Genomic DNA, 142359 nt, shown 5'->3' on the forward strand with positions numbered 1-142359 from the left:
TTCCCTTCTGCCTTAAAATCTATGAAACCAAGGCACCCAGAATCACTCATCACTTCTGAGAATCTTGGCTCCCGTTATTATCAAGGGGTTTAAACAGCCGCAGGACTTACAGTAAAGACGAATGACCAGGATCAATAGTAAGGTCGCAGAACACCTCTTCCTTGCGCGGCCCCTCATTTATGTGACCCATGACCTAGAAGGGTTCCTGGTTCCTCATGTATTTATCACCTGCAGGCTTCTCCATCCTCTCCTGGAGCTTTTTAAATCTACTTGCATTTCTCCTGCTTGAGAGGCAAGACATGTCCTTTCTCACCCTATAAGCAAGAAGGCCCGTCCCTCCCAGACAAAATACAGACTCACTGCAGAGACCTATGCAATTACCTTCCTCTAGACTTCTTTCAAGGTGCAACACTGCCCCCGGCAGTTAAAGTTTTTGTACAGGACGGTGGCCACTTTGTTTCACTGTCTCCACAGCACAGAAATAGCCGGCTGATTCAGCGAGCTGAGAACCGTCAATGTGTACATGGCTCCGTCTCTCCCTTTTCAAGAGCTCGGCTATGAAATCTGGCCCCTGGGTAACGTTCCCATCCTCATACAGGCTCAGCAGCAAGGCATGACTTTCCCCAGGCAACTGTCTGTACCACTGTACATAGGACACTGTTCCTGAGTAGCTGCAGGTCAGAGTGGAGATCTCCCCTTCAGATCTGTTCAGAGATGGAGGACTCTGATCCATTTTAATTTGGCAGCTCACCCCTGTAGACAAAGGCAAATGGAGAAGCAACAGATGAGCTTGTTCGGTTCTCATCAGCCCCTCATCTTCCCCAGCGATTGCTCCTTATAACCGTTTCTTCTTCAGCCAGAATAAATCAGAATCTCTTAATATTCTGGACAATGGTGTAAACCTGTGTGGCTCCATCAAAATCAGCACACCTCCCCTGATAAGCAGCAGCTGAGTGCCTGCTCCTTTCTTGTGATATTCAGCCCAGCATCTCCTGGAGAATAGAGAGGCCTTTTGGGTCATCAGGGACTAGAACTGCTCTGGGGAACTGAGGCACCGAGAGACCAGGGAGGGGGTTTCCAAAGGAGCCAGGCACTCAAGGCATATTGCAGTTTCAAAGGGATTCAGGTACCTGACTCTGTTGGCCTCCTTCCAAAACCCAAGCCTAAGGCACTTGCCTAAGGTCACAAAGTCTGTGGCGGAGCCGGGAAATGAGTTCACATCCCCTGAGTCCAGTCCAGTGGCTAAAGCACCAGACCTTCCTCATCCCCACATTATTATTATCTCAGTACTGGAGTAACTCAGTGCAACTCCGTGGCCTGTTCATTGCCCAGGAGGACAGGCTAGATCCTTACCGGCATTAAACTCGATGAATTATTATTATAGCACCTGGAGACCCAGCCGAGATCAGAGCCCCTTGTGCTAGGTGCTGTAGAGATACAGAATACAAGACAATTCCTGTCCCCCAGAGCTCAACAGACAAAACCTCCACAAACATACAACAGAACTGAACTGAGCTGGGAGGTGGGGCATTGTGCCGGCTGCTGCAGAGACCCCCAGGAACTGAGATCCCTGTTATACAGGGCACTGCACAGACACAGTGTGGAAAAGCCCCCACCCTGATGAGCTCACAGTCTAGACAGACAAACTCCCCCTAGACTTACAGTAGAACTGAATGGACAGTATCACTGACAAGGATGTCAGCTGCCTTTCCATTGCTGCTCCGGGTTACCCCTCAGGGCACTGAGGCCAGGGGATGGTGCTTTTTCCCTGCTTCCAGGACAGCGATGCGAAATCTGTCCGCAGCCCTCTTTGCTGGAGGGATCAGACACATTAATGAGCCCAGCCAATGAGGGACAAGCCCCTAGTCTAAAAAAACAGAACCATGTCCTGGAGTAACCCTTTGCCTCTGGTGTCTTAGGGGGAAAGCTGCTCTCTGCCGGGCAAAGAGACAAGAGACGGGTGCAACTTGATTAACCTCAGTCTCCTTCCTCTTCGTTAGGAATGCTGCCCCCTCCTGGCCAGAGACACACACATTGAAGTGAATCCCCCTGTGGTTGTCACTGTTGGTATGTTTTGTGTCTGTGTTAAATAGTTCCCTTTCCCCCGGGTTTAACGCTCTGACTTGCCTCCCCCTGGGCAAAGGGGGGATCCCCAGAGCTGGGCTCCATGGGAACGGGCAGTGCCAGCTCCGCACAAACACTCTGCCGCTGTCTCAGCCTCGTGCTGCAGGGCGCAGCCTGTGGCAACCGGAGATCAGCCTCGGTTTCATCCTCAGTGTCTGATGCTCCCCCAAGGAAGGGGGCTATTTTGTGCCCCTGGTGTATCTTGTGTATCTCCATTTCTGTGTCTTATGCCTGGCTGTCTGTCCCTCTCCCTGTCCATGTATCTATAAACCCACCCATCTCTTTTTTCTTTTCCCTTTCTTTTCTCCCTGTTCATTTGTTTTGATATTTTAACTTTTAATTTCCTTCCTCCCTCCAAACCTCCAGGCTCCTTAGATCAGTGGTTCTCAACCAGGGGTACATGTACCCCGGGGGGTACACAGAGATCTTCCAGGGGGTGCATCAACTCATCTAGAGATTTGCCTAGTTTTACAACAGGATACAGAAAAAGCGCTGGCGAAGTCAGTACAAACTAACATTTCATAAAGACAATGACTCGTTTATACTGTTCTATATACTATGCACTGAAATGTAAGTAGAGTCGTTATATTTCAGTTGATTTATTTTATAATTATATGGTACACAGGAGAAAGTCAACAATTGTTCAGTAACAGTGTGGCTGGGGCACGTCTGTATTTTTAGGTCTGATTTTGTAAACAAGTAGTTTTTAAGTGAGGTGAAACTTGGGGGGTTGCCAGACAAATCCGACTCCTGAAAGGGGAACACTAGTGTGGAAAGGTTGAGAGCCACTCCCTTGGGGGTGTTTCCCTAGGAGGTATTCCCCAAGTACATTCCCTCCTCAGCCTCTCTGTCTCAGCTCCCGACCTGTGCGATGGGGATCCTTGCACAGCCCTGCCTCACCAGGGTGGTGAGGGGCTGACCTTGTTAAGGAAGGTGAAGCACGCTCAGAGATGCACTGTGTAAGAAGTAGGTGGTGGTGTTGTACCGCCAGCCAGCCTGACAGTTACCCTCCAGCTGGGGAGTTTTTGCACAGGCTGCCAGTGCTCCTGTGTCACTGTGTCTCCACGGCGCAGAAGTAGGTGGCTGCATCTCCCAGCTGTGATTCTCTGATGTGCAGGGAGCTCAGCTGCTTCCCCTTGTCGAGCTCCGCGGTGAGGTTGGGCTCCTTGGTTTGTTTCCCATCGGACACCAGAATCAGCAGGGAGACAGGCTGGCCTCCGGGAAGCTGCCTGAACCACTGCAAACTCCTGAAATTGCTCGTCGTGTAGTGGCAAGTGATGCTGCCGTTCTGCCCTTCCCGAGTGACCGCAGACAGGTTCTGGTGCACCTCGGCCTGGCAGCTCCCCCCTGCGGGCAGAAGGCAAAAGACACACCCCATAGATGACAGGGCACCTCTGCCCAGTTCACACACTGGCCGGATGCAAAGCCCGGTGGAGTTTCTCTTCATTTCCAGGGGCTTTGCATCTGGCCCACAACTGCTCTTTTCCTAGATTGCTGTATTCCTAGATTGCTCTCATCTAGGGTTAGGGGTTGGGGTTAGGGGATTAGCCCTAGATTATTGCTGCCTGCGAGATTCCCAAAGGCACAATAATAAGAGACAGCCCTTGCCCCAAAGAGTTTACAGATTAAATAGCCAAGCAAAGGTTGGGAGGGGAAACTGAGGCACAGAAAAGGGAAGGAACTCCAGCAGGCCAGAGCTGGAAATTGAACCCAGGATTCCTGTATCCTAATCCACTCCACTACAGAGAACGGTGCCTGGCTTGCAAACCGAAGGGGAGAGCCTGGGAATTAGTCCTTGTGCTCTTAAATCCACCATCACGTTCAGCACCTTCTGTAGCGTTTCCTGCCCCCAGACTTACAGGGAATGTTCACCAGCAGTAGCAGCAGCCGTGGGAACAGCCAGGGTCTCTCCATTGTCCCTCAGCAAAGAAGCTTTATAGCCGGGTGTTCCCCGTTCAGTACGGAAGGTTCCGCCCCCTCACAGGTAGATTTACTTTTCCTCCTGGGGCAAATTTTCCAGCTCCTCCTCCTGAAGTAGGAGCCTCTTTGGTACCCGCAGAAGCTACGGGGTAGCCTAAGACAGCGAGGAAATGAGTCCCAGGGAGTCACTTCGCAGAACTGCTCTGAGCAAGTGGGTGTTGCGAGTGGGCGGAGCCTGGCTTCTCGGCACACGTGAGTTGTGGGGAAGAGCGAGGGCCACTTTCAACTTCGCATCCTTGCTGGGGCTACGCCGCTTTACAGGGCTGTGAATGGCGCCCAGGATTACGGACAGACACGGCCACATTGCTTATTCTATTGATGCCACAAATTGCTGAAGATGAGCCTTCTCCCTCCCCTGAAATGTAACCCTCGTGAAAGTATGGTCATGACGTGGGCGACAGGGGATGGGTCACTGGATGATTCCCTGTTCTGTTCGCTCCCTCTGGGGTTCCTGGCCTTGGCCACTGTCAGGAGACAGGATACTGGGCAGAATGGACCTTTGGTCTCACCCAGTCTGGCCATTCTTATGTTCTTAAGTAGATTTCAGGGGTCTAGAGGAATAATCTGCCAGTATAAGTGTCGCAGGCTACTAGTACACAAGGAAGGGATGTTTCCTGCTGTGTCGGGAATGACAGCGATTGCTTGAAAACGAGCTTATATCTGAGTGTTTCGTTATTAGAATATGGAGGAAGGAAAAATGTCTCTTCTCATTCTCTGCAGTCTTCATTATCGAGCTCCCTCACTTTCCTGATCCAGTACCTAAATAGCTAGCTAGATTTCCTGCTGCAAGTCGGTCTAGGCGTCCATTTAGCCACCCTGCCCGCTGCTTTGTCCATCGCTCCCTCTTGCTGCAATGGCTGTCTATGCTGACACTCATCTCCGTGGTATGTGAGGGCTGAGAGTAAAATCATTCCCCACACAGGCCCGAGGGCTCTACAAGTCTATGCACGCACATACCCACCTCCCTGACAGGCTGCTGTGGATTTTGTCCGCAAAGCACACTCGTACAAAGCACACGAGTACACAGCTGAGGGCCCAGGCTGGCTGCTGGGGAAGCTGAGCGAGCTGCACCGGTTGGTGGTTTCCAAGGACCGGGTGAAGGAATCTCCCTGTCCCCAGCCACCTGTGATCCTTAATATCACGAACTGCAGGGAGCCGCCCGGGACCTGCTGGCAGCAAGGGATGCTCCGCTCTCCGCGCCGGTAACTGCAGCTGAGCTGTGCGGACTGTCCCTCGCTGGAGACAGCGGATTTGTCCTGAGTGACGGCGTATGGGCCGCGGGCCCCTGTGGGGAAAACGGGGCGAGGGAGGCCAAAGGAGGTCAGGCCCAGGGAGGGGCGGGTATTTGGCTGGAAGTCCCCTTGCAGTGGAGGGCTAGAGATGAGCCACCAGGAGACAGACGGAGTTTTACAAACTGCAGGTGAGTCTGTTGTGCTCAGTAGAGCTGACCACAAAGAGACGGGATTGGCTTAAATGCAGTTATAAAATACCAAGTGACGCCAAGCTCTTAAATCCTGCATGAGTGTGAGAGGGAAGGTGTGTTAGTGTGTGTGTGAGAGAGAGAATAACAAAACACAGAGAACTAAAGGGTGTAATACCTCGCAGCAGTGCAATGAGCAGAAGGAATTTCATGGGTGCTGTGGTGTCTGTCAGACCTTGCAATGAAAGGCAGGACTGGGTCCCTTTGCCTAGAGATCTGAGTCGGACACAGGACATTCTCTGGGTGTGGGCTGCATTCTGGGGGCCTGTCTGTTTATCTAGGAGTGTGCCGTGTTGTTGTATCTGTGTGGGGCCCACGCTATTGGAGGGACAAGGTGGGTGAGGTCATATCTTTTATTGGACCAACGTCTGCTGGTGAGAGAGACAGGCTTCCCAGCAGAGAAAGAGCTCTGTGTAGCTGGAAAACTTGTTTCCCTAACAGAAGTTGGTCCAATCGAGGATATTATCACCTTGGAGTGTGCATGGATCTATTTGCCTCTGAGATTAAGTCTCTCTCTCTGTGTGTGTGTGTGTGTGTGTGCGCGCATGCACTTAGATATCTATATTTTGGAGCGTGTATGAAGAGGGATATATGTCAGAGAGTGTTCCTGTGTATGTGTGATTTCAGTGTGTAGGTTTCTGGCTATGTGTTTGAATCTGTCTATTTGTGTGTGTGAGTCTAGGTGAGGGAGTGTGTTTGTGTGGTTGTATGTGAGAATTCTTATGTGAGTGTGTATGTCTGTGCAAGAGTGTGTGTGTGTGTGTATGTGAGAGAGAGAGAGAGAGAGAGAGAGAGAGAGAGAGAGAGACTGCTTGTGTGAGTGTGTCCTGTGTGTGACTCTATGTGAGAATGTCTGTGTGCGTGTTTCCAGTCTGAAAGTGTCTGACCTGAACAACAGGGAAAATCACATTGGAATTACTGAGTTACCAGATTGTCTCCCCAGAGAATGCTTCCCCATCTGCTAGTGTTGTGGGGCAAGGAAGCTATTTGTGATATAAAACCACCCGATCCATGCAACTGGGGAAGGCGAAAAGGTGAAAATGTCTATAATTTTTCAGGTGTTTCTTCAAGTTTCTTCCTTAAATTACTGATCCCTCCTCTCTTCTCTCCCCTTTGTTCTATTCACATAGCTTCTGTTCCGGTCCATTCCAGTGTATTCTGCTCTGTTCCATTCTATTCTTATTGCCTCTCACCTACTCTGTTCTACTTTCCTTTCCTCTCTTCTATGCTCATATCCTCTGTTCTATTCTAACTTCCACTTGTCTGCTCTCTTCGGTCCTTGTGGCCTGCCCCATCCAGGGTTTTGTGACGGGCTGCCTGTGTTCATCTCGCACGGTGCTCCAGCGCGCACAGATACACCGCGGCGTCTTCCAGGCAGCTGCTGTTCAGGTACAAGAAGCTGCTTTTGGTTTTGGTGTCCAGGCTCATGGTGAAATTCTCTCGGGTGTCTCTGCCGCTAGAGGACAGGGAGGCCACGACCCGCGGCTGGCCCCCCTGGGGCTGGCGGTACCAGTGCACGCTGCGCTCGGTGCCCGTGTAGGAGCAGTTGAGCTGGATGGGTTCTCCTTCATGGGCAGGGGCCTGGGACCGGTCCTGGGTCACCGTGTATTGGCCCAACGCACCTGGGGGGAGGAGGTTGGTTTTAGTCCAGGTTTTCTTGCTCAGCAATGACAGAAAAATACATGCAACTCTGTGTAGACGAGGGAGAAAACAAGCAAACGGAAATACACCCTTCCCTCTGTACCGTCTGTCCATCCATCCATCCACCTTCCTTTTGCGCTGTCTGCCTGTCCATCCATCCACCCTTCCCTCTTTGCTGTCTTTCCATTTGTCTCTCTATCACTCTGCACCATCTGTCCATCCTTTCCTCTGTGCTGTCTGTCTGTCCATCCATTCACCCTTCCCTCTGCTCTGCCCATCCTTCCCTCTGCACTGTCCGTCTGTCTACTCACGGGCTCCCATCCCCGGGATATCGGAGTGCCTTTCTTTCAGAAAAGCCTGGAAATCCCAACCCGTGGCGCCGTGCTCAGAGCAGAGCCTTGAATACCTGGAGCCAGCACCAGCAGCAAAGCGGCCAGGCTCATTGTCAGGGACCCAGCTGCAGAATGAAGTGGCTGGATGAGGTGAAGCTGTGACACCGCTCAGCCAGCAGGGGTGGCCTTCAGGCTGGAAGGAAATCGGTACATTTACCCTGTTCAAGTGGGTGGGGGAGGGAAAGGGTTTTCTTCTGAGTGCCCTGGGCCAGATCCTCCACTGGTGCAGATTCACTGGGTTCCATCAGAGTCATTGGGCCGGTTCCCCAGACGGAGCAAACTGGCCATAGTTCCACTGGAGACTATGGGCAGATCCGTAGCTGCTGTAAACCACTGGAGCTGCATTTAAATCCGGGGGAGCTGGTCCCGTTTCTGACAGGTAAGGCTCTGTCCCTATAGTTCATGGATTTCCCTCTCTGTTGTGCTCTCCTGGGTTAGGCAATATTTATGTAGCGCGCACACACCAACGTCAAGGAAGCAAAAAAATGGTTAAAAGCCACTGGCCGAAGAGGGTAACAAGGCGAAGCGCCAGCCTGTCTCCCTATCAGGCACCGAAAATTGTATCGGGAATTTAAAAAAAAAAAAAGGTGAGGGGAAGCGAGTGAAAACAGGATGTCAATGAAAAGCGGATGGATGCCGCTGAAGGTGGGTGGAGCGGAATAGCCACTAGGGGGCAGCAGAGGGTACGGCACATGGGGCACTGGCCTGGTTCTACCCTCAGGTGTATCCCGGGAATGGCTGGGCCGATCCGTTTGCCCTGGTGTCCCATCTCCAAAACAGGCTGGTGCCGCACTGTGATTATTTCAGCAAGAGACTAGGGCCCCACCTAGGCAGCGTGTTAGGTGCTTTAAAAACAGAACGCCACAAGGCTCCCTGCCCCTAAGAGATGACCTGGGCAGCAGGGAAAGGCAGACCAGGGGATGGGAGGGAAACATGCACAGAGAGTAGAACGGACTTGCCCAAGCTCATATTGCAGGTCAGTGGCAGAGACGGGTAGTCACCCTTAGGCTGTCGGCTCTTTAGGGAAGAGACTGGGCTGGCGGACTGTGCTTCTACACCCCCTAGGGCAGGGGTAGGGTTTAGGGTTATGGTGAGAGTGAACTGTCAAGTTGTAGCATTCGTATTTTGGTTACAGTCTTGCGGGAGAGTTACAGTTCAGGGCAAGAGTTAAGTAGAGGGTTAGATTTATGGTTCAATGGGAATTGAGTGTCTAGTTTCCTTCCGTTTCAGAGTAGCAGATGTGTTAGTCTGTATCCGCAAAAAGAAAAGGAGGACTTGTGGCACCTTAGAGACTAACCAATTTATTTGAGCATAAGCTTTCGTGAGCTACAGCTCACTTCATCGGATGCATGCAGTGGAAAATACAATGGGGAGATATTTTATACACAGACAACATGAAACAATGGGTTTTACCATACAGATTGTAACAAGAGTGATCAGGAAAGGTGAGCTATTACCAGCAAGGCGGGCGGGGGGAGACGCTTTTGTGGTGATAATCAAGGTGGGCCATTTCCAGCAGTTGACAAGAACCTGTGAGGAACAGTAGGGGGGGAAATAAACATGGGGAAATAGTTTTACTTTGTGCAATGACCCATACACTCCCTGTCTTTATTCAAGCCTAATCTAAAGGTGTCCAAACTGGAATAAAGACTGGGAGTGGATGGGTCATTGCACAAAGTAAACCTATTTCCCCGTGTTTATCTCCCCCGCCCCCGTTCCTCACACTTTCTTGTCAACTGCTGGAAATGGCCCACCTTGATTATCACTACAAAAGGTTGTTTTGGTTTCCCTCCCCCCGCCCCCGCTGGTAATAGCTCACCTTACCTGATCACTCTCGTTACAGTGTGTATATAAAATCTCCCCACTGTATTTTCCACTGCATGCATCAGATGAAGTGAGCTGTAGCCCACGAAAGCTTATGCTCAAATAAATTGGTTAGTCCCTAAGGTGCCACAAGTCCTCCTTTTCTAGTTTCTCTAGGCCTCTTTGAAATCCCAGCCCAGTTCCCTAGAAGATTAAATATCCAAATGCTGAGAATAAAACACATTTCCATAGTATCTTCTATCTATACCGACCAGGTTTCAAACTCCCAGCTACTACCGCTGCCTCAGAGGAATATAAATGTCATGTCTGTGCGCGCAGCTACAGCTGTGGAAAATTATTGATTAGAAACCGACAAAGAAGAAGAAGTGGGAGTTTGGGAGAACTCACCGCAGATCCAGGAAACAGAGTGGGTTCAGGTCAGCATGCAGCTGACATATTAGTGTTGTTAAGGGGAGAGGGATGGGCTTGTGGACAAGGGTCTGCTCTGGGATTCAGAGACCAGCTCTGCCACAGACTGTCTGTGTGTGAGGATGTGTAATCCTCTCTAGCTCAGTTTCCCTAGCTGTAAAAAAGGGAGAGTTTTTTTCTAACTCATATAGGGACTGTTCAGATTTCTTGACGCACCCAGGAATCAGTGGGACGGGGCATGAATATGTTTACCGGCAATAATGTCTGGGATTATCACAACAAATGTAATGGGATGAGGCACCCAGCTCCGTTAACGTCATTTGAAATGCCCAGCCAGAACTCCTGAAAGAATGGTTTTAAATCATTTTCCTCTTTCCTCTGCGGCCTTTGCCGACAGCCCGAGTGAAACCGAAGATGCCGAGCGTCGAAGGGTTTCCAATGACAAGCTGTGTTTATCTTTTCAACCAGCAGAGGGCGCTGCTTTCTCACGGTTTTACCACATTCCACATGATTTCAGAGTTCGCCAGTCTCCACAGATGTTCTTGCGGAAAGTGTCTTGCAATTAAAGAGTTTCCAAACAAATCTTCCTAAAAATGCAAATGTCTCTACAACAGGAGTGTTGATGTGACCCCTGGCCAGTTGGTAACTAGCTGCAGCTGGACCCACATCACTCACAAATGGGTATTTCTAACTATTTCCCCCATTTCACCAAACGGAGAGTATACTCCTAAAGTACAGAGTATTTTAACAGTCTATTGTCCGTTTGTCAATGAAATTTTCAATTCACATTTTGTCTTCATTTGTATTTCAAACAGTAGTTCTATTTTTGTCTCTATTTTTACCCAACATTTTAACCCTTATTTTACTACAAATTATTCGTCCCGCACACACACACACACTGTACACCGATTCAGGTCCTCTCCTAAACTAGGCAAAGAAGTGTTATGGCTACACTGGAAACTTCACAGCGCTCCCGCGGCACTCCTGGTAATCCACCTCCACCAGGGGATTAGCTCAGAGCCCTGGGAGCAGCCTTCGGAGCCTGCCCACAAGAGCGCTTTAACGCCTCAGACTTGCTGCGCTCAGGGGGGTGAGCTGGAGCGCTATAAAATGTAAGTGTAGACAAGCCCAATTCCCATAGAATCCTCTGAAAATTCGAGACCAGTTACCTAGGAGATTCACTATCCAAAACCCGAGAATAACCCACGTCTCCATGGTGTCTCCTTCTGTACAGCCACCGAATTTCTACCTCCCAGATATTGCTCTTGCGACAGAATGAATCTAACCTTCATAACCAGGGTTGTGAGTTCAATCCTTGAGGGGGCCATTTGGGATCTGGGGCAAAAATTGGGGATTGGTTCTGCTTTGAGCAGGGGGTTGAACTAGATGACCTCCTGAGGTCTCATCCAACCCTGTTATTCTATGATTCTATGTCACCTAAAGGCAGCTTCGACTGGGGACGGTTAATCAGAAACATGCCCAGTGGAAGAGGAAGAAGTTTCCGGGCTAGTAACAGACACAGGAAACAAGCCGTGTTTAGGTTAGTCTGCAGTTGAAATCGGAGGGTGGTTCAGGGAAGATGGATGTGAGTCAGTTTCTGGTATGGGACTGGGCACACCTGGCTTCGGTTCCCACCTCTGCCACCGACTCCCTGTTTGCCCTGGAACAAGCCAGTTAACGGTTCTGTGCCTCGGTTTCCCCACATGTAAAATGGAGATTGTAATATTTTTCACCTCCCAGGGGGATTATGAGGATAAATATTTTGCTGTGCTCAGTAGTTACTGGGGAGGGGTCATATAACGACATCGATTTTTTTTTTCAGTTGAATGAAATCTGAGATTTTTCCAAGGAGCAAGGAGAGCTAGACATCTCACTCTCTCTTAGTCTCCTCTGAATGTTTCGGACAACATTCTAGAAATGATTTCCCTTTGTTGGCCTGTTCTTCTACAGCCATTGTTGTCCCCCCTCGCTTGACATTAAAGGAAGAGAAAGTACAGGGATTCCAAATGACAACAAGTTTTCATACTCTACAGAGTACGTGCAGCTGCGTTCACAGCCCTTTTCACCATATCCCTGGAAGGCATGGTTTTAATCCTGCGCATTCCTGAAAAGAAATGCCTATGATGTGCCTAACATCACCTGCCGCTGGGAAGGGAGGGTTTTTGTACGGCTCCCCTTTGCGGCTGTGTCACTGTGCCCAGTGCAGGGCGCAGTAATACAGGGCTCTGTCCGCCGGCTCCAGGGCTGTGATGTTCAGCGGTTTGGCTGTGGCCACTGTGGGACTTCGGACCTCTATAGAGAATGGACTGCGGGGCTTGGTTCGGATACTGTCGGTACCAATAGAGATAGACATAGGTATCGCTGGAAGTGTAAGAACCGCTGAATGTCACAGATTCGCCAGCTGATCCAGACACTTCGGATTCCTTGGCTTGAGCCGAGTCTCCCAGCGCATCACCTGCAACAAGACAAACACATTCAAGGGCAACATTCAACCTGCAGTTGAGCCGTGGAAATGATTCCACCTGCATTGCAGTTTCAGGGAATTTCAAAGAAGTCTAAGAGATTTAGGCGCCTAACTCCATAGGCATTAACGCCATGAGCAGGAGAAGGGTTGGGGGTTTAACGTTAGGATTAAGGAGAGGATGTGAATAAGGGTTTAGGGTTATGGTGAGGGTCAGGTTGTATCATTCGAGTTTTGGTTACAGTAAAGAGTAAGGGTGAATTTTCGGGTTAGGTTTATGCTGCAATGGGAATGGAGTGTCTAGTTCCCTTAGGCTTATTTGAAATCCCAGCCCAGTTACCTAGGAGATTGAATATCCAAATGCTGAGAATACAACACGCCTCCATAGTATCTTCTCTAGCGATCAAATTTCAAATGTTCAGATACTGCTACTGCCTTAGAGGTGTATAAATTTCACGTCTCTAAGGGCAGCTACAACTCTGGGAAATTCATTAGAAACCAGCGGAGAGGAAGAGGGAGGAGCTCCAGGAAACGCAGCGGGTTCAGGTCAGCCTGCAGCTGATGTTTTAGTGTTGTTAAGGGGAGAGGGATGAGTTTGTGGACAAGGGTCTGCTCTGGGACTCAGAGACCTGCTGTGCCACAGACTCTGTGTGTGACGATGGGAAATCCTATATGCCTCAGTTTCCCCAGCTGCATAAAAGAGAGGGGCTTCTTCTAACTCATATAGGGATTGTTCATATTTCTTGAAGCACCAGGGTATCATTGGGACGGGGCATGAACATTATTACCAGCAATAATGTCCGGGGTTATCACAAGAAAAATGTAACGGGATGAAGTGCCCAACTCTGTTGACCTCCTTTGAAACGCCCGGCCAGAACTCTTGAAAGAATTGTTTTAAATTATTTTCGTCTTTCCTCTGCTGCCTTTGCCGACAGCCCGAGTTAAAGGGAAAATCTATAGAGCGTGGAAGGGTTTCCAATGACAACCTGAGCTTATATTTCCCAGCCGCTGATGGCGATGCTTTGTCACGTTAGCCTGCTCGGCTCTCAGCACATATTCTTGGGGAAAGTGTCTTGCAATTAAATAGTTTCCGAACAAATCAACCCAAAATGCAAATGTCTCGACAACAGGAGTATTGATGTGACTCTGGGAGAGTTGCTACCTGCAGCTTTACCCCACTACTCAAAACCGGGTATTTCTAACTATTTCCCCCGTATTTTAACTCGCGTATTTTACCCCCATTTCACCATAAATGAGCAATTTACCAGTATATTATCCATGTGAAAAGGGATTTTTTTCATTCGCATTTAATCTCAATTTGTATTTTCAACAATAGTTCACTTCGCCTACATTTGTACTCAACTTTAACACTTATTTTACTGCAAATGAGTTTTCCTCCACACTACACCGATACAGGTAGTCTCGTAAGCTAAGAAAAGCGGCATTAATAGTTTCCTAATTAAAGATCATGCCCATAGCCAAGGGTGATGTTTAAATTAGCTCTTTAAATAAACCGGTAACTGTCAAGGGGAGTTGTATCGTTAAGCAGTGCCAGGACTCCGCCTGTTTCAAGCCGCTGCTGCCCCTTTTAATGTCTGTACCTTCCCCTGTAGCAGGGCTGGGCGGAGGGGGCAGGGTTTGTACAGCTCTGCTGGGTGGCTCTGTCACTGTGCCAGACTCAGGGCGCAGAGATACACCGCCGTGTCTGCCAGCTCCAGGGCTGCGCTGCTCAGAACTGTGGAGCTGTCATCAACCTGGGAAGAAAACCTCTCCTGGGGGAAACCTGCGGTATCGCAGCTACTCTTCCCTTTTGCTCCTCTCAGGAGGAAGTACTGCGGGGCTCGGTTCCGATACTGACGGTACCAGTAGAGACAGACACCAGCAGTGTAGCTAGTATCCTAAGAACAGCTGAGGGTCAGGGTGTCTCCTTCTGACCTGGACACCAAGGGTTCATTGGACCGGACCGAGTCACCCAGCACCGCATCTGCAACAAAACACTCACATTCAAGGACAGCCAGGTGCATTGGCAGGTCTAGGCTGTGACATTTAAAAAAGCCCGAGGGGTTTATCCACCTAATTTCAAACAAATTAAGGTTAGCGTAAAAATTAAGGTTAAGGATAGCCGGGGCGTTCGGATCTGGGTCAGGGTTAGGATCAGGGTTCGGGTTCTGGGTAGAACGGGAGTTGGGATCCTGATTCCATGAAACTTCTTCCAAAAAACAGCACCCGGTTACCTACTTGGTTAAAGACGCAAAGGCTGAGAATGAAAGGTGTCTCCATGGTGCCTCAGACAGCGGCAGCCGGACAAGCTGAGAGGTCTCTGTGAAGAATCTTAAAGGCAACTTCTCGGAACAAGGACTCGGAGAGGTTAATGCGAGACCAGCCGAGCAGAAGAGGGAGGGCTTCGGGAAATGCGTAACAGACACAGGAAACGTGCAACTGAAGCGCTAGTGAGAACTCCTGGGACAAATTCCTCCCACTGAACTTCCTGGAAGATCGGTTTCTGACTTTCTGTCTTTTTTTCTTATTCATTTTCGTTTTTATTGTCCTTCTTGTTGCTATTTGGTGAGAACTGAATTAAAGACATAGTGGAAGACTTAAAAGCTCTGTGTTGTGTGTGCTGGTTTTGTGGGTGTGGGTGTCTTTCTGTCTCTATGTTTGTGTTTGCACGTGTGTGTGTGTCTGCGTGCTTCTGTGTGTTGTGCCTTTGTGTATCTATCCCACTGGCCCCATGCTGGGGAATGGAACTACAGCTGATTGATACCTGTGGTGGACCTGGCCCAGTTGACTCCATTTGACCCACAGTGATTCACCGCAGCTGGGAGCAGACCCACTGTGGGTAAACTGACATTATCTGAGGTATTAAAATGGTGAATGAGGCCCATAAGTCTTCATAGGTGTCAGGTCGTGTGGTTTATACCAGCCCCATCACCTGGTTTAACCATCTGTCTGTGGCCTGGGGATACTACTCTACAGTTGTGTTTCTCATGATAAGAAAGCCAAGGGGGTGGGTTTTTGAACAGGTCTCCCTATTAAACGCCTCACAGTGTCTTCCACGAGAGCACAGAAATACATCGCCGTGTCCGTCGGCTCTAGCTCTTTAATGGTTAAACTGAAGAATTTTGAGGCTTTCCTGAATTTTGCAGAAAATCTTCTCCCGGCTCCATTCTTTTCATCGTTACTCTGATCTATTCGGAAGAGGAAATCCATTCTCCCTGATCGTTGCTGTCTGTACCAAAATAAGTAGTAATACTGGTTTGCAGTGGAGAAAGTACACTCCAGGGTGACAGTCTGACCCCCCCCAACTTTTCCAGCTGCCCTTGTGTTTGGGTGACACTGCCTTGTCCCTGGCTGAAACCTGCAGGGAAGGAAAGAGAAAAAGTTCACCCTAATTAAGCATGTAAAACTATTGCACATCGACAGGCACTCTCGTGTGAGAAGAACGGAGGCCTTTTAGGACCTCGGGGGAGGGGCCGGGGGCTAGCCTCCCAGCCGGGAGCTCAAGGGCCCGGCAGCATGGTCCCGCGGGCCGTAGTTTGCCCACCTCTGCGCTAGACCCCTGCTCTCCTCCCTGGGCTATGAACAGAACCTAGGAATCCTGGCTTCTAATTCCACCCCCTGCTCAAACCCAATAGGTTACAGAAGGTCTAACGTTCGTTTCCCCTTTTAGCGGACACTTACTCCAAGAGAGGAACGCTGTTGCTATCCAAAGCAGGATTTCTGGAGCGCTCATGGTTAAATGTATTGTTCCCAGATCTTCAGGGGCTCCAGCCACCACAATGATGGGTGCGATAGAGGAACCTGGATAGAGTACTCTCTTATGGTGAAGTTTCTCTCACAGACTCAAACCAGAGAAACTAAATCTGTGGCAAGACCATTTAGTCCTCTCCTATAGACCCCCCTTGAAGCCTGTTTCCCTCACCATGAAACAGCTAATACCCTCCGGTAGCGTTTACCCCACCCGCTGTGGCTTTGGCTGGTTCCTGTCACGTGGTACTTTTCTAACCTCCAGATCTCTTTAGCAGCTCGGTAGGAGCAACTTAGCTCTGTCTCATCTTCGGAGACAAGAGCTCAGCAAGAATCACAAGGTCGAGCGGCTTTTTACTTTTTTCTAAGGCTAAAACACACACACACACACGGGACAGCACATGGATCCCATTGCCACAGATCTGGACAGGGCCCTCCCTGCTCACAGCCCAGAGAAAAATTGTACTCAGGGTTCTTTCTCCAGCGTGAAGCAAATTTAACCCCGTTGACTCACGACCTGGGGATCTGGGCCATTGACGCCAATGGAAAGACAGCTGATTTGTGCCAGTTGGGGTCTGGCCCATTGAATCCAATGGCGCAACCTTCATTTACACCAGCTGAGACTTTGGCCCGTTTACGCTACTGGAGCAAGGTCTGATTCCTACCTGCTGGGGTCTGGCCCCAAAAGCAGACGGAGCTATTCATGGGAATTGTGGTGTGACAGGTACTGACATCTGGCTCATGAGGTTCTGGGTATTTTGGGGGAGGTGGGGGGACGGTTCCTGGAAAAGGGTAACATTTCCACACAGTTAGTGCCCGTGCGGTTTCCGTCACACCCTGCACCGTTTGATTCAAACCCTGCTTGTGGCTTGTTGTGTCTCTTTAAGCTGATTTCTACCTGCGCCAGTTTTGTCTCCGAGTCAAGAGAAAACTGATCATTGGATTTTGTAAAGGCCCCTCTATTAACCCACCTTCAGTGGTAACTTAAGGCCCTCTCAGCTATGGCACAGAAAACCATAGCCGAATCGGTCAGTTCTAACTCTGCAATTCTCAGACCACGTATTTTTCGGGATTCCTGAAGTCCAGTGAGAACCGGCTCCCAGCCCCGTTGTGCTCGCTTCCGGCAGAGCTTCTGAAGAGGTACTTCGTCTGGCCGCTGCTGTCCTGTTTGTACCAGTATGTGTCATAACCTGCATCTTCAGTCGAGAAAGTACAGTCCAGTGTGACAGAGTCACTTTGTACCCCGCTCAGCTGTCCTTGTCTTTGGGTGACACTGTTCACCTCTGTACTTAGTCCTGCAAAAAGAGTAGATGCAAATTAACTATAAAAATTAGCACCGCTGTGTCTGCTGTCCACTGAGGATCTCAAAGGGTTTTCCAATAGATGTGATCTATGCCCACACACCCTATCTATCTAGCTAGCTAGCTAGCTAGCTATCCCTCCCTGTTCTGCAATATATAATTATTTCTCTCTCTATGGGTCTGTATTTTTTCTCATTCATTTTCAGAAAGCCTCAAGTGGAGATTTTCAAAGCTGCCCACGAGCAGCAGATGTCGTAAAATTAATGGGATCTGGCTGTCCAAATCCAATAGGCAGCTCTGTAAATCCCAGCCCTAATACACAATGGCATTTTTTCTTAATATTAACAAGTGTGTCCACACATTTCCATAAATTGATAATTTATAATATTTTAATCTGTATAAGTTGATATAACATTTTAGTCCCTTTTTAGTACAAATTTGTTTGTTTGTTTCTTTTAACTCATCAAATCCCTATATGGCCTTTGGAAGCTGATTTAAAATGATTACTTGTATAGCCTAACAGCTTTCTTTAATGGGAGTACAAGTATTGTGGATGCGGGGAAGTGGTAGACGTGGTATATCTTGACTTTAGTAAGGCTTTGGCTACTGTCTTGCAAGACCTTCTTGTTAACAAAGGAAAGCAATGGAGCATAGATGGAGCTACTATAAGGTGGGTGCGTAACTGGTTGGAAAACCGTTCCCAGAGAGTAGTTATCAGTCATTCACAGTCATGCTGGAAGGGCCTAACCAGTGGGGTCCCTGACGGATCAGTTCTGGGTCCTGTTCTTTTCAATGTCTTCATCAATGATTTAGATAATGACACAGGTCAGTGCTCTTCATTATTTTTGAAGTGGCGGGCACTTTGGCAAAAATAACTTCAATCTGAGAGCCAGTGTTTGGGATGCGGGGGGGTGAGGACTGCAGGATGAGGCAAGGGATGAGGAGTTTGGGGTGCAGGCAGTCTGCCCTGGGGCTGGGGCTGGAGGACTCCCCCCAGCCCTCTCCCTGCCAGCTGCATGGATCTCTCCTTCCATGGGAGAGGGTCTCTCCAGGGAAAGGGTCTCCAGCTCCAGGGAAAGGGTCTCTCTCTTCCCCCGCTAGCAGGCAGCAGGGAGTTCTGGGGGAGGGACCCTCTCTCCTACAGGGAACTTAGGGAGCCACACTTAGGGTAGACGGTAGCCACCACTGGCTTGAGGGCCTTGCAAGGAAGAACACTGGCATAGAGATCACACTTATAAAGTTTGTGGATGACACCAAGCTCAGAGGGGTTGCGAGTGCTTTGGAGAATAAGATTCAAATTCAAAATGATCTGGGGAAACTGGAGAAATGGTCTGAAGTAAATAGGGTGAAATTCAATAAGGACAACTGCAAAGTACTCCACTTAGGAAGGAACAACCAGTTGCACACATACAAAATGGGAAGTGACTGTCCAGGAAGGATGTGGTAAATGAGGGGTGGGAGGAGCACCCTTTTATGGACACCTAGCCACTCAGTTAGCTATAAAAGTCCTTCTTAGTAGTGGTATTCTACTTTCCGTACCTTTCAGGGGTTAAGAAGTCTCACTGAAATACTTAGGTAAGAGGAAGTGAGTTGGTACCTGGCCAAAAAAGCCAATGGGCAGACTAGAAACTTTCATATTGGAAAAAAAAATCCCCTCTGTGGTCTGTTTGTTTTTGCTCTCTCCGCTGGAGAGCCAGAGCCAGCAGCTATGCTGTAAGAAGCTTGGAGCCGGTATGAAAATTCCTCAGCATTCATACCTAGAATTACTCATTTGGAACTTCAGATATGTAAGTAGGACAGGAAATGTTTAGTTAGGCATGATCAGGTTCATCTCTTTATTTTGGGCTTGTGGATTCCTCTGTGCTAAACACAGGTGCTTTTGTTTTCTTTTGTAACCTTTAAGCTGGACCCCAGGGAAGCCATTCCTGGTGTTTAATCCTCTTCAGTATCTCTTCTGATATCTAGCAACACCCTGATTTTCCACATACGTTTTCTTTCTTTTTTTTAAATAAAAATGATCTTTTTAAAGAACATGATAGAGGTCTGTGCACATGTTATTCAGTTAGCTACTAAGAGGAACAAAGGGTTCCAGGTTCAGCTGGTGGCAACAGCTGATTTCTTTTTCTCTTTTCTTCCATCGGCTCTTCTTGAAAGAGCTTGAGGGTACCCCACAGGAAGGAATTTCCAAGTGTGCCTTCCTGGGCTCTCAAGGGGATTCTGCATTTGGGTGGTGGCAGCGATTAGACCCAAAGCCAGGGGATCTGTAACCTTGGGAGTTTAATACAAGCCTGGAGTAGCAAGTATTTTTAAGGTATTTGCAGGCCCCCACCTTCTGCACTCAAAGTGCCAGAGTTGGGAATCAGCCTTGACAAAGGAGGACTGCAGAAAGGGACCAACGGGTCATAATGGATCACAGACTAAAGCTATGAGTCAACAGTGTAATACTGTTGCAAAAAAAACCCCAAAAAAACAAAAAACAAAAAAAAAACAAAAACCAACATAATTCTGGGATGTATTAGCAGGAGTGTTGTAAGCAAGACCAGAAGTAATTATTCTGTTCTACTGCAAGGCCTCAACTGGAGTATTGTGTCCAGTTCTGGGCACCACATTTCAGGAAGCATGTGGACAATTTGAAGAAAGTCCAGAGAAGAACAACAAAAATGATTAAAGGTCTAGAAAACATGACCTATGAGGCAAGATTGAAAAATTTGGGTTTGTTTAGTCAGGAGAAGAGAAGACTGAGAGGAGACATGATAACAGTTTTCAAGTACTAGAAAGGCTGCTGTAAGGAGGAAGGTGAAAAATCGTTCCTATGATCCTCTGAGGATAGGACAGGAAAGCAACTGGCTTAAATTGCAGCAAGATTGCAATTTAGGTTCAACATTAAGGGAAAAGTCCCTGTCAGGGTCATTAAGCACTGGAATAACTTGCCTGGGGAGGTTGTGGAATCTCCCTCATTGGAGGTTTTTAAGGGAGGTTAGGCAAACAACTGTCAGGGATGGTCTAGAAGATAACACAGGGCCTTCCAGTCCTACAATTCTGTGTTTCTCTAGGGATGTCGTTTTAATGGAGCTGCTTTAACAACTTAATCACGCCAAAATCGCTGTTTTTAGTGATCACTCTCCTCAGGAGCGCTGCTGGGCAGCTTCAATGTCTGCAACCTCCAGCGCTGTAGGGAAGGGTTAGGGTTTTGTGCAGGTTTCCTGTGTGGCTCTGTCACTGTGCTCTCTGCAGGGCGCAGTAATGCACCGCTGTGTCTGCCAGCTGCAGGGCTGTGATGCTCAGAACTGTGGAGCTGTCATCGGCCTGGGAAGAAAACCTCTCCTGGGCGAAATCTACAGTACCACTGAAACCTTGAGCTCGCTTCGCTCCTGTCACCAGAATGCACTACAGTGCTTGATTCGGATACACACGGCACCAATTCAGATAGACAGAAGCGGTATAGTTGTTATGATAAGAACAGCGGAAGGTCACAGAGTCTCCTTCTAGTCCAGAGACTTGGGGTTCTTTGGACTCCACCCAGTCACCCGGCACAGCACCTGGAACAAGACAATCACATTCCAGGACGTCCTCTCAGTTGGGCCCATGGACGCAGCTCACAAAGAACTCTAAAAGATTTAGGTGCTCAACAGGAATTGAATCAGGGTGACGGTGAGGGTTATACGTAGGATCAATGTGAGGGTTTGGCTTAGGGATACCATTCGGTTTAGGGTTAGAGTTGGGGTTAATGTTCCATGGAATTTCGGAGCCTTAAACGCTCTCAAACCTCTTCGAAAACCCCCCGTGTAATCACCTAGATGAGTAAATACCCAAAGAGTTAGAAGAAAACACGTCTCGATGGCTTCCCCTAGACGGGACCCGGTCTGACAGTCTCCCCTGCTGCTTCTGCGAAGAGGAATCTAAATGTCATGGAAAGATTTCCAATGACAAAATGTATTCATATTTCCCGCCAGTAGGTAGCACTGCTCGCCTATTGATTTTCCACAACATACAAAGAGACCCTGATTGTACTCATGTTTTCAAACTCATACAAGTTTTCTAATATTCAATCACAAATATAATTTTATTTGATGTTGGGATACAGATTGGACTCTGGTCCATTGGAAACCGGTAGCTAAACAACGCTTTACCCAACCACAAATAGGATATTTTTTTACTGCCATAGTGTTATCCCACATATGTCAATAAACGGAGGTTTTCGCAATTAGGATTTCTCATAAGCGGGCCCCAGTTTATAATAAGAAAATATTCCTACGATGTTTCCTGCCTGACAAAGCCCATGCACTGTGTATTGTGCAAGGCCGGGGGATGATTTAAGGGAGCTGTTTGAATAAGGATTTGAGGTTTGGGGGGAGTACCTTGAAACCAACATTCAGTATGTTTTTAACAGCGCTTTCAAGTCCCCTGCAGGACCCTGATTCTCGCCTCGGTGCGCTTAACGTCTCTTTGCAGCAAGGGAAGGGAGGGTTTTTGTACAGCTCTGCTGTGTGGCTCTGTCACTGTGCCCGCTGCAGGGCGCAGGAATACACAGCTGTGTCTGCCAGCTCCAGGGCTGTGATGTTCAGAATTGTGGAACTGTCATCGGCCTGGGAAGAAAACCTCCCCTGGGCGAAATCTGCGGTATTACTCAAAGTGTATCCCCTCGCTCCTCTGCGGAGAACGTACTGCAGGGCTTGGTTGGGATAATGGCCGTACCAGTAAAGATAGATACGGGTATCGCTGGTATTGTAAGAACAACTGAGAGTCACAGAGGAGTTTCCTTCTCTTCGAGACACGTAGAGTTCCCTAGGCTGGACCCAGTCTCCCAGCACTGCGCCTGCAACAAGACAATCACATCCAAGGACATCACTTCAGCTGTACTTGGTACACATGTAAATGACTCCAAGTGCATTGCACTTTAAGGCTGCGGATTGCAAAGAAGTCGAGGAGATTTGGATGCCTTGCTCCAAAAGAAATTAAGTTGGCATTAAGGTTAATTTTAGGATTAGGGTCAAGATAACTCCAATTATTGGGGTTAGGATTAGAGATGGGAGGTGGGTGTTAAGCAGGGCTAGGGTGAGGTTTACAATATATTGGGAGCTGGTCGCCTAAATCTCTTCAGATCCTTTAAACATCTCAACCTGTTTATCTAAGAGATTGAACATCCAAATGCTGAAAATGAAAGAGTTTTCCATGATTTCTTTTATAGCAGCCAGGTTTGACTCGTCCCAGATGTTGCTGCGAAAAGAATCTGCAGTTACAACTGGGGACCACTGTGGCGGTTTAATGATGAGACAGAACACAGCTTTATGCAAGCAAGCAGGCTGGTCAGCTGAAATGGGCTGCTGCCCCCCCCCCCCAGCTTTCAACCTTCTCCTTTTATTATATTTCTCCCCCCTATGCATTACATACTCCTACCGCAAAAAGATTCAACAAAGGAATGCATGACGTTGATTAATATTCTTATTTACCAACTTTTATCTACTACAATCCTGGTTCTCAGGCCTTGAGCCCAGGCTAAGAAAGCTTCCCACGGTCACCGTCTTATAATCAACTTTTCATGGTTCATATCTAGTCCTTGTCCTTGGATAGAAGCAATGTGTGCATTGCCTCTACAAAACAGCCAGAGTGTGCTCTGACTGTTTCCAGCTGGAATAACCAAACATGAACCCTTCAGACCACAGGTGAGAAACCAGGCTGGGGGAAGAGGGAGGAGTTTGGGTGGGGAACTCTTAATAGACACAAGAAATAGACCGGGTTCAGCTTAGTCTGCAGCTGACGTTAGTGGTGATGAGAGGGAGGGAAGAAGGATGGGGTTGTGGTGAAGAAGGCTGAGTTCTAGGAAACCAGAGGTCTCAGTTTCCCATTTCTGCCACAGACTCGCTTAGCGAATCTGGGTAATTGACTGAGTTTCTCTGTGCCTTAGCTCCCCCTCTGTACAGAGGAGTGATAATATTTCTCTACCTGACCACGGGCATTCTGGGGATAAATCCTTTTCCGTCACTCAGATGTTAAAGTGATGGGGATCCTGTAGTATTGACTAGTAATATAGACTGGGATTTAGTCGGGCTCCTAACACGCCTCCTAACTCTCCCCGGCTTTCATGAAAATCCCAGGAGAGATTCGTGGGAGGAATTGTTTAAAATTATTAGTGTGTTCCTTCCACAGCCTTTACTGGCATTCCGGCTGCAAGGGGAGAACATTCAAATTCTGTAGAGCAGTGAAAGGGGTTTCGACTCGCAACACGTATTTGTTCCATTCACCAGCAGATGGCGCTGCTCTGCCATTAGTTCGCCACACCCCACTCCTAGGGAGCATCGCTGTTACCGGTGGGAATTGTGCTTTTTAAAAAACAGTAATACAAAGGCATGTCAGTTACCGAACCAATCAGCCCATCGTATGAGTGTTTCTTCCCTTTGAATACTCAGGTCCCTTTGGCGGCGTGGTGCGCTGTAGCTTCCCCCCATCACGCGCAGCCCAACATATGGAAAAACAGCGAGGAGTCCGGTAGCGCCTTAAAGACTAACCGATTATTTGGGCATAAACTTTCGTTGTTTTTGTGCATACAGACTAACATGGCTACCCCTCTGATACTGGCCAACATACGTATTTTCACCTAATTTTTAAAAATATTTCACCCACATTTTTCCACAAATGGGATTTTAAACAGTATTTTTTTCATATTTGACTCACTCATTTTCACCCTAATTTTACCAGAAATAAGGATTTCGATTTTATTTGTTATCTGGATTTTTATCCGCACATTTCCACACCGCAGTTTAGTACAAATGAGCTTCTTCTTCTTTTTTTTTTCTTTGTTTTTCTTTTTTCTTCTTCTTCTTCTTTTTTTCTTTTTGGTCCCACACTACACACGGAGAGGCCCGCTGGAGAACTGTGGAGGAAAATGTCTAAGATGATTCATGATTTAAGCTCGTGCCCTTTACATTCTCCAAGTGTGACAGTTGAATGTAGCTCTTTAAATAGTTAACTCTTAGAGGGAGCTAGAACAAATAAATTGAGGTCCCCTCGTCATCCCAAAATATGCGGTTGTACAGAGTGGAAGGAGTCCCCTTCGGAGATCTGCAAACAGGATTAATCTCTGAAAATCTAGTGCAGCGGGGAAGGGAGGGTTTTTGTACGGCTCTCCTATGTGACTCTGTCACTGTGCCAGACTCAGGGCGCAGAGATACAGCGCCGTGTCTGCCGGCTCCAGGGCTGTGATGTTCAGAACTGTGGAGCTGTCATCAACCTGGGAAGAAAACCTCTTCTTGGCGAAACCTGCGGTATCACTCCGACCTCTGGCCTGCTTCACTCCTCTCCAGAGAATGTACTGCGGGGCTTGGTTGGGAAACTGGCGGTACCAGTAGAGATAGACGTAGCCGGTAGAGCTGGTCTCATAAGAACAAGTGAGGGTCACAGCGTCTCCTTCTCTTCCAGAGAGGTGGGGTTCCCTGGACTGGACCGAGTCCCCCAGCACAGCACCTGCAACAAAACAATGGCATTTAAGGGCATCATTTCACGTGTATCTGACCCGCAGAGGTGCGTTGCGGTGTAAGACTGGCCATTTCGAAGAATCCTAAGGGGTTTATGCGCCCGATGGCGTTTAAAATAAGGTTAGGGCTAGAGTAAAGGCAGGTATTTAGCACTGCCGTTCCATGTCGGGTTCGGTTTAGGGTTTCAGGGTCAGGGGGAGAGTCAGGTTCCAGATAAGGTTGAAGGGTAAGTCGGACTTTTAACTTCCTTCGACTATCTCAGAAACCCCAGCCTGTTTACCTAGGTGATTAAATAGCCAAATGCTGAATATATAATACGTCTCCATGATTTTTTTCCTATTGTGACGAAGTGGGACGCTCCAGATACCGCGGCTAAGAGGAATCTAAACTTCACGGCTCTTCAGGCAGCTACAACTGACTGGGTGGCGGGCGAGGTTCATGAGAAACCTGCCTAGTGGAGGCGGGAGGGTTTTGGGGGGAAACTCTTAACAGACACAGGAAACGCGGTGAGTTGTGCTCAGTCTGCAGCTGACAAAGGGATGACACTGCGGTAAGAAGAGTGAGCTGGTGGCTAAAGCTCTTGGCTGGGATAGAGGAACCCTGGCTTCGATTCCCAGCTCTGCTACAAAGCCCCGTCTCTGACCTTGGGCAAGCCAGTTGATATCTTTCTGCTGCTTCCTTTCCCTACCTGTACAAGACAGGAATAGGACCATCTTTCCCTCACGGCTCCATCGTGAGGTTGGATGATTTGAGGCGCTCAGATATCATTCAGAAGCCCATACAAGAAAATAGATTTTTTTAGCAAGGAAGTCTGGAATGTTCAAAGAGAAGTTAAGAGTTAGGTGCCTAATTCACCTGGGTTCCTTTGAACTTCGTCGCCGTATTTTTAGAACAATTATTTTAATGCTTGTCTCTTTCTATAGTTCTGTGTGTGTGCGTGTGTGTTTCCTCCTGGTTAAAATATTTTTTGCCATAGATTATCAAACCTCTGTTTGCCCCCAACATACATACCAGCATTCCTTTAATCTAGGTTATTATTTAAAAGTAGTGCAAGGAAACAAACCACGCTAACATACACGTTTTCTTTTATGTTACCTAGCAAAACTAAGGCTGACAGAGGATGGGCGAGGATGGTGTCCCTGGAGCCTGTTTGTCAGAAGCTGGAAATGGGCAACAGGGGATGGATCACTTGATGATTACCTGTTCTGTTCACTCACTCTGGAGCACCTGGCATTAGCCACTGTCGGATACTGAGCTAGAAGGACCATTGGTCTGACCCAGTATAGCCCTTCTTATGTCTGCACAGGAATTTGCTTGTGGGAGGAATCGGAAGATACACCTTGACACCACCAAAACTACTCCAAATGCTGAATTTCATCACAGTATAGCAAATCTGCCAAGGGCCCCTGCTTCCAGCCTCAATGTACCTAACCGCAACTGCAATAAGGCTGGAAGGGTTTTTGTACAGCTCTGCCATATGGCTCTGTCACTGTGCCCTCTGCAGGGCGCAGTAAGACATCGCTGTATCTGTCGGCTCCAGGACTGGGATGTTCAGAAGGGTGGAGCTGTCATCAGCCTGGGAAGAAAACCTCTCCTGGGCGAAATCTGCAGTATGATCATACGTGTTTCCCTTGCCTCCTCTCTGCTCAATGTACTGCGGGGCTCGGTTGGGATACTGGCGGTACCAGTAGAGAGACAGGGAATAGGGATAGCTGGTAGTGTAGGAGCAACTGAGGGCCACATGGTCTCCTTCTGTTCCAGACATTTGGGGGTCCTTGGACTGGACCGAGTCACCCAGCACCACACCTGCAACACAAGGATTAACCTAATGGCATCAATTCCATTGCACTTGGCCCACGGAAAGAGTTTCGGGTGTTGCACTTTAGGCGGGCACTTCAAACGCGTTTAAGGGGTTTAGGCGTCTGACACCACGTGAATTGAGGATAGGGTGAGGGGTAGAGTTGTGGGTTAGCGTAGAGGTTTAGAGTTAGCGTTTGGGTTAAGAAAAGCTCTAAAATTAGAGTTGGGTGAGCTTTGGGCGCCTGGTTTCCTTAGGATGCTCTAAAGAGCCCTGGACACCTTACCCAGGTGGATAAACAGCCAAATGCTGATAATGAAACGTGCCTCCATAGTTTGTCTTCTAGCGACCGAATCTGAGGTTCTCAGCTGTTGCTGCTCACAGGAAAATTAACTTCACGCCTCTTAAAACAGTTGTAGAAGGTTCACCAGAAACCAGCCCAAAGGAAGAGGGAGTTGTTCGGGACTTGAAACACGCTGGGTTCAGGTTGGTCTGTAGCTGACAGCAAGCTAGCGAGGGAAGGTTGGGTTTGTGGTTAGAACCCTGCTTGGAGATCTGGTTTCCAGCTACGCCACAGTCTCTGCATGACTTTAGACAAGTCTCTCAATAGCTCTGTGCTTCATTTTCCCTGCAAGGTGATCGTCATATTTCTCTAGCTCATTTTGGCATTGTGAGTATAAATATCTCGAGTCACTCCGATCCTATTGTAATTGGGGGTCACATTCGCACACATAGCTGTAATAGGAATGAAGTCTGGGGCTCTCAAAGGAGAAATTTAATGGGATTTTCGTGCCTAACTCCCTTAGCCTCCTTTGAGATTCCCAGCCAAAATTCTTGGAAGAATTGTTTTAAATTGCTTTTGTTGACTTCCGATTTAAAACTGAAAATAAGAGTGTATGGAAGGATTTCACATTACAATGCGTATTTATACTTCTCACCACTAGATGGCGGAGAGACAGACGCTTGCCTTAGTTATATTTTTCAACATTGAGGGCAATTAGCCAGTGGAACAATTTACAAAGTGTTGCAACTTTTCAATCAAGGTTGGATTCCCCCCCCTCCGCACCCAAAAGATGCGTTGTTAAACAGACAGGAATTAATTCATGGAAGTACCATGGCCTGTGTTGTGACAGATATAGTGAATTCTTTCAATGCCCTTGAAAAATATTACTGAATTCAGTTTAATATCTTCGGGGGTCCAATGTATTAAATGCAAATTTTACGAATTATTGTGGACGAGGGTTGTATGTAACCTCTCTAGGGGAGAGATGTGATGTGGGAACCGAGTGTTCAAAGGTCTCTATGGAACAAAATGCCAGACCAAAAGAGACTTTGGGAACAAAAAATGTCGAGTGTTTGCCTGGGAAACATCTAGGGGGAGGTGAATGCAAATTCCCCAGCAGACACCCAGCCTCTTGAAGCTCTGGCCTGAGGAGTCGGCCTGTGTCTGATGAGCTATGAGCCAGGCTGGGCAGGGATGGTGTCCCGAGCCGCTATTGGCCAGAAGCTGGGAATGAGGCGACAGGGGGTGGGTCACTTGCTGATTCCCTGTTCTGTTCATTCCCTCTGGGGCACCAGGCATTGGCCACTGTTGGCAGACAGGACACTGGGCTAAAAGCACCTTTGTTCTGACCCAGTCTGGCCGTTCTTATGTTCTCATTACATGCGGGTAAGATTAAAGGCCCAAGCTATATAAAGGAAAGACTAAATTATTTGTTCTGGAACTGTGGCAGTTATGACCCATCCGGAAAAACCCAGCGGTTGTGGGTTTAGAAGGACGGACATTTAGGCTGGAATCAGGGGCTGCTCGTGAGAAGCCTTTTAGCATGTGGGTGGGTTGTTTGTTCTAATGTTTTGTGTTGTTTTTTTCCTGTAATGCTTTCACCCTAGAAATGCATCTGCTGTTTTAGAACCAGCTGCCTGGTAACTTGTGACTGTGGGAATTACGCTGCTCGTCACCTCTGGAGAGAAAGCAAGGTGCAGGAGGCTGGCCTCTTGGGCTGTCTGGCTTGCGGGGGTAACACGGTCTAGGCAGGGAACTGAAGCACTCCATCAGGCAGAGAAGAGAGAGGCGGATGTAGGTGATCAGTGTGGTCCCTTCTGGCTTTATAATCTATGGTTTAGGATTTCTGTTTGCGGGTTCTATGGAAGGAGTCACACCAAACCAACACAATCGTCCCCCTCCTCAAAGAAGTCTGCTGAAACGTGGTGACGTCCTGAGGGCAGCTGCTTTGCGCTTCAGGGCGCGCCTAACCTCCATTGCGCTGCGCCTGGGGAAGGTTACTCAGAAACCCGCCGAGCGGGAGAGGGAGGAGTTTGGGGGCCTCTTAACAGACACAGGAAACAAGCTGTGTTCGGGTGAGTGTGCAGCTGAAATCGCGCGTGGTGCAGGGAAGAAAACTGGGTTTGTAATAAGTCGGTTTCTGCTCTGGGACTGAAGATACGAGGGTTCGCTTCTTAACTCTTTACCACCGACTTCCAGTTTGCTCTGGGACAAGCCAGGAAATGGTTCTGTGCCTCAATTTTCTTATATGTGAAATAACATTTCTCCTCTGCCAGGGGGAATAGGAGGATAAATAGGTTGGGGCTCTCAGTAGTGACTGGGAAAGGGGTTACATAGCTGAAGAGGTTGTTTTTAATTAACTGAAAGCTGAAATTGTCCAAGGAGCGGTGAGAGCAGCTCAAGTCTCCTTTCAATGGTTCAGACTAAATTCTTGAAATAATCATTTCTCTTTGTTTGGCCTGTTCTTCTACAACCGTTGTTGTCTCCCTCGCTTGACATTAAAAGGAAGAGTAGCTAGAAGGATTTCAGATGATAATAAACCTTCATACTTTTTCAGCAGTCCATGCAGCTGCGTTCACGGTCCTTTCCCCCATACACGTGGAAGGCATAGTGTTAATCCTATAGGGACTCCTGAGATTTCTCGAGGCACCCATGTATCTTTGGGTTGGGGCATGAGCATCTTTATCAGCAATCAATGTCTGAGGCTATCATAAAAAATGTAATGGGATGAGGAGCCCAACTCCGTTACCCTCCTTTGAAACGCCCGGCCAGAACTCCTGAAAGAATTATTGCAAATTATTTGCGTCTTTCATCTGCTGCCATTGCTCTCAGCCTCAGCTAAAGTGGAGATCTATAGAGCAGGGAACCAAGTATCAGAGGAGTAGCCAGGGTTAGTCTGTATCTATGATTGTGTAGACCTCTATCATATCCCCCTTAGTCTTCTCTTTTCCAAGCTGAAAAGTCCCGGTCTTATTCATCTCTCCTCATACGGAAGACACTGTTTTAATGCAGCTGTTTGAATAAGAATTTGGCGCTTTGGAGATCTTAGGAAGGATTAATCTGACAGCACCACATCCGAGCCAGAATATGTGTTTTTAACAGTGCAGCGGAACTCCGGAGGGGCTCCGCTTCCAACCTCAATGTGCACAGCATTATCTGCAGCTGGGAAGGGAGGGTTTTTGTTCGGCTCTGCTACGTGGCTGTGTCACTGTGCTCTCTGCAGGGCGCAGTAATACACCGCGCTGTCCGCCAGCTCCAGGGCTCTGATATTCAGAACTGTGGAGTTGTGATCAGCCTGGGAAGAAAACCTCTCCTTGGCAAAATCTGCGGTATCATTGAGATGGCTGGCTGACTTCGCTCCTCTCCAGAGAATGTACTGCGGGGCCTGGTTCGGATACTGACGGTACCAGTAGAGAGAGACATAGCTACCGCCGGTGGTGTAAGAACAGCTGAGTGTCACAGAACCCCCAGCTGATCCAGACACTTCGGGTTCCTTGGACTGGACAGAGTCGCCCAGCGCAGCACCTGCAAGAAGACGAACACATTCGAGGTCATTTCACCTGCAGTTGAGCCGTGGAAATGATTCCACCTGCACTGCAGTTTAAGGGAATTTCAAAAGCGACTAAGGAATTTAGGCCCCTAACTCCATAGGAATTAATGTTATGAGCAGGAGAAGGGTTAGGGTTTAAGGTTAGGTTTAAGGTGAGGGTATGAATGAGGATTTGTTTGGGTTTAGGGTTATAGTGTGAGTGAACTGTTAAATTGTAGCAGTCGCGTTTTGGTTACAGTCTAGGGTAAGGGTTAAGTATGGGGTTAGGTTATGGAGGGTTCCCTTAGGTTGAAATCCCAGCCCAGTTACCTAGGAGGCTGAATATCCAAATGCTGAGAATAAAACACGTCTCCATAGTAACTTCTGTCTGTACCGACCCAGTTTCAAACGCCCAGCTATTGCCGCTGCCTGAGAGGAATACAAACGTCACGTCTGTGAGGGCAGCTACACAGCTGTGGAAAATTTATTAGAAACCGAGGGAGAGAAAGAGGGAGGAGTTTGGGGAGCTCATCGCAGATCTTGTGGGTTCAAGTCAGCTGCAGCTGACCTATCAGTGTGCTTAAGGGGAGGGGGACGGGCTTGTGACTTCCTCTGGGACGCAGAGACCTGCTCTGCCACAGACTCTGTGTGACGATGAGGAATCCTCTGTGCCTCAGTTTCCCTAGCTATGAAAATGAGAGGGTTTTTCCCCAGTTCACATAGGGACTGTTCCTATTTCTTGGTTCACTCAGGTATCATAGGGATTGGTCATGAATATGTTTACCAACAGAAATATCCGGGGTTATCCCCAGAAAAATGTAATGAGATGAGGCGCCCAACTCCGTTAGCCTCCTTTGAAACGCCCGGCCAGAACTCTTGAAAGAATTATTTTTAAATTATGTTCGTCTTTCCCTCTGCTGCCTTTGCCGTCAGCCTGAGTTAAACCGAAAATCTACTCTAAAAGGATTTCAAATGACAAGCTGAGTTTATACTTTTCACCAGCAGGGGGGCGATGCTTTGTCATGTTACACTTCTTGGCTCTCAACATATATTCCTGGGGAAAGGGTCTTGCAATTAGTTTCCAAACAAATCTACCTAAAATGTAAATGTCTCGACAACAGGAGTATTGATTTGACTCTGGGGGAGTTGGTAACTGCAGCTTTACCCCACCACTCAAAGCCGGGTATTTCCAACAAATTTCCCCTTATTTTAACTCGCCTATTTTACCCCCATTTCACCCTACATAAGCAATTAAACAGCCTATTCTCGGTTTTAAAGGACATGTTAATTCCCATTTTATCTCAATTTTATTTGCAACAGTAATGTCTATATATAGTCATTTTGCCTATATTTTACCCCAAAATTTAACCCTTATTTTTACTATAAATGTTCCCCCCCACACACACACACCCCGATACAGGTCAGCTCCTAAGCTAGGGAAAGCGGTATGAATAGCTTTCTAACTAAAGATCATGCCCATTATCTTATACAAGGGCGATATTTAAAATAGCTCTTTAAATAAATATTTAACTGGTAAGGGGAGATGTATTTTTAAGCAGCGTCAGCAATCTCAAGGCGCTGCTGCCCGTTTTAATGCCTGTACCATCCCCTGCAGCAGGGCTGGGAGGGTTTTTGTGCAGCTCTCCTATGTGGCTCTGTCACTGTGCCAGACGTAGGGCGCAGAGATACACCGCCGTGTCTGCCAGCTCCAGGGCTGCGATGTTCAGAACCGTGGAGCTGTCATTAGCCTGCGAAGAAAACCTCCCCTGGGCGAAACCTGCGGTATCACTGGCAGAGCTGACTTCCTTCGTTCCTCTCAGGAGGATGTACTGCGGGGCTCGGTTCGGATACTGACGGTACCAGTAGAGATAGACACCAGCAGTTTAGCTGGTTTCATGAGGGCCATGGTCTCTCCTTCTGACTCGGACACCTCTTGTTCATGGGACCGGATCGAGTCACCCAGCCCCAGCACCGCACCTGTAACAAGACACTCACATGCAAGGACAGCCAGGTGCATTCGCAGGTCTAGGCTGGGAATTTTAAAAGAGACCTGGGGGGTTATCTGCCTAATTTCGAACAAATTAAGGTTAGCGCAAAAATTAAGGTTAAGGATAGCCGGGGCGTTCGGATCTGGGTCAGGGTTAGGATCAGGGTGCAGATTCTGGGTAGAACGGGAGTTGGGAGCCGAATTCCATGACGCGTCTTCCAAAAACCCAAAGCCCAGGTACCTAGTTGATTAAAGACCCAAAGACTGAGAATGAAAGGTGTCTCCGTGGTGCCTAAGACAGCGGCAGCCGGACAAGCTGAGAGGTCTCTGCGAAAAATCTTAAAGGCAACTTCTCGGAACAAGGGCTGGGAGCTGTTACTGCGGGACCAGCTGAGCAGAAGAGGGCGGGGTTCGGGAAATGCGCAACAGACACAGGAAACGTGCTGGGTTCAGATTAGTCGGCAATTGAAGCGCAGATGAGAATCCGTGGGACAAATTCCTTCCACTGCACTTCCTGGAAGATCGGTTTCTGACTTTCTGTCATTTTTTCTTATTCATTTTCCTTTTTATTGTCCTTCTTGTTGCTACTTGGTGAGAACTGAATTAAAGACATTGTGAAAGACTTAAAATCTCTGTGTTGCGTGTCCTGGTTTTGTGGGTGTGGGTGTCTTTCTATCTCTCTCTATTTTGTGCTTGCGCGTGCGTGCGTGTCTGCGTGCTTCTGTTTGTGGTGCCTTTGTGTGTCTATCCCACTGGCCCCATGCTGGTTTACTCCAGCTAGGGTAATCCAGCCCCACTGGGAGTACAGCTGATTGATACCTGTGGTGGATCTGGCCCAGTTGACTCCATCTGGCCCACAGTGATTCACCTCAGTTGAGGAGCAGACCCACTGTGGGTAAACTGAGGTTAATCTGGGGTAACTCAATGGTGAATGAGGCCCAGAAGGCTTCATAGCTGTCAGGCCCTGTGATTCATACCAGACCCACAATCTGGTTTAACCATCTGTCTGGGCCAGGGGATTCTACTCTGCAGTTGTGTTTCTCATGGTGAGAAAGCCAAGGGGGTGGGTGGGTTTTTCTATAGGGCTTCCTATTAAATGTCTCACAGTCTCTTCCACGAGAGCACAGAAATACATCGCCAAGTCCGTCGGCTTTAGCTCTTTAATGGTTAAACTGAAGAATTTTGAGGATTTCCTGAATTGTGCAGAAAACCGTCTCCCGGCTCCATTCTTTTCAGCGTTACTCTCATCTATTCGGAAGAGGAAATCCATCAACCCTGATCGTTGCTGTCTGTACCAAAATAAGTAGTAATTCTTGTATCCAGTGGAGAAAGTACACGCCAGGTTGATAGTCTGTCCCCCCAACTTTGCCAGCTGCCCTTGTGTTCGCATGACATGGCTGTGTCCCTGGCTGAAACCAGGGAAGGAAAGAGGTGCAGGAAAGTTTCACTCTAAGTAAGCATGTAAACCTGTCGCACATCTACAGCCGTTCTCGTGTGAGGAGAACAGAGGCCTTTTAGGACTCAAGGCCTCCCAGAAATGGAAAGACTGTTTTTAGGTATTTTGTACAGAGAGAATGATGCAGGCACAGAATGCCGGATGGGTTTTCTCAGCTTCTAGTAAGGCAGGAGTGAAGTTGGGAATAGAACCCAGGAGTCCTGAGTCCTAATCATCCATGCTCTACCCACTGCAGCATGATCCCCAGTCAGCGCTGGGCATAGGACCCAGGAGTCCTGATTCTCAGTCTAACTGCTCTCATCCCCTAGACTCTCCTCCTCTCCCAGAAGTGGGACTAGAAACCAGGAGGCCAGACCCCCTCCTTTAACCCACTAGACCCCTGCTCCCCTCCGTGAGCTGTGAGCAGAACCCAGGGATCTTGGCTTCTAATTCCACTCCCTGCTCAAACCCATTAGGGAGCAAAAACTTTAATGTTCATTTTTCCCCTTTAGCGGACACTTACTCAAAGATAGAAGTGCTGTTACTGTCCAAAGAAGAATGTCTGAAGCACTCATGCGTAAATATATTGTTTCCAGATCTCCAGGGGGCCCAAGCCACCACAATGATGGGTGCAATACAGGTACCTGGACAGAATAGAATCTTATGGTGAAGTTTCTCTCACAGAAGCAAATCAGAGACATTAAATCTGTGGCAAGACCGTTTAGTCCTCTCCTATAGACCCCAGTTGAAGCCTGTTTCCCATACCATGTAACAGCTAATACCCTCCAGTAGTGTTTACTCTACCCACTATAGCTTTGGCTTGTTCCTGTCAGATGGCATCCTTGTTCTGGTTGGTCTCTTTAGCAGCTCAGTAGAAGCAACTTCGTTCTTTTCCATCTTAGGAGCCAATAGTTCAGCAAGAAACACAAGGCTGAGAGGGTTTCAAAGGCTATTCAAAGACCCTCCCTGCTGACAGCCCAGAAAAAAAATTCTGCCCTGGGTTATTTCTCCAGAGTGAAGCAAAATTACGCCCATTGACTCACGACCTGGGGATCTGTCCCATTGACTCCAATGGAGCTAGGGTGATTTACTCCACCTGGGGTCTGGCCCATTGAATCCAATGTGGAGACCCTGATGTACACCAGGTGATATACACTTTGGCCAGTTTACACTAGTGGAGCATAGCCTGATTCCTACTCGCTGGAGTCTGTCCCCGAAAAAGCAGGCGGAGCTATTCATCGGAATTGTGGTGTGACAGGTACATCTGTCAATACATCTGGCTCATGAGGTTCTGGGTATTTTGGGGGAGGTGGGGGGACGGTTCCTGGAAGAGGGTAACATTTCCACACAGTTTGGGACAGTGCGGTTTCAGTCACACCTACACCGTTTGATTCAAACCCTGCTTGTGGCTTGTTGTATCTTTTTACACTGATTTCTTTTTGTGCCATTTTTGTCTCAGAGTCAAGAGAAAACTGATCACTGGATTTTGTAAAGGCCCCTCTATTAACCCACCCGCAGTGGTAACCTAAGGCCCTCTCAGCTATAGCACAGAAAAATATCACCGAATTGCTTGGTTCTAACTCAGCAATTTTCAGACCGACGTATGTTCCCGCTCGTCTGAAGTCCAGTGAGAACCAATTCCCAGCCCCATTGTGCTCGTTTCCAGCAGACCTTCAGAAGAGGTACTTTGTCTGCCCCCTGCTGTCCAGTTTATACCAATATATGTCATAACCTGTATCTTCAGTCGAGAAAATACAGTCCAGTGTGACAGATTCACTTTGTACCCAGGTTAGCTGTCCTTGTCTTTGGGTGACACTGTTTGTCTCTGTGTCTGTCAGCTGAGGATATCTAAGAGTTTTCCAATAAATGTGATCTATCTATCCATCCCCATACATCCCCCTCTCTGTCTATCTACCTATCCCCACGTACCCTTTCTACCTATCTGTCCTTCCCAGCTCTGCAATATATAACTATTTGTCTGTCTATCTCTGTATTTTTCTCATTTTTTTTTAGAAAGGCTCCAGCTGAGATCTTCAAAGGTGCCCAAGAGATGCGGATACTTTAAAATTGATGGGAACTGGCTGCCCAGATCCGTTGGCAGCTCTGCAAATCCCAGCCTGAATACAGAATGACGTCTTTTCTTAATTTTAAACAGCGTGTGTCTTTGTAAAAGGAGAATAAGTTTCTCCCCTAAACACCACGCAATTTTCAATGCACAGTTCATTGATTTTATTTTTCGCCTGGAATATGTTAACAGCGGGAGCTCTCTGGCCCTTACAAACACATTTTGACTTTCACACTTTTACACATTCATAATGAACATCACAAAAATTGACCTCACCTGTCAAGGTTCCTTCCCCACTCTGAACTACAGATGTGGGGACCTGCATGAAAAATTCCTAAGCTTACTTTTACCAGCTTAGGTCAAAACTTCCCCAAGGTACAAACTATTTTACCTTTTGCCCTTGGACTTATCGCTGTCACCACCGAACATTTAACAGAGAGATAATTTGGAAAGAGTCCGTTTGGAAACATCTTTCCCCCCAAAAAATCGTCCCAAACGTTACACCCCCTTTCCTGGGGAAGGTTTGATAAAAATCCTCACCAATTTGCATAGGTGAACACAGACCCAAACCCTTGGATCTTAAGAACAATGAATAAGCATTTAGTTTCTTACAAGGAGAATTTTAATACAAGTAAAAGTAAAAAGAATCACCTCTATGAAATCAGGATGGTAAATACCTTACAGGGTAATTAGATTCAAAACATAGAGAATCCCTCTAGGCAAAACCTTAAGTTACAAAAAGACACAAAGACAGGAATATCCATTCCATTCAGCACAGCTTATTTTCTCAGCCATTTAAACAAACAGAATCTAACGCATACCTAGCTAGATTACTTACTCAGTTCTAAGACTCCATTCCTGTTCTGTCCCCAGCAAAAGCATCACACAGACAGACCCAGACTGTTTGTTTCTCCCCCCTCCAGCTTTGAAAGTATCTTGTCTCCTCATTGGTCATTGTGGTCAGGTGCCAGCAAGGTTATCCTAGCTTCTTAACCCTTTACAGGTGAAAGGGTTTTTCCTCTGACCAGGAGGGATTTTAAAGGTGTTTACCCTTCCCTTTATATTTAGGACAACACCTGGCAACAACAGTAGAATATAGAGCTGTACTAGTAGACACCTCATGCTCGCTCCAGCTTCAATTAACCTCGAGCTCACTTGGTGTCTGCAACGAGCAAGACAAGATTTCTCCCGCTTATGTTAATTTATTTGTTGTTTCCTTTATCTATTTTTAATGACTGCGAATGAAGTAAACACGAGCCCTGCTTTTTCTGTAAGCCCCACTTCAATTTCCTTCCCGCCTTGTGACGTTAAAGCTGTTGTACTGTACATAGCAACAAAATACAAAGTCAAAGGTGGTTAATATGCAGGTCTGCAGCGCCCCCCAGTAGACCTGTGCCTCACCCCAGCCGTGCATCACGATGTGATCCCACCACTCAGTGCTTGTTTCCCAAGCCCAAAAGCGGGGTTCCATGGTAGTGAGCATGTCCCTGAATGCCACAAGCAATCTCATGTCAAAGCTACTACATGTGGTGAGATCAACATGGCACTCCTCTTGCCTTTGTAGTTTAAGGAATAACTCCACGGCCACTTGTGAAGTGTTGGTTAGTACAAGCAGCATCCTGGTCAACAGCTCGGGATCCATTCCTGCAGCCAGAAAGAAGCAGAGCCTGCAGCACACAAACCATTGAAAGATGGCACCAAATGGGGACGGAAGCACAGGGACTGATGGGATGTGAAGCAATACACCACGGGGCATTGGGACAGGACCCAGGATGTCCCTTGGTCCCCTCCGCCTTCCCACAAGTCTTAGCAGCAAAAGAGAAAGAGGTGCTCTGTGGGACAGCTGCCCAGAGTGCACCGCTCTGAAAAGCGCTGTGAATGCTGCCAGTGTGAACACGCTGTCGTGCAGGCAGCTGTCGGTGTGAACACACCACTGCAGTTTTCTTTCTGCGCTCTCTGAGCGGCGCTGTAACTTTGCAAGATTCTAGTCCCTGCTCTACCAAAGACTATCTGTGTGACCTTGGGTGGGTGACTTGTTAGTTCTCTGTGCTTCAGGACCTCATCCCCAAAATGAAGATCATGGTGCTGCCTTATATCACGGAAACGATGTGAAAATAAATACATTTTATGGGGCTGTGAGGTGCCCAGTAAAAGGTATATTTGTCTACACTTATCATTCTATAGCGCTTTAACTTGCTCTAACCCCTGAAAAATCACCCCCACACACACACACCCAGAGCAGCAAGTTTGAGCGCCACCACACTCACACATCAAAGCGCTGTCACGGGAGCGCTTGCAATTCTGTAGTTAATTTTTGAAAATGTTTTCCTGAAAGCAGGACTTGTGAGATGACATTCTCTGACCTGTGCTATGCAGGAGTCAGATTCGATCAGATCGGTGCCTTCTGGTTTTTAAAATCTGTCAATCTATTATATCCATCCTTGTTCATTTTTAATGGTAATCTGCTGTTCAAAACCCGAAATCAGATTAAAACGCTGAGACCAAGTATTTCCTAGCACACAGTTGGAAATTGACGGTCATGGTGATGGCACCTAGACAATAAAACTGAGATCTGGGCCGGCCCTGTCAGGCAGGGGGCTGCACAGACACCTAGTGAGGGACAGCTCCTGCTTCAAAGGTTTTTCAAACTCAACAGCCAAGACAGATGGGGAAGAATGCAAGTGAGGGATGTGGGAGGGTTTTTGTGCAGCTGTCTCCGGGGACTCTCTCACTGTGTCTCATTCAACGCACAATAATACACAGCTTCGTCCGCCAGCTCCAGCTCTGCGATGGTCAGAACTGTAGAAGTGGCGTTCGTGTCAGCAGTGAACCTCCTCCGGGCAAAATCTGCGTGGTCACTGATGGTGCTTCCCTTCGCGCCTCTCTGGAGAATGTACTGAGGGGCTTGGCGGGGGCTCTGGCGGTACCAGTGGAGAGAGACACCGCTATAGCTGGTGCTGTAGGAGCAGCTGAGTGCCACAGCGTCTCCTTCTATGACAGACACGTGGGGTTCAATGGATTGGATTGAATTGCCCGACACAGCACCTGCAACAAAACGAAATACACCCGATAGATGGGGGGAGTGTGGATGGGGCTAGATAGAGGGGATGTGTAGACAGAAACAGGGGGTGTGTGGGGATAGACACATAGATAGAGAGGGTGTATGGGGAGGGAGGGATAGATAGATTAGATTAGATAGTCTGAACGCACTCTTCTGAGAGAGAGAGAGTGAGACAGACAGACAGACGGAGAAAGGCGGACTGAGGGAAAGAAAGAGACAGCTGGTAGAAAGATAATTAAGGATGCAACTTGGTATGAGACAGATTCATAAGCAGTGAGGCAAGTTGCCCGAACAAAGCTAAAACAACAATTACCTGGACACCGAGTCGCTAGGAAGAGGCTCAGAAGCAAACACTTGTTCATTGTTTGAGACAAGAGGCCCCCGGTAGTTCCACTGAGAGGCGTTCAGACCTCCACACTCTGCAGAAAGCGCCTCGAATGTTAAAACCTGACCCAGATTCTGCCTTACCCCTCTCTGGGGCGGATCTGGACACACAGCTTCCCAGGAAGCAAAGGGTGCTGGGGTTTGCGGCTGACCTCACTGTAACATCATGTTTACTTCCTTCTCCCAATTCACCTGGGGATCTCCCCCCACATCCCACGTCTAGAAAAAGTCCTGGTTTGTTGCTGTTTGTTTGTTTGTAATTGTCAGGGTATAGGAAAGAGATTGAGCTCTCTGGTGACCTCAGGTGCATTTAGTCAGCGCTCTGTTTTCTCGTTAATAGGTAACTGAGAAAACTAAGAAAGAAAGAAAGAAAGAAAGAAAGAAAGAAAGAAAGAAAGAAAGAAAGAAAGAAAGAAAGAAAGAAAGAAAGAAAGAAAGAGAGAGGACTGGCAGCAGATCCAGTGTCTGGGAATCCTAAAGAGCACAGCTGGCCTGCAGTGGACAACAGGCAGCTGGCCTGACTCGCAGACAACACACCCAGATTGGCTGGAAGAGTCAGCAGACCAGCTCTTAAACCCAGCAGCAGCAACAGTCCAGGAGTTGCCCAAATCCTTTCCCAGGGCTGCTACTTTAGCTTCTGGGCCGGCTTGTTCCAGCCCTGCTCCTACCCTGGGCCTCAGCTCCAGGCCTCACTTTGGCTTTGCCCCTTGGCTCTGTCTTCTGGATGCTCACTCCGTCTCTAACCCCTGGGCTGCCTGCCCACATCCTGCTCACAGACAGACAGACATTGGCTTTGCTAGAACTACAATGCCTTTCACTAGATAAGGATCTGGAGCACTGGAGTTGTCTCAGGCTTCCGTTGCTGTGAAAGAGACCAGAATCTGACCCAGTGGTTTTTGGCAGGTGTTTCCTAATTCAGAACATTTGGTAACCAATTTCTCAAGGAAAATTTTTGCAAAGGCAACAAATATGGTATTAAAACATTACAAATGTCTGCATGTAACTACCCTTGTAAATATCACTGAGATAATAAGTAGTCATGCTTGGTCAAGAGGAGCTTGGTGGTATAATATTATACAGGGATAGAGACTGAAAATATTAAATAATCATTTATATCGTCAGCATTTTAAACTAAAATCCTGACCCAGTGAAGCCCTTAAACCCATTTAATTTTTTAAGCAACGTGTGTGTAGCCCATTTATTTCCGCAAGACTAAAGCAGGTGCCTACCTGTTTTCCCGGATTGGGTCCAAGAATCTAGGAGCAGACAGAGTAGTAAACAATGAGCAACACATGAAGGTGGGCCATTTCCAGCATAAATCCAAGTTTAACCAGAACGTCTGGGGGGTGGGGGGGGTGGGTAGGAAAGAACAAGGGGAAATAGGCTACCTTGCATAATGACTTAGCCACTCCCAGTCTCTATTTAAGCCTAAATCCAATTTGCAAATGAATTCCAATTCAGCAGTTTCTCGCTGGAGTCTGGATTTGAAGTTTTTTTGTTGTAAGATAGCGACCTTCATGTCTGTGATTGCGTGACCAGAGAGATTGAGGTGTTCTCCGACTGGTTTATGAATGTTATAATTCTTGACATCTGATTTGTGTCCATTTATTCTTTTACCTAGAGACTGTCCAGTTTGACCAATGTACATGGCAGAGGGGCATTGCTGGCACATGATGGCATATATCACATTGGTGGATGTGCAGGTGAACGAGCCTCTGATAGTGTGGCTGATGTTGTTAGGCCCTGTGATGGTGTCCCCTGAATAGATATGTGGGCACAGTTGGTAACGGGCTTTGTTGCAAGGATAGGTCCCTGGGTTAGTGGTTCTGTTGTGTGGTATGTGGTTGTTGGTGAGTATTCGCTTCAGGTTGGGGGGCTGTCTGTAGGCAAGGACTGGCCTGTCTCCCAAGATTTGTGAGAGTGTTGGGTCATCCTTCAGGATAGGTTGTAGATCCTTAGTAATGCGTTGGAGGGGTTTTAGTTGGGGGCTGAAGGTGATGGCTAGTGGCGTTCTGTTATTTTCTTTGTTGGGCCTGTCCTGTAGTAGGTGACTTCTGGGAACTCTTCTGGCTCTATCAATCTGTTTCTTCACTTCCGCAGGTGGGTATTGTAGTTGTAAGAATGCTTGATAGAGATCTTGTAGGTGTTTGTCTCTGTCTGAGGGGTTGGAGCAAATGCGGTTGTATCGCAGAGCTTGGCTGTAGATGATGGACCGTGTGGTGTGGTCAGGGTGAAAGCTGGAGGCATGTAGGTAGGAATAGCGGTCAGTAGGTTTCCGGTATAGGGTGGTGTTGATGTGACCATCGTTTATTAGCACTGTAGTGTCCAGGAAGTGGATCTCTTGTGTGGACTGGACCAGGCTGAGGTTGATGGTGGGATGGAAATTGTTGAAATCATGGTGGAATTCCTCAAGGGCTTCTTTTCCATGGGTCCAGATGATGAAGATGTCATCAATGTAGCGCAAGTAGAGTAGGGGCGTTAGGGGACGAGAGCTGAGGAAGGTTTGTTCTAAATCAGCCATAAAAATGTTGTCATACTGTGGGGCCATGCGGGTACCCATAGCAGTGCCGCTGATTTGAAGGTATACATTGTCCCCAAATGTAAAATAGTTATGGGTAAGGACAAAGTCACAAAGTTCAGCCACCAGGTTAGCCGTGACATTATTGGGGATACTGTTCTTGATGGCTTGTAGTCCATCTTTGTGTGGAATGTTGGTGTAGAGGGCTTCTACATCCATAGTGGCCAGGATGGTGTTATCAGGAAGATCACCGATGGATTGTAGTTTCCACAGGAAGTCAGTGGTGTCTCGAAGGTAGCTGGGAGTGCTGGTAGCGTAGGGCCTGAGGAGGGAGTCTACATAGCCAGACAATCCTGCTGTCAGGGTGCCAATGCCTGAGATGATGGGGCGCCCAGGATTTCCAGGTTTATGGATCTTGGGTAGCAGATCGGGGTTTCAGGGGTGTGTCTGTGCGGATTTGCTCTTGTGCTTTTTCAGGAAGTTTCTTGAGCAAATGCTGTAGATGCTTTTGGTAACCCTCAGTGGGATCAGAGGGTAAAGGCTTGTAGAAAGTAGTGTTGGAGAGCTGCCGAGCAGCCTCTTGTTCATATTCCGACCTATTCATGATGATGAACAGCACCTCCTTTGTCAGCCTTTTTGATTATGATGTCAGAGTTGTTTCTGAGGCTGTGGATGGCATTGTGTTCTGCACGGCTGAGGTTATGGGGCAAGTGATGCTGCTTTTCCACAATTTCAGCCCGTGCACATCGGCGGAAGCACTCTATGTAGAAGTCCAGTCTGCTGTTTCGACCTTAATTAATAATTATTATTCAGCACGTCTTAAAACATTTTTCTAGCCATGGTTCACAGTGATCTTTCAAAACCTGCCTGCTGCAAAATCTTGAGTTGGACTGTAGTGCCTAACGCTCTTAGGCCACTTTGTGGGCCCCAGACTATCCTCCTAAGAGAGGAGGGATGGTCCACTGGTCACAGTTCTGGGCAACTGCATCTATATTCCCCCTCCATGTTCCAGGCACCCCTCCCCAGCTTCTGGTTCCACAGCGGTTAACTTTCTTGGAGAGAAACGTGTGTGTCTCTCTCTCCTCACCAGGGTATTTCCAGGCAGTGCAGCTCCCTGCCTACACTGTGATGTCCCCAGTTACACAGACTGCCCAAGCACGCCAGCACCTCTGCTTTGCTTTCTCTTCTAAGGTAATTTCCTGAAGTTTTAAATTACCACACCGCTTTTTTTCTAAGCAAGCACACTTTATTCTTAAGGTAAAATCATTGCTGAGAAAATGTATTAACAGTAACTAAGGAGCCTACACACAAGCTAATAAGTTTACCAGTGATCTCTCTCTCTCACTCCTCACACACACACCCCCACACCCCTACAAGGGCTCTGGCAAGTCATTCTGTCTAATCCTCCCCTAAGGAGTGGTACTCCCCATTGGACAGAAGGGGCCTGTCTGTTTGCTTGATCAGGAAAAAAGGCCCTGAGTCAGTTTTAATCTCAGGATGTTTATTAAAAATCCACTCTCTGTGGGCTGGGGTGCACTGCATCCAGCTTGAACCAGTGCCTGCACGTCTCCCCAGGAGATGGTGCATACTGGGATGTGTTAGAAGCTGAGAGAATTTGCCTCATCACTTCCTAACACCCCCATTGTTCTCATGTCCCAAGGGAGCTGTCCTCTCCCTCCCCCAGTGAATTGCATACAATCCCTGGCCCGCAGTGAGGCATACATTTAATAAGTAAGATCTCCCAAAAAACGTAAAAAAATGGCATATATCTCACAGAGTGCACTAGCCTGGGACAGTGGAAATCTGGGTTAAGTTCCCTGTTCTTCCACAGATTCCCCATTTGACCTCGGATAAGTCATTTAGGGTCAGATTTTCAAAAGCTTTTAGACACCTAAAGATACAACCAGGTTCCTAGTGTAGCTTTTAAAGGTGCCTAACACACATTGCCTTAGGCTCCCTTCAAACATCCTTTCCACAATTATTACAGTTTTTGAGGATCACAATGGCTAGGGACAGGGTCTACTTCTCCATGACGGTTTATAATTTTCTTCCAGGGTCTTCTTCCTTGAGTCTCTTACAAACTTCATCTAAGCTGAGAGATTTTAACTTTCTCACTTCTATGGCATAGACAGATTTCCAAGGTGGATTTCCCCGCATTTCCCTTCCTTACCTGTTCCTAGCTCCTGCTCAGTGAAATATCTCCTGACAGCTCTTCTCTGTAAAACAGTCACACACACACGCACACTGAAGGATTCTATTACTGAGTAGGAGGATGTGTAGAACCCTTCAGTCATGGACCAACACCCCATGGTCCAGGCGCTGTACAAATATAAAACAAAAGAATCCCTGTCCCAAACTCTCACAATCTGAGTATAAGACAAGAGACAACAGGAGGAGACAGATGGGGTGGGGGGAGAGTGGGGCCCCATTGTACTAGGTCCTGTGCAACCTCTTAATGCTACCCCTGCCTCAAAGAGTTTGCAGAGGAGAGAGAAAAGATACAGGGGACAATTTAATGTGAGGGAAGGGAGGGTTTTTTGCACAGCTCTGTGATGAGACTTTGTCATTGGGCCCTCTGCAGGGTGCAGTAATATAGCGCTGTGTCTGCCAGCTCCAAGACTGTGAAAGTCACAACTGTAGAGGTGTTATTAGCCTGGGGAGTAAATCTCTTCTTGGCAAACTCTGCAAAATCCCGGACGGAGCTGTATGCCTTGGCACCTGTTCGGAGAACGTACTGCGGGCCTTGGTCAGGAAACTGACGGTACCAGTAGAGATAGACATCAGAGTAGCTGGTATTGTAAGAACAGCTGAGTGTCACATTGTCCCCTTCTCCTCTAGGCACTTTGGGTTTATTGGACTGGATCGATTCACCCCCCACAGCACCTGCCACAAGAAATATACCCTTTATATACCATCAGAGTGCCCAACCTAAACAGAGAGAGAGAGAGAGAGAGAGAGAGAGAGAGAGAGAGAGAGAGAGAGAGAGAGAGAGAGAGCGAGAGCGTATGGAAGGAAAGAATGGTGAGAGACGGAGATAAAAATACAGATACACAGAAAAGGAGAGAGTACTGCAAACCAAAGGGAGGGAGGAAGGATAGTTGAATGCAGTGGTTTCTGTTTGAGAGAAAGACCAGAAAGTTTACTTAGCAATGGGACGGGCTGCCTGACCAAAGCCAAAATCACAATTACCTGGGCACAGAGTAACTATAGGAAAGCTTAGAATCAAACAGGGGCCCATGTTTCCAGCAAGGCGGACCCTGTTTTGAGTTTGACAAGGAGGCAGTGAAAGTACAACAGGAAAGAACAGGATTATTGACTTAACTGTTAGAAACTCACCCAGACTCCTCTCTGAAAAGTCAATAGGGGGCGGATCTGACCCCAAGGCCCAAACCCAGAGGAAATGAGGGGTGGAGAGTGGTGTTTGCTAACGATTTCTCTGTGAAACCGTCTGTTTCCTGGCTCTTTCATTCACTCCAGTTTTCAAAACGCTTTGTTTGTGGCTGTGAGTATGCCTATCGCTATGCAATAGATACCCGGTTTAGACATGAAGTGGGCTTCTGTGCCTCACAGGGGAACCAGAGAGACACTGGCTTGTATAAGAAGCTGGGCAAACAGGAAGACTGAAGGACAGAAAGAGAGACATGGGTGGATGGATGGTGATTTCGGTGGAGCTGAAACGCTTCACATCGGCTATTTACCTGTCCCGATAGAGTTAGATCAGAGTGACAGCAGCGATGGGAAGAGAGATCAGAACCTCACCCGGTGTCTTTTACAAATTGCCAGCTGCACGAAATCCGGTTACCAAGTTTGATTTGTTGGTTGGTTTGTTTTACGGACAACAAATATTTTCATTTAAAGGTTGTAAATTCATGAATATGCTAATTCACATAAATATAACTGAGATAATAATGCATCGTCGGACCTGGTTCGTACAGCAGTTTGGCTATAATACCGCACATGGATCGAAAAGGAAACTTCCTCCCAGACGTGGGAAGAGCAGAAGGAACTGAATTTAGCAGAGAAGTTTCATAAAATAGGGTCGGGTAGAAAAACAGTCTCTGCCACCCTCGGTGTGTGTGAGCCCCTCACTCACTTCTTTTATTACCGGAGACGCAGCTCTGCCCCAGTGTGGGTCTCAGAGCACAGTGATACACGGCTCTGTCTTGGAGGGACACAGCCTCAGTCTTCAAGGGAACCATCTTATTATGCTGTAACAAAACAGTTGAGAGTTTTCCAGAGGTGGATGCTCTCTTCTCAGCAGCAGATTTATAGGCTGTCAGGATATGCTGGGGTGCTTGGTTCGGATACTGGTGGTACCAGAAGAGATTCGGGCTGCTCGACATGATGGTGAAATTACACTGTAGTAATACATCGTGTCCCTCCGACACTGTCACCTCCAGAGGAGACTGAAGCACAGAATCACCTTGAACAAACCCTCTAAAGGGAATAAAAGGTCATTAAAGAACTTTCTTTTTTCTTTTCCTTTCTACTATATGTCTGCAATTTCAAGAATAGTTTGTATACAGACCGGTTTCCATTGTTGAACCAAACTTTGTTTTGCAGGAGGACAAAGCTTTCCCCCAGGAATATTGGGTGAAATTTGTTCTGGTAAAAATATTCTGTATTGTTAATAAGTATTGTGTGCCCATAAGGAAGCTGGGTGCCCAACTCTCTTAGACTCTTTTGAAATCCTACCCTGCAATAAAAGGAGTTCTGTAGCTTATAAGTAACATAAATACTAAATTCAGTCAAAGTAAAGATTTCTCACCTGAGTAAACAAGCAGAAGATAGAGCGGTAAAGCCAAGTAGTAAAGCATTTTGCAGCATAAATTTATCGTCTTCTTTTTTTAGGAGTCTTTGGTTAATTATAAAATAATTCTTCCTTTAATATGTTTAAATGTTAATTCCGGTTTTAAATGTTAGATCGGCTCTTTCTGAGGCCAACCCCTCTCTTCCCCGCCCGTCTTATGATGCTGAAGTCACAAGGGGACTTCTGTCAGTCAGTTTGACTCAGATATTGTTATAGAACGAAGTATCTAATGTAATGTGAAACGTCACTATGTGTAAGTCATGGGCGCCCACTAGTGGCTGTAAGAAACCATGAAACAAAATATCAAAATCCAGCAAGAAAGCCACTTCAGAAACCTTTCTGACACCAAAAACGTCTTATTGTTAAATGGAATTTCTCATGCTGCTCCAGTTCAACCACAAAGTACGGGCTGCAAGTAGGAATCGTTGGGGAACAGTCTCTTCCAGGTCTTATGAAGGAGATCAGACTACATGGTCACAGTGCTCCCTTCTGCCCTTAAAATCTGTATGTTTGTCGATATGGCGCTTGGCTCACGCAGAGAGAGCCCCCTTTCCGCTTTAAACTGAGATGATTCCTACCTGCCAGTGCTGACTGACGGGCTTTGGGGAAAAGGTTTGTTTGTAAAGAAGCTATCAACCATCTTCTCACTATTCTTCTCCACATAGAATTTGCCTGCTCTGAGCTCATGATTATGATTGATTATTGACACAACAGCCCCTGTCCCGGACCAGGACCCCCTTATACTAGGCACTGTCCATTAAGTGCATTCTAGGATTCCTGGTCTGAGCGCAAGACTCCATTACGCCAGGCGCTGTACAAACACAAAATTTTAAAAGGATCACTTCCCTAAAGACCTCTCAGCTGTCTCCATGAATTATTGGTTTTGGCAGGTAATTGTATTCATGATTACATAAGCGCCTGCTGTGAAGTTAATTATCAGTGACCTTTGTTTAGGAAAGCACCATTAGTCACTCCCTGAGACTTAACCAGCGGCTTAGATGAATTCCTGGTTATAGGGCCAGAAGGGATTTTAAGTGTTTGTGATGGCTACTGATATGTTATTGTTATAGCTCACTATAGCACCTAGGAACTCCAATGGGAAGCCAAGGGGAAGTAGGCATCTAACCTGGCCAGTCACTCTTGAAAGTCCCACAAACGAGCAGAATTTTAGTGATATTTAGATACCTAAACAAGTATATAGCAACCGTCTGCTCCTTAAAGTGCTGAAACACCTTTGAAAATCTGACCATAGGTGCCTTTAAAAATTCCACTAGGGCAGTGGTTCCCAACCCAGGATACGCAGAGGTCTTCCAGGGGCTACATCAACTCATCTAGACATTTGCCTAGTTTAAGAACAGGCTACATCAGAAGCACTAGCTACGTCAGTACAAACTAAAACGTCTTATTTCCAAAATGAGAGAGAAAGCAATTTTGCAGTAATATTCTGGCTGTGGCACGCTTGTATTTTATGTCTGATTTTTTTTTCACAAGTACTTTTTAATTGAGGTAAAATCTGGGGAACACAAGGCAATTCAGGCTCCTGAAAGGGGTACAGTAGTCTGGAAAGGTGGAGAGCCACTGCACTAGGGGACAGATCTTAAAGGTATTTAGGCACCTAGTGAGATTTTTCAAAAGCACCTTGGTGTCTAATTCTCATTGATTTCAATGGGTGTTAGGCTCCTTAGGTACTTTTGAAAATCCCAGGAGGCACTTAAATACCTTTTTAAAATGCGGCCCTACGTGCCTCTCTGCATCTTTAAGCAGACTTTAAAATGTATCCCAAAGTCGTTTGCCCAAGTCTGTGGGTGAAACAGAATTTAACCGTACTCCTCAGCCCGAAGCCTTCCTGCGAGCGAGACTGGGGCTGGGACAGAGCAGGGATCTGTCTATCACTGTGACTGGGCGGAGACTGTGAGGCTTTGGGGACGTCTGTCTCTGGTCTCTCTCCAATGCAGGGCCAGTGAATGGGAAGAAAGGGAGAGGGTTTTGCACAGCTCTGCTCCCTGGCTCTGTCACTGTGCCCGCTGCAGGGCGCAGTAATACATCGCTGTGTCTGCCAGCTCCAGGGCTGTGATGTTCAGGATTGTGGAGCTGTCATCGGCCTGGGAAGAAAACCTCTGCTGGGCGAAACCCGCATTTTCGCTGTCAGAAGCGTATAGTTTCGTTCCTCTCCGCAGAATGTACTGCGGGGCTCGGTTAGGAGACTGTCGGTACCAGGAGAGAGAGACGCCCGAAAAATCGGTGGTTTTGTAGGAACAGCTGAATGTTACTGAGCCTCCTTCTACTCCAGACACTTGGGATTCCTTGGACTGGACCGAGTCACCCAGCGCAGCACCTGGGAGAAGGAATAAGTCAATACAATGTACTATCAGTTAGAGACAAGCGGAGTGCCCAACCGAGAGAGGGGAAGAGATTGTGAAAGGGGAGGAATAAAACCGGGTATGTAGGTAGGTAGACTGAAAAGGAGGGAGTGCTGCAAAGAAACGGAGGCAGCTGGTGGATTGGTTCTTGTTTTGAGAGGAGAAAGAAAGAGTTTAATTAGCAGTGAGCCAGGCTGCATGAACCAAGCTAACAGCTCAATTACCTGGACACAGAGTGAGTCTAAAGAGGGTTAGAATATACAAAGGTTTAGAACTCATGGCCTTTGTTTAGCGGACTCTGCTCTTACAGGCACAAAGAGGGGGGTGAAAGCACCACAGGAAATGGCTGAATGTTATAGACCGACCCACATTTCTCCCTGAAAAGTCGAGAGGGGCGGATCTGACTCCAATGCCCAAACCCAGAGGAAACTAGGGGAGGGGAGTGGCGTTTGCTAACGATTTCTATGTGAAAATGTTTCTGCTGGCTCTTTCATCCACCCCCAGATTTCAAAAAGGGAGGTTTGTTCTTAGCTGTGACTATCTCTATGAATAGACATAGTTGTATAAGAAGCTGAGCGAACAGAAAGGCTGGAGGACAGAAAGAGAGAGCTGGATGGATGGATGCTGATTTCAGGGGAGCTGAAATGCTTCACAGCATCTAAGAACCTGGCCAGATAGACATCGACCAGACTTGCAGTGATGGGACGGAGATCAGAACCTCTCCCAGTGTCTCTTATAGCATTTTTGAAGCTGCAGGAAATCGTGTTACGATTTTCCCGGGGGGAGGGGGGGGTTGTTTTACTGACAACAAATATTTTCATTGAAAGGTTGTAAATTCATACATATATTAATTCACATAAATATAACTGCGATAATAACGCGTCGGGCTCGGTTTGCACAGCATGGTGGCTCTAACACTGCACAGGGATAGAAAAGGAAAGATCCTCCCAGGCATGGGGAGAGCAGAAGGAACTGAACTTGTGTGACGCTGGGCTAGAAAGGGTTAAGCAACAGGCAGGCTCCATGACCCAAATTCAGCCTTTAAAGACATGTTAGAAAAGTATGTAAATGGCAATTAAGGCCGTAAATGACTAACAAAACCTCGTTAGGTAGTCTAGAACTTTGAAATGCAAACCTGAACCGTTAGAGAATTAGAAGAAGATAGTGATTGTGGTCGTCTGTGTTTACCTGTATCTTGTTAGTGGTTAACAATTTGACCAGACGGTTCCTGTCAATACTCTATTGATTCAGAGACCAAACGGGGGATACTAACATGTAGATGGGACTTGGCTGTAATAATATCATTGTCTATATTTCTCTGTGAAGTGTGTAGTAAACGGTCTATAAACTGCTTAAGGGATAATTACCTCATGCTGATTAATGCAACTAGATACCCAGATGCACACATAGGAAATAGGAAGTTTTACTTCAAAGCCACAGTGCTTCTTCACCCAAGGAATACTTGCTGTCAAGAGGCTGCCGGAGAACTACAAAACGACCTCTTGGGCCCTAATCCTGTCATCTCATATCTGCTGAAACTTCGTCAGCCGCAAGACTAAGGTGTCCAGCTCAAGTCTGGATCACCCTGACTTGGATATTGGACTATAACCTATGGAACCAATTCAGAAAGAACACTCTGCAACTCTAAAGCTCACCATCTCTACTCGGAAACTGACCTAAGACTTTTATTCATGTCTGTATGTATAATGATCTTTTAAACCAATACTCTTTTCTTTTTTAAAAACATTTTACTTTAGTTAATAAGAATTGGCAGTAAGCGTGTATTTGGGTAGGATATGAAATATTCCTTGACCTGGTGGGTAATGTGTCCGATCCCAATGTGGGACTGGTAGGACTTTTGACATGATGAAGGAGACTTTCAGCAATCAATCCTCATCATATTTGACTTGGCTGTCTGAGTGGGAGTCCAAGACTGGATTGTTTTAAGGGAACTGTGTTTTTGGCTTTGTAGGTATTGTAGAGCTGTTTTGTTCCTGGTTTGGTGACTCTAAGAGTTAAAAATGACCTCCAGTTTGGGGGATCATCCACCCCATTCTTTGCAGTTTGCCCCAACTGAGCAATTTCAGCGTGCTCCTCCCCCCCCTCCCCCCGAACTTCCGGTCACAACTTGGCAGAGAAGTATCATCAAAAAAGGCTCTGGCAGGAAAACAGCCTCTGACAACATCAGTGTGCTTGAGCACCCACGATCACTTCTTGTACTGCTGGAGATGGCGCTCTGCCCCAGTGTGGGTCTCAGAGCACAATGATACACGGCTCTGTCTTGGAGGGACACAGCCTCAATCTTCAAGGGAACCGTCTTATTATTGTCGAACAAAACGGTTGAGAACTTTCCAGAGATGAAGGTGTTCTTCTCAGCAGCAGATTTATAGGCTGTCAGGATATGCTGGGGTCCTTGGTCCGGATACTGGCGGTACCAGAAAAGATTCGGGGTGTTAGCAATGGTGGTGAAATTACACTGTAATAATACATCGTGTCCCTCTGACACTGTCACCTGCAGAGGAGACTGAAACACAGAATCACCTTCAACAAATCCTGTAAAAGGAATAAAAGGTCATTAAAGAACTTTCTTTTTCCTTTTCCTTTCTACTATATGTCTATAATTTGAGTACTAGCATGTATACAAACTGGTTTCCGTTGTTAAACCAAGCTTTATTTTCCAAGAGAGGACAAAGCCTTCTTCCAGAAAAACTGGATGAAGTTTGTTGTTCTGGTTAAAATATTCTGTGCTGTTAATAAGTATTGTGTGCCCATAAGGAAGCTGGGTGCCCAACTCTCTTTGGGTCTTTTGAAAACCTACCCTGTAATGATGACAGGTTTCAGAAGCCGTGTTAGTCTGTATTCGCAAAAAGGAGCTCATGAAAGCTTATGCTCAAATAAATGTGTTAGTCTTTAAGGTGCCACAAGTACTCCTTTTCTTTTTTCCTGTAATAATAGGAATTATGTAGCTTTTAAGTAACATAAATACTAAATTCAGTCAAAGTAAACATTTCTCACCTGAGTAAAAAAGCAGAAGATAGAGCGATAAAGCCAAGTAGTAAAGCATTTTGCAGCATAAATTTAACTTGTTTTAGGAGTCTTTAGTTAATTATAAAATAATTCTTCCTTTAATTTGTTTAAATGTTAATTCCAGCTTTAAAAGTTAGATCTGCTCTTTCTGAGGCTACGTCCTCTCTTCCCCGCCCGTCTTATGATGCTAAAGTCACAATCACAAAGGAACTTCTGTCAGTCAGTTTGATTCACATATTGTTATAGAACGAAATATCTAATATAATATGAAACGTCACTATGTGTAGTCAGGGGCGCCCACTAGTGGCTGTAAGAAACGATGAAAGAAAATATCAAAAGCCAGCAAGGAAGCCACTTCAGAAACCTTTCTGAGATTAAAAAGTCTTATTGTTAAATGGAATTTCTCATGCTGCTCTAGTCCAACCACAAAGGATGGGCTGCAAGTAGGATCGTTGAGTGACATTCTCTCGCCTGCGTTATACAGGAGATCAGACTACAGGATCACAGTGCTCCCTTCTGCCCTTAAAATCTGGACCAGGACCCCATTATGTTAGGCGCTGTACACTAAGTGTATTCCAGGTGCCCCTAGAAGACCTAGTCTTAGACCAGGACTCCATTGCGCTGGGCACTGCGCAAACACAGAATTATAAAAGGATCACTGCCCTAAAGACTATCAACTGCCTTAATGAGTTATTGCTGTTATGTTTTTGGCAGGTAGGTTTAATCATCATTACATAAGTACCTGTTGTGCAGTTAATTATCAGTGACCTTCATGCAGGAAAGCACCATTAGTCACTCCCTACGACTTAAACACCTGCTTTGGCAGATGACATTTCATGTTGATAAATGCAGAGTAATACACATTGGAAAGCATAATCCCAACTATATATATCAAATGGTGGGGTCTAAATTAGCTGTTTCCACTCAAGAAAGAGATCTTGGAGTCACTGTGGATAGTTCTCTGAAAATCTCCACTCAATGTGCAGCAGCAGTTGAAAAAGCGAACAGAATGCTGGGAATCATAAAGAAAGGGACAGATAATAGAACAGAAAATGTCATCTTGCCTCTCTATAAATCCATAGTACGCTCACATCTTGAATACTGCGTGCAGATGTGGTCGCCCCAACTGAAAAAAAGATACATCGGGATTGGAAAAGGTTCAGAAAACAGCAACAAAAATGATTAGGGGTATGCAACAGCTTCTGTCTGAGGAGAGATTAATAAGACTGGGACTTTTCAGCTTGGAAAAGAGACGGCTAAGGGGAGATATGATTGAGGTCTATAAAATCATGACTAGTGTCGAGAAAGTAGATAAGGAAGTGTTGTTTACTACATCTCATAACACAAGAACTAGAGGTCACCAAATGAAATTAATAGGCAGCAGGTTTAAAACAAATAAAAGGAAGCATTTCTTCACACAACACACAGTCAACCTGTGTAACTCCTTGCCAGATGTTGTGAAGCCAAGACCATAACAGGGTTCAAAAAAGAACTAGATAAATTCATGAAGGATTGGTGCATCAATGGCCATTAGCCAGGATGGGCAGGGATGGTGTCCATAGCCTCTGTTTTCCAGAAGCTGGGAATGAGTGACAGGGGACGGATCACTTGGTGATTACCTGTTCTGTTCATTCCCTGTGAGCCACATGGCACTGGTCACTGAAGACAGGATACTGGGCTAGATGGACTGACCTTTGGTCTGACTCAGTGTGGCTGTTCTTATATTCTTATACTAATTTGATTTCCTGAGTGTTGGGGAAGAAGAAATTTTTTAAGTGTTTGTGATGGCTGATGATATGGTATTGTTATAACTCACTATAGCATTTAGGCACTCCAAGGGAAATCCGGGGGAGTTAGGCACCTAACCTGGTCAGTCATTCTTGAAATTCTCACCAAAGAGAAGATTTTAGTGGTGTTTGGATGCCTAAAGACGTAGATAGCAATTGTCTGCTTCTTAACGTGCTTAAAAATTTGCCCTAGGTGCTTTCAAAAATCTCACACAGGCATTGGTTCTCAACCAGAGGTGCACAGAGGTCTTCCAAAGGGTACATCAACTCATCTAGACATTTGTCTAGTTTTAGAACAGGCTACATAAAAAGCACTGGCAAAGCCAGTGCAAACTAAAACGTCATACAGACAAAATGGGAAATAAAGCATGTTTTTTTCAGTAATAGTCTGGGTGTGCCATTTTTGTATTTTTAAATCTGTTTTTTTTTAAAGTGAGTAGTTTTTAAGTGAAGTGAAACTTGGGGTGTGGAAGAAGAATCAGACTTCTGAAAGGGATGGAGTAGTCTGGAAAGGTGGCGAGCCACTGCGCTAGGGGGCAGATCCCAAAGGCGTTTAGACACCTAGTGAGATTTTGTCAAAAACACGTAGGTGTCTCAATCTCCTTGATTTCAATGGGTGTTAGGTGCCTAGGTACCTTTGAAAATCCCAGTGGGCACTTGAATACCTTTTTAAAATCCGGCCCTAGGTGCCTCTCTGCATGTTTAAGCACCTAAATACCTTTAAAATCTCTCCCCTAGTCATTTGCCCAAGTCTCTATGGGTGAAACAGAATTTAACCCCATTCCTCAGCCTGAAGCCTTCCAGCGAGCGAGCAGGATGTGGGGCCAGGACAGCTCCTGTTGGTAATTTCCTGTCACCGAGAGCAGAGCCGTCTCTGTCTCTGTCACTGTGGGGAGACTGCTGGGCTTCGGGACGCCCTTCTCTGGTCTCTCTCCAGTGCAGGGCCTGTGAATGGAAAGGAAAGGGAGGGTTTTTGTACAGCTGCGCTGTGTGGCGCTGTCACTGTGCGCGCTGCAGGGCGCAGAGATACACCGCGGTGTCCGCCAGCTGCAGGGCTGCGATGTTCAGAACTGTGGAGCTGTCATCGGCCTGGGAAGAAAACCTCTGCTGGGCGAAATCCGCATTTTCGCTATAAGCAGCGTATGCCTTCGTCCCTCTCCGCAGAATGTACTGCGGGGCTCGGTTAGGAGACTGTCGGTACCAGGAGAGATAGACGCCCGATAAATCGCTGGTATTGTAGGAACAGCTGAATGTTACTGAGCCTCCTTCTACTCCAGACACTTGGGATTCCTTGGACTGGACCGAATCACCCAGCGCAGCACCTGGGACGAGAAATAAGTCAATACAATGCACCAGTTACAAACAAGAGGAGTGCCCAACCGAGAGAGGGATGGTGGAAGGGGGAAAAGGGAATAAATCTTGGCAGACAGTGAGGGACATATATAAAACAGCAGATAGACCGAAATGGAGAAAGTGCTGGAAAGGAATGGACAAAGCTGGCGGATTGGTTCTGGTTTTGGGAGGAGAGAGAGAGAGGGCGAGAGTTTAATTAGCAGTGAACCAGGCTGCATGAGCGAAGCTAACAGCTCAATTACCTGGACACAGAGTGAGTATAAAAAGGCTTAGAACAAAACACATTTCCATTGTTTAGCGGACTCTGCTCTGAGTCACAAAGAGGCGGTGAAAACACAACAGGGAAGCAAGGGGATTGTTGGCTGAATGCTATAAACCGACCCACATGCCTCCTTGAAAAGTCGAGAGGGGCGGTTCTGACCCCAATGCCCAAACCCAGAGGAAACTAGGGGAGGGGAGTGGTATTTGCTAATTTCAGAGTAACAGCCGTGTTAGTCTGTATTCGCAAAAAGAAAAGGAGTACTTGTGGCACCTTAGAGACTAACCAATTTATTTGAGCATGAGCTTTCGTGAGCTACAGCATCCGATGCATCCGATGAAGTGAGCTGTAGCTCACGAAAGCTTATGCTCAAATAAATTGGTTAGTCTCTAAGGTGCCACAAGTACTCCTTGTATTTGCTAATGATTTCTATGTGAAACCGTCTCTGTTTGGTGGCTCTTCCACCCATTCCACCTTTCAAAAAGGTTTGTCTGTAGCTGTCACTATCTCTGTGCAGTAGATAAAATGTTTAGACATGAAGTGGACTTCTTCGCCTCCTCAGGGAACCAGAGAGACTTACTTGTATAAGTAAGATGGGCGAACAGAAAGACTGAAGGGCAGAAAGAGAGAACTGCGGGGGGGTGGGGGGCTGGGGGGGTGGATGTTGATTTCAGTGGAGCAGAAACGCTTCACAGCAACTAAGAACCTGCTGCCCCGATTAGTTAGACCCAGAGCTGCGGTGAGGGAACAGGCATCAGAACCTCGCCCAGTTTCTTTTACAGCTCCGGGAGATCCCGTTACAATTTTCCAAGTTTTGTGGGGTGATTTGTTTTATTGACAACAACTATTTTCATTGAAAGGTTGCAAATTCATACATATATTAATTCACATAAATATAACTGCGATAATAACGCACCGGGCTCGGTTTGCACAGCATGGTGGCTCTAACACGACACAGGGATAGAAACCGAAAGATCCTCCCAGACATGGGAAGAGCAGAAGGAACTGAACTCGGCAGAGAGGTGTGATAAAAAAGGGTCGGGTAGAAAAACAGTCTCTGTCAGCCTCGTCGTGCCTGAGCATCCTCGATCACTTCTTGTAGCGCCGGAGATGAAGCTCTGCCCTACTGCGTACCTCAGAGCACAGTGATACACGGCCCTGTCTTGCAGGACACAGCCTCCATCTTCAAGGCAACCCTCTTATTATCGTCGAACGAAACTGATGAGAATGTTCCAGAGGTGACCGTGTCCTTCTCAGCAGGAGATTGATGCGCTGCTAATAAATGCTGGGGTGGGTGGTTCGGATACTGACGGAACCGGAAGAGATTTGGGCTCGTGGAGGCGGCGGTGAAATTACCCTGCAAAGTTGCGTGTTGCCCCTCTGAGATTTGCATTTCTACAGGAGACTGAAACACAGAATTACTTTGAACAAGACCTGTTGAAAGACAAAAAAAAAGCAGTAATGAAAGTATATTTATCCATTCATAGTTATACACAAAAGTCTCTGATGATCCTATGTAGAAACTGGTTTCCATTTTAAATTAAAGTATCAGGAAAGGAAAGTTGTTTCCATAAAACCATACGGTTTTGTGGTTCCGATAATCTAGTTTCTTTTCTAAAAAAATTAAGTAGGATTTTCAAAAGATCGTTAGGAAACTGGGTTCCTAATTCTCCTAGGCCTCTTTGGAAACCTGAGCCTGTTATAACAGGACTGCTGTAGCTCTTAAGAAACGCAACAAATTCAATAAAAATGAGCATTTAGCTCACCTGACTTCACAAGTAGAAGAAAGATCTGTAGAGCAAGGCAGAAGACCATTTTGCAGCTTCAAGTTCTCCTCCTTTTTACTAGGCTGTTTATGGAGTTATCAATTTTTTTCTCCTCATTTGTGCATTAAAAGAACGTGTATGCTGTAAAAGTGCCCTCTCTGTGACTTCCCCCTCTTCCTTCTCCTCTTTATGACTTCAGAGTCCCGAAAGAAATGTTGTCCAGGGGGTTGCCTGATCCAATTACACCTTAAATAAATAAAATACACTGTAAAATGTAATTACCAGAAAGTCAGGAACGCTCCCTCTGGTTCGGTGCTCGGACATGTTTTGCTGTATCCCTTAGCTACAAAGTGAGGTCCCTGCCTAGGGAACTGCCGGTACCAGAAAATCCATTCATCTGTAACTGAGGGGTGAGTGCAAGTCAGGTTCAGGTCTCGTCCCTCAGACGTTTCTGCAGTGACTGGCTGCTTGATGTCAGTTCTGCCCAGGGCACCTAGGAAAGGAGACAAGGCAGAGAATGCATTTCATGGGGGCATGTAATGTATGATGGGTCTGAGGGCCAACACCCCAGTCCCTTCTCTTCACCTTTTCTGTAGCTCTCATTAACAAAGTTACAAAGCTCTCTACTAAGCAGTTTAACAGAGATAATAATAATTTCAGACAGTTTATTCTGTAGTCGTGGGTCCTGTTTCCAGGTTCACACTGTGGCATGGGAACATAGGAGAGTCTATCCTAGAATCCCAGAACTGGAAGGGACCAGGCTGGAGCGGCTTTCTCCTCCAGCCCTCTGCACTCATGGAAAGACTAAGTATTATCTTCTAGATGCTCCCTGACAGGTGTTTGTCTAACCTGCTCTTAAAAATCTCCAAGCATGGCGATTCCACAACCTCCCCATCCACCTGTGTGTGTGTGTCCACCTCGGATGTGGAAGGTGAAATTTAACATACCCTGCCTGACTTTGATTTGAGCTTGCTAGCTAGCAACCTCCTCTTTAGTTCTTTACAGCACTCGCCCAGCCCCAGCCTGTATTAATATCACTTTCACTCCAAGTGAACATAAATCTCTCCCTCTGGTCCAGCACACCGTACACAACCCAGCTGGGCGAGGTAAGAGGCAACTCTCCATGGTCTGATCCCACCATCTCTCTTCCAAATTCCTTCCGGCTTCGAATTCAGATACTCACATAATGTCAGCAACAAAGTCACTCCCCTCAGGAGAGACATTTCCTGGGGAAGAGACTGTGACCCCGCTCTCAAGGCCTTTAGTATCAGCTCAGTGAGAATTGACAGAGGGAGCCCGAGACATTGAAATCACAAGAGACAAGCTCATGAATGAAAAGCCAGAGCAGGCACCCAACTGGAGAGCTGAGGTTTGTCTGAGAGTTGGTTGGGCCACTCCCTCAGTTGGTGTATATTGCCAAAGCTCCATTGGAGTCATTCTGGTACATTTGTGTGCATTATATCGTGACAAAGGGGATGGGACACAATCCTAAGACATCCTCAATATTTTCCTCTCCCATATTAAAATTAAAAGCAAGAAGGGTGATCTTCTGCTTATGGTCCTGGGCTTAAACTCGTGAGGCCTAGGCGGTCAGTTCCTGGCTTTAACACAGTGTCTCTGTGAGATCTTGGACAAGTCTTTAGTCTGGGAATCAAATTGGCTTAAGAGTCAAATTTTCAGAAGCTGCCTTAGTTACTTAAGAACCTAGCTCCCATTTTAAAGAGTAATTGAGTGCTGGATGGATGGAGGGACTGATTGGTCATGCCTCACTTAATGCACTGGACAATAAGAAAAGGAAATTTTAAAATACACCTAGATCTGGCTGTGTGTCCTGCTAGTTCCTAATGGTAGGGTTTGGATGTCCAAGCCCCATTAAACAGTCAGTGAGGAGTAAGCATCCAAATCCTTCAGCCAGCTTTGAGAAATCCCAGCTTTAATGTGAGATGAAACTATCTGGAGAAAGGTGTGTGTGCCTTTTTCTATTCTATTCAGGCTCCTCTCTCACACTCCTCACTGTAAACCCTCAGCAATTACATCTTTCCAAATTGGTGTTTTCAGGCACCCCGAAAGCACTTTAGCTCTGTGGGGGCAGGGACAAAATATCTCTCTGTAAAAGGAAAGTTACCTGACGTCTATGTAATTTCAGTGTTGCGTGTATCCCTCATGCCTTCCTTCTATGAACCTGTATGTCTTGATCTAAAATCAGTACCTTCACACTTTCTACCATTCCGTCCCTCCCTCTTGGGAGGAGATCTCCACAAATACATCCACACACTGCCTAGTTGTTGTCTTTCAAACCCCTCCTTCAAACTCTGCTGTTCTGCGCTGCCTACACAAAATTCTGCGGAGACCACTGCTTATCATGCTGACCAGTATGTGTCTCTCGTGTTGTGCTCCCGCTCTGTCTATATCCACATGTCTCTTGGATTGTAAACTCCCTGGGGGCAGAGACCATATGTCTGTTCTGTCTGGAGAAAGCCTGTGGTCCATGACTTGGCTCCCATGTGCTCTGGTAATTCAAATAACACCTTCTTGTTCGTAATAAAAGTGATACCTTCCCCAAATGAGTCTTAACAGAATGCATCTGCTGCAAGGATTTCTGCGAGTCAATCCATTTTACTGGAAATATTTTCTCTCACTAACAGAAGTTGGTCCAGTAAAAGATTCTCCCTCACCCACCAGGATACTACAGGCTCAGTGGAACTTGGGGTAAGCTTAGCAGAGTATACTCGGAGTATATCCGTAGATAAGGTAACGTGGAAATAAGAGGAATAGTGCTGCTCGCTAGCAGTATGAGGAGGAATTGTAGCCTGATAGACAATTATCAACTGATACTGGAGAGACAAGGTGCAGTGAGGTGATATCTTCTACTGGACCAACTGCTGCTGGTGAGAGACACAAGCTTTCTAGCTTACACGGAGCTCTCCTTCAGGTAAGCTCCAAAGATGGTCTCTCTCACCAACAGAAGTTGGTCCAGTAGAAGATATGACCTCAGCCCCATCAGGACTCCATAATATCCTGGACCCAACACTGCGTGTATCAGGTGATACAGCAGCGTCCCCTTGTGGGCAAAGAAACGAACTGACGGGGGAAATGTCTCAGACACGATTCAGAGAGGACTCTTTCCTTCTTACAGATTTCCTGACCGTTCTCTCTGATGCTACTACAGAACTTTGTGTGTTTATACGGAATTCGGAGTTAACGAATATGGGAGTTAAAAGGGTTTACCCCGATTGCGTGAATCATTCAGAAGCTCCGTTAATATGGTGATGTGAGGGTTTTATTTAAAAACAACAACCACTGCAGACCGAAAGTTGCCTGCGTCTGAAAGACAGAAATCGCAGACAGCTGGTGTTTCTCCTTGTTCACCAGGCCAGAAAGAAGTGTTATTCCTCTCCCAGCTTTTTAGACTCTGAAAGGAGCGGATCCTTTTTCTTGCTTCACGAGATGGAAGAAACTCTCTCTCCTTAGCGCGCCCAGCCAAGAGACGCTGCTGCCCCCCTGCTCGGGGCTGGTGTGAGATATTGCGCGGGGGCCTCCCCTGGCTGTCACGCTGTGTCGCTCAGAGCACAGTAATACACCGCTGCGTCTGCCAGCCGCACCCTGCGGAACTCAAAGACACTGGAAGCTTTGTCCTGAGCGATGTATAAAGTGCCGTCCGCTTCGGTGCTGGCGGTCTCTCCCCTGAATCCACCTGCCAAAAGCCGCGGTGCCTGGCTGGGGAAGTGGCGGTACCGTGTTATCTTCTCGGTGGTCACTTTAGGGTGACTGCAAGAGAGGTTCAATTTCTCTCCCTCCAACGCCTCTGCGGAGAAGGGCTGCTGGATCTCCGCTCTGCCCAGGGCACCTCGGAAAGAAAGGAAGAAAGAGAATTAATTTCATGGGGGTGCGGACATCGAAAGTTCCTTAGGACTTCAATTCCCTTCTCCCTACCCACCTCCTTTCTGTGTGAATCCCACTGGTGCTTTTAAAAAGAGCGAGAGAGGGAGAGAGACTTTTCTCCGGACATCTAGGGGCAAAGGACATTTAATTGCAGGCCTGTGCAAAATCTAAAGTCCTGTAGCGATAAATACGCATCTCGACCCTTCTCCCGCCAGCTACCTCTCTCTCATCTGCTCACCACGCCGGCTACCAAGGGGAAAAGTACATTCAGATCAGCTGATTCCAGTCTTCTGTACTTGCTCCCTGGTTCCACGGTCAAGTCAGGGCTAGGGACGGGGAACTACACAACAACCTAGCAAGGGCAGTGACACGAAATCTTCAAACTCACTTAGCACCGAGGCTGTTAACGCAGCTGCGACCCAACCTGAAGCCATGACGAGGGTTCAGGGGATCTGGCGCTCAGCCTCCACCAGGATTAATTGCTCTTTGCAGCTGGCAGGGAAGAGAAGAAGTTTCACCCCCGTGCGTGACGCCTTAGAAACTTCTTTTGTGGCTCTGGGCTGGAGCTCCTAGGGGGCTGAATAGCACTGAACTTACTGACCCTGGTTTATACAGGCTGGCTGCTGCTGTCAGAGACAGGAGAGTTGAGGCGGGGGTGTGAAGGCAGCACGAAACAGGGCTCGTAGACATGCAAATACTCTGTCGAGACTGTATTATATATTCAGGGAAAACATCTCCACCTGGGGGCTATGGATAGACACTGGTTGGAAAAAAAATGTAGTAAGTCACGTGCTGATAACTTACTTCGGTGGTTCACGACCAGGGAAGGCAGAGATCTCCCAGGGGGTACATCAACTCATCTGATCCTTCCATAGTTTTACAACAGGCTACATAAGAAGCACTAGAGAATTCAGTACAAACTAAAAATTCATACAGACAACAACTTGTTTATACTGCTCCTGATACACGGAAATGTCAGTACAATATTCATATCCCAATTAATTTATTTTATCATTATATGGTAACAATGAGAAAGTCAGCCATTTTTCGGTAACACTGTTCTGTGACACGTTTGTGTTTTTAGGTCTGATTTTTGTAAGCAAGCAGATTTTAAGTGAGGTGAAACTTGAGGGTAGGCGAAGCAAATCAGGCTCCTGGAAGGGTTCAAGTAGCCTGGAGCGGGGGAGAGCCACGGCTTTGGGGGGCAGATCTTAAAGATATTTAGGCACCTAGTGGGACTTCCCCAAAGCAAACAGGTGTCTACATCTCATTGATTTCAAAGGGTGTCAGGCACCTGGGTACTTCTGTTTTGTGTTGGGGAGACATATATATGTATATGTTTCCTTGTTTGTTTAATAGAAGCTCTCTCGTGTTCGTGCCTTTTCAGAGTTTAGCTTAAATTCTGTTTCAAGACATTCATGGCAAGTTTTGAGTTCAAAAGAGTTTGGCGTGCAGAAATGAGAGAGAATCCGGCCCCAGGCTCGGGGCCGGAGGGAGAGAGAGAATTTATTAATGGGAACCCTTTAGTTCCCATGTGGCTCCCAGCCCTGAGCCCGCACCTGCTCAGTTTTTGCTCAGCTCCGTCGCTGCTTGGGGTCTCTGTGATCCCTCGCAATGCAGTAATAGGTCCCGGAATCGCTCAGTTCGCTGGACCGTTTCCACATGGGGAAGGTTTTTCTCTTTTCATCCTGCGTAGCGTTGAACCCTTTCGCTAGGATCCCACCAATCAGTGCTTGTTTCCCTAGCCCAGAAGTGACGGTCTACGGTATGCAGCTGCTCTGTGAATGCCACTGGTAAGTCGCTGCTGTCCATATCACACTGGGGGGCCTGCGATTCATCCTCCGTCAGTAACTTTGCTGCCATGTACAGTGTCCTCACGACAGCTAACAGCGCATAGGAGAGAAGTGCGGGATCCGTCCTCTCTCCCTGCAGATGCTGGTGCACACTACAAAGACTGACACTTGGGAAAATGGTGCAAAAGGAAGCTGGAAACCCTTGGAGGGCTGGGACACAAAGCAGTGCATGATGGGACATGTTGCACGTCCCAGGATGCACTGCGCTCCCTTTCCGCTTTCCCACAACACCTAGCAACAGATGGTGTCACTAGGCACTGTGGGATTCGTACCCACATTGCATTGCTCACACTGCGGACAATGGTGCCCTGAATGTGGACATGATCTGTCGACAGAGGGTGCAAAGGTAGATTCGCTTTGGAGACTTTGCTTTTGTCGATTTTTTTCGTGTCGGCATTAGTTTCAAGGACAAAACTTGGTAGCATAGACAAGCCCTGAGACAGAGAACTTTACTCAATATACCTGTGACTATAACAGCGGAGAGCCAAGTTGGAGCCGTCCTTGGATTGAAGGGTTCTTTGACTAAACAGAGCTAATTTCCCAATCCCGCAAGAATTGATTTATCTCCTTGGCTAGTAGCTGCAATTTAGGGAAGGCAAAAATTCTGTCCAATAAAAGGTGCCTTAAAATGAATGTTGTGCCTCTGAGTAGCAGCTCTCAGAACAGCATGAACCCAGCTTCACAGGAGCGATTCCCTCTGCTCCGTAAATCCTCCTCAATGGTGCTGCCAGAAACGCGAGAGTCTGAAGGGCGAAGGGGGCCAGGTTGGTGTCAGGAGCGGGCAGAGAGCAGGGGATAGAAGAACGGGCTGTCACTTTTATTATTAATTGAGCAGCACACCGCCACCGAGGGCACAATGTGTTCACACATCGAAGATGGTGAAGGAGATTTCCTTACACCTCTGCCAGTAAACCAAACTTCAGTTCCCAATACAGACAGATAGTGAGTATTTGTCTGATGCAAGAGGTGAGGAAGGTCTTCTGAAGACTCTGTCTGTCTGTGTATACTGGGCAGGGGAAGACTCCTGAACTGGGCAGTGCCAGTTCTTCTCCTATAATATGTGAACTTTTCCACCGTCATCATGGTAGCGCTCGTGTGTTTATTTGTTCAGTTTCGGTGATATTGGACTGTCTGGTTGCACCTTCCTTAAATAGCAGGGCTGGGGGAAGCTCTCACCAGAGTTGCTCATGGGGGTGGGGATTCATGTGTTCTGGTCTTTCCTGAGTTCACCTTACTTCGTGATTCATGACAGTCACCATCCTTTAAGAAATGGCAACACTCCGGGTTGCGGGAAAAAAGACAAAAGACAGAGACCTAAGGAGGTAGGGGGTTTGTGTGGGTGTGTGAGAGAGAATTTATATATCGTTTCCAATCTCAGTGTTTTCAAACTTCTCCCCTTTTGGCCCCCGCTCCGACGCCAGTGCCCGCCTCCCCCCTGCTCCGCACAGACCCTGCGCGGTTTTTGCTCAGCTCCCCCGCCGGTCTGTGTCACTGTGTCTCTCCCGGCGCAGTAATAGGTCGCGGAGTCGCTCACTTCGCCGGGCGGTTTCCACAGCTGGAAGGATTTGTGCTTTTTATCATGGGTGGCATTGAACCCTTTGGTGATCCCTTCATCTGAGTCCTCGCTTCCCGGGTCCCTGAGGAAGAGCCTGGGGGGCTGGTTGGAGTCCTGAACGTACCAGAAGAGGTAAGCAAACCCAGAAATCTGATACGTGCAGTTAAGAAGCACCGGGTCCCCTTGGGAGATGAAAACGCTGCCGTCAGTTTGGGTCACTGAGTCTGCTCCATAGATGCCTTCTGTGGAAGAACAGAGCAGAACAGACACGCTCAGATATAATAGAATCTGAGATGATACACTCCGAAATGACATGCATGTAACCGATACAAACAATGCAGCAAAACAAGATGAACGTACATACAATAAAAACGTGGCAGATTAACAGAGGTAATAGAAACACAGTCTGCACTGAGAGACCTTGCAAGCATAAAGGGATGCAATCAGCACCATAATATTTAGACTCGGATATAATAGAGAATATTGACACTCAGAGATAATAAATACACACTATAAGCAATTTGATATAAAAGGTGTGTGTGTGTGTATATAATCATTATACTCGGATAATAGAAAGAGAGCAATGACCCTTATAGACAATACAAACATAGATACAACCGGATGTAATATAAGCACTTCGTGATCATGGGCATTGAAACAAATTTAAATGATGAAGTCAGGAACAACACATGGTTCGATAGAATGTAACAAAGCTGAGAACTAGAATCTTACTCAGAATAGCTATGACGGTAACAGCGGAGAGCCAAATTGAAGCCATCCTTGAGTTGAATGAGTTTTTGACTAATGAGAGTTAATTTCTTAATCCGGCAAGAATTGATTTGTCTTCTTGGCTAGTAGCCCTAACTTAGAAAAGGCAAGAATTTTGTCCTATCAAAGGTGCCTTACAATGAACGTTCTAGGAGCTGTCAGTTGTCGGAGTAGCTTGAACCCATCTTCACAAGAGTGATTCTCTCTGCTCTATAAACCTTTCTCAATGGTACCGTCAGAAATTGGACAGTCTGAAGGGCAAAGGGAGTCAGGGTGCTGTCAGGGGCGGGCAGAGAGCAGGGGACAGAAGAACGGGCTGTTACTTGAACTTGTTACTAGCACCACACCGCCCCCCCGTGGTAAAATGTGATCACAAATGGGAAATGGTTGCAGCAGATATTCTTACACCTTTGCCTGTAAAGCAGCGTTTCTCACAGAGATAGTGAGTATTTTTCTGATGCAAGAGGTGAGGATGGTCTTCTAAAGACTGTCTGTGTATATGAGAAAGTAAGCAATATTTAAGTAATTGCATGCTGTAACACTTTTGTATTTTTATGTCTGATTTTGTAAGCAAGTGGTTTTTAAGTGAGGTGAAACTTCTGGTACGCAAGACAAATCAGACTCCTGTAATGGGTACAGTAGTCTGGAAAGGTGGAAAGCCACTTTCCTGTAGACTATGAACTTCTTCACTGCCATCATGCTCGAGTTCGAATGTTTATTGGTTTAGTTTTAGTGATATTGAACTCTCTGGTTGCACTTTCCTTCAAGAATGGGGCTGGGGAAGCTTTCACCAGAGTTGCTCACGAGAGGGTGGATGTGTTCTGGTCTTCACTGATTTTAACTTACTTGGTGATCCATGACATTCACCATCATTTCTGAGATGGTAACACTCCGGATTAGGGAAAAGACCTAGAGCACAAGTGTCTGCGTCCTGTGTGTGTGCGAGGCAGATGTCTGTTCCAAGTTCAGTGTTTTCAGACTTCCCGCCTGCTGCCCCTAAATCACCCCCAGTCCCCAGTGCCCGGATCCCTGCTGCTCTGCACAGATCCTGCCCGGTTTTTGCTCAGCAGTGTCAGGTCGATGTCACTGTGTGGCTCGGGGCGCAGTAATAAGTCGCAGAGTCTCTCAGTTCTCTGGACGGTTTCCGGAGGTGGAAGGATTTGAGCTTTTTATGGTGGGTGGCATCGAACGCTTTTCTGATCCCTTCATCTGAGTCCTCCCGCCCCAGGTCCCCCAGGAAGAGCCTGGGGGGTTGGCTGGGGGACTGCACGTACCAGAAGGGATAAGGAGACCCAGAAATCTGATAGGCACAATTCAGATGCACAGGTTCCCGTTGGGAGATGGTAACGCTGCCTTCAGTTTGGGTCACTGAGTCTGCTTCACAGGTGCCTTCTGTGGGAAGAACAGCGCAGAATAGATACACTCATTTATTACAGAATCAGAGCTGATACACTCCGAGACAACATCCATGTAACAGATACAAACAGTGCAGCAAAAACATGATAAACACAGATACAGTAGAAACGTGGTAGTTTCACTAAGACACAACAGAAACAAATTCTGCACTGAGAGACCACGGAAGCATAAAGGGTGCAATCAGATACAACAGCAACATAATATATAGACTCGGATATAAACAGAGAATATAGACAGTCAGGGACAATGCAGACAGCGTATGCAATCAGATATAATCCAAATATAATATTTTTGATGATATATAATAGAAATAAATCATTGACAGCCTATAGACAGTATAAGCATAATTGATACAACTGGATATAATATAAGAACTTCATGATTTTAGGCCTTGAAACAAACTAAATTGTGAAGGCAGGACGAAGGCATGGTTCCATAGAATGTAACAAAGCTGAGACGTAGAATGTGACTCGGAGCAGCTGTGACTGTAACAACGGGGAGCCAAGATGGAGCCATCCTTGGGTTGATGATTCTTTCACTAAACAGAGCTAATTTTCTAATCCCGCAAGAATTGATTTGTCTTCTGGGCTAGTAGTTCAAAATTATAGGACAGATTTTTTGCCTTCCCTACAGGGAACCTTAAAATCTATGTTGTGTCTCTGAGCAGGAGCTTCAGGAACAGCTTGACCCAAATTCCCAGGAGTGATTCTCTCTGCTCTGTAAAATCCTTCTCAGTGCTACTGTCAGAAATGGGAACGTCTGAAGGGCAAAAGGTCCAGGCTGGTGCCAGGGGAGCGCAGAGAACATGGGACAGAAGAATGTTTGTTACAGTACTTGTTGTATTGATCTTCTAGCACCAAGTGGCAAAGTGTGTTCACAAATGGGAAATGGGTGCTGCAGAGATTCTTACACCTGAGCCTCCTTAGGCTGATTTTACTGGCATTCTCACAGAGAGAGTGAGCATAAGACAGTGACTCACTCTCTATCTATTCATCCATGTGGCCTGGGCAGGGGAAGATTCCTCAGCTGCTCAGATGCAGTTTTCCCACAGAACCTGAATTTCTCCACCGTGATGGTGGTAGAGTTTGTGTGTATTTATTTGTTTAGTCTTTGTGATATTGAACTGTCTGGTGTCACTTTCCTTGAAGAACAGGGCTGGCCCAGGGGCAGCTTTCACCAGAGTTGCTCATGAGAGGGAGGACATCATGGGATAAGAGGGAAGGTTCTCTCATGGATTGGTAACTGGTTAAAAGATAGGAAACAAAGGGTAGGGATAAATGGTCATTTTTTCAGAATGGAGAGAGGTAAATAGTGGTGTCCCCCAGGGATCTGTACTGGGCCCAGTCCTATTTAACATATTCATAAATGATCTGGAAAAAGGGATAAAGAGTGAGGTGGCAACATTTGCAGATGATACAAAACTACTCGAGATAGTTAAGTCCCAGGCAGACTGCAAAGAGCTACAAAAGGATTTCACAAAATTGGGTGACTGGACAACAAAATGGCAAATGAAATTTCATGTTGATAAATGCAAAGTAATGCACATTGGAAAACATAATCCTAACTGTACATATACAATGATGGGCTCTAAATTAGCTGTTACCACTCAAGAAAGAGATCTTGGAGTCATTGTGGATAGTTCTCTGAAATCATCCACTCAATGTGCAGCGGAAGGCAAAAAAGCGAACAGAATGTGGGGAATCATCAAGAAAGGGACAGATAATAAGACAGAAAATATCATATTGCCTCTATCAATCCATGGTACGCCCACACCTTGAATACTGCGTGCAGATGTGATCGCCCCATCTCAAAAAACATCTATTGGAATTGGAAAAGGTTTAGAAAAGGGCAACAAAAATTATTAGGGGTATAGAACTGCTTCCGTATGAAGAGAGATTAATAAGACTGGGACTTTCCAGCTTGGAAAAGAGGCGACTAAGGTGGTATATGATAGAGGTCTATAAATTCATGAGTGGTATAGAGAAAGTAAATAAAGAAGTGTTATTTACTCCTTCTCATAACACAAGAACAAGGGGCCACCAAATGAAATTAATAGGTATCAGGTTTAAAAAAAACACAAGAAAGTATTTTTTTCATGCAATGCACTGTCAACCTCTGGAACTCCTTGCCAGAGGGTGTTGTGAAGGCCAGTACTATAATGGGGTTCAAAAGGGAGCTAGATAGACTCGTGGAAGATAGGTCCATCAATGGCTGTTAGCCAGGATAGGCAGGAATGGAGCCCCTAGCCTTTGTTTGGCAGAAGCTGGGATTGGGTGACAGGGCATGGATCACTTGATGATAACCTGTCTGTTCATTCTCTTTGGGGCACCTGCCATTGGCCACTGTCAGAGGAGAAGATACTGGGCTTGATGGACCTTTGGTCTGACCCAGTATGGCCGTTCTTATATTCCTATGCTGTGTCCTGGTCTTTCCTAATTGTACCTTACTTGGTGATTCATGATATTTGACATTCACCATAATTTTTGACATGGGAACACTCCAGATTAGGGCAAAGAAGGAAACAGAGAGCTAAAGCGTGTGTGATTACTGTTCCAAATTCTGCCCCCAGGTCGGCCCCAGGCCTCAGTGCCCGCCTCCCTGCTGCTCCGCACAGACCCTGCGTGGTTTTTGCTCAGCTCCCCTGCCGGTCCCTGTCACTGTGTCTCTCACGGCGCAGTAATAGGTCCCGGAGTCGCTCAGTTCGCTGGCCGGTTTCCACAGATGGAAGGATTTGTGCTTTTTCTCATGGGTGGCATCGAACTCTTTTCTGATCCCTTCATCCAAGTCCTCCCGTCCCAGATCCCTCAGGAAGAGCCTGGGGGGCTGGCTGCGGGACTGCACGTACCAGAAGGGATCAACATTAGTAGCGAGAGAAAATTGGTAGGTACAATTCAGACGCAGCGGGTGCCCTTGGGGGATGATAACGCTGCCTTCAGTTTGGGTCACTGGCTCTGCCTCATGGGTGCCTTCTGTGGGAGGGACAGAGCGGAACAGACACGCTCAGAGACAGAACAGAACCAGAGCGGACACACTCCCAGACAATGTTGCTGGAACAGTTTTTCATAGTGTGGGTGTTGAAGGCGGAAGCCATGTATTTGGGTTGTTATGAGTACTTCCAGCCGTAGGATGCGGCAGAACCCCTAATTCCAGCATCCGTGCTCCCAGATAACATGCACTTTTAACAGATTGAAACAGCGCGACGTTACATGATAGATATACAAATAGAAACGTAGTAGATTCCCTTAGTTATAATAGAAACCTAAGGAAAGCACAGAGAGACAATATAAACATATTAGACACACTAGCAACATAATTTAATTCGGATATAACAGAAAGAGAACACTGACACTCAGAGTCAATACAAACACAGATACAATCAGATATCATCGAAAACAATATTGAAACTCGGATATAATAGAGAACAAATGACTTCAGAGATAATACAAACAATAGATATAATTAGACATAATTTAAGCATTATATATTATATAATATAGGCATTGAAACAAATTGAATTGTAAAGACAGGGGGTCATAAAATGTGAGAAATCTGAGGAATACAATCTTACTCACTTAGAACAGACACGATTATCACAGCTGAGAGCCAAGGTAGAGTCATGCTTGGACTGAAAGATTCTTCGAGGAAACAGAGCTAATTCCGAAACCAATATCAATTTATTTATTCGGGTCTTGTTACTTCAATTTAGAGAAGGCGAGAATTTTATACTCTAGAAGGTGCCTTAGAAATGTACCCGGTATCTCTGTGCTGGAGCTGCCATTTAGCTGATTAACATGGACCTAACTTCACAGGAGTGAGTCTGCTCTGTAAATGCTTCTGGATGGTGTAGTCAGGAGATGGGAGCAGTTGAGGGGCAGAGTTTGGGGGAGGGAGTTGCTGGCAGGAGACTACTCAGGACAAGAACAGAATCGGATCATCTCATTGGTGTGTTTTTCCAGATCAACTCTGCCTCCGCGTGTCAAAACGCCTAAACTAGTAGGAGACAAGGTGGGTGAGGTGACACCTTGTATTGTACCGACTTCTGTGGGTGAAAGAGAGACAAGCTTTCGAGACCTGCTGTCTCACCCACAGAAGTTGGTCCAGTAGAATATATTTACCTCACCCATCTTGTCTCTCTGATATCCTGGGACTGACAGGGCTACAGCTACTCTGCATAAACTAGTGAGAAATGTTTTAGCAGAATCGGATTGCCTGATAGTTTGCTGTCAGAATCTCCAGAGGAACAATGGTGGCTATAACTGGTGCAAGGCAATGCCTGGTGTTACATAGACAGACAAATGCTTTATATCTATGTAGTATATTACCTCACCCACATTTGTCTCTGTGTATATGTCCTTTTCATTGCAACACCCCCCCCCCCCCACACACACACACACACAAACCTTTTTCTCTTTAGATACTTACCTGCCTTTTCTACATAGTACAATTTTCCTCCCAGAACACAGGCGTCCCCAGCTTTTATCAGAGAGAATGGGAGTTTTGTGCTTCGGATTGTTTCATACTTTGCAGTGAAAGCTGTGTTTCATTGCGTTTCCCATAATTGTCTAGTAGGAAAAATCCTGGATTAGAGCAAACAATGGAATCGTAGATCCCAGCGGAGACACCTATATGGTCTCCTGTATGGAGTAACTGCTCTAGCCCTCGACTTCTTTACGAATAAAGTCCCCTCCGGCTCAGTGCTGGAAGCCGGGACTTTAAGTTCTTCAAAGATGAAGTCGGGCCCCTGGCTGGGGAGTTGCCGGCACCAGAATATCCACTCACTTCTCATGGAGGGGTGAGAGCAGGTGAGGTTCCACCTGGCTCCCTCCGAAGCTCCTGCAGAGACTGGCTGTTGGATTTCTGTACTGCCCTGGCCACCTGGGAAAGAGAAGTTGGCACCGAATTCACCCACATACAACCCTTAGGGGCCAATCACTCAATTGCATTCTCCCTCCCGCCCGCCCCCCCCCCCCGCCCGCCCCAACCGCATTGTAAGGAGACAAGATTCTAATCCGGATTAGTGAATTGGGACCGGGCTGGGGAGGAAACCTCACTCACTTAGAGCAAACACCGTTCAGGCAGTTGCTATCCAGCGTGACAGCATGGTGAGGTTTTCAGGGAGGCTGGAACACCACTGGGCTGGGCCCCAGACCCAGCTAGGGCAAACAGGACTGTGTCTCTATACCGCAGCTCCAGAGAACAGAAAATTATTTAAAGAAAAAACCCTTGTGTCTTTTGTCTTGAAGCTGCCACCCGCCGGGATCTCCCTCAGAGAGGACTGCACAGCCGTGAGTGTCTCTTCTCTGTAGGAGGCTGCCCGAGGGTGGTCTGGTGTGAAGGGCAGAGACTGGGGTGGGTGGCTGTCAGAGGTGAAAGTAAGCCAGTACGGTCTGGTACGGCTTATCAGCAAGAGCTGGTATGCCCTGCTGTACTGGACCGGCTTCCCCAGGCCAGCGATTTAAAGGGCCTGGGGGGCTCCGTGCAGCAGCCGGAGCCCCGGGCCCTTTAAAATGCCACCAGAGCCAGGCTGCCAGAGCCCCTTTAAATGGCCCTTTAAATCACCACTGGAGGCCCCAGCTACCACTGCTACCCCAGAGGCGATTTAAAGGGCCTGGGGCTCCAGCCGCTGCGGGGAGTCCCGGGCCCTTTAAATCGCCACTGGAGCCTGGGCAGCTCGGGGGGTTCCCAGGCACCTCTGCAGCTGGTAGCTCCAGGGGTGATTTAAAGGGCAGGGGGCTCCCAGCCGCCACCACAGCCCGAGTCCCCCTGGCCCTTTAAATCTTGATTTAAAGGGTCCTGGGATTTAAAGGGCCTGGGGATTTAAAGACTCCACCTCTTCCGGTTGAGGCCCCGCCCCTGCTCAGGACTTCGGGGCATACCTTTAAATCCTTTAAATTTACTTTCACCCCGGTGACTGTTCAAAAGAAGGCAGAGCAGGAGAGGCAGAAGAATCCTTTATATTATTTTCCTAACGCAACACCGCCCCCACATGGCAAAGTGAGTGCACAGACGGTAAATATTAGTGTGTCTATGTTATACCCCTCCCCCGCGCTGTGTCTGTCTTGCTTGTTTCGACCAGCGGCTCTCAACCCCCCTCCCAACCTGGGATGGGGGGAGTTATTATTTTTCATTTCCTAGACAGATTACGCAGCTCCGTTCATTTTCCCCCTTTTTCCTGAGCTGATGGTGAATTTTGCTCTATGACATGTCCTAAAATCCGGGGCCGGAGCAGAAAGAGGCGATTTCGTGCTGGTTTCCTGAGAGACAGAGTCCAGTGCAGGTTTCAGAGTAGCAGCCGTGTTAGACTGTATCCGCAAAAAGAAAAGGAGGACTTGTGGCACCTTAGAGACTAACAAATTTATTTGAGCACAAGCTTTCCTGAGCTACAGAATTCCTCCTCCCTCCACCCGGAGTCGCTCCTAGGAGCCTGCGATTCCTGCCACAGCCCCTGGGAGGTTTTTGCCCAACTCCCCTGCTGCTTCGTGTCACTGTGTCTCTCGCGGCGCAGTAATAGGTCGCGGAGTCGCTCAGTTCGCTGGACGGTTTCCACAGGTGGAAGGATTTGTGCTTTTTGTCATGGGTGGCATTGAACCCTTTGGTGATCCCTTCATCCGAGTCCTCCCTTCCCAGGTCCTTCAGGAAGAGCCTGGGGGGCTGGTTGGGGAACTGCACGTACCAGAAGAGAGAGGGAGAAACAGCCTCATAGGTGCAGTTAACAACCACAGATTCTCCTCGGGAGATCAGGACGCTGCCTTTGGTTTGGGTGACTGAGTCTCCATTGCTCTGTCCTGCGCGGGGAAAATAGCGTATTGTGTGCACTTAATGTAATAGCAACAAAATAGATACACAGACACAATAAAAACAGAATAATATAAACACTCAGAGTAGAAGCACAGTATATACAGAGAGACATAACAGCAGCTTAATGATACACAAGTTAATATACACGTAACAGACACATAATGGAAACACGCTGAATATATAGAGATATAATAATATAATAGTTACACTGAGATAGGAATAATAAGAACATTGTAGATGTTCAGAGATAATAGAAGGCAACAGACACAGATATAATATAAACGTATCAGGCACATTCAGATATAACAGTAACATGTTGAAAGAAAGTAACGTAACAGAAATAGTACATAGAAACATATTAGATACAGGGAGGCACAATAAATACATAATACGTGCGCTCAGATAAAATAAATACCATTGATGGAGAGAGACGTGATACAAACATAGTGTACATACATTCAGATATAACAGAAACGTAACAGGTCTGAGAAGACATAATAGGAATATACTGGTTCAACTCCTTTCTAATAGACATGCGGTAGATACAGACATCATGTAGACATCACAGACGCACTGAGATATAATGGAAATACAATGCATGCATAACACAGACAGACTGTATAAGCACAGATATAGTGCCTTGTATTTCCATGCATAATACAGACATATAAACACACACAAGATTTTAGGCACTGTTAACATCGTGATGTATGCGGATAAGGTTAGCAGCTGGAAGAATACAATGGGAAGAGGCTGAGGGATGGAATCTCACCCACTTAGAACAGACAGCATCAGCACAGCTGCGACCCAAGCTAAAGGCATCCTTGGGTCTTCCTGGAATGTGGGACCGAGAGAGACGGAGAGAGGGAAGGAGGGAGGGAGAGCTGGTGCCACCAACAGCAAGAACTGGTTTCTCTTTTGATCGCGGTTTCTGTAGAGGAGCGAAGGGAAGAATGTTGCCCTTTAGATGATGATTTAGAAGAACCGATTGTGTCTCTTTGGTGGAGCGCCTCTCGCTTGAATAGCCGCACAGGAGTGGCTGTCTCTACTCTCTAAAGTGCTTCAGAAATGGTACTTCTGGAGGTGGAAACTGTTTGAAGATTACAAGGGGCGAAGGTGGGAGGGACCGTGGTAAGAGAGAAGCGAACTCCCCGGGCAGGAAAATACGGTGTGGTCTGTTTTATTGTCCGGGGCAACATCGCCCTCACGTGGCAAATATAATTTCACTGTTGAGAAATGTTAGTAGCAGAAGCGAAGTTTCTCATATCTTTGCAGCCAGTGAAGCAGCCTTTTCTAGGGTGTCGGGGGGTATTTCCTCCTGCATGCTAAGGGTGGGTTTATGCAAAATCTATCTAATTACGAGATTACTCTGTGACTGTGTGTTACACACTGTATAAACTAAAAAGCCCATGCAAGTATAATGTGTGGCTGTGTTTGTGTACCTATTATGCGTACCACAGGGGGACCTTCTGTTTAGATATATTCCTGCTTTTAAGTTAAATTGTGTTGCGTCTTCTTCCCCATAATGCCAGAAATCGTACACCCACTTTAAGGGAAATCACAGGGCTGACTATGAGCAGAGACGGAGAGAAATGTTATTCTTAATCCTTTTATAGAAAATACCCCCAGTCCCCATGACTTCTCAATCGCTCTCAGATCGCAGATTCCTGTGCGCGGTTTTTGCTCCGTTGCTCCCCTGATCTGTTTCTCTGTGTCTCCCACGGCGCAGTAATAGGTAGCGTGTCGTTGGCTTCATTGGAGGGTTTCCCGAAAGGGAAGGATTTTTGCTTCTCATCCTGTGTAGCGCTGAACCCTCTCCTGATCCCTTCATCCGGGTCCTCCCTTGCAATGTACCTCGGGAGCAGCCCGGAGGGCTGGCTGGGATACTGCGCCTACCGGAAGGGATAGGAAGAAACAGACTTGTAGGTGGCGTCTGAGAAACATACTGTCTTCTTATGAGATTATAAGCTGCCTTGTTTGAGTCACTGGGTCTTCATAGGTCCCTTCTGTGCGGGGAACGAAGCAACACAGACTGAGCGTAGTGTCAAGGGAAGCAAAATAGACACTCGGAGATAACAAAATAGATGCACACAGAGCAAATGGAATCATAATAGGTAGACAAAGATAGAATAGAAACAAAATAGATATACTTAGACATGATATACAGATAATAGATACATAACACCTTCACTCAGATACAATAGAAACATCATAGATACTCTCAGATATGAGATACATAATATTTGCATTCCAATATACTATAAACTTGATACTCATATAACAGATAGATAGTAGAGACACAGCGACTAGAAACATAATCGATACATACATAGGTAATGGAAACATGAAATAGATAACGATGTAATAGAAACATAACCATTATAAACACATAATAGATATATTCAGGTGTAACGCACACATAGTAGATACAAATATATTATATACATAATAGAACAGGAGGACTTGCGGCACCATAAAGACTAACAAATTTATTTGAGCATAAGCTTTCGTGGGCTACAGCCCACTTCATCGGATGCATAGAATGGAACATAGAGTAAGAAGATAAATATATATATACATACAGGGAAGGTGGAAGTAGCCATACAAACTGTAAGAGGCTAATTACAGTTTGTATGGCTACTTCCACCTTCTCTGTATGTATATAAGATATATATCTTCTTACTATAGGTTCCATTCTTTGCATCCGCTGAAGTGGGCTGTAGCCCACAAAAGCTTATGCTCTAATAAATTTGTTAGTCTCTAAGGTGCCACAAGTACTCCTGTTCTTTTTGTGGATACAGACTAACATGGCTGCTGCTCTGCAACCATACATAATAGAGACACTCAGATTTCACAGAAACTTAATAGATACACTCAGGTGCAACCTACATATAATGGATACATACATATATATTTGAAACATAATGAGACACTAATAGAATTGAAATGTAATAGATACAGACTTAAATATTGGAAACATTCTAGATAGACACAAATAAAAACACAATAGATATACTCAGAGACAATATGAACATAACATATATATGCAGATATATTACACACATCTTGGATGCACACAGAAATATTGGAAACAGGATAGATAAACTCAGAGATAATGAGCACAGACCAGAATTTAGGCTTTGAGACAAATGCTGTGATAGAGACAGGGTTATCTCCTTGAAGAAAAGACTTTTCTCAGGTTGTCTAATGGAATCTTACTCTGCACAAACAGGATCAGAATAGCCAAGACAAAACCACTGGCTAAGTCCTCACACCAAAAGAGAATTGATCTGCCTCTGTATCCAGCCGTCTCTGTGCAGGGCAGAGAACGGTTTCAAACCACAGGAAAAGCCTCACAAAGGTTTATGCAGTCTCTGAGCTCGGGACCCCACCTCCACGAATCCCATACAGCTGACTACATAGAAGTGACTGTCTCTGCTCTGCAAATGCTTCTGGTTGGTGCTGCCACAGATGCTCGAGCTTGAGGGCTTAGGGGCAGGTAGGTTCGTGGCAGAAGGGAACAGAACCCGTGGGGTGGGAAAATATTGTCATTTGTATTATTTCTTAGACTCCGCTGTGCCCCCTAGGAACAAAGCGTCTGCAGGGGAGGGAAATCATGGTATCAAAGGAGGGGTTCTGATAACTTTGCGGGTCAGGCAGCTTTCTGTACACACATCTATCCCAACACAGAGAGGACTTTCCCCTCATCTATCTATCCCTCGGTAGGCAGTGCAGAGTTGTGTTGCTGTAGCAACACAGTGATTGTCTTATAAATAATCTGGTTGTATTCTTTCTTTCTTTTTTCCTTTTCACATGCCAATAATAGTCACATTCAAATAATACAGCAGAGGTGCTGATGTCATAGGAAAAGTTGGTTTATATTCATGGATTTTTTAAACCTCTTATTGTGCTTCATGGTTCCCTCTGAAGGGGATTTTCCTAGAACTTTTTCTGAAGGATCAAATCTCACTTGTCACCTAGGTAAACAATTAGTCACACAGAGACCCTTTGTAAATTTGGCCCCAAATGTTTTAGTCATCTCTTATCTTCCCTGATCTCCCCTCTCTTTTCCACAATATGGAAGCACACCCCATATCCCCCTGCCCCATCGCCTACACACATAGCCTGGAGTGTAGTATTTATTGTATGGGGCTAGTCTCTAAGGTGCCACAAGGACTCCTCATTGTTCTTGCTGATACAGACTAACATGGCTACCACTCTGAAACCTGTCACCATGCAAGGCACTGAATTTAGCTATATGAAGTGGAAATCCATCAACTTCATGAAAAAATTGTGCAGATACAGACAGACATCATCTTCTTTTCCAAATGCAAACAGATGGACATAATACCAAGAGGACTGAAGGTAAAAAATCCATTACAATCAACATACCACTCAGACTATGGTGAGCGATTGTGCCACACACTCTCCAAGAAACTGCAGAACCACCTGATCAACTTCCTCTACAGCAAACAGGAGAAGATCAAGAATGAGATCTCAGAACTGGAGACTCTCATTAAAAACCCCAACCTTCCACACACACGTCCTCGTGGCTGGACTTTACAAAAACTAGACAAACCATTTATAACACACACTTTGCTTCTCTACAGAGGAAAAAGGACACTAAACTATCTAAACTCCTACATGCCACAAGGGGCCATAACAGTGGTACCCTTAACTCACCCAGCAATATTGTTAATCTGTCCAGCTAGACTCTTAGCTCGGCAGAAGAGTCTGTCCTATCTCTGGGCCTCCGTTTGCCCCACCAGACCCAAGAACATGATACAGTTTTGCAGTGACATGGAATTCACCACTTCTGACTCAAGGAATATTTCCACCACACCACTGAACAGCACACTAACCCACAGAAACCTTCCTACCAACTCTACAAGAAGAAGGATTCTTCATGGACTCCTCCTGAAGGTCGAAACAACAGATTAGACTTCTACATGGAGAGCTTCTGCCAACGTCCACGGGCTGCAGTTGTGGAAAAGCAGCATCACTTGCCCCATAACCGCAGCTGTGCAGAACACAATGCCCTCCACAGCCTGAGAAAAAACTCTGACATTATAATCAAAAAGGCTGACAAAGGAGGTGCTGTCATCATCATGAATAGGTCGGAGTATTAACAAGAGGCTGCTAGGCAACTCTCTGACACCACATTCTACAGGCCATTACCCTCTGATCCCATTGAGGGTTATCAAAAGAAACTGCACCACATGCTCAAGAAACTCCCTGAAGAAGCACAGGAACAAATCCACACAGACCACACCCCTACAGCCCCAGCATCTCAGGCATTGGCACTCTTACAGCAGGATTGTCTGGCTATGTGGACTCTCTCCTCAGACCCTACACTACCAGCACTACCAGCTATCTTTGAGACACCACCGACTTCCTGAGGAAACTACAGTGCATTGGTGATCGTCCGGAAAACACCATCCTGGCCACCATGGATGTAGAAGCTCTTTACACCAATATTCCACACGGTGCTGGACTACAAAGTGTTAAGAACAGGGCCTGATGAGGCCACGGGACACCTGGCGGCTGAGCTTTGTGACTTTGTCCTCACCCACAACCATTTCAGATTTGGGGACAACATATACCTTCAAATCAGTGGCACTGCTACGGGTATCTGCATGGCCCCACAGTATGCCAACATTTTTATGGCTGACTTAGAACAACGCTTCCTCAGCTCTCATCCCCTAGCGTCCCTCCTCTTCTTATGCTACATTGATGATATCTTCATCATATGGACCTATGGTAAAGAAGCCTTTGAAAAATTCCACCATGATTTCAACAATTTCCACCCCACCATCAACCTCAGCCTGGACCAGTCCGCACAAGAGATCCACTTTCTGGACAGTACAGTGGAAATAAGTGATGGTCACATAAATACCACCCTATACCAGAAACCTACTGGCCACTGTACTTACCCATATTCCTCCAGCTTTCATCCAGACCACATCACATGATCCATTGTCTACAGCCAAGCTCTAAGATACAACCGCATGTACTCCAATGCCTCAGACAGAGACAAACACCTACAGTTTCTCTATCAAGTGTTCTTAAAACTACAATATCCACCTAGGGAAGTGAAGAAACAGATTGACAGAGCCAGAAGGGTACCCAGAAGTCATCTACTACAGGACAGGCCCAACAAGGGAAATAGCAGAACACCACTGGCCATCACGTACAGAACCCAGCTGAAATCTCTCCCGCACATCATCAGTGATCTACAACCTATCCTGAAAAATTATCCCACACTCTCCCAGACCTTGGGAGGCAGGCCAGTCCTCACTCATAGATAGCCCCCCAACCTGAAGGAAATACTCACCAGCAACTACACACCACACAACAGAACCACTAACCCAGGAACCTATCCTTGCAACAAAGCCCGTTGCCAGATCTGTCCACATATCTTTTCAAGAGACACCATCATAGGACCTAACCAGATCAGCCACACCTTCAGGGGCTCATTCACCTGCACATCTACCAATGTGATATATGCCATCATGTACCAGCAATGCCCCTCTGCCATGTATATTGGCCAAAGCAGACAGTCTCTACGCAAAATGTCCACAAATCAGACATCGAGAATTGTAACATTCAAAAACCAGTAGGAGAACACTTCAATCTCCCTGGACACTAAATAACAGACTTAAAAGTCACCATTCTTCAACAACAAAAATTTCAGAAAAAGACTTCAAGGAGAAATTGCAGAACTGGAATTAATTTGCAAACTTGACACCACCAAATTAGGCCTGAATAAAGACTGGGAGTGGATGGTTCATTACAAAAAGTAATTTTCCCTCTGTTGATACTCACACCTTCTTGTCAACTGTTGGGAATGGGCCACATCCACCCTGAATTGCATTGGCCTCATTAGCGCTGACCCCTCACTTGGTCAGGCAACTCCCATCTTTTCATGTGCTCAATATTTATACCTGCCTACTGTATTTGTCACTCCATGCATCTAATGAAGTGGTTTTAGCCCATGAAAGCTTTTTCCCAAATAAATTTGTTAGTCTCTAAGGTGCAACAGAACTCCTCGTTGTTTTTGCTGATATAGACTAATATGGCTACTCCTCTGAAACCTTTCCCAAAAGAGTTAATCCCTACTGCACATTTAATTATCAATTGCAAAAGACTGGTGTTACCAGGCGGTGAAGTGAAATCTTATTTATTTAGACTCAATACTCGCTAAATGGGGGGAGTTTCGTTTTGCAGAATGTGATATGCTACATTTGTGAATCATTTTTTTTCTAGCACTATCTGTGGTCACAATTTTATCTGTCTGTCTATCTGTCGATCCCTCATCACATAAACATAAAAGTATCTGGGAATATTGTAGTTTTTGGTAGAATCATAGAAGTGGAAGGGTCCTCAAGAGGTCATCAAGTCCAGTCCGCTGCACTGATGGCAGGACGAGCTCCATCTAGACCATCCCTGACAGGTGTTTGTCTAACCTGCTTTTAAAAATCTCCAATGATGGAGATTCCACAACCTCCCTAGGCAATTTATTCCAGTGCCTAACCACCATGAAAGTTAGGATTTTTTTCCTAAAGTCCAACCTAAACCTCCCTTGCTGCAATTTAAGCCCATTGCTTCTTGTCCTATCCTCAGAGTTTAAGGATAACAATTTTTCTCCCTCCTCCTTGTAAGAAACTTTTAGATATTTGAAAACTGTTATCATGTCCCCTCTCAGTCTTCTCTTTTTCAGACTAAACAAACCCATTTATTTCTATCTTCCCTCACAGGTCATGTTTTCTAGACCTTTAATCATTTGTGTCACTCTTCTCTGGACTTTCTCCAGTTTGTCCACATCTTTCCTGAAATGTGGTGGCCAGAACTGGACACAATACTCCAGTTGAGGTCTAATCAGTGCAGAGTAAAGTGGAAGAACTACTTCTCATGTCTTGCTTACAACACTCCTCCTAATACATCCCAGAATGATGTTTGCTTTTTTGCAACAGTGTTGCACTGTGGACTCATATTTAGCTTGTGATCCACTCTGACCCCTAGATCCCTTTCCGCAGTACTCCTTCCTAGGCAGCCACTTCCCATCCTGCAGTTATCCTTATTGAATTTCATTCTATTTACTTCACCCCATTTCTCCAGTTTTTTCAGATCATTTTGAATTTTCATCCTATCCTTCAAAGTACTCACAACCCCTCCCAGCTTGGTATCATCTGTAAACTTAATAAGTGTACTCTCTATGCCACTATATAAATCATTGATGAAGACATTGAAAAGAACCGGACTCAGAACTGATCCCTGCACAACCCCACTCGTTAGGCCCTTCCACTCGAACTGTGAACCATTGATAACTACTCTCTGGGAGCTGTTTTCTAACCAGTTATGCACCCGCCTTATAGTAGCTCCATCTAGGTTGTATTTCCCTATATTTTCTTAATGAGAAGGTCATGCGAGACTGTATCAAAAGCCATTCTAAAGTCTAGATATACCACATCTGCTGCATCCCCCCATCCACAAGGCTTGTTATATCTGTGGTCACTTCACAAATGCAATGGAGGCTGGTACTATAAGGTTTATCTGTCTGTCCATCTATTGACCCCTAATCACACAAACATGGAAGTATCTGGGAATATTGTGGTTACTTTCCTGCTTTCACCTTTAAACCTGCTTCATCTTTTTTTTTCTTTTCTGAATTTGGTTGCCTTATAATACTGCCTAAGAGCCCACCTTTCTCACGTTGAAGGAACAGCCAATCCCTGGGTGGTGTGGTAAGGCAGGAGAGATTAGTAGTTTCTTATTTTAAAAGACGAGGCTATTTTACATGGTTTGCCTACAGGACATAGCTGCTAAAACATTAAGGGGATGGGGAACATTATAAAAAGGATGATAGATGGGTGGGTGGGTGGATGGAGAGGTAACGGGCCGGGTCGGATAAACCAGTGGAGGTTCCACCTGAGAGGGAAACTCACAGCGTGACCCAAACTCATTGACCTCAACATGAGTCTGTCCTCAGGCCCTAAATTCGGATTTTCTAAGGAGCCTGGGGGAGTTAGGCGCATTGGCGCCGACTCTGTGGTTGCTCCGGGGCTGGAGCACCCATGGAAAAAAATTAGTGGGTGCTCTGCACCCACCCGGAAGATCCGCTGTTGGCAACTGCCAATCAGCTCTTGAGCATGCGCAGCGGCCCCCATCAGCTCGTTGGCTGGCTGCGGCCAATCAGCTGTTTGGCGCCAAGTCCCCGCCTGTCAGCTGCTTCCCCTGCAGCTGCTGAAGCTCCCAGCGGGCTCCCCCCGCAGGCAGGTGTGAGGCCTTTTAATTTCCAGAGCAGAGGGAGCTGGGCTGGGGGGACATGCACCCAGGGCACGGCAGCTTCTGGGCTAACAGCAGAGGGGTGGGGGAGTTGAGGGGCAGCCCCTCGGCAGGGGGTTGGAATGAGATGGGTGGGCAGCTTCTCGGCTGGCCCCAGGAGGCTGCTGGGGAGAGTACGGGCCGGGGGGTTTCTCAAGGACGGAGCCAGCCATTCTCAGCCCACCCTGGTGTCTCCCCCAGGATCTGTGCCCCGCTCCAGCCAGGAGAAACCAGCTGTGGACCCCCTTAGTGCTGGGCAGGGGGACAAACCAAAAGACATGACTCCTTTAAGAAAAGTTTGCCCTTGTGGCTGCTGAGTGAGCTTGGGCTGGGGCCAGCAGCTCGCCCCCTCCCCGTGCTGCATCCAGCCGGTCGGGTGCGCCCAGCCATGGCCAAAGGTGAGAGGGGCTTCACTGCAGCCCCAGGTGCAAATGAGCAGCCTCCCCCAGCCCGGACCCTGCCTGTGCCCGGCTCTGGGGGCTCCCAACCCCTATGGTTCTGACCCAGGTCCCGGGGCTCCGCATCCCTTCCCCCGTGCGTGGGGGGACAGGAGGGGGCAACACACCACCAGTACTTCTAGCCGCGTCCTCCCCGCGGGCTCTTCTCCAGGGCCGGCTCTCAGCCTGGCAAAGTGACTCTTGCCTAGCCCAAAGCTGTCTCCCCCGCCCCCACGCCCAGATCAAGCCTGCCTGAGGGGCTTTTCCTCCCAGAGAGGAAGTTTATCCCCTCCCCCGCCAATCAGCATCCCCTCCTCCCCACGTCAGGAAGGATGATTCCCTTCCCCTGGAGCCATTCCCGCCCTCGCCCCCCTGCAGCTCCCGGGGATTCCTTCCCTTGCATCCACACCCCTGTACCAGCTACATGTCAGGAGCCGCTGCCTCGCTCCACCTTGGGACACCTGAGCTGCAGCCGGTGGAGGAAGCAACCGCCCCCCCCCCCCCATTCCTCCGCCTTTGGCCATGGCCCCACCAGGGGCTCCCCTCCCACAAAGGTTGCAGAGTGTGTGAGGGAGTCGGGGGTGGGCTGCAGCTCCGGGTACTAGGAGGAGCTGGAGCTACACAGCCTCGCCACACAGCAGGATGAAGGAACGGGCCGTTTCCGTGCTGGGCTGTTGAATTAAATGTCTCTCTCTGGGTCGGGGTGGGCACCTTCTGGGCTGGCCGCGGGGGGCGGGGCTGGGGCTGGGGGGAGACAGAGCTGCTTTGAGTGCGTGGCTGGGAGCGGGTGCTAAACAGAGCCACCAGGAGGTGGGCAGCAGAGAGAGAGAGATGGGAAAAGGGACACCGGTGGAGGGCAAGAACTGGGAAACATCAGGAAGGGGTTTCAGAGTAGCAGCCGTGTTAGTCTGTATTCCCAAAAAGAAAAGGAGGACTTGTGGCACCTTAGAGACTAACAAATTTATTTGAGCATAAGCTTTCGTGAATGCATCCGATGAAGTGAGCTGTAGCTCACGAAAGCTTATGCTCAAATAAATTTGTTAGTCTCTAAGGTGCCACAAGTCCTCCTTTTCTTTTCACCTATGGTCAGGCGCCCTAATGCCGCTGAAGGACGTCTTTTTCTAGACTTCTTTAGAACCCCCTCTAAAATGTTCAATTCCTCCTTTCTGGCTTCTTACCTTCTCCTCTCCCCACCCCGCTTGTCTCCCTCCCCACCTACACACACAAATACCCAGTAGGGGATTTATTGTACGGGGGCCGCCCCTGGCTGTCACACTGTGTCTCTCCGAGCACAGTAATACACCGCTGCGTCTGCCAGCCTCATCCTGCGCAGGGCGAAGGTGCTGTTTTCTTTATCTTTGGAGATATGCAAGGTTCCCTCTGGGTCGGGGCTATGAGCGGTTCCACTGAATCCAGTCACTATAAATTCGGGTCCTCGGTTCGGAAACTGCCGGTACCAGAATATATTATCACGGCTGGCTGAGGGGTGAGAGCAGGTGAGATTCAGTTCAGCTCCCTCCAAAGCTTCTGCTGAGACCGGCTGCCGGATCTCGGCTCTGCCCCTGGCGCCTCGGCAAGAAAACCAGACAGAGAATTGAGTTAGTGAAAATTAAATTTCTAAGTAACTTTAGGGTAAATTCCCCCTCCCCAATCCCCATCCTTCCTGGGACTGCCATGCCTGCTTAAACATCTAAGAAGAGAGAATGAAGGAGGGAAGGGGGGAGATAGAGGGGATGTATTGGGTTAGATGGATGGATGGATAGATATCGGAAACACGAAATCTTACTCAAAACAAGAACCAGCACAATCGCTGAGCCCCTGATTGTTCCCATCATCAGAAAAAAATCTGGGTGTCTCTGCTCTTCTGCAGGGGTCAGCCCCTTGTCTCTCTCTTCAGCCCCGAGGACAGGCACTGTAGGGGATACCGGCACACTCAAGGGAGAGAGACGCATGCAGTGATGCTGCTGCTTTATTCTGGGATGTGTCACTGTGGTGCCAACCACACAAAGCCCTCTCTCTGTGTCTCCGCTTGGTAAGTGCCCTGTATCTGCCAGGAGGCGGGCTCAGAGGGATGACATGGGAGCTCGACGGCACGAAAAAGCCAAGGGGTGGAATAGACCCACCGGTCATCGCGTCTACACGGAGCGCTTCTGCTTGGACTGCGGCGCCCTCTGCCGGACAACTGTAGAAGTGTTCAACACAACCCTCCCCCACCCCCTATATTTCCCAAAGGAGTACGTCTCTGCAGCACACACGGGTGGTTTGCAAACGGCGGGTGTTGTCAGGCAGTCCCAGTGCATTACTAATTTACCCGGAATTCCTGCTTAATCGTGAGAGATTATTAAAGCAGAATGGGATTGACTAATTAATTGCGCAATAATTGGGGTTTCCCCCCAGTAATATTTTTGGCCCGGTGGAAGAAAAGGAGGATGTTGCCAGGTGTTGCTATATAAGACATTGTCCTTGCAGCTGGAATGAGACGGGTTTTTGGTTGTTTTGGGCCATGGTTTTACCTTTTACTGGGCTTCCGATTTCTCTCCGAAGAGGATTTTCTTAGACCTTTTCCAAAGTATCAGATCTCACCAGTCGCCTAGGTTCGTAATTAGGCGCACAGAGACGTTTGTAGATTTGGTCCTAATTGTTTTATTAATTTCTTTTTTTCTTCTCTGATCACCCTTGCTTCCCTCCCCATTCCCCCCACCCCACCCCGGAGTGAGATACTTATTGTACGGGGCAGCCCCTGGCTCTCACGCTGTGTCGCTCAGAGCGCAGTAATACACCGCTGCGTCTGCCAGCCGCGCCCTGCGCAGGGCCAATGTGCTGGATTTTCTGACTTGATGGATGTATAAAGCTCCCTCTGGGTCGCTGCTGTTAACGATTCCCTGGTATCCCGAGACTATGAATTGGGGTCCTCGGTTCGGAAGCTGCCGGTACCAAACTATAGTTTCAGTGGTGACGGAACCGAGAGAGCAGGGGAGGTTCAGTTCGGCTCCCTCCAAGGCTTCCGCGGAGCCCGGCTGCCGGATCTCGGCTCTGCCCGGGGCGCCTAGGGGAGAGAACGCCGCAGAGAATTAATCTAGTGGGCATGAAACTTCTAGAGGTGTTAAGTCGCCAAACCCCATCCTTTCCCTGTGACTGCCAGGTGTGGTTAGAAGAGCTCAGAAGGGAGAACGCGGAAGGGGAGAGAGAGACTGGAAAATTTGTAATCTTACTCACTTGAAACAAAAATCAGCACAAGCGCTGAGCCCAGCATTGGTACCATGGTCACAGGGGAATCTCGGTGTCTCTGCTCCTCCCCAGGGATCAGCCCCTGGTCTCGCTGCCTTGTCCCTGTGGAAAAGGTCAAGAGGGAAGAGTTGCCCGTTTCCTACAGAGGTGACGACTAAACAACAGGCAAAGATGCTCCTGCCGGAGCTGGAGGTGTGAGTGAGGGGGGAGGGCATAAACACGTTTCTCTCTCTCTCTCTCTCTGAGCGGCCTTTCATCTGAGCCTCCAAAGCTGCGTCTCTCAGGAGGCAGGCGCGGGCTCGGGATGGGGGTAGGGGAACTCGGTCGACTTCATGAAAAACCAGGCCAAGTAGTAGACCCAGGTGTCATTATGTCTATATAGGGACCATCTTTTGCTTCTAGTTCAGGGACGCCTGGCGGTGATCGATGGATGGAGTGAGAGATCTGGGGATGGATAGATAAGAATGGCCCTACTGGGTCAGACCGAAGGTCCATCTAGCCCAGTGTCCTGTCTCCGGACAGTGGCCAATGCCAGGTGCCCCAGAGGGAATGAACAGAACATGGAATCATCAAGTGATCCATCCCCTGTCACCCATTCCCAGCTTCTGGCAAAGGGAGGCTAGGGACACCATCCGGGCTAATAGCCGTTGATGGACCTATCCTCCACCCTGTCATGGTCTTGGCCGTCACAACATCCTATGGAAAAGGTTGATGGATGCGCTGAGTGAAGTGCTTGCGGATGTCTTGGAAGGGTTTATTTACTTCCATGGTTTTACCCTTCCCTTTACTGTTCTTCTTAATTCCCTCTGAAAGAGACTTTCTTAGAAGTTTTCCAAAGTACCACCTCTCATCAGTCACACGTGTAAATAATTAGGTGCACAGAGATGTTTTTGTAAATTTGGCCCTACATGTTTTATTCCTCTCTTTTCGTTCTCCCTGGTCGCCCCTCTCCCAGGCACCCACTGAAGCGTTCCCCACCTTCTGCTTACACCAGAAGGTTTATTAAAGGGGGGCAGCCCCTGGCTGTCCCACTGTGTCCGTCCGAGCACAGAACTACACCACAGCGTCTCCCAGCCTCACACGGCGCAGGGCCAGGGTGCTGGACACGCTCTGTCGGTGGAGATGTGCGGGGCTCCCGCCGGCTCGGTGCTCTTAGTGGTTTCCTTGTATCTGCTACCTACAAACTGCGGTCCCGGGTCCGGGAGCTGCCGGTACCAGACTGTGCTGTCACGAGCCTTGGTGGCGGGGTGGGAGCCGGTGAGATTCAGCTCGGCTCCCTCCTAAGCTTCTGCGGAGCCCGGCTGCTGGACCACGGCCACTAGGAGTGAAAACCAGCAAGAGAATTGATTCAATGGGTGTGAAACTTCCGAGGGACCCTAGGGTTAAATCCCCTTTCGCCAGCCACCATCCAGTGACTGCCCCAGGAGTTTCGAAGCGCCAGGGAGGGGGAGAATGCAGGGGGAAGGAGAGAGAGGTGTGGCTGGATCGAGAGAAAGAAGAAGAAGAGTGTGTATGAGGAGAGATGGGGGGTGCATTTGGTGAGGTGGGGAGATGTAGGGTGCAGGAGAGAGGGGGGTTGGGGGAAACTGTCATTTTACTCACTGATAACAATCAGCACAGTGGCTAACACGGGGGCTGTTGCAGCCCTCCTGTGTCCCGATGTGTTTGTGTCGAAATATAGAAGCCACACTCCACTGCGAAACATTAACAACGGTGCCTGCAGGGAGGGAGCTGCCCTTTTTTCCCTCGCCAGCCCCCGAGACAGTCAGAGAGACTGGAGCTCTGGCCTTTTCCTTTCAGCTACAGCCCCAAGAGACTTTGGCAGGGCGGGAGAGACCAAAGTCGTGCAATGATGCCTTGCCTCTGGCTCCTGGCTCCTCTCTCTGTGCTTGGGAACCGCCGGCCGTGACAGAGGTTAACTCCCTCCTCCACGGTGCAAATCACCGATTTGTATCAGGCGTTCAGGCCGCTGCAGTGAAATCTCACTAATTTACTTTCAACTCCCGCCAAACAGTGGGGAATTATTCAAACGGAATGAGATTGGGGTACTCGGCCAATAAACCAGCTCCGCCAGCAGCATTAGTGCCAAAGAAGGATGTTGCTGTCTGTCTGTCTATCTGTCTGTCTATAGGTCGATTTTTCTCTACTCCACACTTATATATTCCTCCACCCCAATGTGCTAGTTTCCCTATAGACTATGAACTTTCCCCTCATGATCTTGGTAGAGTTTGTGTGTGTGTTTGTTTGACTTTATTGGTGTTATGCTAACTTTCTTTCATGCTATTCCGTATAATGTCTAAAAAAGGTGAAGCCCTGGACTGGATCAAGCCGGTGAAGCCCAGAGCTAGCCGGTGACCAAAGAGATCTGATCCAAGTTCTGTGTTTGCACCATTCCTCCCTTCCCCTCCCAGACCCCGGTGCCCGCCTTCCCGCTGCTCCGCACAGACCCTGTCTGGTTTTTGCTCAGCTCCCTGCCGGTCCGTGTCACTGTGTCGCTCGCGGAGTCACTGTTCACTGGATGGCTTCCAGAGGTAGAAGGATTTGTCCTTTTTATCATGGGTGGCATGGAACCCTTTTTTGATCCCTTCATCCGAGTCCTCCCGTCCAACCTCCCTGAGAAATAGTGTGAGGGCCTTGCTGGGGAACTTGCATGTACCAGAGGGGATAAGGAGTGACAGAAAATTGATAGGTACAATTCAGACATACAGGTTCCCCTTGGGAGATGGTAATGTTGCCTTCAGTTTGGGTCACTGAGTCTGCTCCATAGATGCCTTCTGTGGGAAGAACAAAGCAGAACAGACTCACTCAGAAACCGCCTTGGGACAGCCACCTGATGTGCTGGGACTACCATTTTCCCTGGCAGCTTGGGACTTCAGTACCTTTCTTGGTTGTGCCAGACACTCTAGTCTGCTACAAACACAGACCAAGGTCTGAACCACATCCCTCAGAAGCTGCAGGCTTAGCTGAAAAGAGCTTAAGAAGTGCTCCTGTCTCCAACACCCAGATACCCCAGTTCCCAATGGGATCCAAACCCCAAATAAATCTGTTTTACTCTGTATAAAGAGTATACAGGGTAAACTCATAAATTGTTAGCCCTCTATAACACTGATAGAGAGATATGCACAGCTGTTTGCTCCCCCAGGTATTAATACTTGCTCTGGGTTAATTCCTAAGTAAAAAGTGATTTTATTAAATATAAAAAGTAGGATTTCAGTGGTTCTAAGTAGTAACAGACAGAACAAAGTAAATTACCAATCAAAATAAAACAAAAACATGCAAGTCTAAGCCTAATGCAGTAAGAAACTAAATGCAGGTAAATCTCACCCTCAGAGATGTTCCCATAAGCTTCTGTTACAGACTAGATTCCTTCCTAGTCTGGGTCCAGCAATCATTCACACCCCTGTAGTTACTCTCCTTTGTTCCAATTTCTTTCAGGCATCTCTTTGGACAGGCTATCTCTTGAGCCAGCTGCAGACAAAATGGAGGCTTTTCCAGGGGCTTATATAGTCTCTCTCTTGTGGCTGGAAACCTCTCTCTCCCCCTGTGTAGAATCACAGCTACAAGGTGGAGTTTTGGAGTCACATGGGCAAGTCACATGTCCATGCATGACTCAGCTCTCTACAGGCCAACTCCATTGCCCACATGTTAGTTTGAACGTTCCCAGGAAAGCTCAGATGTGGATTGGCCCCTTTCAATGTTCATTGTTAGCCAAGTACTCCCAATTACTTGCATAACCCCTTCACACTACGTTGACCAAATCGGTTTTATGTGCTTCCTCCAGCAAACTCTTTAAATACAAAAATAGAGCCAACGCTCATAACTTGAGATATAAAAATGATACATGCATACAAATAGGATGAACACACTCAGTAGATCATAACCTTTGCAAAGATAAGTTACATGGCATATGTAGCTGTCAAGGTTCCTTCCCCACTCCGAACTCCAGGGTACAGATGTGGGGACCTGCATGAAAAAAACCCTAAGCTTATTTTCACCAGCTTAGGTTAAAACTTCCCCAAGGTACAAACTATTTTACTTTTTGCCCTTGGACTTATCGCTGCCACCACCGAACATCTAACAGAGATATAATTTGGAAAGAGTCCTTTTGGAAACATCTTTCCCCCCAAAAAATCCTCCCAAACGATACACCCCCTTTCCTGGGGAAGGTTTGATAAAAATCCTCACCAATTTCCATAGGTGACCACAGACCCAAACCCTTGGATCCTAAGAACAATGAAAAAGCATTCAGTTTCTTAAAAGAAGAATTTTCATAGAAGAAAAAGTAAAAAAAAAAATCACCTCTGTAAAATCAGGATGGTGAATACCTTACAGGGTAATTAGATTCAAAACATAGAGAATCCCTCTAGGCAAAACCTTAAGTTACAAAAAGACACAAAAACAGGACTATCCATTCCATTCAGCACAGCTTATTTTCTCAGTCATTTAAAGAAATCATAATCTAACGCATATCTAGCTAGATTACTTACTAAGTTCTAAGACTCCTTTCCTGTTCTGTCCCGGCAAAAGCATCACACAGACACAGAGAGAGAGGCTTTGTTTCTCCCTCCCCCCAGCTTTTGAAAGTATCTTGTCTCCTCATTGGTCATTTTGGTCAGGTGCCAGCGAGGTTATCCTAGCTTCTTAACCCTTTACAGGTGAAAGGCCAGGAGGGATTTTAAAGCTGTTTACCCTTCCCTTTATATTTATGACAGTAGCATAGAACATATTCCAGTTATGTAATATTTACAATCATAAGCATATTTCTATAAAAAATTATAGGGTGCAATGTCACACTCCCTTCTCAGGTCCCTCAAGAAGAGTATGGGGGTGGGGGGGTGGGGGCTGTGGTACTGCAAGTACAAGAATGCATAAGGAGGAGCATAGAAAATTGATAGGTACAATTCAGACGCACAGGTTCCCCTTGGGAGATGGTAACGGTGCCTTCAGTTTGCGTCACTGAGTCTGCTCCATAGGTGCCTTCTGTGGGAGGAACAGAGCAGAAAAGACACACTCAGATATAACAGAACCAGACACTCCGAGACAACTTCCATGTAACAGATACAAACAATTCAGCACAAACATGATAGATAAACACAGATACAATAGAAATGTGGCATTTTCACTAGGACATAATAGCAACACAAAGTCTGCACTGAGAGACCTTGGACACATATTTGGATACAATCAGATACAACAGCAATATAATAGACTCGAATATACAGTCATAGAGAATATTGACACTCAGACACAGCAGACACACAATACATGCAATCAGGTAAAACAGAAACATAATATGAGCGGATTTAATACAAAGAGAGCATTGACTCTCATAGACAATACAAACATAAAAGATACAATAGGATATAATATTGATCTTAAGCTTTGAAACAAACTAAATTATGAAGACAGGATAAAGACATGGGTCGACACAATATAACCCAGCTGAGAAATGGAAAGTTGTTACTTAGAATAGACATGACTATAACAGTGGAGAGCCAAGTTAGAAGCATCCTTCGGTTGGGGAAGGCAAGAATTCTGTCCTTAAAAATGTGCCTTAAAATGAATGTTGTATCTTTGAGCAGCAGCTGTCGGAACAGCATGAACTCAACTTCACAGGAGGGATTCTCTCTGCTTTGTAAATGCTTCTCAATGGTACTGTCAACTTCTGAAGGGCAAAGAGGGCTCGGTTGTTGTCAGGGGAAGACAGAGAGCATGGGAGAAGAACGGGCTGTTACTTCTATTGTTATTCATCTAGCGCCACACCGCCCCGAGTGGCAAAATGTGTTCACAGTTGGGCAATGGTTGCAGCAGGTATTCTCACACCTTTACCAGTAAATCAGCCCTTTTCACAGAGCAGGTATTTTTCTTATGCATGAGGTGGGATGGTCTGGTAAAGACTCACTCTCTCTCTATTTATCTATCTGTGTGCCCTGGGCAGCTGAAGTTCCCTCAACTTCTTAGCATCAGTTTTCCTACAGAATATGAACTTCTCCACTGTGATCAAGGCAGAGTGCCGGTGCTTTTATTGGGTTAGTTTCAGTGATATTGAACTGTCTGGTTGCACTTGCCTTCAAGAATAGGGCTGGCGGCACCTTTCACTAGGGTTGCTCATGAGTGGGTTCATTTGTTCTGGTCTTTCCTGATTTTACTTTAGTTGGTGATACATGACATTCACCATCGTTTCTGAGATGGTAGCACTCCGGATTGGGGCAAAGAAGGAGTAAACAGAGAGCTAAAATGTGTGTAAGTGAGAAAAAGAGAGAGATTTCTGTTCCGAGTTAAATTTTTGTAGTCTTCCGCCCTTCTGCCCCCGAGTAGCTCCCAGACCCCGGTTCCCGGATCCCCGCTGCTCTGCACTGACCCTCCGCAGTTTTTGCGCAGCTCCCACGCTGCTCCGTGTCACTGTGTCGCTCCCGGCGCAGAAATAGGTCGCGGAGTCGCTCAGTTCGCTGGCCGCTTTCCACAGGTGGAAGGATTTGTGCTTTTTGTCGTGGGTGGCATTGAACCCTTTTCTGATCCCTTCATCCGAGTCCTCCCTTCCCAGGTCCCTCAGGAAGAGCCTGGGGGGCTGGTTGGGGAACTGCACGTACCAGAAGGGGTAAGGAGTAGCAGAGGCAGAAAATTGATAGGTACAATTCAGACGCACTGGATCCCCTTGGGAGATGGTAACGGTGCCTTCAGTTTGGGTCACTGAGTCTGCTCCGTCGGTGCCTTCTGTGGGAGGAACAGAGCAGAAGAGACCCACTCAGATAGAACAGAACCAACCGGAGCTGAGACACTCCGAGATAACATCCATGTAACAGATACCAACAACACAGAGAAAACAAGACCGATAAACAGATCTACAGATCTACAGATCTAGTAGAAACGTGGTAGATTCACTAAAACGTAACAGAAATCCAAAGTCCTCACGGAGAGACCAAGCGAACATAAACGGATACAATCAGATACAACAACAACCATATTTAGACACGGATATAATAGAGAATATTGACACTCGGAGAAAACACAAACACAACACACGCAGTCAGTTATAATAGATATACAATATTTATGCTGAGATATGATAAAAAGAGTACTGATGCTATAAACAGTATGAACATAACAGATACAATCTGGTACGGCACTTCGAGATATCAGGCACTGAAAGAAACTGGATGAGGAAGGCAGGATGCAGACGTACTTCGATAGAATGTAGCAAAGCTGAGACAGAGAAGGCTGGAGGCATCCTTGGGTTAATGATTCTTCGGCTAAATAGAGCTAATTTCCTCATCCCGCAAGAATTAATTTGTCTCCGTCCGTGTCTACTAGCTCCCGTTTAGGGAAGGCAGGAATTCTATCCTATAAAATGTGTCTGAACAATTAATGTTGTATTTCTGAGCAGGAGCTGTCGGAACAGCGTGAACCTAACTTCACAGGAGTGATTTTCTCTGCTCTGTCAATCCTCCTCACTGGTACTGTCAGAAATGGGAACGTCTGAAAGGCAAAGGGGGCCAGGCTGATGGCAGGGGCGGACAGAGAGCAGGGGACAGTAAACATGCTGTTACTTGTATGATTTATCTAGCACCACACCGCCCCCAAGCGGCAAAATGTGTTCACACATCGGGAATGCTTGCCGCAGATATTCTCGCACCTTTGCCTGCAAATCAGCCTTCCTCGCAGAGAGAGTGAGGGAAGACACCGAGTTCAGCCACATACTGTATGTTCAGCCACATACTAGGCAGGGGAGATTCCTCACCTCTTCAGTACCAGTTTTTCCCATCGGAATAGGAACTTCTCCACCGTGATCCTGGCAGAGTCCGTGTGTTTCTTGATTTAGTTTCAATGACATTGAACGGTCTGGTTGCACTTTCCTTTCGGAAGGGGGCGGGGGGCAGCTTTCCCCAGAGTTGCTCATGAGAGGGTGGATGTCTTCTGGTCTTTCCTGATTTTAATGGCTGATTCATGACATTCACCATCATTTCTGAGGCGGTTAAACGCCGGGATAGGGCAAAAATGGAAAACACAGAGCCCGAAGGAGTGTGTGAATGTGTGTGTGTGTGTGTGTGTGTGAGAGAGAGAGAGAGAGAGAGAGAGAGAGAGAGAGAGAGAGAGAGATTTCTGTTTTAAGTTCAGTGTTTGAAGAATTCCCCCTTCTGTTCCCGAGTCGCCGCCGGATCCGGGTGCCCGCCTCCCCGCTGCTCCGCACAGACCCTGCGCGGTTTTTGGGCAGCTCCCCTGCCGGTCCGTGTCACTGTGTCGCTCGCGGCGCAGTAATAGGTCGCGGAGTCGCTCAGTTCGCTGGACGGTTTCCACAGGTGGAAGGATTTGAGCTTTTTATCGTGAGTGGCATTGAACCCTTTTCTGATCCCTTCATCCGAGTCCTCCCTTCCCAGATCCCTCAGGAAGAGCCGGGGGGGCTGGCTGGGGAACTGCACGTACCAGAAGGGATAAACAACAGCAACACTGGCAGAAAATTGATAGGTACAATTCAGACGCACCCGGTCCCCTTGGGAGACGATAACGGTGCCTTCAGGTTGGGTCACTGAGTCTGCTCCATAGATGCCTTCTGTGGGAGGAACAGAGCAGAAAACAGACACACTCAGATAGATCAGAACCAACCGGAGCTGACACACTCCGAGAGAACATGACAAACAGATATCACAGAAACGCAGAAGTTTCACTAAATAAACAAACAAAAAAACAGAAATCCAAAGTCTGCACGGAGAGACCATGCAAACATAAATGGTAACAATCAGATAACATCAGCAACATCATATTTAGACTGGGGTGTAATAGAGAATATTGACACTCAGAGACAGCAGAAACACAACACGTGCAATCGGATAGAATAGATACATTATAGTTATGCTCAGATATAATAGAGATCATTGACGTTCTACAGACGGTATAAGCATGTTTTATACAATCAGAGCTGAGCACTTTGTGATCTTAGGCACTCAAACAAAACAAACTCTGAAGACAGGATACAGACGTGGTCCGGTAGAATGTGATGAAGATGAGAACTAGAACGTTACTCACCTAGAAAAGCTAAGACTGTAACAGCGGAGAGCCACATTGCAGACATCCTTGGCTTAATCATTCTTTGACTAAACACAGTTAATTTCATAATCCAGCAAGAATGGATTTGTCTTCGTGCCTAGTAGCTCCAGTTTAGGGAAGGCAAAAATTCTGTCCTTAAAAATGTGCCTTAAAATGAATGTTGTGTCTCTGAGCAGAAGCTGTCGGAAGAGCGTGACCCAAATTCTCTCTGCTCTGTCAATCCTCCTCAGTGGTACTGTCAGAAATGGGAAAGTCTGAAAGGCAAAGGGGGCCAGGCTGCCAGGGGCGGGCAGAGAACAGGGGACAGAAGAACGGCCTGTTACTTGTATTATTTATCTAGCACCACACCGCCCCCAAGTGGCAAAATGTGTTCACAAAGGGGCAATGGCTGCTGTAGATAGTCTCAAACCTTTGCCAGTAAACGAGCCTTTCTCACAGAGAGAGTATTTTACCGATGCAAGAGATGAGGGTGGCCTTTAAAGATAGTTTGTGTTTCTCAGAAGTTTTACAAAGTACCACCTCTCACTAGTTGCACGTGTAAATAATTAGGTGCACAGAGATGTTTCTGTAAATTTGGCCCTAAATGCTTTATTCCTCTATTTTTGTTCGCCCTGGTCTCCCCTTTCCCCAGCACCCACTGAAGTGTACCCCATCTTCCGCTCCCAACACGCACACACACACACACACACACACGCTTGGGAGTGAGATACTTAGGTAAGAGAATCCAGCACCAACCTGCCATATGAACAAAGTGCTCCTAGCTACAATGGAAAGGCTCCAGTCTTGCACTATACAAAATATGGTGGCTAGTTTGAGTAGCCACACACTTCTCAAACATATGCTCGAGGGGCATATTATACTATAAATAACAACAAGTCCTACCCCACCCCACCCCCTTCAACTGTTTCAATGTCCTTCATGGGCACCTTAGTTAACATTTTGTTCAGGTTTTCCTGTTCCTCATAGGTGGCATTAACAATTTATTCCTTGGAGTCTTTTTAGGCAGGTCTCTATAACCCTTACACAAATACACACACAAAGGGGAGCAATTATTCCCTGGGATTCTTCTTCCTTGTGATTATCCCAGATAAATGAGGCTAGCAATAGTGTACATAAGAGGGGTGTGGGCGTTGCTTTCACAAAAGTGCAACACAACTTGCTTGTTTCTCTTTTTTCTTTTTCTGTCAGTGAATGCTACAGCTAAAAGCAAGAAATTTATTTTTGCCGGTCTATGTTTTTGTTATGCAATTTGGTGTCGAGCACAGCAAAGACCTTTTGCTGGGGATATATGAAAGCAAACTGGCTTTTTAAAGAAACCTTTCCCCTCCTTTAATGTATCATAAACTCCTCTTTTTGAAAGAACAGAAATACTAGGACAAGGTAGAAAAATGTGAAGGGGAAAAAAAAAAAGAAAGGAAAAGACAAACTTGGCTGATGAGCACTTTTAGATATACAGAATTTTTTTTTACTAGTTTTCACTCTGAATACCCTGTGACATGATTGCAAACCCCTTTTTTCTTCATTCCCCCTTGTATCCATTTCTGAGATCTATATCACTTGATCTATATATTAGTCTCTCTGTGTGTCTGTATGCTTGTATGGCATTTTCAGGCTCAGTTTTTAGTTTGAACTTTCATTAGTCTGCTTTTCTGGTCTGAGTTTATTTCCCTTTTCATTCTTTATCCATCAGTGTTATCTGGATTTTTCTGTTTTCTGTTCCTGGCCCGCTGCTCCAGCTCTCCACAGCCTGTGACACTCTGATCAGAGACTCAGATGGAGCATGAAGCCACATAAGTTGCAAGACCATTTAGACAGGTTTCAGAGTAGCAGCCGTGTTAGTCTATATTCCCAAAAAGAAAAGGAGGACTAGTGGCACCTTAGAGACTAACCAATTTATTTGAGCATAAGCTTTTGTGAGCTACAGCTCACTTCATCGGATGCATTCAGTGGAAAATACAGTGAGGAGATTTATATACACAGAGAACATGAAAGAATGGGTGTTGTCATACACACTGTAAGGAGAGTGATCACTTAAGATGAGCTATTACCAGCAGGAGAGCGGGGAGCGGGGGAGAAAACCTTTTGTAGTGATAATCAAGGTGGGCCATTTCCAGCAGTTAACAGGAACGTCTGAGGAACAGTGGGGGGTGGCAGAGGGAATAAACATGGGGAAATAGTTTTACTTTGTGTAATGACCCATCCACTCCCAGTCTCTATTCAAGCCTAAGTTAATTGTATCCAGTTTGCAAATTAATTCCAATTCAGCAGTCTCTCGTAGGAGTCTGTTTTTGAAGATTTTTTGTTGAATAATTGTCACTTTTAGGTCTCTAATCGAGTGACCAGAGAGATTTAAGTGGAGAGGTTTTAGTTGGGGGAGGAAGGTGATGGCTAGTGGCGTTCTGTTATTTTCTTTGTTGGGCCCAACTAAAATCTCTCCAACGCATCATCAAGGATGTACAACCTATCCTGAAGGACGACCCATCACTCTCACAGATCTTGGGAGACAGGCCAGTCCTTGCCTACAGACAGCCCCCCAACCTGAAGCAAATACTCACCAGCAACCAGACACCACACAACAAAAACACTAACTCAGGAACCTATCCTTGCAACAAAGCCCGTTGCCAACTGTGTCCACATATCTATTCAGGGGACACCATCATAGGGCCTAATCACATCAGCCACACTATCAGAGGCTCGTTCACCTGCACATCTACCAATGTGATAGATGCCATCATGTGCCAGCAATGCCCCTCTGCCATGTACATTGGTCAAACTGGACAGTCTCTATGTAAAAGAATAAATGGACACAAATCAGACATCAAGAATTATAACATTCAAAAAACCAGTCGGAGAACACTTCAGTCTCTCTGGTCACTCGATTAGAGACCTAAAAGTGACAATTCTTCAACAAAAAAACTTCAGAAACAGACTCCAACGAGAGACTGCTGAATTGGAATTAATTTGCAAACTGGATACAATTAATTTAGGCTTGAATAAAGACTGGGAGTGGATGTGTCATTACACAAAATAAAACTATTTCCCCATGTTTATTTCCCCCCGACCCCTCACTGTTCCTCAGACGTTCTTGTTAACTGCTGGAAATGGCCCACCTTGATTATCACTACAAAAGGTTTTCTCTCCCGCCTCCCCGCTCTCCTGCTGGTAATAGCTCATCTTAAGTGATCACTCTTCTTACAGAGTGTATGGTAACACCCATTGTTTCATGTTCTCTGTGTATATAAATCTCCCCACTGTATTTTCCACTGAATGCCTCCAATGAAGTGAGCTGTAGCTCATGAAAGCTTATGCTCAAATAAATTGGTTAGTCTCTAAGGTGCCACAAGTACTCCTTTTCTTTCTACAGAAGAGTAACACTTCACACAACAGAACCACTAACCCAGGAACCTATCCTTGCAACAAAGCCCGTTGCCAACTGTGCCCACATATCTACTCAGGGGACACCATCACAGGGCCTAATAACATCAGCCACACTATCAGAGGCTCGTTCACCTGCACATCCACCAATGTGATAGATGCCATCATGTGCCAGCAATGCCCCTCTGCCATGTACATTGGTCAGACTGGACAGTCTCTACGTAAAAGAATAAATGGACACAAATCAGATGTCAAGAATTATAACATTCATAAACCAGTCGGAGAACACTTAAATCTCTCTGGTCACTCGATTTCTGATCTCAAAGTGACTATCCTTCAACAAAAAGCTTCGAAAACAGACTCCAACAAGAGACTGCTGAATTGGAATTAATTTGCAAATTGGATACAATTAACTTAGGCTTGAATAGAGACTGGGAATGGTTGATTCATTATAAAAAGTAACCTATTTCCCCTTGTTTATTTCTCCCCCTCCCCCCCCCAGCCCCACTGTTCCTCAGACGTTTCTTGTTAAACCCTGGATTTGTGCTGGAAATGGCCCACCTTGATTATCATACAGATTGTAAGGACAGTGATCACTTTAGATAAGCTATTTCCAGCAGGAGAGTGAGGTGGGGGAGAGAAAACCTTTTTTAGTGATAAACATCCATTTTTTCATGATCTGTGTGTATAAAAACATCTTCTGTATTTTCCATAGTATGCATCCGATGAAGTGAGCTGTAGCTCACGAAAGCTTATGCTCAAATAAATTGGTTAGTCTCTAAGGTGCCACAAGTACTCCTTTACTTTGTTACTGGTTTCAGGTTTAGAAGAAATTGCTTGATGTATGATGGATTTGGAGTGCCCTGTAGTAAGTTATGAATACTGAATCTTGACTGGGTTACTGTAATGTTAGCTGTGTGCATATATAGAGTTAATTCTACTGCAGGATGGTCAGGAGACGCATCCAGGCAGAAAGGGGAGGACAATAGCCCAGCGTCTCAGCAAACACTTGACTTGAATGTTGCTCCCAAGTCCTTCTGAGCTTCCTGAACTGGTTTAACCTGTCTCAGAAAGCACAGGAGAACCAAGGACTTTGGATGATTGAGAGGTGTTTCCTGAAGGGTAAGGGAGAGATATAAATGGAAATTAAGTGATACAGACAGAGACCCAGACCCCCAGAGGATGGGGATCTGGGAGAAGATAGGCCAATTTAGGACTATAGATAAGGCAAACATGTATGTAGATCTTTTATTGTTTTAATATATTTTTTCTCTTAAGTTATGTTTGGTTCCTAAATTTGGTTTGAGAAGGCTGTTGTAGATCACTGATTTCACTGCGGACCGCAAGCTTCTGAAGAACTTCAGGTGTCCAAACCCACTTGGACCTGTTGGGGTAAGCACGGTGGATCCACAAGGCACCGTAGGCCAGGACTTGGTCTAAGAGTAGAAGACTCACAGGATAAGGATTCCACCCTAGGGAGGTAAAGGAATGAGTCTTCATACCTGAGAGGATGGGCTAAGAGCTGCAGCTAGCCCTGTAACTGTGACCCTGTGGAAAGTGAACATTGATTTAAATCCATGGCAGTTCAGAAGTTGGTACAGCTTCCTAGTGTGCAAGTAAGTGCTCTGTGAACTTTCTAACCCAGGTCCTCAGCTGGTGTAAATTGGTGCAGCTCCCCTGAAGTGAATGGATTTAGGCTGACTGATACCAATGGAAGATCTGGCCCTTTTTGTGCCTGGGCACAGGCAAAACACCTTTGCACCATCGGTTCTCAAAGTCCCTGTTTAGGCCATGATATGCTGATCTTGCTCAGTAATATTTGCAGTGTTACCAGCTCTGATGTTCGGTTTAAATTCCCTGCTCCTGGAGATAAATGATTACAGGAGAATCTCCGTGTTCATTCAATAAATAAATAAAACAAAAGTTTCTAGCCTTCATGCCTGAAGCGACAACCTTGAATATGTAACCTGAATAGTACCTTAAAGGATCAAAAGACGCGTGGGGGGGGGGGGGGAGGAAGCACCCACCTTGATTATTTTAATATCTGAAGGTTTTTGAGCCCATCTAGGTGGTTTTTGAACATGTGGGCCGGGCAATAACTCCTGTGTACAGTCTACGCTGAAGAGAGCAACCTGGGGAGAGGCAAGTGCTACACTAGCTGTAACGTTACAAGTACCGCGGTGACCATGTCAATTAGACCGTCACCGTGAGAGGGACTGTACGGATACAGGTGGTGAGCTTTTGAACATGCCCAGTCTGACCTAGAACAGAGGGTCTCAACCTTGTTCTTTCTCAGCCCCCCGTCCCTCCCGCCGCGCATACACACACACACACACACACGGTATAAAAACTCCACAGCCGACCAGTGCCACGACAACTCGATTTCTGTATAAACCCAGGACCTGTGTTATGGGGTAGCAAGCAGGGCACTTTCTTCGGGCCTCGGGGTGTCCCATGAAGCTACATTGCTCAGGCTTCAGGTTCAGACCAGTTGGCAGGGCCGGGGCCGGGGCTTCAGCCCCATGCGGTGGGCTTTGGGGTTTCTGCCCTGCATGGGCACCCCCTGAAACTGGCTTGCTCCCTCCCCTCCAGGGGGCCCTGGGCTCCTGGTGGAGAACCACTGAACGAGAGGTTTCCAGCAGCCTGATCCCTCTGGGCTTGTCCACACCTAAAGGGCTGCAGCGGCGCTGCTGTAGCACTTCACTGAAGACGTGCCCTATGCTCTCTCCTGTTGGCACAGGTAACCCACCTCCCACGAGGCAGGGGCTATGTGGAAGGGAGAAGCTCTCCCGTTGACATGTAGTGGGGCCGCCCCTCACTGTCCCACTGTGTCCCTCCGAGCACAGAAATACACCGCAGCGTCTCCCAGCCTCACACGGCGCAGGGCCAGGGTGCTGGATTCTCTGTCGGCGGAGATGTGCGGGGCTCCCGCCGGCTCGGGGGTTTTAGTGGTTTCCTTGTATCCGATAACTACAAACTGGGGTCCCGGGTTCGGGAGCTGCCGGTACCAGACTGTGCTGTCACTCGCCTTGGTGGTGAGGGGAGAACACGTGCGGTCCAGTTCGACTCCCTCCAAAGCTTCTGCGGAGCCCGGCTGCTGAATCTTGGCTCTCCCCGGGGCCAGTAGGAGCGAGAACCAGCAAGAGAATTGATTCAGTGGGTGTGAAACTTCCGAGGGACCCTAGGGTTAAATCCCCTTTCGCCAGCCCCCATCCAGTGACTGCCCCGGGAGTTTCGAAGTGCCAGGGAGGGGGAGAATGCAGGGGGAAGGAGAAAGAGGTGTGGCTGGATCGAGAGAAAAGAAGAAGCGTGTGTATGAGGAGAGATGGGGGGTGCATTTGCTGAGGTGGGGGGGATGTAGGGTGGAGGAAGGAGGGGGGTTGGGGAAGATAGAGGTTGAGGGAAACTGTTATTTTACTCACTGATAACAATCAGCACAGTGGCTAACACGGGGGCTGTTGCAGCCCTCCTGTGTCCGCGATGTGTCTGTGTCGAAATGTAGAAGCCACACTCCACTGCGAAACATTAACAACGGTGCGTGAAGGGAGGGAGCTGCCCTTTTTCTCTCTCGCCAGCCCCCGAAACAGTCAGAGAGACGGGAGCTCTGGCCTTTTCCTTTCAGCTACAGCCCCAAGAGACTTTGGCAGGGCGGGAGAGACCAAAGACGTGCAATGATGCCTTGCCTGTGGCTCCTGGCTCCTCTCTCTGTGCTTGGGAACCGCCGGCCGTGACACAGGTTAACTCCCGCCTCCACGGTGCAAATCACCGATTTGTATCAGGCGTTCAGGCAGCTGCAGCGAAATCTCACTAATTTACTTTCATCTCCCGCCAAACAGTGGGGAGTTATTCAAACGGAATGAGATTGGGGTACTCGGCCAATAAACCAGCTCCGCCAGCAGCATTAGTGCCAAAGAAGGATGTTGCTGTCTGTCTGTCTGTCTATGGGTCGATTTTTCTCTACTCGACACTTATATATTCCTCCACCCCAATGTGCTAGTTTCCCTGTAGACTATGAACTTTCCTCTCGTGATCTCGGTAGCGTTTGTGTGTGTTTGTTTGACTTTATTGGTGTTATGCTAATTTTCTTTCATGCTATTCCGTATAATGTCTAAAAAAGGTGAAGCCCTGGACTGGATCAAGCCGGTGAAGCCCAGAGCTAGCCGGTGACCAGAGAGATCTGATCCAAGTTCTGTGGTTGCGCCATTCCTCCCTTCCCCTCCCAGACCCCGGTGCCCGCCTCCCCGCTTCTCCTCACAGACCCTGCCTGGTTTTTGCTCAGCTCCCTGCCGGTCCGTGTCACTGTGTCGCTCGCGGCGCAGTAATAGGTCGCGGAGTCGCTCACTTCGCTGGCCGGTTTCCACAAGTGGAAGGATTTGTGCTTTTTCTCATGGGTGGCATCGAAGGATTTTCTGATCCCTTCATCCGAGTCCTCCCTTCCCAGGTCCCTCAGGAGGAGCCGGGGGGGCTGGCTGGGGAACTGCACGTACCAGAAGACGGCATACACTGTAGCATCATCATAGCTACAATTGAGCCTCAAACCTTCTCCCTCGGACACGGTCATGGGGCCTTGCGTCTGCATCACCGACACTCCAGTGGCCCCTTCTGGAGGGGAAAAAATAAATCCTCGTTGGCGTGAAGGATGTGACAGCTGAGATTTTTTCAAAGCCACCCAAGGGATTCTGGCGCATAGTGCGTAGATTCAAGTCAGGCGACTTTGAAAAAGTTCAGAAGCTCACGGAATGTAGGGGATTTAGGACCGTAAAGGAGAGAGAGAGGGAAGGAGAGATTGAGCGAGAGATATGCTGCCATGGGAAGGAAGACTGGATGGATGGATAGTGGAAAGAGATGTGCGGAGACAGAGAAAAGAATGAGATTATTTTAGCTGAGAATTATTGTATATTTGAAGGACGAGATCAGGGGGAAAGACATTCAGAAATGAAATAGGAAATCCAACTCACTGAATATTAAAGTCATCGCAACCAGCGAGAATTGGATTGTTAACATCCTCTCGGGGTCTCTGGTCCTCGTCTGCCGGGAGCTTTCTTGCTCCTCTCTGACCAGTCCCACGAGTTGTCCGCTTTCTCCTTTTCTTGCAGCTGCAAACCAACGCTGGCTGTCCTGAGGGCCGGAGATTTAAAAGCAGGGAAGCCGTGCTTCCGCGGGAGCTGGGGTGGTGAGCGCCTCCCTCTGCCAATTTACCCCTTCCTCCCTTTCTGCTTGGTCGTAGCTGCCTTCAGGATTTCCTCGCCGCCTCTGCGAGGAGGCAGGTGGCCTCACGAATGAAAAGCCAGGGGGGTGGAATAGCTCCGTGTGTCATCATGTCTATACATGGGACATTCCTGCTGGTTCCGCAGTGCCCTCTGCCGGGAAACCCGGTGAACTGCTGAGAGAGGGGAGCTGAAAATTTGCATGGAGTGACTGTAATTAGGGTTTCTTTGTCGTTGCTATAAAACGGGCCAATATAATTAATTAGGAATAATATTTTTTAAAAAAATCCAGTTTCTTATGGGATAAGGATTTACCATCCTATAACATGGCTATTAAAATATTTTCTCTCTCTCTCTTTATTTTTATGGGTTTATCTTGCTTCCCTCGTATGGGAATGACTTCCACACCTTATGGATAGCAGCAGCAACGTCCTTAGAGGACTTCAGAGCTCTTTCCATGTTAAGTGTAACAGTTCTGCTTGGAGGGTCAGAGGTTTTGGTTGTATTAATATCCTTTCTGTTTGTCTCACGTTCATTTGTTTTAGGGATGCTAACGATTAATAATATAATAGCAGAAGAAGAATTTTGGTTGCGTGGGTGGTGGGGCTGGATAGAAGAGGGTCACTCTTGTGTTATTGTATCAAGGCCCTTTTTGAGACTCATACACAGAATAAAGGGGTGAAACTGGGCCCTCGCTCACATCCGTGTAGTAGCTCCAGAGTCACTCCCCTGCAGTAACAGACCTACTCTGGAATTACATCACTGCGGATGGAACTACACCCTTGGGGTTTGGGGGTAAAATTTTCAACAGTGCCTTCATGACTTAAAGTCTAAGTCCCATTTTCCAAAGATGGAACGGCATCCTTATAAACTGGGAAAAACCTTGTTAGGGGGGTTGAGTTAAACCCTCGTGCAAACTGATATGTGAACGTGCCCTTCAGGTAAGATCGTTTTAAGAAAGGCTTAAGAGACCGCACACCTAAAACAAAACCGAATGGCATCTGCCCAAGATCGGGGTGGAGTGAGTTCCACTGGGTATTGTAAACAGAGGGGAGTTCAGTGGGGCTCATTTGCCATCGGAGAAGAGGGACCAATTTTCCCCAGAACCTTGGCTTGCCTCCTCCCAGAGTTTCCCTAGGCCTAGGTGCTCCATTTCTCTCCCTCCCCAGTCCTGGCAGGATATACTATAATCACACCGAATGTTCTGTATGATGACACAGCCCTCCCCACCCTGAATTTCTCTGAAATGATGCCGGGGGAGGGGGGAGGAAACAGAGAAACGGGAAACAGACAAGAACAGAGAGGAGAGCGAAAGTCAAGCAGCAGCCTGTGTGCACAGCGGTTTCCCGGGAAAAGCCAGTGTTGGCTGAAGCGCGCTGTTAGCAAGAGAAGCTGTTTCCTTCTGTTTTATTCCTTCTGCTTTGAAAGCTGCAGGAATTTGCACGGTCCTGGTCAATCAGTAAAAACACAGCAAATAAATATCGGTTACCAACTATCCAAATCCTGCACGTAGGCAGCGGGTTAGAGTAGATGGTCCCTGATAACCCTGTTATCACAACAGGTAGGTCCACAGGGCCCCAGACTTTGACTAGATGCTCTGGTCAAAACAGCATTTGGGAGCCTAAAACCTCTCCAGGTGCCTCTCTGGATCTTTAGGTCCCTAAATACCTTTGTAAATTTGACCCTCGGAGACTTTTTTTTAATTGGAAGACCATAGAAATTAGGCTTGTAATTATCTGGGTCGCTTTGGACACAGTCATGAACTTCTACATGCTATTGTTCAAATCTGAGATTTTCAAAGGAGCCTAAGGGAGTTGGGCGCTTATTGCTCACTGGAGTTCCATGCGTCCATTCTCCTGGCGCCTTTGAGGATCTCAGCCCGCAATTTGATTATCCGTGTGAGCTTCCTTCTCTTCCTGCCCAGGACTCTCAGACTCGGGGAGGTTTTTGTTCAGCTCGCCCTGCATTTCCTCTCGCTGTGCCTCTCACGGCGCAGTAATACACCCCCGAGTCCTCCACCGCCACCTTGGTGATGCGCAGCGGGGCGGACCGGCCGGAGGGGTCAATGGACAGTTCAAACCGCTCCGACGTCTCCGCGGAGTTGTAGCCAGAGATCACAGCTCGAGGGGCAGCTCCGGGGCGCTGATAGTACCAAAAAATTCTCTCGTAGCCAGTGACACTGTGGTTACAGGGGAGGTCAGCCCTGCCCCCCGCCAGGAAAAGCAGAGCAGCAGGCTGAGAAACCTTCCCGTCCACCGCTCCGCCTGGGAATAAAATAATAATAACAGAGCATGAAAAATCCCCCAGACACAGACAGGGAAACTATCAACAGCAGCTTGAAGTGTCGCCGAGAAGGACACCTGGACACAGGCGAAAATTAATAAATACTAGGGGGAATAATACCCAGAAATGCCACGTGGGAATCTGACTCACTGGAAACAAGGAGCAGCGCAGTCATGGAGACCAGGATTTTAAGCATCCTCTCAATGAAGATTCGGTGTCTCTGCGCTTCTGCAGGGACCGGGTCCTTTTTCTCTCCACTCAGGCACCCCCTGCCCCCAGCAATGTCAGAATTAGGCCCTTTCCTCGCAGCGGGAAGCCGACCTCTGTCTTCTGAGGGCTGAAGGAATCCGGGAACGCTGCTTCCGCTCCGAATTAAATTGTGACTCTTGGCGTCAAGCATCAAATCTCTCCGAGCCTGGTTGGTAGCTGCCTTTGCGCTGAGCTGCTAGAAAGTCTCGCAGGGTCCGGGAGGGGGCGGGGGGGGGGGTTGGGGGGGGGGAACTAGTTGTCCAGAAACACCAGGGAGCGCGCTCGTTTCTGGAGCTCTCCGGTCGGCGCGGCAGCGCCCTCTGCCGGGCTCTTGTCTGAACTGCACGGCGCTACGGGAGAGCAGAAAACTTTGTTCCGACTTTCCTAGAGGAGTCGCGGTTTCTGAAGGAAGGAAAGTGGGGGGAAGGGCTAGGTTAGTTTTCTTTGTTTATTGTTGCTATAGAAACGCGGATGATTTTACAGCCTTGAAGCCAGAGATATTTTGCATTCGGCTCCCTTAAGGGAACATGTTTTCCCACTGGAAATGTTTAGTAATGAACTTTCCTTTCGAAAGGTTTCAGAGTAGCAGCCGTGTTAGTCTGTATTCGCAAAAAGAAAAGGAGTACTTGTGGCACCTTAGAGACTAACCAATTTATTTGAGCATAAGCTTTTGTGAGCTACAGCTCATGAAAGCTTATGCTCAAATAAATTGGTTAGTCTCTAAGGTGCCACAAGTACTCCTTTTCTTTTTCCTTTAGAAAGTATCCCATAGGAAGAAAAGGAAAGAATATGAACTTGTGTCTCAGATTTCTTGTAATCTAGTCACCTCAATAAACACATATGGCGTGACTCCAGATTTACTCTGCTATTCACACAGCTGTCCCAGGATCAGCAGACCTGGGTTCCAGTCCCCGTCGCCTTACCCTATGGCCCCGTTGACTCCACTGGTGCGCTGCCCATTTATAACAGCTGAGGATGAGTCCCCTTGGCTACCATGGAGTTACACTGCTTTTCACCTGCTGGGGAGCTGCCCCTGCATCTCCTCCGCCAAGCTGCCTGTCAGAGGCTGAGGATTTTTGCCCTGAGCCCAGCTCTGCCTGTGTCACTGTGCATCCACCGCACAGAGGTAGCGGCCTGAGTCCCCCAGATGGGAGTGGGTGATGTGCAGAGAGCTGCGTTTCCCACTTTCCAGGCGCTCGCCTATGAACCGCCCCACAGTGACATTGTCATTAGAGCTCGCGGTCAGCAGGTGGGTCGGCCCTTGCCCAGGCATCTGCTGGTACCACTGGAAGATTTGGTAAGCGCTGGTGAAAGAGCAGGACATTGTGGAGACCTCCCCTTCCCCTGTAACCAGCCACTCGGGGCTCTGAACCACTTGGGCTTCGCAGCAGGAGACTGGAGGGAAACAAAATAACTGCAGTTAACATGAAGGTTATTGCCTGTTTACCTATGGAAATGGTTCTCAAACTTTTTTGCTGGTGACCCCTTTCACATAGCAAGCCTCTGAGTTATAAATTAAAAACACTTTTTTGTATATTTAACACCATTATAAATGTGGGAGGAAAAGTAGAGTTTGGGGTGGAGGCCGACAGCTCGTGACAGCCCCCCCCCCAATGAAATAACCTCTCTATCCCCTGAGAGGTCCTGAACCCCAGTTTGAGAACCCCCGATCTATGGCTATGTCCCTCTTTCTTTCTTCAGCCTCCATCCATTATTCTGTTTTTCCTCCCCTATATCTGCCTTTTTGTACATATGTACAGATTCAAAATACAGATCTTTCCATCAACATCTATTTATTTTTCTCTGTTCACTCCCCAAATCTTAAAAAAGCAGGACAAGAAATGCTAACAAAGAACTCCAAAGGATTTTATTGTTCAAATAGATCAGAGGCTGAGATATATCCCATTGGCAGACCCCTCTCTCCTTACAGGTGCAATAGCTCTTAGAGACAGACAGACAGACAGACAGACAGACAGATCCCTACTGGCAGGGGAATGAAGAAGAGCTAGGAGATCTTGCCCCACACTGACTTCTAAGAATCTGCATCTATTTATCCTTTAGAAAGAGAAAATATTGTTTCACTCACAGAGAAAAACAAAGGTGAGGAGAAGGCTCCAAAGAGCAGCTCCACTCTCTGAGCCCATGGTAAGCTCAGTTTCTTCTCTCCTTTGCAGAGGAATATACCGAGGCAGAGTCAATCCGTGGAAGGTTTTCAGGAGCCCAGTGGAAATGAGAATTCTCTCTCCCCTCAGGTTTCAGCCTTCTCAAGGGGAAGGATTGTCCGCCTATAGAGGCTGCTGTTTCATTGTGTGCCCCGGGGAGGAACAGCAGCTCTGTGAACTGGGCTGGGCTGGGTACATTGAGGACAGCCCGGACCTCAGGCTGTGGGAATTAACCAGGGTCTGCAGGGGAGGAGGGTGCGCACTCTAGCGCCATCTGCTGCCCTGGGACAGACAGGGGGTGGGAAGAAATTATTTGCTTCAGGGGAATCCTAGGTAGAAGGTCATGGGAATGATAGAGAGCCATCCATTCACAGCTTCACCACCCATTTACTCTAATGGATCTATGCCAATTTACAAGAGCTGAGGATCTGTTCCCTTGAAAACTCTGAGAATTGGTAGGTAAAATCCCCTGGCAAGCAAATTTATGGGGGAAAGAATTTACGAGAGTTGGCAGTTTTTTAGAGAGATATTATGTAGTGCACAAGAGCAAACTATCCCAAGGTATAGGAAGTTTAGGAAGTATGGTCAGAGGCCACTCTTGCTCAACCAGGAGGTTTTCAATTACCTGAAACTCAAAAAGTGAGTCAGGCAAAAAATAGAAACTGGGTTAAATTATAAAGGATAAATATTAAAAAAACAACACAAGCATGTAGGGAGCAAATTAGAAAGACCAAGGCACAAAATGGGAATAAAATTGGTAGGGTCATAAAGAGTAACAAAGTAGTTTACAAATATATAAGAAGCAAGACCAAGGGCACAGGGTAGCCCATTACTCAGTAAGGAGAGATAGGCAAGAATAACAGAAAATGCAGCAATAGCTGAAGTGTTAAATGCCTTTCAGTTTTCACCCCCCCAAAAATTTAAGTGATTGGGCCATTAACATAGTGAGCATCAGTGTAAATGGGGCAGGATCTGAGGTTAAAATAGGAAAAGAACAAATTAAGAATTACTTAGACAAGTTAAATGTCTTCAAGTCAGCAAGGCCAGATGAAATACACTCTAGAATACCTAAGGAACTGGCTGAAAAGATCTCTGAGCCATCAGTGATTATTTCTGAGAACTTGTGGAGGATGGGAGAGATACCAGAGGACTGGAGATGGTCAAATATAGTGCCCATCTATAAAAAGTAGAATAAGGGAAACCTGGGGAATTATAAACCAGTCATCTTAACTTCAGTATCTGCAAAGATAATGGAACAAATAATCAAACAAGCAATTTGTAAGCACCTGGAGAAAATAAGGCAATAAGTAGCAGTCAACATGGACTTGTTAATAACAAATCATGTCAAACCAAAGTAGTATCCTTCTTGGGTAGGATAACAAGCCTTGTGGATGGGGGAGAAGCCGTAGATGTGATATGTCTCAACTGTAGTAAGACTTCTGATACTGTCTCACATAACGTTCTCATAAACAAACCAGAGACATATCACCTAGACAAACCTACTATAAGGCAGGTGCACAACTGGCTGGAAAACTGTACTCATACAATAGCTATCAATGGTTCACAGTTGAGTTACAAGGGCACATTGAATGGGGTCCCGCAGGGATCTGTCCCGCATCTCGTTCTATTCAATATCTTCATAGATGGTTTGGATAATGGCACAGAGATTACACTTGTAAAGTCTGCAAAGGATACCAAACTGGGAGTGGTTGCAAGCATTTTGGAGGACAGAATTAGAATTCAGAATGATTTTGACAAATTGGAGAAATGGTCAGCATTAGTAGGATGAAATTCAATAAGAACAAATACAAAATACTCCACTTACGAATCAGTTGCACAAACACAAAATGGGAAATGACTACCTAGACAGGAGTACTGCAGAAAAAGATCTGGGAGTTATAGTAGCTTACAAACTAAATATTAGTCAGCAACATAATATGGTTGCAGAAAAAGTGAATATCACTCTGGGATGTGTTAGCTGGAGTGTTTTAGACAAGACAAGTATTTCTTCTACTCCACTCAGCACTGATAAGGCCTCCATTGGAGTATTGTGAACAGTTCTGGGCACCGCACTTCAGGAAAAATGTGAACAAAGGACAGGGGGCAGTAACAAAATTTATTAAAGTTCTAGAACACATGATCCATAAGGAAAGATAGAAAAAACTGTGTATGTTTCACAGGAGAAGAGAAGGAGGGGAGACATGATAACAGTCTTCAAGTAGGTAAAAGGTTGTTATAAAGAGGAAGGTGATAAGCAGTGAGGACAGGACAAGAAGTAATGAGTTTAAATTCCAGCAAGGAAGATTTAGTTTAGACATTAGGAAAAGCTTCCTGTCAGGGTGGTTAAGCATTGTAACAAATTGTCTAGGTAGGTTGTTAGAATCTTCATCATTGGAGGTTTTTAAGAACAGGTAAGACAAACACCTGTCAGAGATGGTCTAGATAATACTCAATCCTACTTCAGTGAAGGAGACTGGATTATACAACCAATTAGTGTCCCTTCCAGTTCTACATTTCTGTAATTCTGTGACTGACTGCAATGGAATTGTGCTGCCTTACACCATCTTGAGATTTGTCCCTGCATCTCCTCCACTAAGCTGCCTGTCAGAGACTGAGGGTTTTTGCCCTGAGCCCAGCTCTGCCTGTGTCACTGTGCATCCACCGCACAGAGGTAGCTGCCTGAGTCCCCCAGCTGGGAGCCGGTGATGTGCAGAGAGCTGCGTTTCCCACTTTCCAGGCTCTCGCCTATGAATCGCCCCACAGTGACGTTATTAGAGCTTGTGGTCAACAGGTGAGTCGGCCCTTGCCCAGGGAGCTGCTGGTACCACTGGAAGGCTTGGAAAGCGCTGGTGAAAGAGCAGGACATTGTGGAGACCTTCCCTTCCCCTGTAACCAGCGACTCGGGGCTCTGAACCACTTGGGCTTCGCAGCAGGAGACTGGAGGGAAACAATATAACAGCAGTTATCATGAGGAATATAAGATTGTGTTGCATTGCCTGTTTATCTATGCCTCTATCTATCCAGCCTTCTCTCTGCAGCCTCCGTCCATCCATCATTTTATTCTTCCATCCCCGGTATCTATATCTGAATGTCTATATATTGATACAGGTAGAAATAGACCTTTCCATCAACATCTATTTCTTTCTTTCTGTACTCTTCCCTAATCCTTATAAAGCAGGACAAGAAATGCTAACAAATAACTCCAAAGCAATATTATTGTTCAAATAGATCAGAGGCTGAGATATGTCCCATTGGAAGACCCTTCTCTCTTTAGAGGTGCAGTAGCTCTTAGATAGATAGAGAGATAAAAGATCTTGCCCATCACTGACGTCTAAGATTCTGCATCTTTTTGCCCTGTAGAAGGAGAAAGTATTGTTTCACTCACAGAGAAAAGCAAAGGTGAGGAGAAGGCTCCACAGAGCAGCTCCACTCTCTGAGGCCATGGTGAGCTCCGTTTCTCCTCTCCTTTGCAGAGGAATACACCGAGGCAGAGTCAATCCGAGGAAGGTCTTCAGGAGCCCAGTGGAAACGAGAATTTTTGGTCCCTTCAAGTTTCAGCCTTCTCAAGGGGAAGGATTGTCCGCCTATAGAGGCTGCTGTTTCATTGTGTGCCCCGGGGAGGAACAGCAGCTCTGTGAACTGGGCTGGGCTGGGTACATTGAGGACAGCCCGGACCTCAGGCTGTGGGAATTAACCAGGGTCTGCAGGGGAGGAGGGTGAGCCCTCTAGCGCCATCTGCTGTCCGGTTAGAGAAGGGAGGATGCGGGGAAATTCTTGGCTTCAGGGGAATCCCAGCTCGAAGATGGTAGGAACGATACAGAACCACGCACCACTTCACCCCTTTACTCCAATGGAGTTACCGCTGATTTACACCGCCTGAGGACCTGCCCCATTAGCTACAATAGAGAGCGTCTGAGTCGCACCAGATCAGGATTTGGCCTAGAGATGTAAATGAAGATGTTGCTGATTTGCACCAGCTGGGGGTCTGATTCAGTGTCTCTGATTCATGTGATTGCAGAGCCATTGGCCAGTATCTTTGAAAACTCATGGCAATCGGGCGAGGTCCTGGACGACTGGAAAAAGGCTAATGTAGGAGGATCCTTGTAACTACAGGCCAGTCAGCCTCACCTCAGTCCCTGGAAAAATCATGGAGCAGGTCCTCAAGGAATCAATTCTGAAGCACTTCGAGGAGAGGAAAGTTATCAGGAACAGTCAGCATGGATTCACCAAGGGCAAGTCATGCCCGACTAATCTAATTGTCTTCTATGACGAGATAACTGGCTCTGTGGATGAGGGGAAAGCAGTGGATGTGTTATTCCTTGACTTTAGCAAAGCTTTTGATATGGTCTCTCACAGTATTCTTGCCAGCAAGTGAAAGAAGTATGGGCTGGATGAATGGACTATAAGGTGGTGTGACAAAGTTCTGAGCCTGTATTGGTGGATCCTGTGCTTTTGGGCAGATTCAGTGGCCTCAGAAACTCTATAAGACCCCAATGTGACCTCCCTTTCTCAGTGTAGTAGTAAGAGTCACAGCCTATTGAATTACTTTCATCACAGGCCAGTATGGGAGATGGAAAGGGGGATTACCCCACAGTCTCTGTTGCTCCGTACAGCTCAGTGTGCTCAGCTTGGCCTCCTGCCTGGACCGAGTCCTGCTTCCCCTCTCAAGGGGATCTCTGTAGAACATGGGGAGAAAGAAGGGAACCCAGGCCCACCCTCTACTCCAGGTTCCAGCCCAGGGACCCTAATGTTAGCAGCAGCTGGCAGCTTTCCCTTCACCACTGACACTGCTTTGATTCCCTGGGCCACTTCCCCATGGTCCTCTATTTCCAGCTTCACCCTTACCTCAGGATTCAGCGATGCCTCTTCTTCTCCTCCAGCTCCCTTCACCTGGGCTCTCTCTACAGAGAACTGGAAAGGAGAGCTTTTAAGCAGTAAGAGTGGGACCGTAATTGGTTCCAGCTGTCTCCATTTAGCCTAATGTCCTTAACCAGTTAATAGGCATCAGGTGTCTTGATTGGCCTGGATAGATTCATAGATTCATAGATATTAAGGTTAGAAGGGACCATTATGATCATCTAGTCTGACCTCCTGCACAATGCAGGCCACAGAATCTCACCCACCCACTTCTGCGATAAACCTCTTACCTATGTCTGAGCTATTGAAGTCCTCAAATCATGGTTTAAAGACTTCAAGGAGCAGAGAATCCTCCAGCAAGTGACCCATGCCCCATGCTACAGAGGAAGGTGAAAAACCTCCAGGGCCTCTTCCAATCTGCTCTGGAGGAAAATTCCTTCCCAACCCCAGATATGGTGATCAGCTGAACCCTTTGCATATGGGCAAGATTCATCAGCCAGATACCCAGGAAACAATTCTCTGTAGTAACTCAGATCCTTTGTCTGGCTATCCAGGGAACAGGGACCTGATATACCTGCCTTCCACCACTCTCTTATATCCTTCTGGTCTGAGTCCATCACAGTGGATAGAAAGCTCGCTAGACTGTCAGGCTCAATGGGTAGTGATCAATGGCACCATGTCTAGTTGGCAGCCGGTATCAAGAGGAGTGCCCCAAGGGTCAGTCCTGGGGCCAGTTTTGTTCAATATCTTCATTAATGATCTGGAGGATGGCATGGATTGCACCCTCAGCAAGTTTGCAGATGACACTAAACTGGGAGCAGTGGTAGATATGCTGGAGGGTAAGGATAGGGTACAGAGGGACCTAGACAAATTAGAGGACTGGACCAAAAGAAATCTGATGAGATTCAACAAGGACAAGTGCAGAGTCCTGCACTTAGGACGGAAGAATCCCATCCACTGCTACAGACTAGTGACCGAGTGGCTAGGCAGCAGTTCTGCAGAAAAGGACCTAGGGGTTATGGTGGACAAGAAGCTGGATATGAGTCAATAGTGTGCCCTTGTTGCCAAGAAGGCCAATGGCATTTTGGGCTATATAAGTAGGGGCATTGCCAGCAGACCGAGGGACGTGATCATTCCCCTCTATTTGGCATTGGTGATGCGTCATCTGGAGTTCTGTGTCCAGTTTTGGGCCCCACAGTGCAAGAAGGATGTGAAAACATTGGAAAGAGTCCAGTGGAGGGCAGCAAAATGATTAAGGGGCTGGAACATATGATTTATGAGGAGAGGCTGAGGGAACTGGGATTATTTAGTCTGCAGAAGAGAAGAATGAAGGGGGATTTGATATCTACTTTCAATTACCTGAAAGGGGGTTCCAAAGAGGATGGATCTAGACTGTTCTCAGTGGTAGCAGATGACAGAACAAGGAGTAATGGTCTCAAGTTGCAGTGGGGGAGGTTTAGGGTGGATGTTAGGAAAAACTTTTTCACTAGGAGGGTGGTGAAGCACTGGAATGGGTTACCTAGGGAGGTGGTGAAATCTCCTTCCTTAGAAGTTTTTAAGGTCAGGCTTGACAAAGCCCTGGCTGGGATGATTTAGTTGGGGATTGGTCCTGCTTTGCGCAGGGGGTTGGACTAGATGACCTCCTGAGGTCCCTTCCAACCCTAATATTCTATGATTCTATGAACAGTTACTTTAAACCAGCTGGGGATCCATCCCTGCTGCAGCTCTTCAGACGAGCTGCCTGTCAGAGGATGAGGGTTTTTCTCCTGAGCCCAGCTCTGCCTGTGTCACTCTGCTCTCACTGCACAGAGTTAGATGCCTGAGCCCCCAGCTGAGAGTCAGTGATGTGCAGAGAGCTGTGTTTCCCATCTTCCAGGGACTGCCCCATGAACCGCTGCTCTATAGCGTTGTCCTGAGGGCTCACAGCCAGCAGGTAGGTCAGGCCTCGCCCAGGGAGCTGCTGGTACCAGTGGAAGGTTTGGTACTTGGTGGTGAAAGCGCAGGACAGTGTGCAGACTTCCCCTTCCCTAGTAACTGATGACTGGGGGCTCTGATCCACTTAGGCTTTGCAGCAAGAGACTGGAGGGAAACAAAATGCCAGTTACTTTGCCTGTCTACCTATCTGACCATTCTTCCCTATGTGCTATCTCCCTATCCTTCCCTGTGAAGCACCTTTCCGTCCATCCATTGTCCCATGCACAGTATCTCTCTACCGAGAATCTTCCCCAGTCTTGAAAAGAGGCAAGAAATGCTATCAAAGAACACCAAGGCAATATGACTATGTAAATAGATCAGAGACAGAGCTGGGTCCCATTGGCAGTCCCCTCTTTCCCATAGGTGCTGTAACTCTGAATCAAACAGAGCAGGGAACTGAATCAAATACATCTCCAGTCATTCCTAGTTCAATGTCCGACAAGCAAAGCAGCTGGCTTGGAAGAGCCCAAAGTGTTCTGAGCAGAAACTGACAGTACAAGTGAAGAAAGACCCAGGGGACTTGCAGCTTCATGATACTCGGGGGCTGAGGTGAATTTCTGACACCGGTAGCAACCAGGCACTGAGATGCAGTGGGTGCCTGGCTCATCTCAGCCTGATTTTTTGTTATGCTCAGACACAGCTTGTGACACACACACCAGCCTAGGATCCTGTAGATGCCTCAGCTTGCTGACCTCAACTGCCTTCTCGGAGCTGTACAATCACAGCATAGACAAATGCACCCGGCATGAGGCGATTCCTTGGGAATATCTGAACAGCACCAGCTGTGATGAGGAAGGAGGGACTGTGACGTTATGAGTATAATATAATATCTCATTGAAAGTATGACACATGGCCATCAAAGGGTTAAGCAAAATCCTGCAGGCTAAGTGACCCCGAGTCGACCTGTAGAAGCATGTGAGAATAGTATGCAAGTGATCACTGGAATTATTCAATGCTAGTTAGAATAGAACTTTGAAGTGCAAACCTGCATTGTTAGAGCAGTGGAATGGTGTAGGTGTTTACTCAGGTCTTGTGATGTAAACAAACAATTCTTGCCTGTTACTATTGCTTTGACTTGAGATCCAAAAGGCATATTAACATTTATGTTGACATTTTATTGAAATAGTATGATTGTCTATATGTCTCTTTGAGGTTGTGTTAACCTGTATATGAACTGTTTAATGGATAGATTACCCTATGCTAATTGCCAGCGATGTTAGGAAAACAAGGAGTCACATCAAAAGAGTATTTTACCCACGACTGAATGGTCAAGAGGCTTCTGGAAAAGTATAAAGACCCTGGGACAGGATCCTTTTTCATCTCTTATCTGCTTGGATGCTCATGGGAAAAGCTGCAAGCCACAAAGAATGAGATCCCACAATTCCTCGTGCCCCATAATGGACATTGACTTAATAGCTCTGGACTGATCTGAAAAGAACTGTTTGCATTTACAAAACTCAACGACTCTATGTATCTGAAACTCAGGAATTAAACTCAAGTCTGTATGTATATTGATCTTTTAACCAACACTAAATCTCTTTTCTTTTTAAATACATTTTAGTTTAGTTAATAAGGATTGGTTATAAGCATGTATTTTGGGTAAGATCCAAGTTATAATTTGACCTGTGTGTGTGTGGCTGATCCTTTGGGATTGTGAGAACCTTTTATTTTATATGATGAAATAAGATTTTCAGAAATTATCATCATACATTTGACATGTGTGTCTGGATGGAGGTCTGAATCTGGGCACTTTAAGGAAACTGTGTTGTTTGGACTTCTGAGTAACCAGTGAGGTAATACACTGTTTCGTGCTACCTTGGTAAATCTAAATATTGGAATATCCACCAGCTTTTGGGGTTTGTCCGCCAGGTTCTGTGTGCAGTTCACCCTGATTCAGTGACCTCAGCTGTCTTCCATGGGCACCATTGTCACAGGGACCAATGGCTATAATGCTAGCCAAGACCTGGGTTTGTGTCCTTCCTTGACCACAGGCATTCTGGGTGGCTTTGGGCAAATCACTCAGGGCCATGTTTTTAAAGGGTTGCCCAGTGTGATTTTCAGATGCACCCAGGGCCCCTAACTCCCATTGATTTCAAAGGCTGTTTGGCACTGAGGCACTTCTGAAAAATCCCACTAGGTACCTAGAGCCCTTTAAAAATCTCCCTCTCTGTGCCTCAGATACCCAGCTGTAAAATGGGGGTAACAGCACTTTCCCACCTCTCACAGGTGTTGTGTGGACAAATAAAGTGAAAATTATGAGGTGGGTAGACACTGTGGTAATATGGCCAGGAAATACCTAATTCAGGCAATTTTAGGCTGGAATGGTCAAAGATTTTTGAGGGAGTTAGTAACCCAGTTTCCCTTGAATTCCACTGGGAGTTGAGCAACTAATTCCTTTGGGCTCCTTTGAAAATATTTTAGAAGGTGCTTTTGTCTCCCCCCACCCTCCACCCCCATCCAAACCCTGCAGTATCTCAGCACCACAAAGACATGAATGGATTTAGCCTGGGATTTTCAAAGGAACCAAAGGGAGTTAGGAACCCATGTCCTATTTAATTTCAGTGAAGTTTGGCTACCTAGATCCTATAGGTCTCTTTGACAACCCCAACCTCAGCCTCAAATGGCATGTTTCTTAAGGTTTTTATCAGGTGAAAGGATCTAGCAATGAGAAAAGGAGTACTAGTGGCACCTTAGAGACTAACCTTGATGAAGCATCCGATGAAGTGAGCTGTAGCTCACGAAAGCTTATGCTCAAATAAATTGGTTAGTCTCTAAGGTTCCACAAGTACTCCTTTTCTTTTTGCGAATACAGACTAACACGGCTGCTACTCTGAAAATGATCTAGCAATGGTTCTTCTGAGTCAGGGGAAACGGGGCAGATTTTCAAATATTTCTGATACTAAGGAGGCCACAAATGACCAGGTTGCGGCAGATAAATGAGTGTGTGAGTGTATGCATGTGTGTGTGTGGGTGCATGTGTGTGAGAGAGAGTTGTGTTTGAGACTTTGATAGTGTGCATTTGTGTTTGATCTGCATGCGAGTGAGTTTGGTATGTGTGTGAATGAGTGTGTCATTTTGTGAGTGTGCGAATGAGAAAATTTGAGACGTGTGTGAGTCATTGTGTGGGTGTTTGATGTATGTAGGAGGAACTTTGGTATATTTGTGATTCTGGGTGTGAGTGGTTTTGTGTGCATCAATTGTGAGTTCACATATATATGAATTTGATGTGTGTGAGTGAGAGAGGGAAAGAGAGAGATTTTATGAGTTTGTGTGTGTGACAGAGAGATTTGTGTGTGTGTCTGTGAAACACATAAGTAGTTGTGTGTCCAAACAACATTCCAATGCCCAGGCTGAAATGGGGATGTGCCTTTATATTTGATAGTAAAACAGTGGTGGAAAACTCCTGCACCATTTTCCATTAATTCCTGCAGCTGTCAAATTGAAAGGAAATGGCCGCCAGATGGCAGCACGTGATCACAAGCCCGTTTGCTTTCAGCCCTGGGTTTGCCCCATTTTTATCACATTTTCTTTTCAGATCAACCTAGCAGGCCCTGAGGCAGCTCGGTTATTTCGCTCTCCATTTCAAGTGACGAGGAACCTTCCTCTTTCAAGGCAGTTTATAGTTCCTTGTGACTTGAAAACACAGGCTGAGAGTTTGAAATCAGCCTAAGGGAATTAGATGCCCGATTCCCATTAAAATTATTGCAGACTGAGCATCCACATTGTGATTTCTGAAACAGCCTAAGGGATTTAGATGTCCAAGCTCTCTCTTGAATTTTAATGGAAGTTGATCATCTAAATCCTCTAGGCCCTTTTGAGAATGCCAGCCTCAGTATAAATCTGGGAGTTCTCTTTCCAGGATTGGCTCAGTTCTTCTGCCCATGCTGTGATGTTTGCCCCTATGCAGAGGGGCCAGTGCAAGCCCTAGGTCCCAATTAAGTCCATACATCGAAGGCTCAAGTGCAGATAAGTATCAACCCAGGATGGAATTTCAGCTGGGATTTCCAAAAGAGCCTAGGAGAGTTAGATGCCAAGCATACATTGATTTTGAACAGAACTGGCATCCCTAACTCCCAAGGAATCCATCCCAGCCTTCCCCCCCGCATAAGATATTAATAGATTCCTTGATTCATAGTTCCTAAGGTGTGAAGAGCCAGTGATCATCTAATCTGACTTCCTGCATTAACAAAGGCCAGAGAATGATACCTGGGATTCCTGCACCGTCCCAGCCCATATATTGTGGTTGACATAGAGAAGAGACACCCAGTCTTGATTTAAAGATTTCAGATGATGGAGAATCCACCATCTCTCTGGGTAAGTTGATTCAATGTTTAATTACCCTCACTGTTAAAAAAGTGCACTTTATTTCTAGTCTTTTAATTTGTCTCACTCTGGCTTCTGGCCATGGAATCTTAGCCCCGGACTACACTATGAGTTTAGGTCGAATTTAGCAGCATTAGATCAATTTAACCCTGCACCCATCCACACAACGAAACCATTTTTGTCGACTTAATGGGCTCTTAAAATCTATTTCTGTACTCCTCCCCAACGAGGGGATTAGTGCTGAAATTGACATCGCCAGGTTGAATTTGGGTTAGTGTGGATGCAATTCCACGGTCTTGGCCTCCGGGAGCTATCCCACAGTGCTCCATTGTGACTGCTCTGGACAGCACTCTGAACTCGGACGCACTGGTCAGGTAGACAGGAAAAGCCCTGCAAACTTTTGAATTTCATTTCCTGTTTGGCCAGCATGGCAAGCTGATCAGCACAGGTGACCATGCAGATCTCAGCAGCAGAGGTGATCATGGAGTCCCAGAATTCCAAAGAGCTCCAGCATGGACCGAGTGGGAGGTAGTGGATCTGATTGCTGTATGGGGAGATGAATCCATACTGTCAGAACTCTGTCCCAAAAGACGAAATGCCAAAATATTTGAAAAAATCTCCAAAGGCATGAAGGACAGAGGCTATCACAGGGATCTGCAGCAGTACTGTGTGAAACTTAAGAAGCTCAGGCAAGCCTACCAAAAAACCAAAGAGGCAAGCGCCCGCTCTGGGTCAGAGCCCCAGCCCAGAGGAGGAGGTTGAAGATAGCGCACACCAGACAAGCGGAGAAATCATTCTCTCCTACAGCCAGGAACTGTTTATCATCTTGGAGACAGTACCCTCCCAACCCAGGCTCCCGGACCTTGAAGGCAGAGAAGGCACCTCTGGTGAGTGTACCTTTGTAAATATAATACACAGTTTAAAAGCAAGCGTGTTTAATGATTAATTTGCCCTGAAGATTTGGGATGCATTCGAGGCCAGTATAGCTACTGGAAAAGTCTGTTAACATGTCTGGGGATGGAGCGGAAATCCTCCGGGGACATCTCAATGAAGCTGTCCTGGAGGTACTCCCAAAGCCTTTGCAAAAGGTTTCTGGGGAGGGCAGCCTTATTGCGTCCTCCATGGTAGGACACTTTGCCACGCCAGGCCGGTAGCACATAGTCTGGAATCATTGCATAAGAAAGAATGGCAGCGTGTGTCCTGGTGTTCACTGGCATTCAAGCAACATCCGTTCTTTATCTCTCTGTGTTATCCTCAGGAGAGTGATATAATGCATGGTTACCTGGTTGAAATAGGGGAATTTTATTAAGGGGACATTCAGAGGTGGCTGTTTCTGTTAGGCTGTTTGCCTGTGGCTGAATAGAAATAATCCCCACTGTTAGCCACGCGGTGGGGGGAGGGGTGAAGTGATCATCCCAGAGAATTGGTTGCGTGGGGGGGTTTAGTTGGGTTTGTGCTGCATGTTAACCCAAAAACATCAGCCCCTCCTTTTAAATGGCCAATGTGTATTTTTCAATTTTACTCTCCCTTTTTTTCCTCCCACAGCTGCAAATGTTTCAATGCTCCCACTAGCATCTCTGTCCCAGAGGCTAGTGCAGATAAGAAGGCAAAAAAAATGCACTCACGATGAAATGTTCTCTGAGCTCACACAGTCCACCCAAACTGAAAGAGCCCAGCAGAATGCGTGGAGGCAGACAATGGCAGGGTCCAGGAAAGCACAAAATGAATGCAAGGACAGGTGGCTGGAGCAACAGGAGAAGTAGCGGGATCAAGAGGAAAGGTGGTGGCAGCATGATGAACGAAGGCAGGATGCAATGCTGAAGCTACTAGATGATCAAACTGATATGCTCCAGCGTATGATTGAGGTGCAGAAAAGGCACAGCCCACCACTGCAGCCCCATGTAACCAACCGCCCTCCTCCCCAAGTTCCATAGCCTCCTCACCCAGACACCCAAGAAAGCGGGGGGCAGGGCTCCAGGCACCCAACCGCTGCTCCCCAGAGGACTGCCCAAGCAAAAGAAAACTGGCATTCAATAAGTTTTGAAGTGCAGTCTGGCCTTATCCTTCCCTCCTCCCGCACCCCACCCGGTGCTTCCCTCCTCCCCCACCCCTCCCAGGCTATCTTGGCAGTTATCCCCCTATTTGTGTGATGAATTAATAAAGAATGCATGAATCTGAAACAACAATGACTTTATTGCCTCTGCAAGTGGTGATTGAAGGGGGTAAGGGAGGGCAGTTGGCTTACAGGGAAGTAGAGTGAAGCAAGGGGGCGGGTTTTCATCAAGGAGAAACAAACAGAATTGTCACACCATAGCCTTGTCAGCCATGAAACTGGTTTCCAAAGCTTCTCTGATGCTCAGCGCACCCTGCTGTGCTCTTCTAACAGCCCTGGTGTCTGGCTGTGCATAATCAGTGGCCAGGCGATTTGCCTCAACTTCCCACCCTGCCATAAATGTCTCCCCCTTACTCTCACAGAAATCGTGGAGCACACAGCAAGCAGTAATAACAAAGAGAATATTGGTTTTGCTGAGGTCTAACCGAGTCAGTAAACTGCGCCAGCGCGCTTTTAAACGTCCAAATGCACATTCTACCACCATTCTGCACTTGCTCAGCCTACAGTTGAACAGCTCCTGACTACTGTCCAGGGTGCCTGTGTATGGCTTCATGAGCAATGGCATTAAGGGGTAGGCTGGGTCCCCAAGGATAAGGATAGGCATTTCAACATCCCCAACGGTTATTTTCTGGTCTGGAAAGTAAGTCCCTTGCTGCAGCTGTTCATACAGACCAGAGTTCCTGAAGATGCAAGTATCATGTACCTTTCCCGGCCATCCCACTTTGATGTTGGTGAAATATTCCTTGTGATCCACCAGTGCTTGCAGCACCATTGAAAAGTACCCCTTTCAGTTTATGTACTCGCTGCCTTGGTGCTCCAGTCCCAAGATAGGGATATGGGTTCTGTCTATTGCCCCACCACAGTTAGGGAATCCCATTGCAGCAAAGCCATCCACTATGACCTGCACATTTCCCAGAGTCACTACCCTTAATAGCAGCAGCTCAGTGATTGCGTGGGCTACTTGGATCACAGTAGATTTGCCCACTCCAAATTGATTCCCGACTCATCAATAGCTGTCTGGGATTGCAAGTTTCCAGAGGGCTATTGCCACTTGCTTGTGAACTGTGAGGGCTGCTCTCATCTTGGTATTCTTGCACTTCAGGGCAGGGGAAAGCAAGTCACAAAGTTCCATGAAAGTGCCCTTATGTATGTAAAAGTTTCGCAGCCACTGGGAATCATTCCAGATCCGCAACACTATGCGGTCCCACCAGTCTGTGCTTGTTTCACAGGCCCAGAATTGGCATTCCATGGCATGAGCCTGCTCCATTGCCACCAGGATGGCCAAATTGCCGGGGCCCGTGCTTTGATAGAACTCTGTGTCCATGCCCTCATCACTCTCGTCACCGCGCTGACATCACCTCCTCACCTCCTTTTGCAGGTTCTGGTTCTGCATATACTGCATGATAATGCACGAGGTGTTTACAATGCTCATAACTGCCACGGTGATCTGAGCAGGCTCCATGCTTGCCGTGGCATGGCATTTGCAGGAGAGCAGAGTTGCAGGGGAAGCGGTGATTGGATGACCAGTTTTGCAGACCTACTGCACCATCTGCTGCCAGGACAGAACAGCTGAGCGGGCTGCACGCTTGCCGTGGTATGGCAAGACAAGAGCAGCCAAGCAGAGTTGCAGCGGAAGCGGCCCTGCGAGACCACCGGAGAGCAGGAGAGCAGAGTACCAGTGGAAGCAGTGGATGACAACAATGGTTTGCAGACCTACTGCACCGGCTGCTGAAAGCAGTATGGCGCCCACACGGAAAAAAGGCGTGAAATGATTGTCTGCCATTGCTTTCACAGAGGGAGGGGCGACTGTCGACATGTACCCAAAACCACCCATGACAATGTTTTTGCCCCATCAGGCATTGGGAGCTTAACCCAGTATTCCAATGGGCAGCGGAGACTGCGGGAACTGTGGGATTGCTACCCACGGTGCAACGCTCCGAAAGTCAACGCTAGCCTCGGTACTGTGGACACACTCCACCGACTTAATGCGCTTAGTGCATTAGTGTGGGGACACACACAATCAACTGAATAAAATCGCTGTCTAAAAAATCGACTTCTATAAATTTGACCTAATTTTATAGTGTAGACATACCCTTATTCTGCCTTTGTCTCCTTCCATCTCCACATTGTGGTGCTGCATTTTCCCAGACATCGGGTAGAGGTTTTCATTTCCAGGAAGCCAGCTGTGACACTTCTCACCCGACTTCATAGCCCTCCCCGCCACACACACACACTGCCACACACACCTTTCCTGCCTTTGGTCTCTTCCTAACTTCACCTGCAGGAGTAAGTTTCTTACAGTAGCGGAGAAGTGTCAGATTTTTGTTCAAGGCTCCTTATTAATTTGAACACTGCGTGTCTCTACTGAAAGTGCGGAAGTACATGGCCGTGTCCCCCAACTCCAAAGCTGTGATCCTCAAACTCCTCCAGAATGTTGCTAAGAAAGGAAAATAAGGGGGCTCTTTGTACAAATACAAATAATAACTGTTAGCAACAGTTTCATAAGTGCAGTCCAGGGAAACGGACTCATGCTCCACTCCTGACACTGAAGGCTGGGTCTGAGTTACAGCATCTTCTACGCTGGAGCCTGGCACAAGGAAAGGGGGGGAAAGAGGTTAGTCAGAGGATGCTGTCACTGAGGGGAGTTCTTGGTTCTGGGATTTTAAAGGGTCTGAAGGGATTTCATGGAATCATGGAAATGTCAGGCTGACCTCAAGAGGTCGTGTAGTGCTTCCCCCCTCTCCCCCCCGCCCCCAGCCATGAGACCACCCCTGACAGGTGTTTGTCTAACCTGATCTTCAAACCCTCCAACGATGGGGATTCCACAGCCTCCCTACTTAATCTGTCTGGAGCTCCACTCTCCTTATAGTTAGAAAGGTTTTTCTAACATCTAATCTAACTCTCTTTTCCTGCAAACTAAGCCACTTGCTTCTTGTCCTGCCATCTGTGGACATGGGAAACAACAGATCACCCTCCTCTTTTTTTAGAATCCCAGAGTCCATTGAAATTAAATTTCAGTGGGATTTGGGCACCTAAATCCCTGCCTGAGAGCATCCCTTATTGCAGAGGAGGAGGAGGAGGAGGAGGAGGAGGAAGGTCTGTTTAATCTCTCGGCGCCAGTAATGAAGGGGGAGGCAGGTGGAGAATCTTTCAGAAATGGGATTTGGAGTTTTACTCACTGAAAAGCCAAATCAGCACAATGGCTGAGCCCGGGATCTTGACCATCCCCCCAGCGTCTCGGCTCTTCTGCGGGGCGCTGCCGCTTTTCTCTCCAGCCAGCCTGGGAGAGAGTCACCCAGGCTTCAGCTCTTCTCCTCCACCTGCAGCCCTGGGCCGAGGGAGGCGAGAGAGCCGGTGTCTGAATGGTGAAGGTGAGACATCAGGCAGTGATGTCACAGCTGGAGGTGGGGCCAAGCATGAGCCTCCCCTCAATACCTGCCCTGCCGCTGAGACCACAGGTGCTGGAACTAAGGGTGCTGGGGGGAGAGCGGGAGCTGCTGCACCCCCTGGCTTGAAGTGGTTTTCATTAGATCCAGGGTTTACAGTTTGGTTCAATGGTTCTCAGCACCCCACTGTACACATTGTTCCAGCACCCCTGGCTGAGCCCCCGGCATGCCTCACCACATATGAGGGGCCTGGCAGGAGAACTCGACCATGGGACACAAGAGGCTGGAATAAACTGGTGTGCCCTGTCTATGGAGAGCCACGCTGACTGTGCTGTGGTGCCTTCTGGAGGAGAACAGCCCGAACCGCAGCCAGACCCAGGGCCAGCCGGAAACTGACCCATCATCTCTGTCCCAAGGGAGCTGCGCTTCCAAAAAAATGGGGGCGTTTTTCCCTTCGCTGCCAGTGGATTTTTCCATTGCTGCAAACGGTGGATGATGTCAGGTGGTCCAGAGAAGGGACTTTTCCCTGTAAAATTCCATTTCCTAAAGGAAAATTCCCCTCCAGGGTTTACCTGTTGTTTTTAATGTTTGTGGTCATATGTTTTAAGGAGTGTTAAGCAGGAAAGAACAGCACTAGGGACTCCTGGCCCTACATCTGGTTATATCAGTGTAAACCCACAGCAGTGCCAATTAAGTCACTGTATTTGATAAGCAGTGTGGTCTGGTGGATAACCACCTGGAATGGGGTTCAGGGCTGCTCAGTTCTATCCCCGGCTGTGTAACCTTGGGAAACCCCTTCCTCTACTTTCAGCCTTTCTCTCTCTTTCCCATAGAGCTTGTGAGCTCTTTCAGGGCAGGGACTTTCTCTGTGTTTATGTACAGCAGCTGGGGATCTGGCCCATTGACTACAGATGAGCTATGATGCATTCACACCAGCTGGGGACCTCTGCACCTGCATCTCCTCCACCAAGCTGCTTTGCAGAGGATGAGGGTTTTTACGCGGAGCCCATCTTGGGTCCTTGTGCCTCCACGCCACACAAGTAGGGGCCTGAGTCCCCCATCTGGGACTCTGAGCTGTGCCGAGAGCTTCTTTTCAAATCCTCCAGGTGCTCACCCATGACCTCCCATCAGTGACTGTCTCCCTAGCATTGACAGTCACTGGGGGCCTAGCCCTCTCCAGGGGAGTTGCTGGTATCACAAGAAGGTTTGGTAAGTGCTGGTGTAAGTCCAGGTAACGGTGGAGATGTCTCCTTCCCGAGCAACCCTTGGCTCGGGTGATGGGTCTCTGAACCAACAGGTCTCACAGCAGGAGACTGCAGGGAAATGAAATGATAGCATTAGAACGATGTATATCAGAGTGTGTTACAGTGACTGCTTAATCTAATGTCTGTTTGTCTGCAAGAAGCTGGGAGGGGAAAAGAACTAGATAAGTTCATGGAAGATAGGTCCATCAATGGCTATTAGCCAGGATGGGCGGGAAAGGTGTCCGTAGTCGCTGTTTGCCAGAAGTTGAGAATGGGCGATGGAGGATGGGTCACTTGATGATTCCCTGTTCTGTTCACTCCCTCTGGGGCCCTTGGCGTTGGCCACTCTCAGAAGACAGGATACTTGGTGAGATGGACCATTGTTCTGACCCAGTATGGCCATTCTTATGTTCTTATGTCTCTCTCCCTGTCTATATATCTATTTATTTACCTTTCTTTATTCTTTTGCCTCTCTCTAATTTCTTAATTCTCCTATCTATCCACGTCTATCTGTCCTTGCCTCAGCATCATCTATCCATACATCAATCAATTGTAAAATGTAATTTCTCTCTCTCTCTCTCTCTCTCTCTCTCTGCTCTTCTGAAGTCTTGAAAAAAGGAGGTAAGAAATGCTAATGAATACTAGTACTGAAATACAGCAGAGCCATGTCCAGTTGGCAGCCGTCTCTCTTTTTATGTGTGCAGTACCTCTTACTCAAACAGAACTATACACTGGATCAAATGCTGCTTCAGCCATTTCTGGTTTAACATCCCAGAAGCGAAGTAGCTGGGTTGGAAGAGGACAGAGTATTCTGAGCAGAAACTTACAGCAGAAGTGAAGAAAGACCCAAGGACATTTTCAGCCTCATGGCTCTGAGATGAGTGGTGTTAATTTACTGGTACCTGAGACATTCAAAGCACTGAGATACACTGGCTCCCTGTCTCATCTCTGCCTGAGTTTTTGCACCTCTGGCTCATCACCTGACACATAAACCAGGTTGAGGTTCCATATCTGCCTCTGCTTGCTAGGCACCAAGCTGAACTGCCTTCTTGCAGCTCTGCAACCCCAGCCATAGGGACTATTCCAGTGGCCGCTTCCAAGAGTGTGGGAGTAAATTTGATGTGTGCAAGTTTGACTGTATGAGTGAATTTTGTGTGGGTGAGTGGTGTGTAGTTGTGTCCAGAATATACTGGATTATATGTCTAATTTACAGGTCAAATGTCCAGGATGACATGAGGATGTGTGCTGATATTTGACATCTATCTAGTAGAACAGTGGTGGAAAACTTCAGGACAATTTTGTACCATATTTCGGTAGATGTGAACACTGGATGAAATGGCCATTAGGTGGCAGAACTTCATTATGAACTTGCTATTTCCTTCCAGACGAGGACAGGTCACACTTTTATTAAATTTTCTGTACAAATATACACACTGGGTCCTCAAACAGTTCTATTATTTCATTTTTGTTTTGGGGTTATGGGGACCCTTCTACTTTCAATCCAGTTTATATTTCCCTGGGATTTGCAATTGGACACTGCAACTGTGAAGCCTGCCCAAGGTTAGGCAGGCTAAGGGGTTTGGGCAGTAAGGATGGGATTTCCAAAGCAGACTAAGAGAGTTAGGTGCCCAAATCCCTTTTAATTGCAATGGAATTTGATCATCCTTTGAAAATTCTAGTATCGATATAACTCTGGGAGTTATTTTCTGAGTTATGCCTAAACTCTTCCTACGATACAGTGATGTTTGCCCTTATTCAGAGGGGCCAGCACAGATAAAATCCATGCACTGGGGGCTGAAGTAAGACTTAAGTGGTGCATAGGCCTTTTTGCAGGTCAAATGAACAATTTCAGCTGTGATTTTCAAATGATCCATGGGGAGTTAGGCACTTAAATACCTCTTGAGTTTCAATGGAATTTGGGTGCCTAACATCGTGAGGAGCCTGTGACAATTCCAGCCTTCATAACTAGGGATTTATTCAGCAGACTCATAGATTTCTAAGGCCAGAAAGGACCTTTATGATCACGTAGTCTGCTCTGCTGTATAACACAGGCCAGAGAATTTAAGCAGGTGCTCCCTAAACCAATCCCATAATTTGTGGCTCAGCTATAGTATATTTTTAGAAAGAGAAATCTAATCTGTGTTTGAACCATCCAAGTGATGAAGAATTGATCACCTCATTAGATAAATTGAAAAATTTCTCCTATGTGATAAATGGGGGAGGTAGCACCCTTGTGTAACTTCCCAGCCATTCAGTTAGCTATAGAGTCCCCCTTAGCAGCTGTACCCAAATTGCCCTACCTGTAAAGGGTTAAGAGGTGATCTTAATATGAGCTGGCACCTGACCAGGGGCACCAGTAGGGAAGCTGAACCCTTTCAAATGGGGGGAAACTGCTGGGTGTAGGGGTCTTTTGTTCTCTCCGACAGAAGCAGCTCGGGCAGCAACATGCTGTAAGGTCTGGGCCCGGTATAAAAATCATCAGCATCATACCTAGAAACTCCTCATTTGGAACCCCAGATATGGAAGTAGACCAGGAATGTCTAGTTAGACGTGATTAGATTTAATTCTTCTTTTTGGGCTTGTGGATTCCTCTGTGCTAACCCCAGGTGCTTTTGTTTTGTTTTTGTTTTCTTGTAACCTTTAAGCTGGACCCAAAGAAAGTTGGTTTTGGTGTTCAGTCCCTAACAGCCTGAGTTGTCACAGGTGTTTTCTTTCTTTTTTCGGTAAAATTTACCTTTCTTAAGACCACGATTAGATTTCTGAGTCTCAGGAGGTAAAGAGGCTGTGCATATGTTAATCAGCTGATACAACAGCTGAGCTTCCCTTTTCTATTGTTTTCTTTCTCGGCTGCCCCTAGGAAGGGGTGGAAAAGCCGAGGGGCCTCAGAAAAATCTTCCCAAGTGAGGTTTTTCTGGATTGGTAAAAGGCAATTTTCACTTGGGTGGAGGCAGCATTACCAGCCTGGAGTGACATGTTTTAATTTTTGGAGTCCTTGTGGGCCCCCACCTTCTGCACTCGAAGTGCCAGAGTGGGGAATCAGGCTTGACATCCTGAGTTTGTCCTGCTTCAGTTTCCAGCCACCGGATCTCTTTCTGACTTTCTCTGCTAGATTAAAGACCTCTCTGCTACCAGAAACCTTCCCCCCCTAAAGGTCCTTCTGGCTCTTGGGTGTCATTCTGCCCTGTCTCCTTCCAGCTCTCCCCTTTGTGGTGAATTTCTGAGCACATTTGTGGGGCTGATTCCCAGAAATCAGTTAGAGGTTTTCATCTCCAGGAACCCAGCTGTAGCAGTTCCCCCTCCCCCCACCTTCTCCTACATACACACAAACACCCCTTTCCGGTCTGTGGTTTCCTTCTAACTTCGCATGTAGGCATCCGTTTCTCAGGGAAGGAGAAAGCTGTAGGATTTTTGTGCAGGGCTTCCTGTTAATCACATCGCCGTGTGTCTCTGTTGAAAGCACAGAAGTACACTGCTGAGTCCCTCGGCTCCACACCCATGATTCTCAAACTGATGGAGCTTTCGGATTTCTGGAAGTCCTCAGAGCATCTCTCCCCAGCCTCATTCTTCTTTGACCCCGTGGAATATTCGAAAAGTAGGAAAACAAGCTTTTCCACCCGACGTTGTTTGTACCAATACACCGAATAGTAGCTAGCATCAGTTTCCTAAATGCAGTCCAAGGTCACGGACCGACCCTCCACACCTGACGCCGCCGGCTGGGTCTGCGTTAGAGCATCTTCCATGCTGGAGCCTGTTACACAGAGCGGGTGAGGGAGAGGTTAGTCGTAAAATGTTGCCCCTGAATTTATTTATAGAGAGCATCCCTCATTGATTATCCTGATAACCTTCTTCTTCATTGTTACCTTGGATCAGGCATGATCCCTTATTGTTCTTTGCACAGCACCTACCTCTAGGGATGTTGCAGCTGATTATTGAGAAATATCTATTATTAATTATTATTATTATTTATTATTTATTCCAACCCCATCATCAGTTTTATTCAGAGTCCCAGTGATTTCCACTGGAACTTTTTACCCATAGAAAGAATGGCCCAAGGACTGTGCAGCATTGTTCGTGGCTGATAGGTCCATCAATGGCTATTAGCCAGGATGGGCAGGGATGGTGTCCCTCCTCTCTGTGTGCCAGAAGCTGGGAATGGGCGACAGGGGATGGATCACTAGATGATTACCGGTTCTGTTCATTCTCTCTGAGCACCTGGCACTGGCCACTGTCAGAAGACAGGATACTGAGCTAGATGGATATTTGATCTGAACCAGTATGGCTGTTCTTATGGCTCTCAACCTTTCCAGACTACCTGTACCCTTTCACAAAAAGAAAAGGAGGACTTGTGGCACCTTAGAGACTAACATATTTATTTGAGCATAAGCTTTCGTGAGCTACAGCTCATTTCATCAGATGCATTCAGTGGAAAATACAGTGGGGAGATTTATATACATAGAGAACATGAAACAATGGGTGTTACCATACACACTGTAAGGAGAGTGATCACTTAAGGTGAGCTATTACCAGCAGGAGAGCGGGGCGGGGTGGGGGGGAACCTTTTGTAGTGATAATCAAGGTGGGCCATTTCCAGCAGCTGACAAGAATGTCTGAGGAACAGTGGGGGGTTGGGGGAATAAACATGGGGAAATAGTTTTACTTTGTGTAATGACCCATCCACTCCCAGTCTTTATTCAAGCCTAAATTAATTGTGTCCAGTTTGCAAATTAATTCCAATTCAGCAGTCTCTCGTTGGAGTCTGTTTTTGAAGTTTTTTTGTTGAAGAATTGCAACTTTTAGGTCTGTAACCGAGTGACCAAAGAGATTGAACTGTTCTCCGACTGGTTTTTGAACGTTATAATTCTTGATGTCTGATTTGTGTCCATTTATTCTTTTACGTAGAGACTGTCCAGTTTGACCAATGTACATGGCAGAGGGGCTTTGCTGACACATGGTGGCATATATCGCATTGGTGGATGTGCAGGTGAACGAGCCTCTGATAGTCTGGCTGATGTGATTAGGCCCTATGATTGTGTCCTCTGAATAGATATGTGGACACAGTTGGCAACGGGCTTTGTTGCAAGGATAGGTTCCTGGGTTAGTGGTTCTGTTGTGTGGTGTGTGGTTGCTGGTGAGTATATGCTTCAGGTTGGGGGTCTGTCTGTAGGCAAGGACTAGCCTGTCTCCCAAGATCTGTGAGAGTGATGGGTCGTCCTTCAGGATAGGTACCCTTTCAGGAATCTGATTGGTCTTGCATACCACAAGTTGCAACTCACCTAGTTGCTTAGAAAATCAGAAATCAAAATACAAAAATTTCACAGCCACCTTATTACTGAAAAAAATCTTACTTTTTATTTTTACCACGAATGATAACATAAATCAATTGGAATATAAATACCATATTTACATTTTGGTGTGTAGTATATACAGCAGTAGAAACAAGTCATTGTCCCTATGAAATAGTTTGTGCAGACTTTGCTAGTGCTTTTATGTAGCCTGTTATAAAACTAGGCAAATATCTAGAGGAGTTGATGTACCCCCCGGAAGACCTGTGGGACATAACTGCCTCTGATCCAGAACCAGAACAAATAATCCAGTCTTTCCTTTATACAGCTTGGGCCTTTAATCTTGCCCTCATGTAATAGGGGGTAAAAATATAAGAGCAGCCATACTGGATCAGACCAAACATCCAACTAGTTCCTTTTTGAACCCTGTTATAGTCTTGGCCTTCACAACACCCTCTGGCAAGGAGTTCCTCAGGTTGACTGTGTGCTGTGTGAAGAAATACTTCCTTTTGTTTGTTTTAAACCTGCTATGTATTCATTTAACTGGGTGACCCCTGGTTCTTGTGTTATGGGAAGGAATAAATAACACTTCCTTAATTACTTTCTCCACACCAGTCATGATTTTATAGACCTCTATCACATCCCCCCTGAGTCGACTCTTTTTCGAGCTGAAAAGTCCCAGTTTTATTCATCTCTCCTCATATGGAAACCACTATTTTAATACAGGCCGTTTGGAGAGACTAGGAAGGAGTAATCTGACAGCACCACGCTGGAGCCAGAATATGTGTTTTTAACAGGAAAACGCCCGAGGGGCTCCGCTTCCAACCTCAATATGCACAGCATTATCTGTAGCTGGGAAGGGAGGGTTTTTGTACGGCTCTCCTGTGCGGCTCTGTCACTGTGCTCTCTGCAGGGCGCAGAGATACACCGCGCTGTCCGCCAGCTCCAGGGCTGCGATGTTCAGAGCTGTGGCGCTGTCATTAGCCTGGGAAGAAAACCTCTTCTGGGCGAAATCTGCGGTATCACTGAACGTGCTCCCTTTTGCTCCTCTCTGGAGAATGTACTGCGGGGCTTGGTTCGGATACTGACGGTACCAAGAGAGATAAACATACGTATCGCTGGTGGTGTAAGAACAGGTGAGTGTCACAGAACCTCCAACTGATCCAGACACTTCGAGTTGATTGGATTTGACCGAGTCGCCCAGCGCAGAGCCTGAAAAAAGAGAAACACTTTAGAGGACAACATTTCACCTGTAGTTGAGCCTTGGAAAGGATTCCACCTGCATTGGTGTTTCAGGGAATTTCAAAGGCGTATAAGGGATTTAGGCGCCTAACTCCATAGGAATTAATGCTGTGAGCAGGACAAGGGTTGGGGGTTTAAAGTTAGGATTAAGGCAAGGGTATGAACAAGGGTTTAGGGTTATGGGGAGGGTGAACTGTCAGGTTGTAGCATTCGCGTTTTGGTTAGGTCCTAGGGTAAGGGTTACAGTTAGGGTTCGGGTTCTTTATAGGGTTAGGTTGATGATTATTGAATGTCTCGTTCCCTTAGACTTCTTTGGAACCCCAGCCCAGTTACCTAGGAGATTGAATATCCAAATGCTGAGAAGAAAACGCGCCTCCATAGTATCTTCTCTAGAGACCCAGTTTCAAACGCCCAGCTACTGCCGCTGCCTGAGAGGAATATAGAGGACCCGCCAGTGAGGGCAGCAAGAACAGTGGAAGATTCATTCGAAACCAACGGAGAGGAAGAGGGAGGAGTTTGGGGAATTCATCGGAGATCCAGAAAACGCAGAGGGTTCAGGTCGGCCAGCAGCTGACATATCAGTGTGCTTCGGGTTGGGGGTGGAGGTGGGGGGTTGTGGGGAAGGGTCTGCTCTGGGACTCAGGGATCTGCTCCACCCTCCACAGACTCTGTGTGTGACCATGCCTCAGTTTCCCTAGTTGTAAAAAAAAAAGGGGGGGGGTCCCCAGATCCTATAGGGACTGCTGAGATTTCTTGACGTACTCATGTATCATTGGGATTGGGCATGAATATGTTTATCCGCAATCAATGTCTGGGGCTATCACAAGAAAAATGTAAGGGGATGAGGAGCCCAACTCCATTACCCTCTTTTGAAATGCCCAGTCAGAACTCCTGAAAGAATTATTTTAAATTATTTTCGTCTTTCCTCTGCTGCCTTTTCCCTCAGCCTCAGTTTAAGCGGAGACCTATAGAACACAGAAGGGTTTCAAAAGACAACCAGTGTTTATATTTTCCTCCAGCAAATGGCGACGCTTTGTCATGTTAAGAGTTCATGGTTCTCAGCATATAGTCCCGGGAATAGTGTCTTGCAACTAAATAGTTTCCAAGCAAATCTACCCCAAAAGGCAACTGTCTCTACAGTAGGAGCATTGATTTGACTCTGGGAGAGTTGGTAACTGCAGCTTTACACCACCACTCAAAAATGGGTATTTCCAACAATTTCCTCCTCATCTTGACTCGCCTATTTTACCCCCCTTTCACCATAAATGAGCAATGAGTGTAAATGAGTGTAAAGGAAATTTTTCATTCCAATTTTATCTCAATTTGTATTTTCAACAACAGTTCACTTTGCCTACATTTGTACTCACCTTTAACACTTATTTTACTACAGGTGATTCCCACACACACACAACACAGATATAGGTCATCCCTGACGCCAGGAAAAGAGGTGTTAATAGTTTCCTAATTAAAGATCAGGGCCATTATCTTATCCAAGGGCTATGTTTAAATTAGCTCTTTAAATAAACATTTAGCTTTTAAGGGGAGTTGTATATTTAAGCAGAGCAAATACTCTTCTTTCAAGGCGCTGCTGCCCGTTTTAATGCCTGTACCATCCCCTGCAGCAGGGCTGGGAGGGTTTTTGTACAGCTCTGTTATGTGGCTCTGTCACTGTGCCAGACGTAGGGCGCAGAGATACACCGCAGTGTCTGCCAGCTCCTGGGCTGCGATGTTCAGAGCTGTGGCGCTGTCATTAGCCTGAGAAGAAAACCTCTGCTGGGCGAAACCTGCGGTATCACTGAACTTGCTCCCTTTCGCTCCTCTCTGGAGAATGTACTGCGGGGCTCGGTTCGGATACTGACGGTATCAGTAGAGAAGGACACCAGCCGTGTAGCTAGTTTCATAAGAACAGGTGAGGGTCACGGTGTCTCCTTCTGACCTGGACACCTCGGGTTCATTGGACCGGACCGAGTCACCCAGCACCGCACCTGCAACAAGACACTCACGTTCAAGGACATCCAGGTGCACTGGCAGGTCTAGGCTGAGAATTTTTAAAGAGCCCAAGGGGTTTATCAGCCTAATTTCAAACAAATTAAGGTTAGCGCAAAAATTAAGGTTAAGGATAGCCGGGGCGTTCGGATCTGGGTCAGGGTTAGGATCAGGGTTCAGATTCTGGGTAGAACGGGAGTTGGGAGCCGAATTCCATGACGCGTCTTCCAAAAACCCAGAGCCCGGTTACCTAGTTGGTTAAAGACCCAAAGGCTGAGAATGAAACGCGTCTCCACGGTGCCTCAGACAGCGGCAGCCGGACAAGCTGAGAAGTCGCGGCAAGAAGAATCTTAAAGGCAACTTCTCGGAACAAGGGCTGGGAGCGGTTACTGCGGGACCAGCTGAGCAGAAGAGGGCGGGGTTCGGGAAATGCGTAACAGACACAGGAAACGTGCTGGGTTCAGATTAATCGGCAATTGAAGCGCAGGTGAGAACTCGTGGGACAAATTCCTTCCACTGCATTTCCTGGAAGATCGGTTTCTGACTTTCTGTCTTTTTTTTTCTTATTCATTTTCATTTTTATTGTTCTTCTTGTTGCTACTTGGTGAGAACTGAATTAAAGACATTGTGGGAAGACTTAAAAGCTCTGTGTTGTGTGTGCTGGTTTTGTGGGTGTCTTTCTTTCTATCTCTATGTTTGTGTTTGCACGTGTGTGTCTGCGTGCTTCTGCGTGTGGTGCCTTTGTGTGTCTATCCCACTGGCCCCATGCTGGTTTACTCCAGAAAGGGGAATCGAGCCCCACTGGATTGATACAGCTGATTGATACCTGTGGTGGACCTGGCCCAGTTGACTCCATCTGGCCCACAGTGATTCACCTGAGTTGAGGAGAAGACCCACTGTGGGTAAACTGAGGTTAATCTGGGGCAATACAATGGTGAATGCGGCAAAGAGTCCTGTGGCACCTTATAGACTAACAGACATGTTGGACCATAAGCTTTCGTGGGTGAATACCCGCTTCGTCAGATGCACACAGATCTAGACGAACACGGCTACCCCTCTGATCAATGGTGAATGAGGCCCAGAAGGCTTCATAGCTGTCAGGCCCTGTGATTCATACCAGCCCCTCCCTCTGGTTTAACCGTCTGTCTGGGCCTAGGGATTCTACTCTGCAGTTGTGTTTCTCATGCTGAGAAAGACAAGGGGGTGGGTTTTTGTACAGGGCTCCCTATTAAACGCCTCACGGTGCCTTCCCACAGAGCACAGAAATACATCGCCGAGTCCGTCGGCTCTAGCTCTTTAATGGTTAAACTGAAGAATTTTGAGGATTTCCTGAATTCTGCAGAAAACCGTCTCCCGGCTCCATTCTTTTCAGGGTTATTATAATCTATTCAGAAGAGGAAATCCATTGTCCCCGATCGTTGCTGTCTGTACCAAAATAAGTAGTAATTCTGGTATCCAGTGGAGAAAGTGCATTCCAGGGTGATAGTCTGACCCCCCCAACTTTTCCAGCTGCCCTTGTGTTTGCGTGACACTGCCTTGTCCCTGGCTGAAACCTGCAGGGAAGGAAAGAGATGCAGGGAAAGTTCACTTTAATTAAGCATGTAAACCTGTCGCACATCTACAGCCGTTCTAGTGTGAGGAGAACAAGAGTCCCTTTAGGATTCACGGCCTGCCAGAAATGGAAAGATTGTTTTTAGGTATTTTGTACAAAGAGAATGACGCAGGCACAGAATGCGGGATGGGTTTTCCCGCCTTCTAGTAAGGCAGGAGTGAAGTTCGGAATAGAACCCAGGAGTCCTGAGTCCTAATCGTCCATGCTCTACCCACTGCAGCATGATCCCCAGTCAGCTCTGGACATAGGACCCAGGAGTCCTGATCCTCAGTCTGACTGCTCTCAACCACTAGACTCTCCTCCTCTCCCAGAAGTGAGAATAGAAATCAAGACGCCAGACCCCCTCCTTTAAGTTGCTAGACCCCTGCTCCCCTCCGTGAGCTGTGAGCAGAACCCAGGGATTCTGGCTTCTAATTCCACCCCCTGCTCAAACCCATTGGGTAACGGAAGATCTAACATTCGTTTCCCCTTTTAGCGGACACTTACTCCAAGAGAGGAACGCTCTTGCCGTCCAAATCAAGAGTTCTGGGGCATTCATGGTTAAATGTATTGTTCCCAGACCTTCAGGGGCGAAAGCCACCACAATGATGGGTGCAATACAGGAACCCGGGTAGAACAGAATCTTATGGTGAAGTTGCTCTCACAGAAGCAAATCAGAGACATTAAATCTGTGGCAAAACTTCCATTTAGTCCTCTCCTATAGACCCCAGTTGAAGGCCGTTTCCCTCACCATGGAACAGCTAATACCCTCCGGTAGCGTTTACCCCACCCGCTGTGGCTTTGGCTGGTTCCTGTCACGTGGCACCTTTCTAACCTCCAGATCTCTTTCGCAGCTCGGTAGGAGCAACTTAGCTCTGTCTCATCTTCGGAGACAAGAGCGCAGCAAGAATCACAAGGTCGAGCAGGGTTTTTACTTTTTTCAAAGGCTAGAACACACACACACACACACACACACACACGGGACTGCACATGGATCCCACTGCCACAGATCTGGGCAGGGCCCTCCCTGCTCACAGCCCAGAGAAAAATTTTGCCCCGGGTTCTTTCTCCAGCGTGAAGCAAAGTTAACCCCGTTGACTCACGACCTGGGGATCTGGGCCATTGACCCTAGGGCGATTTATGCTACCTGGGGTCTGGCCCATTGAATTCAGTGGGGCAACCCTGATTTGCACCAGCTGAGACTTTGGCCCGTTTACGCTACTGGAGCGAGCGAGGTCTGATTCCTACCTGCTGGGGTCTGGCCCCAAAAGCAGACGGAGCTATTCATGGGAATTGTGGTGTGACAGGTACTGACATCTGGCTCATGAGGTTCTGGGTATTTTGGGAGAGGTGGGGGGACGGTTCCTGGAAGAGGGTAACATTTCCACACAATTAGTGCCCGTGCGGTTTCCGTCACACCCTGCACCGTTTGATTCAAACCCTGCTTGTGGCTTGTTGTGTCTCTTTCTGCTGATTTCTATCTGCGCCAGTTTTGTCTCCGAGTCAAGAGAAAACTGATCACTGGATTTTTGTAAAGGTCCCTCTATTAACCCACCCTCAGTGGTAACTTAAGGCCCTCTCAGCTATAGCACAGAAAACCATCGCCGAATCGGTCAGTTCTAACTCTGCAATTCTCATACCCACGTATTTTTCGGCTCGCCTGAAGTCCAGTGAGAACCGGCTCCCAGCCCCTTTGTGCTCCCTTTGGGAAGACCTTCGGAAGAGGTACTTCGTCTGGCCGCTGCTGTCCTGTTTGTACCAGTATGTGTCATAACCTGCATCTTCAGTCCAGAAAGTACAGTGCAGTGTCACAGAGTCACTCTGTACCCCGCTCAGCTGTCCTTGTCTTTGGGTGACACTGTTCACCTCGGTACTTAGTCCTGCAAAAAGAGTAGATGCAAATTAACTATAAAAATTAGCACCGCTGTGTCTGCTGTCCACTGAGGATCTCAAAGGGTTTTCCAATAGATGTGATCTATGCCCATACACTCTATCTATCTATCTATCTATCTATCTATCTATCTATCTATCTATCTATCTATCCCCACACACATTCTTTAACCAGATAGCTAATTGTCCCCCACACTCCCTCTATCTATCTATCTATCCCCATATACCCTCTCTATCTATTTGTCCTTCCCCTCTCTGCAAGATATATCTATTTGTCTATCTCTGTATTTTTTCTCATTCATTTTTAGAAAGGCTGCAGCTGAGATCTTCAAAGCCGCCTAAGAGAAGCAGATCAGATGTCCTAAAATTGATGGGACCTGGCTGCCCGGATCCGGTAGGCAGATCTGTGAATCCCAGCCCGAATACAGAATGGAGTCTTTTCTTTGTAAAGGGAGAATAATTTTCTTCCCTAAATACCACGCCATATTCAATGTCACAGTTCAGGGATTTTCTTTTTCGCCCGGAACGTGTTAAGAGCGGGAGCTCCCTGGCCCTTACAAACACATTTCGACTTTCACACTTTTACACATTCACAATGAACATCACAAAACTTGACCTCACCTGACAACAACAGTAGAATATGGAGCTGTACTAGTCGAGACCGCGTGCTCGCTGCAGCTTCTAATCAACCTCGGGGTCACTAGGTGTCTGCAGCGAGCAAGAGAAGATTTCTCCCGCTTGTGTTAATTTGTTTGTTGTTTCCTTTATCTATTTTTAATGACTGCGAATGATGTAAACACAAGCCCTGCTTTTTCTGTAAGCCCCACTTCAATTTCCTTCCCGCCTTGTGACGTTAAACCGCTTGTACTGCACATAGCAACAAACTGCAAAGTCAAAGGTGGTTAATATGCAGGTCTGGAACGCCCCTAGTAGATATTCACAGCAACCAATAAAAACTAAAACTGTCAGAGACCACCCAGAAGGGGAAAATTCGCATGGAGTTTCAGGGTGATGTTTCTCCAGAGGAGAATTTTTGGAAACCGGTTATTTATTATTATTATTATTATTATTATTATTTTATTATTGTTATTATTATTATTATTATTTTCTGAGCTGTGAGACTTTAAGGAAGGCGATACCTTAGCACATGTTAAAAAAAACTTCTTCTCACTATGTCCAGTCATTATTCAAATTCCCCTGGTGTATAAACTTCAGACTTGCAGGAAAACTCTGTGTTTGTTGTTGTTTTCGGCTGGAGATTAGGGCTGGGATATTCAAAAGGGCCTAAGGGAGTTGAATTTCATTGGAATTTGCAGAGGAAACTGGGTGCTTAACTCTTGAAAATCCTAACCACAATTACAAGTGACTCATTAAAGGATTCAGTGTTAGGAGAAATACTGATATGAAGAGTAGGTATTTTTAACCTACAGCCAGGTAATGCTACTCTCCCCTCTGCCACCTCTCAGCTGTGCTGCCCCGGAGGGGGGAAATAAGTTGCTTCTCTGTTTGTAAGGAAGGTTTGAGAGCAAAGCTGGACCTGTAGTTAGGCCAGGAGCCTAGGATTTGGGAATCTAGTCCCTCCTCTACCAAACACTATCTCTGTGACCTTGGATGGGTAATTTGTTAATTCTCTGCGCTTGAAGACTCATCCCTAAAATGGAGATAATACCCCTGCCCTATATCACAGAAGTGTTGTGAAAATTAAATAATTCAAGGCTGTGAGGAGCTCAGGTAATGGGGCCCATAAAAGTAACTTAGATAGAAGTTATGGGCTTATGGTAAATTTTTCAAAAGTACCTAAGTGAGGTAGGACACTAAATCCCATTTTCAAAAGGCTCTTTTGAAAATGTTCTTCTTAATGCGGGGAATTATGGGATGACGTTCTATGTCATGGGGGAGTCAAAGAGATAATCATCCAGCTGACTTCTGTTTTTTAAAATCCGTTAATCTATTATATCCGTCCCTGTTCATTTTTAATGGGAATCTGGTGTTCAAAACCCGAAATCAGATTAAAACGCTGAGACCAAGTATTTCCTAGCACACAGTTGTAAAATGACGGTCATGGTGATGGCACCTAGAGGTTAAAAGTGAGATCTGGGCTGGCCCTGTCAGTCAGGGAGCTGCACAGACACCTAGTGAGAGACAGCCCCTGCTTCAAAGGTTTTTCAAACTCAACAGCGAAGACAGATGGGGAAGAATGCAAGTGAGGGATGTGGGAGGGTTTTGTGCAGCTGTCTCCGGGGGCTCTCTCACTGTGTCTCATTCAAGGCACAATAATACACAGCTTCGTCCGCCAGCTCCAGGTCTGCGATGGTCAGAACTGTAGAAGTGGCGTTAGCGTCAGCAGTGAACCTCCCCGGGCAAAATCTGCGTGGTCACTGATGGTGCTTCCCTTCGCGTCTCTCTGGAGAATGTACTGCGGGGCTTGGCGGGGGCTCTGGCGGTACCAGTGGAGAGAGACACCGCTATAGCTGGTGCTGTAGGAGCAGCTGAGTGCCACAGCGTCTCCTTCTATGACAGACACGTCGGGTTCAATGGATTGGATTGAATTGCCGGACACAGCACCTGCAACAAGACGAAATACACCCGATATAGACAGTCTAAGAGTGCACACTGCAAGAGAGAGCAGAGGAGCGGAGTGGAGCAGAGATAGAAAGAGAGTTAGACAGAGAAAGGCGGAGTGAGGGAAAGAAAGAAACAGCTGGTAGAAAGATAACTAAGGATGCAACTTGGGTACGAGAGAGACAGACTCATAGGCAGTGACACAAGCTGCATGACCAGGAACTACCCGGACACCGAGTACCTAGGAAGAGGCTCAGCAGCAAACACTTGCTCATTGTTTAAGATAAGTGACCCCCGGTCGTTCCACTCAGAGGCGTTCAAACCACACTGCAGGAAGAGTCTCGAAAACCTGACCCAGATTCTCCCTTACTCCTCTGTGGGGCGGATCTGAACATACACACAACCCCCAGTGCACAGGAAGCAGAGGGAAGTGGGGGTTGCCGCTGAATTCACTGCAACATCAAGTTTATTTCCTTCTGGTAATCATCCTCCCCCCCGCCCCCGCCGTCTAGAAAAAGTCCTGATTTCTTTGTAATTGTCAGGGCATAGGCAAGATATCGAGAGTTCTGGTGACCTCGGGGTGCATTTAGTCAGTGCGCGGTTTCCTTGTTAATGGGTAACTAAAAAAGGAAGGAAGGAAGGAAGGAAGGAAGGAAGGCAGCAGATAGCTAGACAGTGTCAGCAGCAGTTAATCAAATCACTTGCCAGGGCTGCTATAGCGCCAGTGCCTCTTTGTTCCGCCCTGCTCCTGCCTTGGACCTGGCCCTGCTCCTGCTCTGAACTCCGCCTTGCCTCAAGTTGCAGATAACCCTAACCTGGCTCTCAACTCCCATTCCTGATTTCGGCTTTGCCTCTTGGCTCTGTCTTCTGGAGGCTCCCTCCTGCTCTAACCACTGGGTGTGACTGCCAGCATCCTGGTCAGAGATAGAGATTGGCTTTGCTAGGGTTACAATGGCTTTCATCTGAGATGAGGTTCTGCACAGGGGAGTTCTCTCAGGCATATAGAAACTGACTCCGTGTTTTAAACAGATGTTTCCAGACTCGGAAAATATGGTAACCCATTTCTCAATGAAGTTTT

The 142359-nt window shown here is 47.1% G+C and overlaps 1 protein-coding gene, 2 long non-coding RNA genes, 1 pseudogene and 14 gene segments (V, D, J or C); all 18 read right to left on the minus strand.

Moving 5' to 3' along the window:
• Positions 1-2950: 2950 nt before the first annotated feature.
• Positions 2951-4251, minus strand: LOC119567895. The segment is given in 2 exon segments: positions 2951-3471; positions 3984-4251. Coding segments are annotated over 2 exon segments (351 nt in total).
• Positions 4252-6907: 2656 nt separating this feature from the next.
• On the minus strand, positions 6908-7668 carry LOC119567898. The segment is given in 2 exon segments: positions 6908-7206; positions 7632-7668. Coding segments are annotated over 2 exon segments (336 nt in total).
• A 2969-nt stretch (positions 7669-10637) lies between these two features.
• On the minus strand, positions 10638-16683 carry LOC122462792. Of its 2 annotated transcripts, none has more exons than XR_006285587.1 (3): positions 15992-16680; positions 14549-15668; positions 10638-14294 (listed from the first exon to the last, which is right to left on the minus strand). It is a non-coding gene; the product is annotated as an uncharacterized LOC122462792 (long non-coding RNA). The 2 variants fall into 2 exon arrangements; XR_006285588.1 differs by having other exon boundaries at positions 12178-12304; positions 13099-15668; positions 15992-16683.
• A 6828-nt stretch (positions 16684-23511) lies between these two features.
• On the minus strand, positions 23512-25290 carry LOC119567890. The segment is given in 2 exon segments: positions 23512-24819; positions 25111-25290. Coding segments are annotated over 2 exon segments (369 nt in total).
• Positions 25291-25921: 631 nt separating this feature from the next.
• On the minus strand, positions 25922-27032 carry LOC119563602. The segment is given in 2 exon segments: positions 25922-26636; positions 26915-27032. Coding segments are annotated over 2 exon segments (366 nt in total).
• A 2997-nt stretch (positions 27033-30029) lies between these two features.
• Positions 30030-31111, minus strand: LOC122461345. The segment is given in 2 exon segments: positions 30030-30436; positions 30771-31111. Coding segments are annotated over 2 exon segments (366 nt in total).
• A 6564-nt stretch (positions 31112-37675) lies between these two features.
• Positions 37676-47030, minus strand: LOC119563601. The segment is given in 2 exon segments: positions 37676-38972; positions 46659-47030. Coding segments are annotated over 2 exon segments (366 nt in total).
• Positions 47031-48600: 1570 nt separating this feature from the next.
• Positions 48601-55695, minus strand: LOC119567888. The segment is given in 2 exon segments: positions 48601-49035; positions 55470-55695. Coding segments are annotated over 2 exon segments (372 nt in total).
• Positions 55696-60535: 4840 nt separating this feature from the next.
• On the minus strand, positions 60536-63169 carry LOC119567896. The segment is given in 2 exon segments: positions 60536-61099; positions 61523-63169. Coding segments are annotated over 2 exon segments (345 nt in total).
• Positions 61578-65590, minus strand: LOC119563599. The segment is given in 4 exon segments: positions 61578-61626; positions 63264-63421; positions 64438-64784; positions 65275-65590. Coding segments are annotated over 4 exon segments (600 nt in total).
• Positions 65591-69042: 3452 nt separating this feature from the next.
• Positions 69043-71620, minus strand: LOC122462786. The segment is given in 2 exon segments: positions 69043-69695; positions 70299-71620. Coding segments are annotated over 2 exon segments (432 nt in total).
• A 1430-nt stretch (positions 71621-73050) lies between these two features.
• LOC119563598 (T cell receptor alpha variable 18) lies at positions 73051-74674 on the minus strand. The gene is made up of 2 exons (XM_037877035.2): positions 74301-74674; positions 73051-73511 (listed from the first exon to the last, which is right to left on the minus strand). The coding sequence occupies exons 1-2, from the start codon at positions 74344-74346 to the stop codon at positions 73066-73068; spliced, it is 492 nt and encodes a 163-aa protein (XP_037732963.2). The 5' UTR covers positions 74347-74674; the 3' UTR covers positions 73051-73065.
• A 9717-nt stretch (positions 74675-84391) lies between these two features.
• Positions 84392-85968, minus strand: LOC122462784. The segment is given in 2 exon segments: positions 84392-84854; positions 85072-85968. Coding segments are annotated over 2 exon segments (465 nt in total).
• Positions 85969-86556: 588 nt separating this feature from the next.
• LOC119567901 lies at positions 86557-90416 on the minus strand. Of its 2 annotated transcripts, none has more exons than XR_005227825.2 (3): positions 89838-90416; positions 89220-89287; positions 86557-87831 (listed from the first exon to the last, which is right to left on the minus strand). It is a non-coding gene; the product is annotated as an uncharacterized LOC119567901 (long non-coding RNA). The 2 variants fall into 2 exon arrangements; XR_005227824.2 differs by having other exon boundaries at positions 88961-89287.
• A 754-nt stretch (positions 90417-91170) lies between these two features.
• Positions 91171-97432, minus strand: LOC119567881. The segment is given in 3 exon segments: positions 91171-91493; positions 92875-93227; positions 95535-97432. Coding segments are annotated over 3 exon segments (468 nt in total).
• Positions 97433-101971: 4539 nt separating this feature from the next.
• Positions 101972-104442, minus strand: LOC119567928. The segment is given in 2 exon segments: positions 101972-103532; positions 103889-104442. Coding segments are annotated over 2 exon segments (492 nt in total).
• LOC119563597 lies at positions 104440-112619 on the minus strand (annotated as a pseudogene).
• A 19443-nt stretch (positions 112620-132062) lies between these two features.
• Positions 132063-135237, minus strand: LOC119563645. The segment is given in 2 exon segments: positions 132063-133222; positions 135189-135237. Coding segments are annotated over 2 exon segments (336 nt in total).
• Positions 135238-142359: the final 7122 nt, after the last annotated feature.

The sequence above is a fragment of the Chelonia mydas genome, chromosome 13, assembly GCF_015237465.2.
Source record: "Chelonia mydas isolate rCheMyd1 chromosome 13, rCheMyd1.pri.v2, whole genome shotgun sequence".
Taxonomy (NCBI): Eukaryota; Metazoa; Chordata; order Testudines; family Cheloniidae; genus Chelonia; species Chelonia mydas.

Excerpts from the sequence above, each read along its gene's own strand:
- LOC119563598 (XM_037877035.2), bottom strand. The coding sequence starts at position 74,346 with ATGCCTTTAGCTTGGGTCGCAGCTGTGCTGATGCTGTCTGTTCTAA. Across the intron at positions 73,512-74,300 it reads GCTGATGCTGTCTGTTCTAA|GACAGAGCAATGGAGACTCA; the intron begins GTGGGTGAGATT and ends TTCCCCGCGCAG.